Source organism: Tetrao urogallus (genome assembly GCF_951394365.1).
Source record: "Tetrao urogallus genome assembly, chromosome: 3".
NCBI classification, from domain to species: Eukaryota; Metazoa; Chordata; class Aves; order Galliformes; family Phasianidae; genus Tetrao; species Tetrao urogallus.
This window is the reverse complement of record NC_136815.1, coordinates 67,575,287-67,705,562: the sequence shown is the minus strand read 5'-3', so window position 1 is coordinate 67,705,562 and position 130,276 is coordinate 67,575,287. Positions and strand designations below refer to the sequence as shown.

Genomic DNA, 130,276 nt, shown 5'->3' with positions numbered 1-130,276 from the left:
AAATACACATACTAACTGGAAACCTGTTTCAATTATTGAAATTAAAACAATTCCCAGCTTTCTGGCAAGGAAATGCGGAATGCATTTTGTCAGAGTCTTGTGTCTGAGATTGTTTTTCAGAGTTGTAAGTTCTTTGTAAGGGAGATGGATTGACCTTAATAAGATCTTCAGCTGTGCTGAGCTGTGTTCAGACTCATGTCTTGGAATGTGCCCGAGAGAGACTGACTGTCAGTTGGAGTGACAGTAGTTTTCTGTTTCTCTGTCCTTTCATCAAGTTGGCTTTCAGTTGTCACAAGATGCGTGCTTATGGCTGAAATAATAGTATGTTGTTTTTTACAGTGTAAAATTGTCTTGTCATGTAGTATTTTAGATGATGTTATTTAGACTCAAAAAGTTGTTTTACTTAATCTGACTATTAAAAAAAACTTAGTTGGCTGTCTTGGAAGTTCATAATTTACCCTGATTATAATAGATATAATTATAATTATCCCTTATAGCTTAGTTTTTACTTTTATCAAGTTGACCTGAAAGGAAAGTGACCGGTGGTACACGGTATTGTCCTCCAGTAGGGCCATGTGATGCAAATATTTGTGCTGCTTGTCAAAGTAAATTTACAGTGTGTGCTTTTACTGATGAAGTCCTAACATAGCTTGGATCCATTTGTTATATCTTGCTACAACAGACTTGTCCTTGAACTACTTCATCAGAGGAAAGTATTCTTGAGGGAGAGATGCAAACTGAAATAATGACATGTCCTCTGGTAAGATATGAAGTCTTATGCAATGAAAAAACATTGACAGGACTCGTTTTCCTCTTGAGAGTCCACAAAATAGGTTAATGGGGGGGAAAAAAAAGCTATAGTTCTTGCCCTTGTATTTTGCTTGTTAGAGTTCAGTGCTCTGTTGTATGTACGTATCCAAAGCTAAGGATTGAGTTCCTTGTATTAAGAGCTGTGATTGGACAGGTAGCTTTTTGATAGTTCCTTATGCAGAAGAGCTGCACGGTGGAATTCTCTTGATTTGAGGTATATATGGTGTATAATCTTGAATTTTTAACAACATGGGTAAGAAAAAAAAAATCCTTACAACAGTATCAAACTTAAAGCATGAAAATTAGCATTGGTTCTCATAACTTTGCATCAGCCCCTGAGGAAGAATGATTATAGCATAGCCATTACTTTTATGCTCTAATGATCTCCATAAATTATCAGAAGGTCAAATGTTACAATTACGTAAAGAAATCAGAACTGGTGGCTGCTGTTACTGCATCTGTTGGTGCCTTTGAGCAGCTGTTAAAGCTCTTTTAGTTGATGACTGCAGAGGTTTCAGTTCTGTGGAAGGTTAGGCTGATGAGAATGCTTATTAATACAGATTATCGTGATGTAGCAAAAAGCAGATATAACAGTAGTGACAGAAGAGCTCATGTCTGAAACATTAAATTCTCTGAGTAGTCCCGTTTTCCTGCATTACATATGAAGTAGATAATGCTTTACTTTTGCTTTTTGGAGGCTTTTTCTTGTTTTCCCTATCAAGTGCACATGGGACATTTAAGCCAAGAAACTGGGTGTCTGATCTTGAACTGTCCAGCAGCTTTGCAATGCATATCTCTCCCCCCCTCAAAAAAAAAAAAAAGGCAGATAATGGTTTTTGTTTGTTTAAATACTGCTAGTTGGCTTGTGCTAGTTATTTTGTCCCGGTCACTGTTGTCTTGATTGCCAGGAAGCAAGGTGCCCAAAACTAGGTAGTGGCTGAAAATGCTATTGCAGCTTCCCAGGCTGGAAATGTGACAAAGTTGTGTGTTGTCTTTCCCTGTGAGGTATGTGCTGCTGTGACACGAACAGTCAGGTGGCTGCACCTCTACTTGAGTGGCTTTGGGCCTTGGTTGCTGCAAATAACAGATCAGCCAAAGAGGGGGGCTGAAGAGAGGTGATAAGTTATTGTATTAAGATTGAGAATGTGAAAGCTTTTAAAACAAGTAGGTTTATAGTTCTCAAATGATTGAGTCAATCCTCTTAAATAGAGCCTATTAAATTTGTGAGTTTCTCCAATTTGCCATTTTTTAGGAAGACAGGACTGTGTTTCTAAATGTTCTGAAATGCTAGATGCTTGTGCTGGTGGCAGTGTGTTTTATATGTGGTAACCTCAATACAGAAGGGACATTGAGGTGCTGGAGCAGGTCCAAAGAAGGGCAATAAGGCTTGTGAAGGACTTGGAGAATGTGCCCTGTGAGGAGTGACTGAAGGAACTGGGGCTGTTTAGGCTGGGGAAGGAGAGGCTAAGTGGAGACCTTATTGCTCTCCTCCAGTATCTGAAAGGTGATTGCAGCAAGAGCAGGGCTGGTCTCTTCTCACTGGGGACAGGTGACAGGATGAGGGGAAGTTGCACCGCGGAGGTTTAGGTTGGATATCAGGAAAAACTTCTTTACAGAAGTCGACAGGGCTGTTAAACACTGGAACAGGCTCCCCAAGGAGGTGGTTGAGTCACCATCCCTGGATGTGTTTAGAAACAGTTTGGATGTGGTGCTCAGGGACATGATTTAGCAGAGGGTTGTTAGAGTAGTCTGGTTAGGTCGTGGCTGGATTTGATTGATGATCTTTAAGGTCCTTTCCAACCTGTGCAATTCTGTGATTCTGATCCTGTGATAGAGGGGAAATAAATGTCTTGCATCTGAAAGAATACTCTGATTTGGTTCTGCTTTGAGCTGCCCTGTGGAGAATCTGCCAGACTCTGGAAAGTTATCCTCCGCATGAAAACACAGGAAGATAAGGAAAGAACCATGTGGATGGTCTTTTGTAGCCTTGTCTTCAGTAATTACCAAAAGTTAGTCATTTCTCTGGAAGTTTGTTAGAATGTTGACAATGTAGTCTGCTTCTGAATTAATATTCCATAGTCTCTTGGCTCCAGGGTGATTTTTTTTTTTTTTTTTTTTTTTTTTTTTCATTCCCTTAGCCATCTGAGAAATCATAGGCTTCAGATGTTTGTGTATACAGACCTTTGGAAAAGCTCCTGCCTGCCAACGTCAGATTTAGCCTTAGCAATAAACAAAATCAGCTCCTGTGAGATCTCCTGTCTGTTTTTGGCTGCAGCAAAGGAGAACCAGCACGCTGCTTTCTTCAGTAAGAAAATCCAGCCTGGAGAAAACAAAGCTGTTGCGTGTGCCTGCCACACTGCTGACTGAGTGGAGGTCAGCATGCGGCCATGCCCTGGTGTCTGCAAGATGAGGTGTAATCAGCTTTGGCAAGGCAGTGTGGGCAGCATGGAAAGTGGGCAGGGTGACCACAGCAGCAGCACCTGGCAGCCTGTGGCTGATGGGTGCCATGCAGGTGGGCAGAATGCACTGCACTGCTGTGTGCTGGGCCTTGGGAGCAGAGCTGGGTGAGTGCTGCCCGCCTTGGACAAGGCTGAGCAGCACCAGCACCTGAGGCTTGGCAACTTGGGGTGCATTTTCTGTGCCTGCTGCTGAGCCTCATATCAAAGCCGTAATGAGATTTAATCATTTAATGTCTTGAGCTTAAACAAACTGAAGGATTATTTTTTTTTTTAATGCAGACTTGTCTGCTTCTCGCAGTGTAGCTACTTGTTTTGAATGAAATTGAATTCTTATTTCTGCACTTGGTAGTTCTATTCAGTTACATTTATGCGTGCTGTTGGCTATATGTTTGTCTATAACCATGTTTTTTTTCTTTAAATGAGTAACCCAGAGCAATTCCATCTCAGTTATCAGAAAATATGCGCTTTCATTTATATATTTATTCTATCATCTGCTGTTTGGCTTCCTTCCAGATAGAACAGCAGAGCATAACTCTGCATGTAGCTAGCATTCTTAATGCCTCATCTGCAGTCATTACTCAAGCATTAGGTTTTTTTGTCTTCCAGCGTTACAGTAAATGCACAGAAGTCAAGTTGTTTGGCAAAGAGAATAATAGTTTAGACAACTCTACAGTGTACTGTTTCTTGATGTAGTGACATTTAAATGGGATTTCCATCCACGGAGGTTACCAAGAGTCAGCCAGGCAAAGCCAGTTGATGAGTGTTTATTACTGTCCCATTCTATGCATGGGGTTGGGCCAGAAGTCTCCAGGGGTCTCTTCCAACCAACCTTCTTTGCCTCCAAGAACATGCTGAAACAAGAAGTCAGCAGATGGAACTGATGAAGACCATATAGAATACTAGAGCTGGCATTCAGAAGCAAGCAAAGATAAAGCAGGTAAGTGGGTTTTTTGACTTTCAACTGTTCTTTTATTTCTTTTAACATAGAAATCAATCATCACAATTCCAACATGGCGTTGTTAACTGCTCATGTCCCAGTTCTTTGGGTGTCACTTGGAGACACTGGCATTTCCTGGGAAAATGTAAATTACTCACGTGAGCGTTTTGATTATGTTTTACCCATGTAAGATGCTTTTATTATGAAAGTTCATAGTTATTCATCTTGCATTGGTAGACACACCTGTTTGACCTTCAGCTTGCTGTTGATGCAGTGGCCCTAACGTTAATACCTTCACTTCCCAATAACCATTGATTTGGCAGTTCTGAAGGACAGTGGTGAGGAGCATATAAAATTTCAGATAGGGTGGACTGTAACAGTCTGTTCTCTTGGTTATGTGAGCTCAGCTGCCATCTCCTCATTCAACGTAGGAGGCTATGGTGCCTTCTAACCCTCTTGGTGAATCTTCTCTAGTGAGCATCTCTGCTTTGCTGACAGTTCTCATGGGGACCTACAGTGGGCACAGCAGTGTGTCATTTTTAATGTTAAGCAACGTGTATTTTTTTCTCAAAAGTACGTCTGCCTTAATGCAGAAATGGGCAAGGACCTGTGGGAGCGTTTCATGATCTCTCAGTGTATCAGTTACGTGTTCAAGATACACCCTGTGTGCAGGCAGAGAGGCTGTGTTCCTCAGTTCTGTCTGCAGTGTAGCATGGAGTCAAAGATTAAAAAAAAAAAAAAAAAAAAAAAAAAAAAGGAGGGGGGAGATAGCAGAAGTTTCTAGCTTCATCCACTTCTTAGACACAGATATCCTAAAAGCAAAGGAGCATTTGAATGCCTTGGAGCTCCGTCTAGGTTGATGTATGATGGATCTCCATATTGATGACACAGCAATGCCAACTGTGGGTCATCCCATTGCTTAAGGCCCTTCCTGGTTTTATGATGGGTTCTCTCTATCTTAGTTTGTAGTTTTCTTCAGAGGATCACAGAATCATGGACTTGTAGGGGTTGAAGGGGATCTCTGGACATCACTGAGGCCAACATCCTGCTAAAGCAGGTTCCACGCAGTTGGTCACAGAGTTTGTGTCCAGATGGGTCTTGAATATTTCTAGAGAAGGACACTCCACTGGAACAGGCTGCCCAAAGGCTGTGCTTGTCATTCTCATAATAAACAAGATATTCCTTGTGTTGGTATGGAACTTCCTGTGTTCCAGTTTTTGCCCATTGCCCCTTTTTCTATTACTGCTTGCCACCAAAAAGTGCCTGCTACCATCCACTTGACACCTGCTTTAGATGTTCCTAAACAGTGCTGAGATCCCCTCTCAGTCTTCTCTAGGCTGAACAGTCCCAGTTCTCTCAGCCTTTCCCCATAAGGAAGATGCTCCGCACTCCTCCTCATCTTTGTGGCCCTCTGCTCCACCCTCTCTAGAAGTTCCCTGTCTTGAGCTGAGGAGCCTGAAGTGGGACACAGTTTTCCATATGCAGCCTCACCAGGGCAGAGAAGAGGGAGGTCAACTTCCTTGACCTTCTGTCCATGCCCTTTTGAATTCACCCCAGGATCTCATTGGCCTTCCTGACTGCAAGGGTGCACTTCTGGCTCATGGCCAACATGCTGTCCACTGAGATACCAAGGTCCTTCTCTGCAGTTTCTCTCCAGCCCTACATTAGTACAGGTCAGCCCCTCACCTGTACTAATGCAAAGTTGTGTGCAGCCCAACCTGCAAGATTTGGGTTTCAGATAATGGAGTTCCTCCAGGAAAGTGGAATCCAATCAAATCCTTCAGGTTTCTGGAATCAAGATAGAGGGATGGATGGAAGGTGGTGTGTTTTCTTATACTTGGTCTGTTGCAAAGAGGCCTCCAGGCAGTTGGGGTATGTGTGCTGTTTGCTGTAAGGTCCTGGCCATGCTATCGGCTTTCTTTGCAACAGGTTACCTGTCATGTTAATGAAAACTCTGAACTGGGGAGGAAGGGGAGATCTTAGAGCTTCTACCTTCTCTCACAGACAACAGGTGGAGCTGAATTTTACAGGCCTGTAATCAGGTATCTCCCTTCTGTGAGGAAAGTGCCCTCCATCTCTGTGAAGTCATTTCTTAGTGGTTGTTGATTCACCACATGAAACAGTGAGTTGACACCTTGAATAATGACTTACAAGGATGAAGCAAAAAGCAGCACCCCACCTCAGAATGGGTTTAACATCGCTACTTCTCTTGTGCAACATTAATTGTTCCTGCAGACATTTTAGCACCACCTCACATTTTGCAGCATCTGTTGACTGGTTTCCTGCTTTAAGCCTGTCATTTGCATAGGCACTGACCTCACTGAGGTCTATTTCTCTATGCCACGATTTCCTGGCTTTCAGTCTGAGTTGGTAAATCTTGAAGGGTAAGCATTAAGCTGAGTTGAACTGGTCTGCACATTAGAAATACGCTCTCTTTTACACCTTAGTAAATATTTTCTTTGGGAGTGGGATTTTAATCAATTGCTGCAAAATTACTTCATTTATTTGAATTTTTATGTATTTTTACTGTTACAGTAAAAAAAAATATTTAAGAGTTTGTGGAAGGTGGCAGAATAACAGCTTTGAAGTCAACCTGATTTTTCCATTATTTTCTGGCTTCTCTCTTTCAATCTCTCAAAAACCTCTGCTCCTTTCTAATCTCCCATGAGTTTGGTTTCTCAGATTGCTGAGAGCTCTGAGGCAGGGGGAGCCACTTCTTCAGCTATCTGTAGATGATACTTACCAAGTTTGTCTAATCTGAAGACGTCTCATTTATTTCATTAGATCTAAATTCCTTCATTATTTTCTATCCTCTTCCTGATCCCTGATACTTTTTCATTTAAGATTATGTGCTTGAGCAGTCTTATCTTTCCGCAGGGCTAGTTTATCTCGTTAGATACATTAATTACTAATACTCTTTAGGGAAGACAGATTCAAAGGAAGTAAGAGGCAGTCCAATTTGAAATCACCTGTTCATTCCTTTCCTTTGAATATATATATCTGTGTTTTCTCTGGGCATTCAATAACACAAGAACAAACTGCACAAAATGATTTCCTGTTATTTTGTAATTCTCTTGCTAAATTGAATCTCATAATTCTTTTACATTCACTGTAGTAAACGGAAAGTTTCCACTCACTTTCGTTCCTTTTTCTGCTTATAAATCCACCAGTGAAGCGCTACTACAAGGTTAAAAGTATGAAGTTCACGCTCTGTGAGGAGAGGCTTGGAGAAATGGGTCTGTTCAGGTACAGTCTAGTTGTTGCCTTCCACTACAATACAAATCAATGCAAAATGAGGAACAAAAGGATCGAGCACAGCTCTGCTGAGAAGGATCTGAGGGTTCTGGTGGGTGGTAAGCTGAGCATGAGCCAGCAATGTGCCCTTACAGCCCAGAATGCCAACCATTTGCTGGGCTGCATCAAAAGAAGTGTGGGTAGCAAGTTGAGAGAGATGATCCAGTTCTTCTACTCTGCACTGGTGAGGCCTCACCTGAGCTGCATCCAGCTGTGGAGTCCTCAGTACAGGAGACACACAGACCTGTTAGAGAGCATCCTGCACTATGTTCAGATACCCTCTGGCAATTTGGACATATAAATATTGCAGTTTGTGATTAGGGAAACATGAACTTGTGGCAGTCCTGAGGACCGGGATTTAACAGCACAGTCACTGATCCCTTGATTCACTGTGCAGTAGTTGAATGTTGCTGGTCCTTTTCATTTACTGTCATGCGAGTTAATTCAGTGGAATATGCCAAAATACAGAAGGAATACAAAAGGATTTATTCAGGAATGAAGGTACTCATAACTGAGTTGAAACTGTAGATTACATGGTTAATGTTAGATTGGGTCACTAGAGCCTCCACCCTGCCTCCAAATAGCCACGCCACACTGTAATTACAATAGCACCATGGAAGGTGTCAGGCTGGCATGAACCATGTTCCGTGCTTCAGAATGCTGCATTCTTACCCAAAGAACTGCAGTACACGAACACTGTGAGATATCTACAGATTTCAATTGTTCCTGTTGTTATGAAGACATGCTCAGCTGTGAATGTTATGTCCTCTCTAGAGGCAGAGTATGAACTGTACGTAATGACTATGAGTCTCAGGGCACATCTGAGCAACGTTAGGACTTATTTCCTGTAAAAACCTGAAACCAGGGTGGGATTATCTGGTTACTAGACAGTACAGGAAAGCCTGTGCTCTCTTTGATTTTGGCAAGGATGTGGTCATCCACCCCAACGTATACTTTGCCAGTGCTAGGCCTGGGCCTGAGCTTTAACCAGAGGGGATTTTGAACATTGACTGAATGGCACATGGATCAAATCGGAGTGCACAAGAGATGCAGTTTCTCAGTATTTTGGAAAAGAAGTCTGAGCACAGAAGGAATGATAGGCCATGGGGCACTAATCCTTTCCTCTCTGAAAAGGAATGCTGGTGGGAGGTGGTGAAAGAAAGCGTGCTGTGGGTTTTCCTATGTGGCCCATGAGACCAACTCAAAAACAAATAGTCTGTGGAGAAAAGTAACGTGTGTGCTATTGAGTCTCCTGTAGGGCCTGCGTGATGTCAGCCAGCCCTCTGGAGACGCTGCTGATGCTCTGGAATAGAATATCTTACAGATGATGCTACAGCAACTGAATTTTACTTCCCTTTGGGGAGACTTCAGCAGTTGGATAATATCAGAAGCAGTTGAGTTAATCTAGGGTGTTCTTTCTTAAAATGTTGGGGAGGGAGTGTATTGTTCTGGTTATTTTTTTATTAACAAAACCCTTTCAAGTGACACTGCTATACCGTGCACTGGAAAAAGATGAGCAAAAGAAAAACCAAGAGAAGTGCATCAAATAACAAAAGCTGTCATCATGACAGAAACAATTTACCTGTTCCCTATGGAAAATCTAGTTATTGTGCTTTTCACATCCAATTAGGATTTGAATGCACACAACGTTCAGGACAGCTCACAAAATAACTGACCCAAAACTCTCAAATACTCACCCACTCTGTAACGCTTCCTGTGACAAATTGTAACAGGTCATGGAAGTGTCATGCTTTATTAAGAACTGATGCCATGTATAAGCTTTGCAGGGTTAAATGATCTAAAATCACTGACAAGAAATACTAGGAGTAATGTAATATTAGTAGTATAAAATAATTTGGAGGGGCTTTTCTGTCTGTCTTGGTGCAACGTGGTGACAAAACCAAAATAACTGTGCTGACTTGAGTGAACATTATTGAAAGGAGAGCAGAAAGCATAATCCTTTCACGAAGGTCACAAAACAGTGCTGCAGGCCAGATTCAATCTGAAAAGGTAAACATCATGAATCAGAGTATTTTCCAATATTCTTTGCCAAACATCTACAAAAAGCTGAAATAAATTTCTGCCCCTCTAGATTAATTTCCAGGATGTAATCCGAGTTAAACAGAATTGCATTTCAAGTCGACTCTGTCTGCTAAACAGAAGCATGGAAGTAATAGAACAAGCTCAGTTGGAAATGGCGTGTGGAGGTGGCACAGTGCAGCCCCTGCACCTGGAATGGCTGCCCTCAAGGCTCGAGCAGGGTGCTAAAGGCCCAGCTGGGTCTTGGGAATGTCCAAAGGTAGAGATTCTATCACCTCCAGGGGCAGCTGTACCAGCGCTTGCCCATTCCTGCAGGGAAGCGTTCAGCAGAACCTAGGGGAGTAGAATCAGCCGGCAATTTACAGAGCTGTACTGAAGTGCTGCATTTTCATAAACACTGTGCTTGTTGAAGACCATTGAAAAAAAGAAAAAAAAAAAGAGCCAATACATGGGAGAACAGAGAGATCCCAGTAGGAGATGAGCGATTGCCAACAAATTACCATTGATTTACAGGGAGAATGTACAGAGACTTCTATGAATGATACCTTTTTGTTAGGCCAGTTGCAAAAATTGCCACTGGAGGGGCCTTACTGAGCAAAATTGCACAGTGGATGCTGATCATAAAAAGAAGTCAAAGAGCCAGTGAGGACAACACTTGCAGTTATGACTGGTAGCACCAAGCAAAGCTGTCGACCACTGTTTCTGTGCAAGGGCTGGGAACAGGATTTTAACAAATGCATCATGATTACTGGAAAGCCACTATGTTTGCCTCCAGAGCTTGAAAGTCAAAGATAGAAAGAATGACTCTAGCTCTAGAGCTGCTCATTTCCCAGCAGCAATAAATTGCCCCTATGGATAATACCATTCAAGAGAAGGCCGAGAAACGACCTGTCAGAAGAACAAAAGCATGTGCAACCCATGACGACAGCTCCACAAGTTCTCGTTACATAAAACGTTCTTCCAAGGGGGGGTGACCTTGTTCAGCAAGCTGTTTGAAACACTGCCTCCCAGCGCTGCTTCAGGATGTAGGTTGGGCCTTCACAAGCCCACAGCACTAGAGAAGCAGGGTAGTGTGGGACTGATGGGAGCAGTGTGCCCAAGAGAAGCCTTCTCAGAACACTGCACATACCGAATGAAAACTGATTCCTTCCTGGTTTAGCAGAAGAGCTTCTCTGGTCTGACTATCAACATCCTCTTAAAAAGCATCTGCTCATTCATATGTGGATGTTTCCATTCACAAACTGTTTGGTGCTTCCAAGCAAAAAAGTGAAACTGGTTTTCAGTGAATTGTTTGGTGTGAGGGCAAAGGGGGGACTGGAAAGCTGGAGAAGCTTTATGTTGGAAACAGAAATACTGCAACCTGTTGGAATAAGAAGCGACTGCAGATATTGCCAATGGTTATGGATGAGAGATACGTTAGAGGGATTTTGAAGATCAAATATCCTATGTTAAAAGGAAGAGATGTAACTGAGGCATCCTGTGTATGCATAACACTAAAACAAGGCTTTTCATGAGTGTGTATTTAGTCACTGATGCACTTACCAGTTGTATTCCAGCTCCTGAGGGAAACATATCCACAGGAGAGCTGATCCCTTGAGTGCTTAAAGGAGCAATTAAGGACATTGCTAGCAAGCTATGTGATTTCCAAATCACAACTTTCTCTGCAGACTGCATTGAAGGCATGCCAGTTCTGGGCTTGCGAGTAATGATGAAGAAGTCCTAGGAGGACAGGAAGCGCTAGAGCAATCTAATGAACAAAAAAGCAGGTACAAAGCCAAACAGTTTGAGTAGTTTGTTCCGAAAAGACCCAGTTGATGTGCATGCACCAGCTTGTGAAGGACATAAAGCTGATGTTCAAGGGCTGCAAATGAAGCTATGATACATATCATAACTATATACAGATAGAATTATATTAATGCATACTCTATACGCAGTGTACATTATACATCATAGAATGGCTCAAGTTGGAAGGGACCTCAAAGCCCACCCAGCCCCATGCCATGGGCAGGGCTGCCACCCACCAGCTCAGGGCCCCACCCAACCTGGCCTTGAGCACCTCCAAGGATGGGCATAGCTTCTCTGGGTAGCTGTGCCAGCACCTTGCTGCCTTGAGTAGAAGATTTCCCCCTGTCATCTAACCTGAATCTTCTCTCTTTTAGTTTAAAGTCATTCCCACTTATCCTGTCACTCTCAGACCACGTAAAAAGTCACTCTGCTTCCTGCTTAAACTTCTTTTTAAGTACTGGAAGGTCACAACTGGGTCTCTCCATAACCTTCTCTTCTTCAGACTGAAGAAGGGCAGCTTCCTCAACCTTTCTTTATAGGAGAAGTACTCCAGCTGTATAATCAGTGAATATAAAGATGTTATAATTATGAAAAAAAAAAAAACCAAGAGAGTTTGGGAAAGCAGATTATAATAACAAAATAAAGGATAGAATGCTTATCCACGTCCCGGGCTTGCTGCAAAACTCCAGAAGAAGGATGTCCAGAACAGATCCTTCCCCCCTGGCAGTCAGCTCTTAAATGGGTCTAGGAGAGGTGCAGCCAGGCTCCAGCCCTTCCTGCAGCACAGGTGAATTGCCTTCAACTGTGCTCCCGTGGCTGACTCATTGCTCACCTCAGGTGGTCAATTGGAGGTTCAGGCTGTGATTCAGCAGTTCCCATACAGCAGCCTTTTGACTATTCTCATGGCCCTCCTCTGGAGTGCTCCAACAGTTCTGCACCAATGCTGTACCCCAATCCTGGATGCAGTACTCCAGATGGAGCGTCACAAGGGCAGAGTAGAGAGGGATTAGTTAATGTACACATACACTAACATTTCATTTTATTGATTTGAATGTACGTTAAATGCTTGTTTTGTTTATGCCTTGAATATGAATATTTTAAAATTTTATTCTGACAAATTAATACTTACGATTTTTCTATGTACTTTATATATGTATTTTGGTATATATTTATGTAACTCAGCATACAACATAAGCATACAGTAAGATAATTATTCATAGGTTATTTAACAGTAGTATTATTGAATATAATATTTATATTTTATACAACATGTTTTGTAATGTGAATGTTTAGCTATTAGTTCTTACATATGTTGCATTCTGTATGTGTTAGGTAGGGTATAAAATAATGCATATGGAAATAAACATTTTAATTTCTTACTGACTGTGATTTTGTGCTTAATGATAATCAAAATGCTGAGCATCTACTTTGTTCTGTTTTGATTTTCTTTTCAGATTAAAAAACCAAACCAAAAAACAAAGTTCTGAGTGATCTAGATACCCAAAAGCCAGTAAGACCTGCACCTCTAGCTGACAGTTTTAACTGATCCTCTGAAATTAAATCAAAACAGAACAATCCAGACAAATAAGGGAGAACTTAATATAACTAATTACTTAAAAACCTTTGAGGAATTCTTTCCTAGCAGCGATAAAAAATGCAGAATGTTGTTATGGCTAAAAATCTCTCCGTGAAACAGAAAGCAGACTAGGACTGAGAAATCACTTCTCATGAAGATAAAAGATTAGGAATGTCAAGCGTTTAAAAACAGTAACTTTAACAATTGATCTGTATTAAATGTTTCAAAATTGAAGAGTTTGGGATTAGTGGAAATGCAGAATTTGCTGAGGCTACAGAGACATTTGTTTTAGTTTAAACCTGAGAATACCACAAGGCAGTCTAATGAAGAAGAGCGGGATGAAAGACAAATAAATGATGATGTAGTATCGAACGGCCCTCCATATTCACTGCAAAGGAAAGAGTGCTGGGGGGAAAACAGCAAACTTTTTAAGCACTTCAGAGTTTAAATGTATAATACTGTATTTATAGTGAGATACAGGCACTTCCATACACAGACCCAGAGATGTGGTGAGATGTCCACCTCCTGAGACATTTGGGACTCACCTGGACAGTGCCCTGAGCAACCTGATCTGATTTCAGAGCTGGCCTTTCTCTCAGTAAGAGGCTGAGGTAGATAACCTCACGCCAGCCTCAGTCTTCCTTACCCCTAAGACCAGTCTTGTGCTCTCCTCTGACCCACTGGGATACATTTTGATGGCTGTCTCATCCAGCTGCACAATTCTCATTTGTACTGATCTCGACATTTCTATCTCATATAAAAAATATAAAACAGATGCCTGCTTCACATCTTGCCTAGCACAAGATGAAACAGTTGTTTTCACAGCACATCAAGAACACAGGATGGAATTTGCAAGCAATATTGAAAGATTATGAGGTACAATAGATGAATATTGTCAGACATTCTTTTGGAAAAGCAGTGTATCTTCCTGTATATTTTTACAGCATGTTCAAAGCCATTGAATATCCTAGCAATAAAGTCAGTGACCAACAGAAGCTGCCCCACACATAGCACACAGTATGAATGCCAGCATTTTTGACAAGCATTAAGCATGATAAAATTTCCATTGGAATTAACAGACAAAGCAGACAGTAACAGACAAAACAGAGCTTCCTGCAAAGTGTGAGGGCTATCCTCATCTCTGGTTATCCCTGGCTTCTTTGGGTTCACATGGCTCTGAGGCACTGCACATACTCATTCAGAGAGAGATGGGAAAGCCACTGTGTCTCCTGGCAGTCCATAGCTAACCCCAACTGGTTTCCACAGGGCCACCTTCTACTTTCTGAATTATCTGGATCCCTTTATACTAAACTAAAGATTATTTTTGTTTAAGCAGAATCATAGAATCATTAGGGTTGGAAAAGACCTCCAAGATCATCAAGTCCAACCAATAGCCCATCCCCACCATGCTCACCAACCATGTCCCTCAGTGCCACATCTACACGTTTCCTGAACCTCTCGGGACAGTGACTCCACCACTTTCCTAGGCAGCTGTGCCACAGCCTCACCACTCTTTCTGAAAATAAATTGTTCCTATTATCCAAACAAGACCTCCTCTGGCACAACTTGAGGAGTTGCCTAATGCTGATTAAATGTTTCGTTTTGTTTTTAATTACTTTTGACCTTAAAAATGGAAGAAGAAGGAAATTATTTTTTAAGTAACTTCTCTAGTCCAATTCAAAGTGTTCTGTTGCTTCGGAAGAGACTGAGGTATGAAGGGAGGGTGGGGCTTTTTCCTATGATCTGAGGTTTAATTGCATGAGTCACTACGTTGAATTTTTGCCTTACTGATAGAAAGTGGAAAACAGAGTACAGAAGGAGCGATGTGAAGGTACTCTCAGAGGAATACATTTTCTTTCCAGCTGGCCTTCTGAATTTGCTCCTTTGGCTCGATCAGTCTAGAACATAACACCTCAGCTGGTGCAACTTTGCTTTCCGTCCCCCCCTACCCTGTCCTATTCTCCTCCCTCCATTTCTGTCTCACCACAAGCAATCTGGTTGCTTTATCCATAAGGCAGCGGCAGACAATTGATCTGGGAAGAATAAACCTCTTTTCAATATATAGCTCTAGACAAAGAGGTCTCTGTGGTCAGGGAACTGTGGAATAATAAAACAATTTCCTATTGCTTATTTCCTCCTGAGGACAATGTAAGACTTCTTATTTTCTCACAATTGAGTGGATTCCACCAAAGATATCTCAAAGTTTCTCTTCCAGATTGAAATAATTTAATTGAATTAATGCCTACATGGGATTACGTTTTGACTAGCTTGAATCAACCTCTTACATTACTGATGTTGACTCAACTTTGCCAGCGTTGTCACTCATGGAGCTCTGGTGTTCTTGGTCTGCCTGTGCGTGACAGGGAGCCAAGGGCAGAAAAGGCCATGGGAGGTGGAAACGATGTCCTTAAAGACTGTTTTCCTTCAGCATAAATCTGGCCTCTGAGAAGTTAAGGGCATTCTTAAGGAACTTCTGGAAGTATTCTTCAGTTGGATAAAGGGAGGTCCTATCCTGCTGTTTTTTTTTTCTCTTATAGAGAAAAATCTTGAAAAAGATTTAAACAAAACAAAACAACTTGTTGCTTGGCCTTGTTCATAGGAAGCTGGCTATGCTAGTTGTTTAACTTCATGAGGTAATGAGTATACTTAAGGTTTCATCATTTGCTTTATAGCATCAGTACTAGAGGAGAAAAGAATGTAGGTGTTGATAAACAAAATACCTTCTTAATTTCTCTATTGTTACACACCACATAACAAAATCAAAAAAAGTCTTGTAAAGCAGGGCTGTCTGCTCTTTGATTCATGCAAAGGCGAAAGCAATGAGTATTTGTGCTCATTAAGTTAAGCACACACTTTCATTCCAGCTGGTATGTTGTACAAAACTTACCTAGAAACAGACATCACCAGGTGCAGCTATGCAAAGCAGGAGTGAGTCAGACAAGTTTACAGATTCCTGCCTAGCCAAGAATGGAGGGAATACAGATGTTTATGAATGCTTTCCCTCCTACCAAAACTTGCCGTTTTTTCATTTAAAAGGAGTCCACAGTGGCCCCTGATGGTGCCAGTGACAAGGTCCCTTGGGTGCAATTCAGACAGATTCCAGAATCTCTTGGGAAAAGGTTGGGAAGGTGGAAAAGTGCATTACATATTGGCTGCTCCCGACATGTGAAGTAATGTAGGAGAAAGGTACAAACAAGAATTTCATGTTAATCTTTTAAATTTCTAGGCACTTGACTTCCCATCTTTCCCAGCCTGATTTGCTTACCTACCAGAAGTTCGTGTTCTCCCATCAGTAGCTTTCCAAAGAAATGAGCAGGATAATCTGAAGTTTGTGCCTGAGGAAGCCTCAATAAGTTCTGCTGTTTTCCTTCCAGTGAAACCATAAGCTCTCCCAGGACCACAATTACCTGCCATGATTTACAATCACCGTGTGCGCTGTTGTGGGCACTGTCTCTGGTGCCTCCTTCACCACCATGGCAGACCCTCACCATACATACCCAGTTTCTTGCATCAGAATTAGGCAATGTCCAACTTTCTCTCTTTGAGAACTGGTGCATGATTTTTTGAGCAGACAGCAACCTGATCACATCATCTGCTAGTAGAATTCATGTCAAGAAATACGTTCTCTCTTCAGATCACTTCCAACTTTGTACTGCCAGTACAGAAAGAAGCAGAAATGGCTTTGAGATAAAGTTGTCTCAAATGCTGCAGAAAATGTACACGTAGTTATGTGTCAGTTTTGAAAGCCTTATGGGTATTACAGTGGAAAGAATAACAGAACGGTTTGTTTCAGCTTTGGTCTTGATTTGGGTCCAGGTTTCCCTTGTAATACACACACACACATTGGGAATAACAACTGAGTGCTTGTAGAGGAGCTGGCCAAAAGGTCAGGCCAAGAGTCAGATTTTTCTTCTTTGGTGATGGAGAGGAGGCAAGCAACTCCACACACCTTCCTTGCAAGAAACCATGTGCAGGGCAGGCACCAGTTGTGCTCTCATTGCACTGCTTGTGCAATGCTTAGTGGCCAAACCAACTGCGCTTCCAGTGTTATTCCACTTTGCTCCCAGTAGGACATCGCTGAATCACAACATTACTCACTGTTGCAGTGTTAACAGCTGTGCTCTAGGGCTGGTCACTTCGAATACATTAGTTCTTTGTTCAGTCTCTTTGTTTTTTCCAAGTGTTTGTGAGGGAGGGGCACTTGACAACACAACTTTATCTCAGAACTGGTGTCAAAATAAATGCATCCACAGAAAGCTTCCTCGTCTGGGAACAGCCAGGCAGAGCACATCAGGGAGCAGGAAAGACGAGTCTGGGTCCCTACACTGCTCTTTTTTGACCAAGTGGGCAGGAGAACCGTGTGTATAAACCACACTGGGATGTGTTGTCCAGCAGCATGATGTAAAGTTGTTACAAGTATATGTGCCACGCTATAGCACGTTCCAGGTGGAAATCCCTGTCAGAAATGCCAGCAAAATCTCCTTCCTTTTGTTTTGTTTTGCCTCAAACATGTATCTGCAAAGTTTTACAGGGTGCAGGTTATAAAACAAGGGTAACACCAATACAGGGCTTTGGCCTTAGGAATTCAAGACTGGCTCACCTTAGCAATCATGAAAGCCTTGCAACATCAGGCAACCTCAAGTATGGTAACCTGCTTATTAGAATTCAGAACATTTCCCCACAGAAGATGCCATCTGTAAGCTCCAGGTTTGCTTTGCATGCTTCCCTTTGTATTCTCTACCGACATCTTTTCAGCCTTGCATGGTACTTAGTCACAAACAGCTGGCTCTTCCTGGAGGTTCCTCTCCCGAGAGAAGAAGGTAGGAAGCCTGAAGAACTGTGCTGCTTGACTGCTTCTGGGTAAATGAGAATGCATGGAGTGCAGAAGTAGCTGACTCATCTTCTGCTTTTATGATACCATATGCAGCACCTTCTGCCTGTTTACCCTCCTTCCAACCTTCTAACTATCAAGGAGGTCACATAGCATGAAGTTCTTCTGCAGCTTCAGGAAAAAGCATGTGCTAATGCGGTAATTCACGAATCACCAGGTGTTTTCCTTTCATTTGTGCCAGCGTAATTAATTTTTGAATTTGCTTGTATGCAAGTTTTTAGCTTCCTTTCATTTATACTCAGCTGTGTTTTTGATTATGGTTGACAAATTATTTCTCAAGCATAACAGGATGGAAAATGCTATTTATCACTATTATAATCATTTAATTCAGTGAGTTGTAAATAAGGCAGCCTCCTGAAAGTGACCTGAAGTTGCATAGCTAGCAGCTTTAGGTAGAGCAATACAGGGCAGACGTATTTTTGGCCATGCAGTTTGTTTGCCCAATACTACTGAACAGCAAAATTAATAATATTATAGAATCATAGATACATTTAGTTTGCAAAGAACCTACGGAGCTCTCTAGTCCAAACTCCTGCTTCAAGTGGGGCTAAATTCAAAGCTGCATCAGATTACTCAGGGCACTGTCAAGCTGATGCCCCAAAATCTCCCACAGCAGACAGTCCATTACTTCTGGGCAACTTACTGCAGAGCTTAACTGCGTGTGGTGAAGAGGCTTTTCCCTCCATCCAGCTAGAACTCTGCTTCATTTCTACTATTTCTACTCTTATCTGCTGCCTTTTGCTCTTTTGTTCTCCATCTCAGAGAAGAGCATGGCTCCATCTACCTTCTAGGCAGTGAAGGGCTGCAGTCAGACTTCCCTCCTGGATGAGCAGAACCTTCTCAGCCTCTTTCCACACGTCACAAGCTTCAGACCTCTAACCATCTTGGTGCCTCTCCACTGGATTCCTTCCAGTTAGTCAAAAAGCGCCTTGTTCTAGGGGGCCCAAACTGGAGAGTATTCCAGATGTCACGGCATAAATGAGGAACAAAGGAAAAGAACTGCTTCTTTTGACCATTTGGCTATGCCCTCATTCACATAACGGCACACTATTGATCCCCTGCAAATCTGCTGCCCGCCAGCGCCTCTAAATCTATAAAGTGGGAGCTAGCTAGAGTCCCCAGCTTGCACTGATCAATTGGATGGCTCCATTCCAAAACTGCAGGACTTAGATCCTGTTGTCAAATTTCATGAAGTTGGCCCATTCCTTCAGTTTGTTCAGGTCCCTCTGAACTGAGCTCTGCCTTCCAGAACATTAATCATCCAAATTCGGTGAGATCATCATAAATTCTATTATTATACTACAAAATTATATTCATCTAATAATTATATTTAGTTACAAAATCACCTCCCGTATGAGGTTTGTAGTTTGTACCATCAACACACAGATGATGAAACAAACAGTTCCGACAACAATGAGGAAATGGTTCAAATTCCTCCTAGGGCTTTCATTCCCAAGATGTGTGGTAACTCGTGAAAGCATGGATTTCTGTGCTGAATTCTGGGTTGTGATGAGAAACTTCAAAAGAGGAATATTTGGCAAAAGTCTATGAATCTTTCTTATGCAAATGGCAAATGAAGAACTCTTCTAAATCATGCAGACAACAATTAGATTTGGCTCAGTTACGTTTCATCGATTTTGTGAGGAGAACTGAGACATACTTCAAGTATTTCTGTTAGTAAATCAATGTAATTTAAAACACATGAGGTCACTGGGTAAGAAAACACGAGTATTTGACAACAAAAGACAATGCATGCTAAGTGTGGTGGCAAACACTTACTATAAAATGCAACGTTTTCTGAGTCTGAGGAGTTATCTCTCAATTCCTGTTTGGTGAAACAGAACTGCAATGAATATTTATCACCACTTTATTTAGCAGCGTGAACAAAAGGAGCTGTTATAAATAAACAAATAACACTATGGCAGTTTCACTGCTGTATTCTTGACATTCTGTTCTGAAGTCAATCAAACTGAAAGACAAAGCAATCAGGGAAAAGACCAATTCAGACACCCAAATTGCAGTTTCTATTTTTGTGTGTTAACTGCCGTCATCACCGATTTGTCCAAGATGCTAACGTGAGGAAGCTGTTGGTGGAATATGACAGGTGTCAGCATGGCATTTGCATGCTGCTAGAGTGAAAGGCAGGTTTTAAACGTCAATCGACATGACTTGTTCTAAGGTTCCCTTCGCATATTAGTAAAATTCTGAAGAAATTTACAGAGAGGTAACATTTGCAAAGTAGAGCAATTTCAGTTCAAGAGAATGCAATTAAATAGTCAGTAATACAGTAGGGGAGAAAGGGAGGCAACTCTGCCTTTCTAACTTCTTGCAGTGTCCCTACTGGCTGCTCTTGCGGCTGTCCCTCACCTCTAGCCTTTCATGTACAAAATGAAACCGCCTCTCTGGTGCAGTTGTGCTGGTAATAGCAGCTGACTCACTTTCAACCTATTTGTCCTCAGACCTACTTTGACAGCCACTTTATTCTTCAGAGCGAGCAGAGCAAAACTTTAAAATGTGTCACTAACTCGCACAAAAACCTCCGGTGCAAATTTAGTAACCCATCTGCTCTGCAGAGCAGAACCCAGGTCAGAAATGCACTGAACACTTTGGCTCAACCCAGCTAATGTAGATGCTTGAAAAGTATTTGCAAGATTGGTGTATGGATATAAAGCAGAATGCACTTTGCCTGGATAGGCTCAGAGGCCTGCTCACCCAGATGGAAAGGCTGGAGAAGGTACGTGTCCAGGAGTTTTTCTTCAGCATCTCTACTGGCTGCCATCTTCTGAAATGTGCTGCGTGTAGTAGAAACCATCTAATATACGTTGGTGCTTGTCTGGCTGCTGAGGGAGCAGGACTGGAAAATTCCACTGTGCTGGCAGGTTGGCCTGCTTAATTCTGTTAGCGTAATTCATTGTACACTTTGAGAGGGGCCTTCCCTCACCAGCATTCGCCTACTGAGTGGAAGGGTCAGACCTTTCACACTGACTACACAAATGCTTCCCAATGTCAGACAGCTAGGCCTTCAGGTCCCTAAGCATGCATCACACCTGCCCACATAACACTCACTAAAAAGTAAATCCTCAGAACACCCACAAAGCTCCACAGCCCAGCATTCAGCTATTCTCTAAAACCATCCCCAACAAGAAAAATGTATTCATACTCAGCCATCTCAATGGAGTTTTCTAAAACCACATATGTATTATGCAGTCATATCAGCTGGATTTGTCATACCAGAAAGCCTTTGTCCCAACTATGATATTTATATAAGAAGGACCATTTTAAGATCTTATTTACTGCTTAGGACAAAGAGAATTAATTGAGCTCCTTTTTTATATGATAGAGCTGCAAATAAACAGCCCATGTATACTATCTTTCTTTGAACTTGCGACTGAAGTGCAGTCTGGAATGGAGAAACTGCCTTTGGGAGAGAAAATAAGGCAAGTTCAAGAAGTCTTTGAGTGTTGTGGTTTGGTTTTAGAGATTTTAGGACAAATTCCTAATATGCACCATGTTCCCATATAAATCATCAGCTCTGCTCTTTGTAGATATCCTTCAGCATTTAGATGTTCAGAGCCAACTTCCTCCCTTTACCATAAGCTTTCTTCATCCCATGCCTGCATTCAGCTGAGTAGCTTTTCGAGACTTAAAGAAGGTCTTCCAAAAGGACACATTCTAAAATAGACAGGAAGCAATTTCCTAATGTCATTTCACACCTCCCCAGATGCTACGTTCAAATTAATCATCTGTTCTGGGGGCAGCAGATGGAAAATAATATTCTTGATTAAATGGGTGTAATGAGAACTGAAGGACCTGTGTTGACTGTTGATTTCGCAAGAAGCCCTGAGAAGTTTTTGGACTGAGTGGGAATATTGACATTTACTGTACGCAAAAGAAGCGCTGCTACTTTTTGACTACCAAGAAACTTTGATAAAGCAGAAGACTGGCAATCTATTTTGATTTTGGCCTCTCCAAGCTTAGGATCTGGAATGACACTTGATCTATTTTTCAGCCATGAAAGTGAGCTGATGGCCCGATTCGAGTTTCACACCACAGCTCCAAAACTTGCAATCCTTCTCAGTTGCCAGGAGGAAGATAGAACGAGGAGGAAATAGCCAGCACTTTCTAGGATGGAAACAAAAAGGACATTTCAGGATCTTTTTCACTGAAGTTCCTGCAACATAAAGGCACCAGGAGCAACTCTGCAGTCAACTCCTGCAGTAGGTCCCATCTCAGCTAGTTGGTCCAATGTAAATGGCTGTCCAGCACCCCTGCCTGGTGCCTCCTGCTTCCACGCTGTGCTCTCCTCCCTTGATTCCATTTTATCCCCTTCCGTGATCATGCTACTTCTTTCTGGTGTTTCAGCTGTCTGATTACATATCCTCACTTCACATTTCTCTCCCTCTCCCCTAGATCTTGCTCCCTTGCTTTCTCCCACACACCATCCTTTTCTGATTTTCTAAATCTTTGTTTTTTTGGCTTGTTGGGAACAAAAAAACCTAAAACCTATTTTTCAGCAATAGCACTGAGGCATAAACTACTGATACAGCTAGACAATAACGATACAGTATTTTCCCTTAAAATAGTTCAACCCTCTTTCCAAATCTTTTAATTACCTACATTCCTAGCAATCTGCCTTCCTCCGCGGTCAGCAGCACAATGCTTCTGTGCTCCCTGCTGTTCCCTTTTCCCTGCACTTCCCCTAGCACAAGTCGCTCCTGCTGTAAGCTGTCTCTTCAATAGGAACATTTTTATTTTTGGTGCAGCAGGAACTTCATCCTGCCCTAGTTCGTGCAGTGTACTTTTGCTTCTTTCTTCCTTGGACTATTTGTTGCTGTAGCTTATCACACACGCTCTGCTCCCCTCTTGCTGCAGCTTCAAAGCACTCCACATTTTGATTTGCCTCTCCTGCAGCTCCGAGACTCAGAGTGATACAAAGAACCTCCTACAGCCAGAAAGCAACTCTGATTTTTAGCAACAAGGCTTGCTCTAACTATTTAAAGCACATTTAAGAAGATACATAATAAGTAGGTTTGAGGGAAGTGGTAGCGATCCACCCACTATCTTCCTTTTAGCTAACCCTTTCATTAAATATTAAAGATACGGTTCTCAGGAAGATTTGGAATTACTCACTGGCAGAAAAAATGAGACAGGTTGAAACACAGCAGAGAAAGAAACATCCCCCCCCAAGATTTCACCACACCTTCATGCTGCTTTTAACAGTATTTTACCGTACTGATGAGACAAGAGCTTTTCAGAAGGGAAATAAACCTTTCCAGCTTTCCCGTGATAGATCTCTCTATACATTTTCAGTAACTCCCACTAGGGATTGCAAATTATACAATGCCTAACTAAACATACTCGTTTCCTCTTTCTAGCAGAGAGCAAAAGAGTGTTCATAAAAATGGCTAACTAAATTACTTGAAATGTTATTCCTCTCTCAAAGGACACATTCTGCAGCTGGATGCACAGAAGCGACACCCAGTTGGAGAGGGAAAGCACATATACACTGAATTACAGCATTGTCTCCAAGTATAAAACAGGGTGAGATAAATCACAGCAAGATCTGTGTAGATCTATGGTAGAAAGCATTTCCAGTTATAACTGAGACAAGGCACACCATGTGGGTGTCCCAAACGGTCAGAGAAGAAAGAAGAGGCAAAAACGGGAAGAGTGAGAAATCAGCAATGTTCACAAGACTGCGTGGTTTTGACCTGCATAGCCATTTTGGTGAATGCTGTGATTGTTTTCTTCTTCATCTAGCTGACAAACAGCCACACTGGCAAAGCAGATGAACTGAGCAGTGATTTTGCACCAATACTGCATGAGTATCTATCTGCTCTGCTAATTCTTAATTTGCACTCTTGTTCCTTCGTTCTTCATTCCTCTTTGGTCTTCTCTGTTGTGTGCAGTCTTACATCAAAGCCCCGGGACTCTCTGTATGGTCTCTGCTGCTGCTATAATACAACCAGAACCCAGTCATCAGCCACTTCTACTTGGCTTTGTATTCGACATGCAAAGGAAAGCATTTTCAAGCATGCACTTCTTCCCCCTCCTAATTAGATTCTTACAAATGATACTGTCCTGCTTTCAATTAAAATATTGCCATCACAAAATTTCACAGTAAGAAATCTATTATTTTGAATACAAAGGTTGGCCAAAATGATTAAATTCTTGAGGCAACAAAAATGATACTGGTGATTTTATTCAGCATGTGTCCAATATGATTTTCCATTCAGAATCCACATTTTTAATGCTTTTCTTATACCATTCTAAACATTACCTTCAGCTTATGGAGTCCCTTAAGGAAGTTTTTCCATTTGTTTACCAGAAAACTTAAATCTTAATGATTAAATAATAGGACACTTATATACATCAGTGGGTTTTCTCAGATACTGGGCTCTAAGTACATACAATGTCTATCGAGTAGAAAGAAAAAAGAAAAATCCAGTCATGCAAATCATCTTACAAACCATGTTTCATTTGCTTCAAAAATTTTTACTCTGTTACTGGCATATCAGTTTAAAAGTAAGCAGACAATTTTTAAGGTTGCTTTGTCCATTTCCACTTGTTTGTTTTGCCGTTTTGAAGAACTGAGGGGCCACATGCGACTGCAGAAGGTTCTGCTAAGGTAATTATGCTTCTGCTACCACCAACCACTCCGAACCCTGGTGTGGATGTGTTTAAAAAAGCCACCTAACCTTCAGCTAACTGCACTGCTTTATTTCTGAACAGCACATCACAGTATCAGCATAGACAGCACATTGTAACTGGTTGGGTGATTCCACTTAATAATTTGTCAACACTAGAACCTTTCAGCATTTTAATTCCGGTTTCATTTATGAATTAAAGGTCATATATAGAGCACAAATGAGGTCTAAATTTAGTCACAGCAGACCACAGTTCCACATAAAGACAAATCTTCAAGTTATGTTGACCTGCTAGGAGACAAAGATAAACAGCACAGCAAACATGTACCTGCAATGCACTGCTTCCCTATTAAATATTAACTGTTTCATTTACATTTAAATGAACTGAGCAGTAATGGATAGACTTTCCAGTACTGCTGTTTGGTGCTGCTGTCATGGAAAGAAGCTGAAGACAATGTGGGCTGTATGGGGGCAAATGATGCAATCTCAATATCCTCTCAAGTGACTTCAATGACGACCATTCTCCAGTCTTGAAACATAATCCTAAACAGCATCTTTTTTTCCTCTCCCTCTGTAAACACATCTGTTCATAAATAACTTAGATGTCTCCTTGACATTCATGGTATGTAACTGAAGCTGAAGTAGAAAAGGATGGGCGGTGTACAGCACTGAGGAGATGTCACAGTACTTTTGTTCAGCATTTGTGTTAAGTGCGGGTTGCTAACATCAGCCATCAGAGACGGGTGGAGTGACCCACCCATATTTTTCATGGGTCTTCACCAAACTCTTAAATGTTGCTTCAGCTTCCTTTCGACTGAACGACTTTTTTGATTTGCCAGCTTTTCTGCAGATACGGCCCTGCACCGAACAAAAGAGAAAACCTTCATTAAGCATGTGAATATACGCAGCTGGAAACCATAGCTTAAGTTTTCAACACCTCCAGGCATTAGGTGCTCATTTGCAGATCCCAGAAAGCATAGCTCCCAAACTGGGAAGTGGGGCAGGCAAATACGCTATTAGAGATCATTAAACATTATAATGCAGTAATGGAGGAAAACAAAACAAAACAAAACAAAACCTCTGCAGTGCTTTTCTCTCCCCAGCGAGCCCCTGTGCTGGCGCACTGCCCTTCTGGGCTCACTGCTCTTTCTTGTTGCATGTGAACTGTGCAAATGAAGGCAGGGATGCCTGCTCCAGATCACTCGGTGTGCCAGCCCTCACTGTGCAGTCCAAGAGCAGCATTAAGCAGACACTCCATGCAATGTGCAGCCCCAGGCCCTTTCCTGCTGCTAAATTGAGGGGCTCTGCAGGTCACCCCCATGCTCCAGGAACCAGAATGGGGCTGAGGAGACAGACGGACATTTCTGAGCAATTTTTATGCCAGGCTTGTAAAGCGGTCTGTGGTGATACTGACTATGGGGCAGTATGATGACTGGAAAACCACCACAGAAGTGATGCATTTCTGCTTGCTCCATCTCAGTGCTACCCATATCCAACCCACCACACTCTGCTGCTAATGCAGAACGTCACTACAAAATGTGCCTTTCCCGGGAAACACGCTTCATTTATCTTCTCCTCTGACCTGTCAGAAATAAACAGCCCTAGGATTTCTTGCAGGCAGGAGCACCTGCTTGCTTCCAACCTACATAAAAGAATTTCCATTTACATACTACTGCCTCACAACACGTTGACTTGATAATACCTGAATACACATGCATCTAACGATACTGCACTTTTATTACTTTGCAATTAAATATTACCTCTAAACACATGGCAGTATATAATTTCAAATCCTTGCATGGCAACATAGACATTTAGTGTGTTATTAATAGCCCACCTTATTTTGCACACTGGTCCGTGTCAATTACAAAGCAGCAGAAGAAAGAAATATAGCTGTAAATTTATTCCATTCTACCGCACTAATACCTTTGAAAGCATTTATGCCTATTGGATTTGTCACAAAATAGATGTTCATTAAAATCAAGTACAGTAATTTCTCCAACTTGTCAGCCTGCAGTTTTTTTAGAATATATCGTATTTGATGAGCAAATACCATAGGATCCAAGTTAGCATGCTCTTATTTTTTGCACTCTTTCACTCAGAAAGATGCAAATATTATTACTGAGAAAATGACTAGCTGCGGGGAGAAAAGGAATACAATATGGAGGGAAAAAAGAAAACAATGAACTCTATCCTCAGAGTATCACTAAATAAATAAGATTCCTCTGCAGCCATATCATTTGTCAAGATAATGCACAGATACCATTCTGTTCAATACCACTATTGTTATAACTAAACAATACATGCAGGACATTAAAAAAAAGCCGTTTCATATTCCTGTCCTTAAAAGTCATTTTCCTGTGTGCTTTGACTTCTCTTCCAGAAAACCTGAGATTAGGAACTCAATTTCACTCTTGATTTATACCACCTTGGTTTTCTCAGATACAACTGTTTTACCTTTTGATGTTTTTCTTCCTATCCCCCACTTACAAATTGGCAGTATACCTTCTCTTCAAATAACCTGCTAGACTAAACAGCAAGACAACTTCCCTATCCCCATTCTAACTTGGGGATTAATATTTTGCAAATAAGGGTGGTCTGAAGGGTAATCACTTAATCTTGCAAAGAAGTTTTCTTAAAAAATGTTCCTTTTTCAGTTTTGACACAATTAGTAATTAAATAAAACTAGGTAACATTTTCAAAATCTCACAAGTGCTACTTTTGATATTGCTCTTCCCTGGAGCATTACTGCTCCAGTTGGGTGCTGCACACACAACGCATTCACATTGACTTATTAAATTCCATATGCTGCAGTAGTTACAAAACATCTTCTGTTGTTTTTTTTGTTGTTGGTTTTTTTTTTTTTTTTTTTTTCCCCTACTCCAAGCTTCCATTGGAAGCACGCTTGGAGAAATATAGGAAAAGTAAACGCAAATTGCAACAGAAGACGAAATTAGCAAGGGAAATTACATCTTCAAAATGTCACCCATTAAATATTTTTCAATGTATATATAAACCTGATTCAGTACTTTGTTTACAGATTAGATCAATTTCCCATCTCATCTTACACGCAAAACTTCTTATAATTTTAAAGCTTTTATACTCTCTGAATTGTTTGCACAGCACCTAGCACAGCGTGATCTGTGTCTTCTTCAGTTTTAAGCAAGTTTTAATACTACTCCATACCTAGAAATAGGATCTTGGCATTCAGAACAGCTACCACTCACATTCAGTGTCAACTGCTTACTGCTTTGAAAAAGGAAAGAATTCTTTGGTGTCAGAATGACGTAGTGAGCATCATGCCACCTAAAACGTCACTGGAGCTGCAAGAGACAAAATGAGCATTGTTCCATGACTTTCTTCTCATACTTCCTTTTAGTGTAATAAAATGGAGCCATTTCAAAAACACAATCACGTACTGCATGCAGGTTAAGTGTAAACTGTGTCATCAAAGACCACCTAATTGTACTGCATGCAGTCAACTTATTCCCATAAGTTTATACAGCAAATAGGGTCACCACCATCTCTTATTAACCAATACCTGCCAGGTGTTTATAATTTGTTTAAAATTTAACCTTGTGGTTTGCAAATCTCCCTTCCTGGTGCCTCAAATAAATCTGAGAAAGAAGGGTGGAACGTCAGATGAAATAATTTGGATGATTTTAAGTTGACACTAGAGTGGTATCTACCATGTTAAGGACTTCTACCTTTTTGCTATGCCCACAAAACTCTTCTCAGTTTTAACTGAAAGCGGCATTTTGTGCATATTTATAAAATATCATCAAACAATTTTAACATACACTGTTGCCAGCTCTGAGTACAACTTGTTTTCCAATTGCTATCTAAACGTACAGTCATGTTAATTCTGGTCAGGAGACTGTGAGCTGCTGCATAATGTAAATATGAAAAGGATGGTAAATACAGTACGCAAATACAGCACTGCCGCAGCTCAATTGTGCACAACTGCACTGTGACTGATTTCCAAACCACACGCGTCACTATTGCCGTGGCAGGGCACATAGATCATTTGCATCACTGATGTTTTGAGGTGCCTGGCACCCAATCAAGAAAAGTGTCAAACTGATAGCTGAACAAGATCAGCACATTCCACAAAAGATTGAAAACAGAGAAAATCCAAGAAAACCTTTCATAAAGCCATTAATGTCAACTTCAGCTATGAGAAGTCACACCAGGAGCTTATTTAAGTACTCGCAATACTTTCAGACACTCACAGAGAACTTTACATAAAGGAATAACTGAAAACCTAATTAAAATAAAGAGTTGAAGAGAACATTTCAGATTTTGCCATCTGCTGTAACTTCATGTACTTACCAAGATGCAATTTTAACAAGCTAGAAACATGAAAGGTGAAAGTAATGACGCAGCATGGTTTACACAGCCATGTACTGAAATGCAGAAGGGCATGTGCTGCACTGAGCCTCCTCATGAATCTGTGCTCCTGCTGTGCCAGGCTTTCAGTGTCACTCTTTGTCCAAACTCACAAGTTGAGACTAAAAACCTGGTCAGAATCTAATCCACAACCCTGCTAACTGCCAGGTAACTGGCAGGTGCTGCAGGTCACCTTCACAAGATATTGGACATATTGAGTATTCCTCCATATGCAGCAGAAGAACATAAGTAAGCCTCATGTATGGTCTGGCATCCACGTTTGCAAGCTGCTGTGGGCAAATCCTGGAGCTTTTCTAATTCTCAGTGATGCCACAGTAGCCTCCACACTCTCCTCAACCATCAGCACAATCAGCACGTCCTCTCCTGGAGGACATGGCGTGACAGTGACGCACATCCTCACCAATATTTAAACTCAATGTCAAGTAGCTGCTTAAAGTCACCTTGGCACCACTATCAGAAACATGCCATATCTTTTCTTATCTAACAGCATCATGTCATGAAGTGGTCTGCAGACAGATTTAAGCCTTGTACAGAGATCCCAAATGTGAAGCTCTCCAGCTTGGAATCCAACTCCAACCATCTATCTGCCCACCTCTAGCCTATGTGCCATGAAAAATAGTCCTGACATTCATTCTGTTACTTCCAGTCTCAGAATGGCCTCAAGGGAATTTTTCTAGCAGCAATGAAGGGATTTATCTCTCTCATCAAACCAATTAGAGTAGCTCCCAGACTGAAACTCAACAGCTCTGGCACAGCACAGAGCGTGGTGCTCTTCCACCTTGTATCAATTTCAGCACTATCTGACTACAGACAGGGAACTGGCCTCTTACAGGGTCGGTCAGTCAGTCACAGATGTGCTGCTGCAAGGGACCTCTGTAGGTCTCCAGGCCCAAGCAAGCAGTTGAGCTGAACCACCAGCACAGGCCCAGCCCACAGTAGCACTGCACAGCCACGTTCTGAGTCCTCCAGGACAGAGGTCTCACTCAGTCTTGCTGCGATGCAGGCCCCATGTACCGGGCCTCAATTTTGCAGAGATTCATTGGAAACAGACACCAGTCCTTTCATAACCAAGGTGATTCTGAAAACAGCCTCAAGCCCTGACACATCTCTGACATGCCAAAGCAAACTCTTCAGTGACACACAGGCTTTTTTTCTTTCTTTCTTTTTTTTTTTTCTTTGCTTGTTAACAAGAAACATTCATTACAAACAGCACACATCTAATACACTCAAGAAGCTGAGAGGCCTCTGAGTTAGCACTAAACTTAACACAAACCCCTGGTCCTGCATTCCATCCATTAATCCTCAATATGCAAACAACTTAAGACTGGTTTTCCAAGAAAAATCATACTTGTTCTACGTACAGAGGGTTAAATGTAGTCCATGTGTTTGAGTCAGCACAAGGCTGCATAGCCAAAATTGCATTTTCTCTCTTCATCAGCTGTGCCATACCACAGCTTTCCATGCCAAGAAAGAAGCAGTCTGTATTGAATCACTTCTAGGTAAATGTTGAGAGAGAGAGAGAAAAAAGTAGAGGTTTAGACCTCAAAAGGCTGTAGCAAGTCACTGTGCCACATACAACATCCATGGTGATCCCTCCAAGGACAGGAAGGATGTGCCCGTATGGCCTTGTTGTCCTCCACAGCTTGTTCAAAACTAGAGGTTTTCTGGAGAGCTGGAGCACAGTGTGAGCCTCTGGTCTGTAACACGCTCCACTCAGGTGACTGATTAATGGCCTTGGGCCTCAACTGTGCAAAGCCACTTACTGTGCAAACACAGTCAAATCTGTACAGATAAGCAGTGGAGGAATCAGACAGTTAAGATTGAACCAGTCTTGTTCTAGAATGTTTATACAAGTTTCCAGAGGAAAACATTTCTACCAGCTTTAGAGAAGCATTCAAAAGCAGAGCAATGCTCAAGTGGGCTACTGTCAATGCTCTCAGGGCAGCGACTGCAATTTGCCATATCATTGCTAAATTGTAATACACACACTTCCTCCTCTTGATTACATGGTTTAATTCTTTGTTCCTTCACATAAACACCATTGATCAGGTCCAAGAAACTGCAAACAATTTATACTGCACTAACAGGTAAGTGTTGCCTATAGCTACAACAAAGCACTACAGCAAATGATGCAGACAAATAGTGTTACTGTTGCAGAGTAAGTGAATTAAAAGTATGATGTTTTTCTGCAAATGTATGTTTTTTGAAGCTGTATTTCCTTGTCTTTTTTTAATCTCCTTTTTAAGGATAATCCATACAAAGAAGTGGAAACTCAGCAAGTTCTAGCTTTAAAGCATCTTATCAATAGCTCCGTTTGGGAATGTACCTTTTTTGTCCAGGAAAAAGAAGTCTGAGTTTCAGCTGGGCAATTATTAACACTCTCTTGTTTGGTGCAAGCGTCTTAAAAGATGCTTAATCAATACAAACACCTACACGTCCTATCTCTGACTGCTACAGCGCACTGTGCTGCTCCTCCCTGCCTTTCTCTAAGGACAGCAGTCAGTAGCACGGCTCCAGCACAGCTGAGGGTTAAGGAATTTTGTGCATTTAAGGAGTCAGACAAACATTGTTTTGGCAAAAGAACAAGAAAATCTTGTCAGCCAACTACATCCTTGAAATTTGCCTCCAGCCCCAAAGTCACAACACAAGTTAGATCAGAAATAAGGTGGGCTTCCATCACGAGACAGCTGTGCCACCACACAGAACTTGCTAGACCAAATGCAGAAGGCTCATTTTCTGTGTCAATTTTCTACCAAGCTCCCTGGAGCAACCTCTCTCCATGCTATCGCTGCACAGTTACTGACAGTGCACGTTTTACAAAGGTACACCATAGCAATAGAAACTGAACAAACAAACGTAAAAAGCAGACTACCTCTGGGAACATTTAAATGATGTAAGACCAAATTGGTAGGACCAGTGTCACAAGCCAGCGAGCTTGTTCCTTCATCTCCTGACTGTGATACGTTTCATATTGATGCACATGGACATCTTAGTCAGAACCTCTGTTTCCAACTGCTTTAAGCACATATCCTTAAAGGACCTTTGCAAAAAGGGTTATCTGTACTTCACAGATGGCAGAGAAGACTACAGAAAAGCTATGACTTCCCCATAGCTGCACCTGAAGTCAGCCACAAAACCCAAATGCTAGATTTGAATCTCCACTGTTCAGCTTAAATGCTCTAACAAGGAAATTGAAATTATTAACTGAAGACTAATTTCCCTCCCACATAATTATTAAACACTTCAACTCTGAGTATACTTTATAGAAATACTTAATTTTGTCAAAATTATAGGAAATTTGATGTTTAAAGAATCTCACAGACAATCTGACAAAATAAATCAACATTTTCATTTTCCTTGTGATTCTTTTGTAAGGGTGCATATTCAGGAAACAAGTCCTACAGCAAATGGATGAGGGTTGCTACCACTCATAACAAACCTAGAAACAAGAGAAACACAGTCATTCTACAGCTCATAAAACTTAAGTATGAGAAACATCTGAGCTCTGGGCCATTTCATAACGCAGGCTTATACTCTTCCTTCCTCAGGTTTACTTTCACTCATCTCTGCATGCAGATCTGGGATCTTTACTGATTTTTAACCTTATCAAGGAGTCACTGCAGAAATCCCAGGGCTTCTGAAGACTCGTGGAAAAGAGAATGAAATCAATGAGGAGCTTCAATTTCAACAACATGCACAAATCCACGGAGGGGGATAAGACGACAGTTTCCAAGGACAGGCTCTGCATGTGCAAGAGGAAGGCATGCGGCACACATCTGTCGCACACAGCTGAGTACAGGCATGCTTGATGCACCACTCTTCAGTCTGGTGTTTAACAGAAATGGGCAAAAACTAGATTGGCTTCTTGATCCTATTTCAGAACAGGAAGCACTTCTGTATCTGAAGTATGGTGCCCACTTGCCTGCTTTTCACAGATCAGTACAGAGTTCACACTTATTTTCGCTGAGGCATACTTACGTTTCTCTTTAGCTTATGCACCATCCCATGCAGCCTGTCCTACAACTTCCCAAACTCATGTGATTACCACTGTTTTTGCTGAGAGTTAAAACCTGCTAGGAGGAGCGTTCAGCGCTCTGCAGAAATGATTCCACAGCATGAGGCTGAATGAGGTGTCAGGCAGGGCAGCCCTAAGCCACATGCTCTTCATAGCACGACAGAAAACTGGCATCCAATTTACAAGTCAGACAACTGGATCCTGCACATATTAAATTTAATATATATTTTGAGCCATTCAGACAGGATAATCACCACAGCCTCTGAAGTTCTCCCTGTTTAACTGCAGAGTGATTGCACCTGGCAATCCTCACATCCCCCCCGGTGCCTAACATCAGCATTACCTTTTTTGACAATTGCAAAAGATAATTTGTGAACAGGAAACCGTATGTGAAAGACTGAATGTGTCAAGGAAAGAGATACTCACTGTCTCTCATCAGTGCAAAAAAGCTCAGGCGGGAAAAAGAAACACAGCCCCTATTAAATTACCTAACCAGTACCCCACGTTGCGACTGCGGATTCTCACTGGGGGACATGCCTAACAGTAAGACACCTACCATGAGGACCAGAATTATCTCAGAGTTACAAATCTTCAATCTGGCAGTCTCTGGTCATGCAAGGAAATCCCTGGGCACTGTGCAGATGCTAGAAAAACAGCCTATTTTCAAGTCTAGCCTGTAAAAGAAAAAAAAAAAACAAAACAAAAACAAACAACAATCTTCCACACAGCAGAAAGTAGGTTGCTTTGGTTACTCCTCCGTGAGAACACCATGTCACCCCTCAGGGACTAGGCTTTCTGCATTTGAAAAAATACAAATCTTCCACAAAGTATCTGACAGAACACGCACACACTACAGCTCACTCTACCTAACGCTTTCTCTTAAGAAAACGAGGACTCCTTCTACAGCTTAAGGAAAAATTTGGCTCTCCTGAGCAAGTCTAATTTTGCTACAAACCAAAGCATTGATTCTTTTGAGTTTTGATTCAAAAGATCAGCCAAGTACTGCACGGAAGAATCAGTTCCACTATCCATAAAAGCATGTTCTAAAATGGGCGGTTTGTTTCAATTTAGTGATTTTTCTTATTTGATGACTATTTAACACTGAGAATGATAGCTAAACGTATTTTAAAATGTCTGAAAATCTCCCTTTCTGTGCTTTGAAGGGGTAAAATGGAGATTATGTTCCCTCTGCTTTTTAGAAGAATTAAAGCTGCCTCCTACTTCAACGAGTTAGAATTCTTGTGTCTTCATTCCTCTCAGCAGAATATATTTGCATAATAATAGAGTCTATACTCAGAAGAGCAATATATCAGAGTACACATGAACAGTGTTTTTTCCAGCCCATTCATCATTTCCAACACCTCAATGTGGCAAATATTATGCTCCCTCTTAAACTTCAGCTTGAAAATGAGGGATTTCTCAATTGCAATAAAAGAGAAACCTTTGAAGGCCAATCTATCTGATTTTCCTCTCTATAACTAAACAATATTTTTTGTTACCTCTTCACACAGCATTTATACCTTTTCATGGGGAACAAACCCTGTAATATATTCTTTGCCTCCTCTGTAATCTCTGTATATTAGTCAATATATATTCAGTGGCAGTCCTAACCTTGAAGGCAACTGGCATCATTTACTCAGGCAATAAATCAAAAGCTAAAGGCAACACAGTTTTATTTTTAAGGTCCTAATATGAAGATGGCCCCAAACAACTGAGAGGTCACTGAGTCCTCTACAACTTTCTGCAGCATTTGAGATCAGCTGATTTATTCAAGGCTACAGTCCTCAAACTGAGTATCTGGAGTAGGAAAGCTCATGGATTTGCAATTAATTTCTGCTATACATATCTGAAAGACCTGGAGCCTGCTGACATCCTGGACACCATGCAAGTCCCATCTGCTATCTGCTCTCTCATACTTTTGTTTCGAAGGATGGAGAGGGAGTAGTTTAGACTATGAGTAACAGCTATGTTTTGTGTTTGTTTTTTCATAAAATAAGCCCACTTCTCCTGGTAGAAGTCAGCTATGATAGAGTGTTTTTAAAATGGAAGGACAGATGAGTTTAATGTTCATGCAAGGCACATCTCTCTTCAAGCGAAGAGACTACACTGAGATATATCTAACATTACAATGCACAAATAAAAATTATTTGAATTCAAAAAATTTTGCTACAGGAAATTACATCTAAATCACAGACTACATTTGGCTTTGATTTAAAACATTACAGAGAGGTTCACATCAGTAAGAGCACTCATAACTACGGATTCCCCATTCAGTAAGCCCTGGGAAAATCCCTACACTCCTTATATTTTGTAATATGACAGAATGAGGGCTTTTCCCAAAAAGAGCTTTTTCCACAAGCCTGCCTGCAGACTTGACAGCTACCTGACAGCTACCTGCAGCTGGTAGACCTATCCTGAGCCTCCATGGAGAGAGCCAGGAAACTCAGAAAAAGGACAAGAAGGCCTGCACCAAACAGTTGCCAGCTTAGGCACAAACTCCTCAAGGCATCCTCTGCAGCTGTATTAGCTGTTCTCAAAAAAAAAAAAAAAAAGTTTTGTCCTCTTTGAAGCTTCTGCTACTAAGCCAATGTCAAATCATTCCTCTCTGAAGAGAAACAACATGGATTTATTTCATTTTTCCAACTGCCTGCTAACGTTATCCAAGGAAACAAGCTGCAGTATCTTTTTCTTCTAAATATAAAGTGCTAGTATTTTGTTTAGTGCATTAAAAGACTCAAAATCCTCTTCCACTTTTGGACAAAGTCTGTTTTTCCTTTGGGACTGTATCATCTGCAGCATCTTCAGATGCAAGCCAGCTCCTGAGCCCCATGCCAGCCTGGGTCACACGTGTCACTCAGTAGGATCACAACCAGCCTACCATTCCTTCGGTGCTCTCGTATGACTGGCGCTGCTGCCACTGCCTTCACCCAGCTACTCATGTTATTAGTCTTACCATCACAACTACACTGTTATCAGGAAACTGAGAGCGACAGATGCATTTTTAAACCCCTCTCCTTAATTTCTATTAAGGAGAAGGGTTTAAAAGACTAATTAAAGACTATTGTGAGGGCACCACTCAGCAGGCCATTCCCAAAGCCTAGATGAGAGGACAGACATGGCAGGTCCTGCTGGGCAGGACCGCTGAACAGTTGCCTTTGAGATAACCAACAACTGGCATTCACATTACTTTCTTCCCATCACCCCAGGTTAGTATTTCCTTGGGTTAGCTCCTAACCCCACCATGGACCGATGGCAGCCTTGACTGGGCCTCAGTGGGTCCAAGTGTCTGCCCAAGGGGGTGAAGCCACAGAGTGGTTGACTCAACATAAAGCCGTCCCCTTGAATCCAAGGCTGCAGTTGAGTTAAGGACAACACCAAGTTTATAAAATAAGATTCTGGATTCCAGACAGATAAACAGGCTTAGGTCTTTGATGTACTGAGAATTCCCCTCAAGATACTGACTAGGGCTGTGTGAATAATTGACTTATTCAGCTGAATAGCTGAACCAACCAACCAAACAAACCCCAACTTGTTTGGCAATTAACATTTTTTTTTCCTCCCTTAAAAACTGAAAAAAGCACAGTTTGAGGTTGGTGAATTGTTTCATTCAAACAGAAATTATCTTTCTTCCATTAAAATATTTTCTTCCAGACAAAAGCTATCTAAAAGAATGCAATTCAAGGTTTCCAATAGGAAACAAGGGTATGGAGAGAAACCCAAAATAGTTACTGGGCCAATACGAGTGCCTCCTCTTCCCATAATGTAAAACGTTTTCCAAGCAATGTTACTCGAGGTGTTTGGATCCTGTCTGGGGAACCTGGAGAAACACCCTTGCTACACGAAAATCCAATACAGGTTAAAATTCCTGCTCAAGTATGGGAATTGGGACCTAGCCTCTCAAGCTGTGGATCATCCGTGTTGAAGTCTTCCTAGAAACTAAACTCCCGAGTTAGATGTTTCACTTGAGAGACATCAAAACAATTTATCTCAATTTTTCTTTTGCTCTGCGAAAAGGTTTGCAATATGTAAAAAAATCTGAAACTGTCAAGAGTCTTGATTGCCTCAAGATGTCTTTTCCGTGCCAGCTCCATGAGCTTTTCCACCACCTTGTTAACAAAATAAATAAATAAATAAAAAGGTTCTATACATTCAGAGGTTAACAATTTGATATACCAAGAGAGCTACAGTTTTCCCTGAAGAACTAAAATCCAGCACAGAACAGCAGTGCTGCAATTAGTATTGCAAAATGGCAATGGAAAGAAATAGTGAATGAAATCAACCACCTTCATTTTATCATTCAAACTGTCAAAAAGAAAGATGCATGCTGGTGGAAAGTTCAGCCCTGCCTACTCACATCTGCGTTCGTGTTACAGACACGCACCCTTAGATGTGTCACAGCCTTGACTATTTATGATGATTTCATGCTACATCACCACTCCATGCGTGGGTGACATTTCTCCCAAAGGTCCCCACAGCCTTGTGCTCCCAGTGGGACCCACATGGCAAGGCTGCCTCTGAGGATGATTGCCCTGGACCTCAGCACGAGCTGTGCTGCACCCACCATTAACTGCTGCTGATTTTTAATTCAGAAATTCATCCATGACCCTGACTGAAGCTGTTGCTGTTTGTTCAGGAAGAGCCACTGCGGGCAGTGAGACTGCCTACAGCATGACAGGACTTACCTGAAACCAGCCCCGCAGCTCAGAGGAATACAGTACCCTCTACTTCCGACTGCTCTATTTCTGCTGCTGTATTCTCTTTCTAAAAATTACAGCCAAAAGCATATTACCTTTACAATAAAAACCAAAACAGGGATCCAGGAGTGTCTACCGTGTTTTGAGCCATATTATGCAATTGAGTCAAGATTACATAACCAGAGTGTGATTACAGAAATGTGGCTCCCATTACACAGAGCCTGGTTACAGTTACAGAGCGGCAGCCCATCGCAGATTACACATCTGCAACTGAGAAATTGAATTTATTGTTAATATCACCTATTAGCTTGGAACGCACACTGTGAGACTTAGGAACACGCATCTCACAGCTAGCGAGCTACTAAGTTACCAGCAGTCGTTTATTTCACCCTTTTATTTCACCCCCCACCCCCCACTGTGCTTTTTATAATTAACATCTTGAACTTCTGAAAGAATGTTACTGAAATTCTTATATATTAAGTGTATCTACTAATGATGCCCTCATAAACATCCTTCAGTATCAGTAACTACCATGACTTTGGGGAAAACTCTTACAGGATTTTGAAAGAAATATTAATAAATATGTAGTTATATATCATATAATTCAATAACTCAGTGTTTTTCTTAACTGAGTCATTTTATGATGTCAGTAAATCTTAACCATTTCACATTCAACATCTGATACTCCAGAAATGTGCTGAACTGTTGTGGGGGGGGGGAAAAAAAAAAAAAAAAAAAAAAAAAAAGAATGTAGCACTGTCCTCCTAGGTTTTTTTTTAAAATAACAAGAAATATAATTACTGTAATAAGAGATGAGTTAATAAATTGTGTGACACACTAGGAGAAGTTGCAGAACTTTGGTACACCTTAATGGGCTCCATGTAAATGAAGGTTGTTTTTTTTTTTTCCTGGAAGGCGTTTTTTATATCCCAAGGTGACCTACAGAACTTGACCTCTTCAAATAAAAGGTAGAGAAAAATACAATCTGATGGAAAAAAAGCATAGTAGGCCCAGATCATTCAAGGAAAAAGGAGAAAAGGCCACTTATGAGTCCCCTGAACACCCACATTTTCCGTCTTAAGACAAACCAAGCAGAGGCAAACAGGAGTGATGTTCTCTTTTCCAAGCAAATGGAAAATACATTATTATCTGCTCTTCTCCTCACTTCCAAGATACGAATACAAGAAGTTACACAGCATCGTGGAGTGACTGACAAGGAGCTGTGCATGGCATAGAGCTCAAGGGCATTTGTGAGGTGAGCAGAAACACCACCTAACTCAGCCACGGGTACGCTACACTGCCCGCTACAGTGACCACAACAACAGGCTCCACCACCAGTAGTTACCCAGTTACTAAAAACATCTTATGAATTACTTCTCTCCCAAGGATATTCTGCAGAAGGAAAAAAAAAAAAATAGAAATAGAATGTGTTGATTCAGCTGGGGACAGATGAAAGAAGAGGCCTGGAGGAGCTAGGAGCTTTTTGAGGAGGGGAGAGAGGGAGCTGAGACTCCCATTACCCTGAATGAGGTGCTACCTCTTGACAGCGGCACTTGTCTGCCACAGCAAAGCCAGGTGCAGGCTACAAAGGCCACCGTGCAGGATAGTGGCAGACAAAGCCCTGCACCAAAGGCTGGACTTCACACAAGAAGCCATCCAGTGTGGGGCTCTGCAGGCACGGCTGACCAGCACGCGAACGGCTCCAGCCCCAAGCCCCAGTGGGTGCTGCAGAGCCCCTCTTGCTTTGGGGCACAGGATGCGACCATCACGCACCTTGACGCCACCGGCAACGGAGCCAAGAGGAGGAACGACACACACGCGGGAGGGCACGGCGGGGTACCTGCCCCTCGCCCCTCCGTGCCGCCCCGCATCTCTGCGGCCGGCCAAGGTCAGCCGTAGGCAGAGCCCCGCCGTTCCCGGGGCCGCCATCCCAGAGGCGGCACGGACACCCCGCGCCCCTCGGCCCCTACCTGCCCCTTGACCAGGCTGGCGGCGAACTGCCTCATGACGGCCTCCACGGTGTAGGCGCTGGACCAGCCGCGGGGAGTGAGCAGCTCCATGCAGATGGCACCGCCGTCCAGCACGTAGCCGTTCTCCAGGCGCGGGCTGAGCACCCTCATGAAGGGCGGCGAGAAGGGGAAGTTGTCGGGGAAGGTGAGGTTGAGTAGGATGTACTCCGTGTTGGTCTCCTTCATGTCCTGCCACAGCACCGAGTCCTTGTCCACCTGGTGCAGCTTCACGTTCCAGTCGAAGAGGCTCTCGTCCACCAGCTCCACCGAGATGAAGCGGTCGCTGAGCCGCGCGATGTCCTGCAGCTCCTTCATCAGCCGCCGGGTCCGCACCTGCGTGCAGTGCTGCTGCCGGCCCGCAGGCGCCAGCGGCCCCGAGCCCGACGCCAGCGGCACCAGCGGCGCCGAGCCCGGCCCGGAGCTGCAGCCGGGTCGCTGCGGGGCCGCCTCCCTACCCGCGCCGGGCTCCCGGGCCGCCTCCCGCGGCTTCTCCCGGCCGCCGCCCGAACGCGACGGCGGGGGCTGCTTGGCCGGCTCCGGCGCCTTCTTGGTCTTGCGGCCGCCGGGGCTGCTCTCGCTGCTGCTGCTGCTGCAGCCGCCGCCGCCGCCGTGGGGGCCCTGCGGCTGGGGCTTGTTGCTGCCGTTCTTCGGGCCGCCCCGGCCGCGGAGCGAGGAGCCCTGCTGGCTGCTGCGGTGGTGGTGCTTGGGGTCCTCCGTGTCCCGGTTGTGTAGCCGGATCAGCCCGATTTTCCGCAGCAGAGTGGCCATGTTGCGCGCGGCCGCAGTGCCTCCTGCCGCTATTTTATATCTCTCTCTCTATCTTTATTCTGAAGCCCCGGCGGTGGGCGGGGGGGCGGCGCCGCGCGGGCGGGGACCCCTCCGCGCCGCTCGGCTCCGGGCGCAGGGGCGGCGGGCAGGGCGGCGGCGGCGGCGGCGCGGGAGGACGTGCGGCCGCCGCTCAAACGCCTCCTCCCCTCGCTAGGGCTGCTGCGAGCGGCATTGCGGCGCAGGGGCTGCTGACGGGGACATCACGGCCCGGCGGCCGTGGCCATCATCCCGTGAAAAAGAAGGGGAAAAAAAAGGAGAGGGAAGAGCAAGAGAGAACCCCCTCCCCCCGCGCTGCAGATGGCCTCCCCGGCACCTTCGGCTCACACCCACCCGAGCCAATCCCCGGCGGGCCGGTCCCCTTTGAGCGCCTGGCGCCTCCCCCGGGCGGGGGGACCGGCGGAGGCTCCCAGCACCCGCCTCCCACCGGCTCCCCGCTCGCCCGCGGCGGCGCAGCGCGCCCGGGCTCTTTGTTCGGCGCCGCCGCGGCCGGGCCCTGCCGCAGCCCTCGCGCCGTCTCCGCGCCGAGCCGCCGGCTGCCGCCGGAATCGTCCCGCTCCGCAGCGCCGCCGCCCGGCCGCCCGCTAGCCCGCGGGGCCTCTCGCTGCGGCAGTGCGTCCCGGGGCTAGTGCCGGGGGTCAGCGCTGCTGCGGCACCGTTATACGTGGTACACTTGTGCGAGAGTGTGCTTAGACTGAAACGCATCGTTGTGTGTGAATTTGTGGTGCAGATAGGTATGTATACACTCCTAAACACACAGTCTCACCTGTAAAGCACACAAAAGTGACGCGACTCAATATACCTATTCTGTCTGTGATCTTAACCTATGCATAACACGCATATCAGACATTTTAAGTTTACCTATAGAAACAGATAGATTTTCATGGTTTTCAAATGGTATAGGTGCATATGTGTCCATGCATTTCTCTGTGTGTGCCCGCTCCTGCACTTCTTGTGTGGCACAGGTTGCCCAGACAGGTTGCAGAGTCTCCTCTAGAGATACTCAACATTCCACAGCACTTTTTTCCATCCAACGCATCCCCTTCCCTAGGTGTTCTCATCCCCGTTTTCTATGGTTTTGAAGAGTTGCCACTACTGCACTTACGTAAAGAAGTCCAAAGGAAACCATCTGGACGCTTTGAAAGGTGCCATGGGACATAATATGTTTTCATCAAAAACTGAGTAATTGACCTGCTTTCATAGTAATGCTGGAGTCTGCCCACATTTTTGGCCTCAAGTTGTGCCAGAGGAGGTTCAGGTTGGATATTAGGAACAATGTATTCTCAGAAGGAGTGGTGAGGCTGTGGCACAGCTGCCTAGGAAAGTGGTGGAGTCACCGTCCCTAGAGGTGTTCAGGAAACGTGTAGATGTGGCACTGAGGGACATGGTGAGCATGGAGGGGATGTGCGGATGATAGGACTAGATGATCTTGGAGGTCTTTTCCAATCTCAATGATTGTTTCCCTCTCTTTCTTCTTGCTGTTATTTAACCACTTGCTTTTACCAGTGAGTCCACATTCAGCAGGTAATAATTCACCATCAACAGATGGTGTGAAACACAGCTAATGTCTTTGCCAGGTTTTCTAAATGACAGATCTGTCTGATAAACCACAGGTTAGATAATCTTGCTGTTTTTAAGATCAAGAAGAAGCAGAATTATATTTGCTTTTCAAGTATGGCATTATTAAGGGCTCTAAATCAGTAAGATTGCAGTCTGCATTTTGGTGACTATATGACTGGAGCAGTATGTGCAGGGGGAGGGCAGGAGGACATGGCTGTTCTGTCTGCCTGCAGCTGGAGCAGGCATGGTGGTGTGGCAGGACAGGTCAAGGTGAGACAGGTCAGGATAGGATGGATCGGGACAGTCCTGGTGGGCAGCTGTGCAGAGCAGGATGCTCAGCAGCCATCCCTGCCCAAGTATCTTGTGCCAGTCGAGACAGTGGGGCACATATGTTGAGCTGAAGCAGAATGCCAATTAGCAACTGGAGGGAACCTTTGTGTAGGCTTCGTTAATGTTTCAGACTGAAAGGTCACTGTGTGGTGTTCTGTGATAGTTGGCAGTAGGAGCTGTGGTCATCAATTTAACATGATGAAGGTTATTTACCTTCCTCATGTGACTGCTGAGTTATCTATCCGGTGGTCTGCAAAAGGAGACCTGAGCCAAGCAGCAGCTCTGTGGCTTGTTGCCACCTGAGTTGTAAAGCAGCACAAGATGGATGGTGGAGGCGATGAGAAAGCTGTTGGGTTGGTGTGAGGGCATCATAGGTGTGCCCTGACAAATGGGGCTATGCTGTGACACAGAGCTGCAGTGACATCTGGTTCAGACTGTGCACTGCTGCCTATAGGGTAAAAATGTTGTTGTGATGTAGCAAACTCTTCTTTTTCAGCCCTAGGCTTCCTCAGTGAGGGAATTAGTTGGTTAGTCCAGGATGGAATATTGATGGCTGCAACTCTAGGAAAACCATAATGTCTTGAGGAAAACCAGAATAAAACAGCTTGACAGTGGGGATCCTTCTATGTTGATTAGGCAGTCCTTATCTACATCATCAGTGGCTCAAGAAAGCTCTTAACAGATTTTGGTCTGAGATCTCTATGGAATCCTCACCAATTCTTACCCCATCGTCTCCTACACACTATATCCTGCAGTGCATCAGGCCCAGCACAGCCAGGCGAGCAAGGGAAGGGGCTGTCCCACTCTGCTCTGTGCTAATGCATTCTCACCTTGAGTTCGGGTGCCACAATGTAAGAAGGACATAGAACTATGAAAGAGTATACAAAGGAGGGCCACAAAGATGGTGAAGGGTCTGAAAGTAAGACATATGAGGAGCAGCTGAGGTACGATGGTTTCCTCAGCTCAGAGCAGAGTAGCTGGGGGAAGGCCTGTTGGTGGCTGCAGCTCCTCACAGGGTGTGCAGGGCAGTGCTGAGCTCTGCTCTGTGTGATGGGGACAGGGCCCGAGGGAACGATGGAGCTGCATCGGGGAGGGGCAGCTGGGGATGAGGGAAAGATTCTTCATCAGAGTGCGGTGAACATAGAACAGATTCCTCAGGGCAGTGAGCATGGTCCCAAGCTGATGGAGTTCAAGGAGCGTTAGGACAATGCTGGCAGACATAGGGTTTGAGCTTTGGGTAGTTCTTTACGGAGCCACAATGATGCTTATGGGTCTGTTCCAACTCAGGATGTTCAATGATTGTTCTCTTGATTCCAACCCCTGCAATTCTGAGATTCTATGTGATTTGATGATTTAGCCATATTCATTGTCATACTTCCTTATTAGTTTCCCAGGTATAGAAGTCAAACTGAACTGCTCTGCAATCTCCAACACTGTCTTTTTTATTTTTTGGAGCAGAACTAGTTGCTTCTCTAATGCTACAAAACATTGATTGACATCTGGCAGATATGTCACTTGCATATTTACCTGGAGTTGATTTCAAGCCCAGCCATTGTGCACTGATTAGTGAAACTAGACAGCGTTCAAAGCTCACATCTAGCAGCAGCCCTCAGCCTCACAGGGAGCACACTGGTGCTGCTGAAGGACATCTCAGGCTCTCTTAGGATGCTTACAAGAACAAAATGCACACTGTCTTAGGAGAATTAGAAGATCTGGTCTTATTTAGTATAGTCCGGAAAGGACTGAATGGGGGTGTGACACTGTATAAATGTATTTGAGAAGTAAATGTCAGAGAGGGATATTGACTTCATCACATGATCAAATGGCTGCACCGTGACTAATCCTGAATACATTTGGACTGGAAATCTAAAGGCTTTCAGCTATCTGATGAATGAAGGACTAGAATACTCTCCCAAGTTTTGGAAGCAGTAGCCTTTACTCCTGTGGGATAGAGCCTGAGAAGCCTACAGACATCACTGTATAACAGAATAGAATAGGAGAATGCTCAGAGAGAGAAAACGAGGCTTAAATTATCAGTCTCTTGGCATCTGATGTGCCAGCATCTCCAAGTGGGTAAGAAAAGAGATTAGATCACCGTTGATTCACATTTCACTAACAATAAATTCCATGCCTCAGGGTTTCCAATGGAGTTGGAAACTATATATATGGGTATATGTATACGTATATATATATATATATATCTATATATATATCCATTTTTTGTCTTCTGCTGGTCTTTTCAAGTTCTTCTGCAGATCTGCAAACAGATTGTTATAGGTGGCATTAAAATCCTAAGGCTTGCATACTCTGCTGATATCCTCAGGATTAAGTCAGCTTCTAGATCTGGAACTCTTTTAGAGTTATTTACCTAGACCAACTTGCAGGTGCCATTGATTTCCTTTACAGCATGGAACATGATCTCCTTCTCGGAACCAACTGAAGTTTTATTTATCAAATTCTTTGCAAATCTGAAAACACTTTTTTTTTTTTCTTCCAGCAAGCAAACTGTTTATTCATCTTCTCTTCTATGATTCTCATTCTTTCTTTGCACAACTCAGCAATGTCAGTGAGCACCTTTGAGTATTTATCTGCCTTCTTTCATCCTCTAAAGTGACAATGTCTGATACTGATGATGCCTTTTCTTTGACTCTAGTCAATCCTCAGGATTTCTTTAAATCTAACCACTTTCACTTGTCTTCCTCTTTACAGCATACAGCTATAAGAAAGGTCAGTAGGAAAGCATTTATGGGTAATGAACTATTCCTCTTATTTCCAAAGGGCTTAGAAAATGCTTCGATCAGCATTGTCATCATGCTTTAGCTTCATGTTTCACAAACTGCCAATTATAACTCCCAAACTACTCTGCAAAAAAGTTCATAGGGGGTGACAAAGGATTAGAAAGAAATAGTTAGGTTGAAAGATTACTGGCAGTGACTCAATTCCTCAAAAGTGAGAAGCATGTATTTACATAGCCTGTCATTTACTGTCCTCAGGAACTGTGATCTTGCTGAACATGCTGATCCTGGAGAAGCTGCTGCTGCCACCAGCTGGTAGATCACCGGTCCTTGGTTGGAGAGATGTCCCAGGAAGACAGACAGGCCATGAAAAAACTAACATCTACAGAAAGGTAAAGAGACGTTGCTTTTGTCCCACTTATGGTGTTGGTGCAGAGGAGTGGTTCTTTTCCTGCCCAGACCATTTGCCTAAAGATGCACACAGAGATCTTGAATTATCAAAAGCGTACTGGGATGTCATTAGCATGCCAACATGTGGAGACTTCTCTCTGTTAGATTTAGCAACAATACACATTTTGTCTCCCAACATCCTCTACAGGAGAACAGTAGAAGTAAATTTATGCTGGAGTCCTGGAAGCATTCTCATTTACTAGCTGGGAATAGATCTGTCAAGAGCAGGATGTACTTCTTGCCGTACAGCTGTAGCCACAGAGTTGGATGATGGGTTAAACTGAACCTTCATCTACATGCATCCATTTCTACCAATCTTGACACAGGAATCATATTTTTTTGAATCTGAGCCAATGTGGCATTTGTATAGAAATCCAAAAGCATGAAAGCACGTGAAAACCAGATGCTTTATCCAGGTTTCTAGGTAAGAAATATGAGTTTATTTAAGCGTCTTGTGAGTTTGGGCCAAGGCCTTGTCCAAACCTGTGACACCTGTCACAGGCAAGGAGACTGTTAAGTTTGCCACCGTGGTTCTGGTGACAGAGAGAAGACAGCAGAAGGGCTGATGTCAAACCCATGGCAGCAGGGCCTTCAGCAGGCAGGGGACCAAATGATTCCTTAATAACCTTATCTTATTTCCATTTGTATAACAGCTAGTCTCTTCCTCTTCTCTCAGCCCCATTCTGGTACCAGGGACCCTTTTCTCTGTACAGTCAGCCTTGCCTGTTATAGCCCTCAGGACTCTCTGTGTCTCCTGCATCTTCATGCTCCTGGAAACAGTATGTGCCTGCTAAGATGGGCTCAAGCAGAGCTCAGCTCCCTTTCAAAAGTATCCTTGGAGAGAAGAGGATTGAGGAAGACATGAATTCCACAGGAAGACATGAATTCCACAGGAACCGTAGTGGACTATTACCCACACTGAACTTCCCAGCCAGCACCTCCATCTTTAGTCCATCTAAGAGCATGTGCTACTAAAGTTGCCATCCTAGAAAATGAAGGACTGAGTACTCCTGCAAATGGTGTTTTTGTAAGATGATAATGAAGATGCATGCAGTGTGACCTGAGGCAGGGCTTGTGGAGACACGCAGGGACATGAAGCTTTTTGGAGTAAGGGTTGGACTAACAAGCTGAGCAAGGCAAGTCTGATACAACCTCATCCATATAGTTTGTAAGAAGAGGGCCCTGGAGCAATCCCTTATGCCAGACTTGACTTGGCTTTCATCTCACATAAAGTGAGCCAGATCACTCTGAAATCAATTCTGGGAGCAACATGGCAGAGTAGGTGATCTGTTCCCTGAGACACTCCCAAGAAGACTTTTATTTGGCAATAGTACTGGTAGGGTTCCCCAAAGAACCTGTTCTGGCATAACTTAATGGTTGTGTCGATGATCTGGAGGTAAATATAAAATTGCATGTAAAGGAAAGAGCTCATAGGAAGGCTGGTGAAGTGACAAATAGTGTGAAGGCAGCCTAAATTGAATAGTCGGGTTTGTGAAATAAATGTATTTTAACATACATAATTTAAAAAGTCCTGTGAGCAAATTGTGCTAGTTTATTTAACTGAAGAATATATTTACTATAGTGGCAATCAGGAAAGGAAATTAGGATTCATAACATATCAGCAGATCAGCCCAAACTCCCAGTGGAATTTTACAGCAAAGGAGTTTTGCAGTCCTGCAGTATATTAACAGGAAAGGAGTGAGCAGCACAAGGCATGGGAGAACAGGGATCCATATCTCTGCAGAGACCAATACCAGATTTCAAGGTGCAGATCATCTTCCCTTTTCTGATGATATTGAAAAATTGGAAACGCTGCAGGAAAAGCTGAAAGTGATCCAAAAAAATTATGTAAAGAATTCCATTTGTTTAATTTATCATACAGAGAACAGAAAGATGATTAAATTATTTGATTAAAGCACAGAATACACAGAACAAAACTAACTGGATAATAAAGCATTTCTTCATTGGCTAGAAAAAGATGTGGAAAGAATAGATAGCTAGAAATTACAGTCTCACCCAGACAACTTCTATGAGTAAAACCTATTTTAAGACTGAATGCTGGACATAACCTACCTAGAGATGAGGCAGATTGTAGAAAGAGTGAAATAAGAACACACAAGAGTGTGGACAATGACTTTAAAATTGGAGAGTTATTGAATCCTCTGAAAAAAAAAATAAATAGCAAGAGTCTTTAGTTCAGTGCTTTTTGGGAAGGACTTTTGCAACTGCTGCCTGACCTTGCTGACAAAACATGGCAAGGTACACCAGAGAGTTGAGTGGCTATAACAGTGTCCAGGATATCCACACAACAGCATGGGGGGAAGAAGCTACATGTCAAACCTTTTGCCCCATTGTTTTGGAGTTCCCCAAAGCCTACTGCTGCCCACTGCTCACAGCTAATATACTGTGATGAGTTTGAAGCTGAGTAGTTCTGAAAGAGCATGGGAGATCTGGCAGTCTGAGTCTGAACTGGAGGTAACTTCTGAGCTGTTCTGGTGTTCACGAGACCCTTCATTTTTATCCATCTGGATCCTGTCATGCTTGCTGATTCCAGCCTCCCTGCAGGAAATACAGGCAGGCCCCATGATTACTTCCAGTGTGAACAGTGACTCTATACAATGTCGTGGACGTATGATTTACACATTTTTCACCACAGGAAAAAATCTTAAATGCTAAATATTTTTTCTGATTTTATGATTTGTTTCATTTTGAACCCCATAGGAGCACTAGTTCATTTTTTTCTCCCTTTTTTCTCATGCATCATGAATTATAGCACTTAGAAAAATGAAAAGTGTTGGGGCACAAACACAGATACACATGCATTCCACTGTGTTTAACACTTATAATAGTCCCCACTTAACTTTTTTTGGTCTGGACCAAGAAATGCTTTCAGGCACATTTTAGGAGCTAGAATGTAGATAAGGTCATTGCATACCAGCTGGTCTCAGTGCTGGAGGATGGTCCCAGTTCTACTTCATTTGCTAGCATACATTTGGTCTGGAATCTTGGTATATCCTACTGCATGGAATACTCCTGTGCCTTCTTTCCTCCTTCTCAGGTAATGAAGGAGACAGTTTTAAATCACATTAGTTAGTTTGTGTTTCAGGGAAGAAAACAAGAAAGAAAGAAAGAAGAAAGAATGCAAAAAAGAAGAAAGAGAAAGCATAAAAAGGCAAATCAGTCTTACTTATTGCTATTATGTAATGAATATTCTTATTGGAGGAGATAATATATGTATCTTTCTCAGACTTCTAGAAAAAAAAATCATGTAGAGGTACTTGATACATAATGAAAGTGACTCTGCATTTCAGAAGAATAGATCTTAACTTTGGTTTAAATGCCATGTGGTGGCAATCTGGATGCAATAGAAACCCAGTCTAATGAATAAGATTAATATTCCAGGGGAAGAGTCAGATATGAAAATAAGTTTCCCGTTCTGAAGCATATAAGTAAGTCTTTTGGTGTGTTTTGATGGCCTCCTTGGAGCTAGAGTTGTGAGGACACTCTCTCACCCGAAGTCCATTGGTATGTCCCACAGTGCTCAGTGATCTTTGGGTCAGGTCCACATTTACTAGATTTAGAAGAGCAAAATTACTGCATGAACAAACTCCTGATCCTGCCACTTCTTTGATAAATAAATATGGATTATTTCAGTAAGAATGGGATCAAGCCATGATGCATAACTGCACCATCCCACTAGTTCGTGGTAAGAAATGTATTATTACAAGTAATTAATGAGCACGTTGCTAAATACCTCATCTGCATGGAAACTATCATTACACCTCTTATTCAGCTGAATAACAAAAATATTCTGGGAAAATTGTTTATCACTTTATTTTTTACAGTAAGATATGAAAATATTGCACACTTTGGAATGAGTCCAAAACCATCTTAGATATAAATACCATCAACTTGATATATCAAGAACAGGAAAACAGCATTCTTTATGTTGCACACATCCACCTTTACTGCTTCTCTTTTGTTTATCACCTGGTGCAGTCAAAACAAGGAAGGTAGCTGGCTTATAAAATTGATTTTTAGGTAGGTGATGCCCCTGGTTAATTACATAAAATTTCAACATACATTTCTGGATCTGCAGAGACAGAATGAGAAAGGGATCCATGGATTAGATACATTCATGCAGAAGAAAACAGGAGCAAAGTGAGAAAGAAAGTGGAAAGACTGAAGGAGAAAAAAAAGATCTATAATTGGAACAAGTATTCTGTATTTATTTTATTTACTAATTCCATTTTATTGGCCAGTGGCAGAAAATCAGAGCTAGGAGGAGAATCACTGCTCCAGAGATGGACAAAAAGATGAATAATTTTTGTCTTTTTATATTTCTGAGAAAAAAATGGTGACAATATCTCTAATTAAACACTCCATTGTGCCATATTACACTAGAAAGGTCATTTGTATGGAGTATATCATCATACATGAAAATGGTGAATAGAGTTGTTTTTTTTTCAGACCCTGCACCTATAAAAACAGTTTCAAATCAACCTTGTTATGCTCTGCTTTGTAAAAAACCACCATGCAGTTTGCCTACATCCTACACAGCATGTCATTCTTGCAAAGTTCCAACATATGGGACAGCTAACAGTGACAACACAGATTCAGATAAAGGCTCAGCAGTAATCAGAAGCAAATGCTACAGAGTGAGGACATGACAAATAGGGATGAGAACACTCCTGAATGCTGTCTTGGACTTGGAATGCCTTCAGTTTGGGGGATTTCCTAAGCCAGACATAATTTATCTACCACTCTTCCAACACACTACCAAGCATTTGTTCCATTTCCCTTTCAAATCAATTAAGCTTTTGCTGTCTGTAGCATCAATTGGGAAATTATTCTCCAAGGCTGCTAAACTTTTCACGATGAAAATCACCTGTTCCTTTGGTGTATGTGTGCTTTGAGTTTGTGTTCTGTTGGCCTCACTGGGTCCTGGTTCTTGTGCTGGAAAAACAGTTTATCTTCCAGACACTCATGACGGTATAGATAGAGCAAAGCTTCTGTTAAAGACATCTTCATTGGGCTCTCACTCAAGTTGACAAGTCCCTGCCTATTCAGTTTTCTAGTACTGAAACCATGTCTTATTTACCATTCATACTGCCATTTCATCTTGGCAGCCCTTCTCTGGCTTCTTCCCAAGTCTACTCCTGGGAACCAGAACTGCACACAGTATTCAAGGTTGGGGGGTGAACTGTGAATTTATGCAGTGTCATAATGACATTTTCTACTTTGTCCTCAAATTCCTAACAATTCCTAACTCTCTGTACAACTTCTGATCACAGCTGAGCTGTAAGCTGATATTTTCACAGAACTTTCTTTTGCTGTCCCAGAGTGTTGATCTTGTGGAGCAAGAGGCCATCAGCCATGAGTCACCATCAGGTCATGAATTTACTTTTTTTTTTTGCTCTGTGTGTCATTTTACCTGAACTATTTGCATTTTTTCGGACATTTTTTTCACTGTTACCAAGCCTCTCCAGGTCTCCTTCTACACTTTCCTACAACCTGTACTCAACTTTACTCCTCAGACTAACCTCATAAACCAATTCTCTCATTCCACTGTATGATTTATTTTCTGGGTCATGGACGAGCACGTCAAATGGCACACATTTCAGCACAGGTCCCTCTAGAGTTCTTTTGGGAATCACCCATCCATGAAAGAATTAAATATTTGTTCCTACTCCGTTTTTCCTATTTGGCAATTACTTCTTCATTCATGCCAGGATTTCTCCTCTTATGCCATTCTTTTAGTTCCTTAGAAGACTTTTGTTAAGGAATTTGCCAAAAGCCAATTGGGAAATTCAAATAGATTGTATCAATTAGAGCTCTCTTATCCACATGCTTGCCGACCCCTTGAAAAATTCATTAGAATTTTACAAAAACGAGATTTTCTGTTGCATAATTTGTGCTACACATCCCAAATGGGTCACGCTGATCTACATGGCCTCTCATTCTATGCTTTATTACAAATTCTACTTAACTGCCCAGTACAGATGTCTGGCTTACAAGCCAGTAATTTCCTGCTCTCTCCGTGGAGATAAAGGTAGGTGTGCAATATGATTACTTAAATGATGAACCATGCAATTTTCTTTCTAAATCTTTCTGTCTCTGTATACCTTCTGATTCATTGATTAAGTGTCAGACTATCTGTCCATCTATCTTCTGTCTATGTATACCTCTCCTTGGAACACAAGATTCTGTTTTGCCTTTTTCCCCCTCAAATAGGAAAATACTCTCCAAGTTGTAGGGCAACAAGGAAGTTAGTAACTAGTTGTATATTTATAGCTCTTTTTAATCTTAAATCACTGTATGCACGTTTATCTAACAATATTCACTAATCTCAAATAACCAACCTAGTTAGTACTGCTTTAATATGAACTGGATATCCTTACATTTGATGGTTAAATTCTATTATTTCTTCCATTCAGATATTTTAACTGAGTTATAGTGGGTAACGGTCACAGAGCAGACTTCCCTCATCACAAGAAACTAAGTCATGTTTCCTCAACTCCGCAAAGAGGGAGGAGAGGAAGCTTTAGCAGTATCTCAAAGACCATTCTTGTTACAGGATTTAAAGCAAGCTAGCCTGCTCCATACTTCTACTGAATGTGTTTAAAGCACCCTTTCCCTTAAGCAAAGATGGATATCATGTTTGAATTCCAGCTTCTTGTGCCTGCGGAGCCACATCTGACACAACTAAATATATTTAGATTTTACTTCCAAATTCTTTCTCCTTTTTGCTCATATTCAGATTTAATCTGAAATACACCATGTTGGAATTTCTTCCCTTCCAAATACTAGAAAAAAACTACTCTTTTTCTCAAGGCAAGATTTCTCATGCAATCATTGCAAAGTACTCATGTTATAATCTCATAATTCTGGAACTTTCATTCTCCGGAGAACATTCTGCCAGTTATTAGGCAGAACAGCCAGCAACTGGTGATCAATAGGCAATGGATTTATTCATATGGTGAAAATACTTGACAGGACAAGAACTGACTAATTGCTTCTTGCAGTCTTGGATTGCTTTTACAATTTAGCATTTGCACACTGCCATATTTCCCTTAATATTTAGTGCTGTTTGCAATCACTCACTTTTCAATTTTGCGTCAGCATACTTAAAATTATAAGCTCTGAAACAGTGCTTTGTATTCAGCAAGGACTCAGCTTTATGCTGCTTAACTGGCACAGTAACTGAGCAAAAACCTGACCATTTTTGTTGTTTTCACTGATAGGATATAAGGAAGAAAAATTTAGCTAATAATTAGTCAATAAATGAGGTACTGCTGATTTTGATGGTTCTCACTGTTGAACAGAAATGGCTGCAAGTTATAACTACGAATGTCTAAAATACATTCTATTTGTTGACTGAATATCATATCCGTATTAGTTTTTAATCCAAATATCCATTCAAATAACACGGTGAATCAAAGCACCAGGTTCTTATCTGCTGTAGCCTGACAGCAAACTCCACTTAACTCAGCGGTAGTGTCAGACACAAAGGGCTGACTTCGGATTCTAACTGACATTACTTCTCAGATTCAGGTGAAAACAGGCATACTGGAAATAAGCTATTGATAAAACATACTGTTATTGTGATGTGCCAGGGGAATTTAGACATGTCAAATAATCTTCCCACAAGGAAAATCATAGCTGGTACTTTTAACAGAGACTGATATTTTGTCATTCTCCAGTTAAGCCCATCATGTTTTTTATTGCCAGGTGGACTTCTCTGTTACTTCTATTTCTTACACAGTTTAAAGAAACACATAATTTGGAGATCTTATACAGATGGGGAAGATAACGAGCCCTTCTCAGATGATCAGTCAATGGCTCCTCCATTGCTTTTCATGTGTTACATCAAACCTTTTCTTTCCACTGCTCAAAGAATGCTTAATTTCCACACAGAGCAAGATAGCCAGAGGAACTGAAAGATCCCAGCACCAGGATGACTGAAAAACCACAGTGAGAGTGTATTTGAGATTTGGATTTTAGTTTTATAGCAATGGAGAGGGCTGTATTTTGGAAGCTGGGCAGAAAGACTCTTTGAGGTCCAGATGCAGCTGTCACTTCAAGAAGGCTGAAGCAACAGTGACTGAGCAGGGAGCTTCCAGCCTGATCCCTTCTGAAGAGATGCTGGCAATTTTATCACATTGTTGCATCCCATCCCTCTGGGTCTACTGACAAATTCCTGGAAATGCTAAAAGAACAGTTCCAAAAGAACAGTTCTAAAAGAACAGCAAACAGAGCAGTGCTAAGGGCTGCGGAATGATCCATATTGCCAAACTCCAATTATCTGATGTTTATAAGAGGTGCTAAATATAATTTAGTATTGATTTACCTTTAGGGTAAAAAATACTCCTCATTATTTGCAGTTGTGTATTTGATAAATCTGCAGAGCCCAAAGCAAACACTGACTCGTGCAAATTAGCTTTTATAGATCTTATTTTTGTTCAGAATTCATTTTCCATCGGTTTTGAAGCTGGGAAGCACAGCACTTTCACAAAGGGGCAGCACCATTAAAGTGAGCCATCCGACAGGACACATCACCATGCTGCAGGAGTGTCCTGTGGCTCTGATGAAATGATGGTAAATGCCATGGAGCTGTATTTGTGGAGCACACAAAATTTCATGCAGACCTGAGGAAGCACTTCTTTGCTGTATGGGTGACAAGAGCAGTGGAACAGGTTGCCTAGAGAGGGTGTGGAGTTTCCTTCCCTGCAGATAGTCAAAACCCGCCTGGATCCCTCGAGCAACCCAGGGTAGGGAACCTGCTTTCGCAAGGGGTGGCCTTGATGATCTTCAGAAGTCCCTATAAACCCCGACAAGTCTGTGATTCTGTGTATAGGGGCCAATGCAGCGTTGAAACAAGCACGGAGCTCCAGGGCAGGCATGCACGGAGCTTAATTACATGGTTAATTAGAAATAGACCAGGAACCCCGTACCGATTTTGTATAATGTAAAAACCAAGCGCGCATAGCACCCACCACAGCGAGATCAGGGCGGTGCGGGGGGTGCCGTACGGCGAGGGGGCGTGGCCTACGGGTTGGGGGGCGTGGCCTACACCAAAGGGCTCGGCGTAGTCGCATTTCCTCCCGCTCCCCATCTGCGCATGCGCTGTGGCCCGGAAACGTTGTGACCCGCTATGGCGATGGCGGAGAAGTTCGACTCGCTTGAGGAGCACCTGGAGAAGTTCGTGGAGAACATCCGGCAGCTCGGCATCATTGTCAGCGACTTCCAGCCCAGCAGCCAGGCCGGCCTCAACCAGAAGCTGTGAGCCGCTCGCTGCTTTCGCGGCATCTTTTGGCGGGGGTTGGGGCGGTGACGGGGAGCGAGGAGCGCCAGCTCTGTGCTAAGCGGCTCCGCTTTTCTCCCTGCAGGAATTTCATGGTGACGGGCCTACAGGACATCGACAAGTGCCGGCAACAGCTTCACGACATCAGCGTGCCTCTGGAAGTGTTCGAGTGAGTGGCTTCGCCCACGCTGGAGCTCTGTGTCTCCCGAGTTACTGCCACAGTGCCAGCAGGCAGGGAGCGCTTCCTGCTTGCGGAGAGCTGGCAGGAAGGGGGAGGGAGGGCTCTGCGCTGCAGCTTTCACGTGAAAGGCATGATCTAACTTAGCTGTTCTATTGCAAGTCCCGGCGTTGTTGTTTTGCTATGATCCAGCATTCATTTTTCTTGTCTCTTCCGTCTGTGATGAAGTTTCCCTTAACTGAATGCTTAATGCAGCAAAGGAAAAATAGGCTTATGCTGGCTGATGCAAGTGCTGGTACTGCTTTTACTATCATATGTAAATTGCTCCAAAAGTAATGCTTCCTACTTATTTCTGTGGGAACTAGAATAGAGGAAAACAGTGCAGTAATGCTGATAAAGCAGATTCTCAGCTACAAAACACTACTTTACACCAGGGTCATTGCCGTTAGCTGTGTGTATTCACCAGTAAGCAGGAGCCTGTGTGCCACACTTGTAAACATCTGCACTGGTGGAGGTGACCCACTGTTGTCACTACTGGAACACACCACCTCACTGTGCTTACATCCATTGTCTGGTGTCCATCAACGTTCAGCAAGTGTCAATGGATGGCAGTGGGTGCACTTATTCCTGCATGGAGGAATTCCATGATACACCTTCTGTTTCATACATACTTCTTTGTCAGGCTCGATGTTGTCAGACTGCGCCTCTGCTGCCATCTCTCATGTGTCAACAAAATGGTGGACTATTTGGTGGGAAGGTTCAACCTTTACTGTCACACCACAAGCATCCTCCTCTGAAGCCACATGCCAATGTGGTAAAATAAGAGACATTACTTTTGGAGCACCCCTCGCGTGTGCACTCTCATCCTTGAATCACTGGGTGTCTTATTCCTATGTGCTGATTGCATGCTACGTATTAACAAAGCTGTTCTATGATTCATGCCCTTTTAGTTGCTTGAAGGGGAACCTTTCCTCTTGCTTTTACTTACTACTGTCTGTGAGGAGATGGATGGTTACTTTGTTTGTTTCAATACATTTTTCAGAACTCTAGGCTCTTTGTAAACAAACATTTACCTTTACTGTGACAGCTGCTTCCTGGAGTTGTATTTTGAAAGTAACTCATTTAAACTCCAGTATAGCATCAAGAAAGAAAGCAGGATGAGTAATTTTGTTCCTTGGAGAACTTTCTAGTGCTAATATAATCGCTTAGGTGCAATCTTTTATATTTTCAGATACATAGACCAAGGTCGCAACCCTCAGCTTTACACTAAGGAGTGCCTGGAGAGAGCTTTGGCTAAGAATGAACAAGTAAAAGGAAAAATTGACACAATGAAGGTAAAACCAAAAATAGAGAAAGTACTAATATAATAATGCATCTGGCCAGTTATTTTCTGTAAACGTGCATGGTTTTGCTTGCACAGTTATCAAATTTCCCTATTAGGTGATTTGCGTTAGGGATTATTCTGCATCCCTGTATCTTAACAGGAATGCCATTACAACCTGTTCTGAAAAGGAAACTTGTAGTTCACTCTATGGCTGGTGATACTGATGTTGCTATGTCTTATTTTTGACTATGGATCTATATAACAGATCTCTTCACTATGTGTGCTTTGATTACTACAGAGTACTTCATGCTTACAGATTTGTAACAGTGATTTGTGTAAATCTAGAAATAGGCGAAGCAGGGGGGTATTTGTACAGTCATGAGTAGTTCTTGGGCTAGTAAAATGGCGAACGTGCAATGTAAGAACAAGTTAATCCTTACTGAATGACTTTGAATGTATGCTAGTATTTAGGGTTTTCTGAACCTGTAGTTGTATATATGGTATACCAGAATGCTTAGGTTCTTAGTGGATAACTACTGCTGAAAGAGAAAATCAGAGAAGTTTACTGTGGCTTAAAGGGTTATTTGTGTTTCAGAACATTCTTAGGCTGAATTCTAAAATTATGGAGGATGGGAGTTTGTGCTGCAGAATGTAGACACATCTGTGTATGTTTTAAGCATTTTTTTCTTGATATAAAGCTCATTGCTCAAAGAAGTTGTAGGAAGAATTATTCATTTCTAAACCAGGTGCCGGTACTTCTTGGAGGTGGAGCTATTTGCGTACCAAATCAAGTGGACATGTCCTTTATCACCTTTACATTTTAAAAAAAGCATCTAAACAAGTCTCCTTTACAATTAAGGATGTATGGACTGAAGCATCCAGTCCATAAACTTTTGAATGTTTATGGTTAGTTTTTAGGTGTCTTAGTTAAGCTGCATGGATTTAATTCTCATCTGTCTTCTTGTTCTTTTTGGGACATCTTGGATTGGTAATGGGGTTGGAAAGAGGACGATATGCTTGTCTTGAGTTTCAATAATGTCACTTATTGTCTACTTCCTGCATCTCCTTGCATTGTAAAGGGAAATAAAGCACCTTTTTTTCCGTGCTAGGAGATAAGAATGCAATAGGGAGGGTTTCCTAGTTTTAAATTGTCTCAGGAGTTTCATGGAAAGCATCAGAAAGGAAAGTGGTGGTAAAAGGAAGGAGGAAAAAAGTATTTTGAAACTTAAGTTTATGAGTCCAGAGTATTTTCATTTCAAATTTTGTTATTTTCTAAATTACAATATGTAGTAGAAGCTGCTTAGAGATGCAGAGGTCAGATCCTAGGCAGATATGAACATGCTAGAATTTATCAGAGGTATAAGTATTCTAGTATTTTAGTTTGCCTGATACTTTGCTAGCAGACTTCATTTTAGTGTTTTCTTTGAATTTTGTAAATGTCATGTGATGGATTTTTTTAATACTGTTGTCTTCAATCACTGAAATGTAGAACTGCTGCACAAAAGATTTCTATTAATTGGACAATATTACTTAAGAAAACCTATGACAATGATGCAGTTGGTGTGCATGCATACATATGTATATATGTGTATAAATATATATTTTTTTCTTTCCAGAAATTTAAAAGTCTATTAATTCAAGAACTAACAAAGGTGTTCCCAGAAGACATGGCAAAGTACAAAGCTATCCGAGGCGAGGATCCTCCTCCTTAGGTAGACCTCTGATAGCTCTAAAAATACATCAATTCTATGAACTGATGCCACTCTTAAGAAAAATGTTGACTGAAGTAACAGGGTATCCAAAAACTTCATTAACAGCTCTACTAAAAATGGCAGTGATAGGATGTAAAGGAGCTTGATGATTGCTCATGGTTCTGGACTGAAGGTAACGCATCTTTCTGAAGACTTTCACTCATGGATTGCAGTTGAAACTTGTTGTGGTACTCTGTTCTTTCTTGAAAGATTTCAGAGATGTTTTAACAGTTTGCAGGCAATTATATGGCGTTTCCTACAGAGTGTGGTTTTGAAGCAGGAGATCATGGTGGTTGTTGCTGTTTTGTTTGGGATTTTTTTGCTTTCTAAAGAGCGTGCTCCAGGATTATGGGTTTCTGACAAATGCAGTTATTCTACTTGATTGTTTTTCATTTGTAAACTATTTTTTTAATTACAGTACAAACAATTGACTCTTATTATCTTGCCAAATTCTGTTGAACAGGAGCCTGTCATGGGCTCTAGTTTGCATGTGTCATAATGAATTGCAGCCAAGAAAACCTTGAGATATTTGTTTTGTTCTATAAGCTGCAGTGCAGATGGCTGATATTGAAAGGGAGCACATTCAGGATTAGCTCCTCAGCAATGTTGATATTTTGTATATTTCATGTAGACCTTTGTTAAATTCTAATTAGTTTCTGTAAGCAGGTTGAAGAATAAAAAATTGTAAAAATGAAATTCTACTGTTTCTTTTGTGTGCTGCTCTTTAGAGAATGAATTGAAAGCTATAAAAAATGGCATATTTGTTGGTATCAGTAATAGAAATGAAATCTGCATCAAAACTTGAAGATGATGTAAGCTTGGCATTTTGGCTTCCATGGTTGGTTGGTGGGGATCTTTGTTTTTTCCCTTGCATGCTCTTCCTGGTTACCAGGGCTGGAGGAATTCTTGACGAAAAGCATATGGTTTGCACCTATCACCTCTAAATACAGTAGACTGAATACAGGGCACAGGCAATGAAACTAAAACAAACAAAAAACAAAATAGGTAGGCTGTCCTTATGATTTGAATTCTATGTCTATAAACTACAGGGTAAAGTGAAGGACCTGGTATTTGGTCTTGTCAAAGCTCATACAATTGGCTTCGTGAACCTGTGCTTGAGATGACAATGGATACTCTAGATACAATGCTTGAGGAAACAACAACGAAGCATAATTTAGGAGAAAAATGTCTGCTTCTTTTTTCCTGCATAGCTGCATTTTTATGAGAAGATCCATAGGTCTTTGCTCTTTTCTGATGTCAGACACAAGAGGAGACCACAGTTTTGTAATTTGGTCAGCTAAATCACTTGCCAAACTTTGCTTTATAGTCAAATGGTTATTTTTACACAGAAGATAGAAGCTCAACCAACCCCATCTGACCTCCCTCCCTCCTCTCTCTTGCCTCCCTAAAAAAAAACCCCAAACATGCACCTGGACAAAACCTCATCAACTTTCTAGATTTCTTTCTTTTAGTAACAGGCATGACCTACCCTCCTTCTGTGCTCTGAACAGTGGTCCTGCTGGTGCACCATGCTCCTCTCTGAATGTTTTGCTTATCTTGCCTCACGCTGTAATCTGAATGGAGGCCTTGTTTTGACCCCTTGCAATTTTCTTGATGGTAGACACAATTTGTTTCCAGGCTATTCTCTGAATGGTAGATATGACTTGATTTCTGGTTGTTCTCTGAATGTTGGCCCATGCTGCTGTCTCTTTGGTCACCATCATGTGCCCCATGTCATTCTCTGAATGATGTCCACATCTGCGCTTCTCAGTGTTCTCTAAATGGTAGTGGTGCCTGGGCCTCTTGTTCCCTAACCAATTGGCATGCCTGGTCTCTACACTGTTTCCTAGACACCTGGCATGCCTGGGCCTCTTGGCACTTTGTGGAGGATCTACCTCTGTGGTCTGAGATATCTTCATGTGGAAGACAAGGAGGTTTGAGGGGAACCGGGTGCCCCTTCCCTGGGGATGGCTACCCTATGTTATTTCACTATGTAGAAAGGCTGCTCTTGAGCACAGGTACTGCCACACGCCCTTGCCTGACCAGTGGATACTACTGGGTGTCGTATGTGACCAGCCTCTCAGTGAAGAATCTGTTCTATCCTTACTCTTTCCCAATGTAGCTATATGCCGTTCCCTCAGGCCCTGTCACTGTCATCAGGCAACAAATATCAGTGCTGCCCCTCCACTCTCCTTGCGAGAAACTGCAGGCTGCCATGAGGCTGTGCCATGAGGCTGTCCCCTGATCTTCTCTTGCCCCACACAAAAATTCATTTGCTGCTCTATTTTGATCAAATAGAGAGAAAAGAACCAACGTTATTACATGCTTGAACTCACTGAGGTTATGGTGAAAGGAGAAAAGAAGAAGTTAATAAAAATGCTTGTATTTCTCTCATTTGTTTGGGCTCCAAATTTTGCAAACAAATGAGTTACAAAACTTGCCAAAGAAATGCTATTTCTGTTTGTCATTATGCAAGCAACACAAATACTGCTGGATTTGCTTCATTGCCATGGCCTTGCCTGAGGATCTGGATGCCTGGCTGAAGTTGGGCCTGCCCTGCTTACATTGTGGGGCCCTGTAGGACCCATCCCATGCTCTGCAGGCAGGTCACCACACATGGCTCCCCGTCCCTTACAGAGCAGTTGGCCCTTGTTCTCTGGCATTTATTCCCCCCTGCCCCCCCACTGTAAATACATTCTATGTTACTGTCCAAGAAGGTATGGCTTCAAGTTGCAATTGAGGGAGGGTCAGGTTGGATGTTAGGATCACTTTTTCTCAGGAAGAGCAGTGAAGCATTGGAACAGGCTGCTCAGGGAGGTGGTGGAGTCACCATCCGTGGAGGTGTACAATAAAAGAGTAGATGTGGTATGCAGGGACATGGTTTAGTAGGCAACGTTGGTGATAGGTGGATGGTTGGACTAGATGATCTTAGAGGTGTTTTCCAACCTTAACGTTCTATAGTTCTGTAATTATAGAGGTTTTGCATGGTGAATGCCATTAGAGATTTGTTGGAGCTCTATTTCACACAGCGACATGTAGTAAAGAAAACGTCCCTTCATTTTCTGTGTAGACAGGAAAAAAGTGCTTAGAAAAACACTAATTTTCACAACAGTCCAGTGGTGTGTCTCAAGCTGCAGATTTATAAGGTGAATTGGAAACATAAACACAGGCCAGAGGAGGAGCAGCTGTAGGAGCGAAGCTGCACGTCTCCACAGCCATTTCTCAGGGAGACTGGAGATGCTTCATGTGAGTGTTTGGAAAACATGCCAGCCTGAAACTGAAAGATGTCTGAACTGATTGAAATGACAAAATGTTTCAGAGCAGCATTAGCCTGCAAAGCTGCTCAAATCAATTTCATTCAGGCTTTGTTAAAGTTAATTGTAATGCACTTTATCAGATGTGTTGAAGAGATTCTGAGGGTAGAAGCCCTCTGATCAAACCACTCATCAGAGAGGGTGTGAATGGCTTACAAGAAAACGACTTTTGTCTGCTAAGCAAGATGACCCAGCAACCAATTTTTCAGAGCCACTTCAATTGCTTACCATGAGAATTACAGGTTGTGATCAAGAAAGGGCAAACGCCAAAAAACCTCCGTGCATTTGTTCCACTTTCTGCCGAGCAGCGCTGGCTGCAGCTTTCTGAGCATCGTATCTCATTCACAAGGTGACCCCGCGCATAAAACCTTTTAATTAGCCTGAACACTCAACCTGTTCCTCGTGCCCGGCTGTCAGGCCTCTGCCTTCTGCCGCTCCGCGTTGCCATGGCAGCGGCCGGCCCACTAAGGTGCTGCGGGCAGCAGCAGGAGCTGCAGCCGGGGGTCGGGGCTGCTGCGTGGCAGCCGCGTGCTTCGGGGCTCCGTTCTGCTGCCGTTGCTCGCCCTCCACTAGCAGCCGCAATAAACCTTCCCTCATTACTACATCAACAAATCCCCGGGTAGACGGCGCGTGTTTAATCACCTTCCTTTCTCACGGAGTGGTGCGCAGTGCCGCGTGAGGAGGCTGCCGTACAAAGGCAGGTGAATGGGGTGCGTGAGCGCTGTAAATCCATCTGCTGAGAGCTGCGGGAGAGCTGCAGGACCCCTCTGCTTTCCACCCGTCGACGATCAGCATTTGTCCCTTGTGCTGACGGTGCAACCGAAAGCAGAACCGTTTCATCTGATAGACTACATAATGGTCAGTTTATTACCGTGAAGCATATGGTGTGTATTCACATTGTGCTAAAAACCGCAAAAGGTAAAAACAGACACTTAAACCTGAACGAGTATTCAGTTATTGGTGTGTTCTTAAACACTTCCCTCTCTTATCCTGTGTCTTTGGTTATGCTGCTCATTTTTTAACTTTATCTCGAGACTGTACAACAACCTTCACAATGCCCGAATACACTTTGTTGTATATTCCAGCACTACCAACTGGGAGTGATTTTAATAAGTCACAATTCTGAATAAAATAACAACAACAATAATAGCATTCCAGGATGATTCCAACTGCTTTTTTGGTGCTAGTTAACATCTATGTTGACCCACAATTCATTTTAGCTCATAAATCTCATAAGCATCAAACATGATGCTGTGCCTTCAGTAGAACACTGATTACTATAATAAATCTTTCTGTCATGTACTGACAACTACAGAGATACAGATCCAATAAAGAAAGGCGGATTGGAGTCATAGACATAAGCTTCAGGACTGGTGACATTTAGGCATCTCAAGACAAGGGAAAAGAGGAAAGAAGGCACAAATTCGGTACATAAATTTGGATTAAAGAATTCTTATTTCTTAATTATGGTGTTGTCAGACTACTGTACAGCCAAAAATAAGAAGTACTATATCACTATAAAGTATATTTTGATTTCCTCTAAATAATACATAGTAGGCTGTAATTCATTCCTTAAATTACAAAATTTACTTAATCTTGAAAACAGTAACTATTATCTAGTTGCTTAGCAACTCAGACAATGCCAACATCCTTGGCCAGGTTGTATCTAGTCCCTTTTCTAAATTTCTGGAAGTATCTTTCATTTGTTTAAAGCTCTGTAACAGCTTCTCTTAAGCTTTAAATCCAAGACTGTTCCCTTGCTTTTCTCTGCACAAGAGATTAGCCTTGCTTCCAGGAATGTGGTTCCATAGAATTGAAAGCTGCAGTTTATTCAATATACTTCTTTGTCTCTTTAGTCTCAGAGAACCACTTATGGGAAGTGCAGTTGAATTCTGTTTTCAAGAATTTATCCATGAATGTTGATTTAAAGTTTACGTTGTCTTTGTCCTGCATCAGACATTTTAGGAAATGCCAGACATGAGAAGAGAAATTGCTGAACATAGCCTGATCTAGCTGTGAATGTCCCTGTTAATTGCAAGCGAGTTGGACTAGATGACCTTTAAAGGTCCCTTCCAACTCTAAGGATTCTATGATTCTTTAACAAATAACAGAGTGAGCAGCTGACAAACTTTGCAGAATAACACCATGAGAAATGGCTGGATTTCAGATTGTTACAGGGAGCTACGTGAGAGGAGGGCAGGGTCCACAGGTACATGGAAGGGAATAGTAGGGAGCTGCTGGGGAGAACAGTCTTGAATGGAAAACAGTGCCTAAGTTACCATTTTCAGTAACACCATGTAAAGCCTAAATGACATAGGTTACAGTACCAGAAATACTGAATGTGGTTTGCCAAAATTAGGATCAGAAGGGAAAAAGTAGCTGGAGTCAGTTGTTTATTTAAGAGGAAAGAGAGAGGGATTAAGGTGGATGGGGAAATTATAAGCTTGGGAAAATTAAGGGAAATTTGGGAAAAAAGGGATAAATTAGGGCAATCGAGTATAAGAAAGCTAATAGATTATAAACATTTGATTGAACCCTTGAGTCTTTCTTGTCTTCTTATTAAATCCTGTTCTTGGCTATTTTTATTTTTGGTGTAATCTCACTTTGTGTCCTATGTGAGGAGAGGTCTGTGTGTCAGCAGCTACAGAAGGGGTCTCAGGTCATGGACCCACATGGCCAGCTGGGGAGTTTGGTGTGTGGACATTTCCATCTTTATGTGCATGAGTAAATCATTTCAACACAGACTAGCTGGCAAGTAGCAGACCCATGTCTGGAAAGTGTCACGGTTTGTGTAAATGCCTGGGTAAGGGCCTATAGCCAATGCTTGGGTCTAAGCAAAGTTTAGAGCCTGTGCTGCTATCAGAGAGATCTGTGAATGCACTGTGCTTGTGAATCTGGAGAACGAAGGTGTGTGTCTGCATTAGTGAACTTTCATCATGATAAACAGGAGAGAAGGAACAGGACCTGGCTACCTGTGTTTAGTTTTATGTGAGTGATGTTGCATTCAAGCAAGTGCCGGCAACTCCCTTCGCAGTCTCTAATTTGAGTCATGCTGTAGCATTGTACTGGCAGCTTAAGGTAAAAAAGAGGCTGGTGATCAGGGCTGCGGCCCTAGTGAGGTACGCACCTTCCATTTCTGATGAGGCCCGTCTCCCTGATGTAGCTGTTTTGTGGCTTGGTTGGCTGTGTCTTACATGAGGGAGTTCCAGTTTGGAGGGATGCTCAGTCCTTCACAAGTAACTCAGGTAACTAGTGGTGAGGGAAACATGATAAGGGCTTGGGGTTGCAATCTGCACGTGTGAAGTTGAGGACAAGGCAGACCTGGTGCTGTGAGGAGCTGTGTTAACCCGTACCTGCGTTACAATGCTCCCCTCTCAGTTCCTCTTTGTACCAGATTGGACAGGATCAGACTAATGACTTTAGCAGGAGCAGGACTTTCAAAGGCTGGAGATAAAGTGTTTTACACTGTTAGATTACGTGACTGTTTAACCTGGCATTTTCTGATCCAGACTCCGTAGTATATACTAACAGAGGGTTGGTGGAGAGAAGTATGCAGCAGTAAGTTATTTGCTTATTCTTTTCTGAATTGCTTAGCTACCATGGAGATAAGCATAGCACAGATACCACGAGGAACTAATGTTATTCCCTCACATGGCATTCTACAGCACTGTGTACAGTTATAAGGCTTTAAAAATAAAATATTTTAGGAGTGATTGAATTTAGGAATTCTAAACCTCAGACCAGTGAACAGTATTGACTTTCAAGAGAGAAAACTTAAAAAAGGCACTTGAGACCAGGGACTCTGTCTCTGTATTTGAGCTTTTAAAGTGAAAACTGGAGAATAGGAATCTTGCCTTTGTGTTACTATTGTAATTCAGTTTATTCTGTGGTATTTTGTTGTGGTTTTGCTCTATGTTTTATTTTGTTCTGCTTCAGTAGTGTTTAAACAACTGAGCAGAAAAAGGAGGTAGTGGAAAATTAATAACATTTTGGTACTGAATTCTTGCTTTTTCCATGGGGAACTTCGAGAAGGAGCATATCAACACCTGGAATCTCTGGTCTGGTTTCACAGCTGTAAAGAGGATATCTGCATGTGCAGGCTGCTGCTCCTGATTGTATTGGAGACTGGAGCTAGCATGACTTCACAAAATCATAGAGCTTATCTCCTTCGTGCCCTCTGTTCCTGTGGAAAGCTCAACACCTCCATTTTGTAACAAACATTGAGCAGAGAAATGTGCTTTAAGTTCAGTCATGACTTTCCCTACAATCTAATGTGCAATCACTGCGAACACAAGAGGGTGGGGTGGAAGAACAGCATTCATTGATAGCCAGTGACAAATGGCGATGGTAATAAAACTGGAAGCAACTAAGAAAGGTGCTGTTTGCAACAAGGCAGCAGCACAGCTGGCTCTTCAGCAGTCAAAGCAGGAGGGTGGCAGCATGCATACAGCATGTGGACTGTGCCTTTCTTCATCCTGGTGTTCCAGCAGGATGACAAACTGCAGTCACAAGGCACTGAAATGAATGGAGCAAAAGAAAATGGGCAACCACTTTGCATGATATTTTTGGAAGTTATAATAAGCTAGTTCCTGAGAGAAAAGATTATGCTTCTAAAACTGGTGACTCCTGAAGGGAATGAAATAACTGTCCTGAGGCAGCTGACTGTCACCAGCAAAGAAATTCAGAAGGCATGGTGAGGACTTGCTAACTGGCATCTCTCATTCTCTGTGTTATACACAAGTGTCCCATCCTCAGCTACTGATGCATGCACATGCTTATATAAGTGAAACTTAGGAAAGAAAAAAGCACTTTCCTTACCCACATGGTGATGTATTGGTTCTCATTACCTCCATTAGGTATGGATCTGGTTCTGGGAATATATTACAATCCTATTAGCTATTCACCAGGTTCTAGGCAAGTGCTCTCAAAAGTAAGCTATCATTGCTGTAAATGTCTCACTCAGTTATTCCATTCAGAATAGAACAGGTTGAAATGCCAAAGAGTTTCCAACCCAGAATGTCTTGTATTAAGACTGTTTCAACAATTTTTTATGGGATAAGATCTAGCAAACTAAAGGAGGGGGAACATGCATGAACAAAGAGTTGGACTGAGGAAGTAGGGCAAGGGGATTGGTACTCCCATTCTATTTTTATTATTCTTGCTGCAAAAAAAGCCTAAAATGATCTCTGTCCTCTCCTTTCACCTGCATTTATCATGTCCTGTGAAGTGCCTGAGAAAGTCGTCTGCTACCATCAGGGTACTTGTTTTTTTTTCAGTCCAAATTAGCTGCAGCTAATTTGCAGCTTGAGAAACTGCCATACAATTTTATGATAATAATGTCTTAAAAGAGCTTTAAATTCAGATTTCCACAGGCAGAGGAACACCATTACTGCAGTGGAATTCCTGATGTCAACCTCAGGGTTCTTATTTAAGAGAGGTGGTGGCAGTGCCTTCTCTATTCACTGTGTTCTTCCTCTTGAGTTTCTGTCTACCTACTAGGTGGAATGTTTCACAGATGTTTACAGAATATGAAGTGTTAGCATGTACATTTGGGCGCTTTTAGCCAAAGATTTCTGGGTTTAGGCATCAAGCCAACAAGATTTTAGAGAATCTAAGATTTCACTCTGGGCTTCAGAAGGGATTATTAGACAACACTTAAAAGCACAACTCTTGTAAATCTTGCCTCACTAATAAATCACCACTACCACTTCTGCTGCACTTTGGCCTTCTCAGAAGGTAATCTAGCTATTCAAAGACCATGTCCCACTTAAGAAATACAGCAACAAGAGGAGTAGAGGTGGTACATTCATACAACCCTATAATTCAGAATACAGAAGGAAATTACTTTTTAATTTCCTCCTTCTAATGAAATAACAGAACATTGGCTTCTGTGAATATGAATTGGTGTTTCTCCAGATTGGAAAACAGCTGAGCAGCTTGCAGTTTTCTACAGTTTTGTTAGTTGTGTTCACAAGAAGACAAACCAATGGCAAATTATTTAAAACATTTCATTTTCTTTCCTACTTTTTTAAAACTGCATTATTTTTAACATCTGAGAAACAAAAATTGTAAAAGTTTCCAGTTTTGAAGTGAAACTGTTTAATTCCTGACATAAACAACAGTATCTGCCCTTTTCCTTTGACAGTCTTTGTGATTATGAAGTGGCAACTTTGTTTTCAAATATCCCACCCAAAGTTCCTGTAGAAAATGAAAATTCCACGCATCAAAAGATCCTGGTCAAATTAAAGTGATTTTCATTCTCCTTTACAGTCCCTAAAAGCAGTGGTGAAAGAGGTCAAGAATAATAGTGAATATGTTGATGGCACCTGGCAGAGCAGGTTCTCCGTGCAGTTCCTGGAGACCTCCAGCTGTCCTCCAGGGACAGATTGCAGTCTTCAGTCAAATGCTTCAAACCTGTAGATGCAAAGTTGCTTGTGATTCTAAAGATGTGTCTGGCTATGTTCAGCTTTAACAGGGGCTCAGAAAGTTTCTTCTGCAGCTACTACTCTGATAGCTTCAGCTTCTTATCTTGTTCTTTAATTGTGTCTTGCCTCTCTTCAGTTGTGGTGTCACTCCAGGTGCTGGGTCTGCCCTCATCCATGCAGCATCTGTTCCCGTATTGCAGAAAGCATTCAGTTCCCTGAGGGATTTGTGTGTGTACCACGGCCTCTTCACAAGAGAAGGACTTTGCAACATAATGAAATCTGTATTCTTTTTTATCTTTTTTTTTTTTTTTTTTGGTGGAACTGAAGATGAGACTGTCTTCCTTGTAGCTCTGGGCAGCCTGGTCTGGTGATTGGCGACCCTTCCCATGACAGGGGTGTTGAAACTAGGTGATCATTCCTGTCCTTTTCAACTCAGGCCATTCTATGATTCTATGATTCTATGATTCCTTATACTAGCAACATGGTAGAGCCATAACTGACAGATATAATGATTTGTTCCATAATCATCACACAGAACTATGTACATAAACTTTTTCATTTCAAGTCCTTGTGGTCAGAAACTGGTGAGAACCCATACACTAACTGGAAGAACTAATACAGAAACTTATCAGTTGTAATCTTTATTCTTCAAGTCAAGAAAAGGAAGAGTGTTTTGAAAAGAGTTCACAAGAGTTAAAGTCAAGGTCAATGTCATCCACTACTCTCCATTTGCCCACAAATGCAGTTACTTGATCAGAGAAGGCAGATAGATTTTTCAGGCATGGTTGACCCTTGGTAAAAGCATACTGACTCCTCTTTATCATTTCCTTCTCCTGTGTGTACTCAGAAATGTGCTCTGGGGGCACTGAGGTTCATGGATTATGAAAGGGTAGAAGTGAGTCTGACCAATCTGTAGTTCCAGGTCTAGTCAGATCTTCATTGTAACTTTTAGTACACTTAAGATCTCCCCTGGCAGCATTGTTGATGTCCATGTGGATAAGCAGCAGGGGCTTATAGCCTGAGAGCCATGGCTGTTTCTCTGCTATATCTTGGACCTGAGCCGTTGATGAGCAATGAATCTTTCTAGACAGCAAGCCAAGTGGGCAGATGGGGACTTCTGTCCTCTACAAGCAGAAACCACCCACTACTGTCCCCTGCTACTTCCTTCTCTTGCTGATGTGTGGTTCAATCTTGGCATCACGCTCCGATACTTCCCCAGATACGGCTTTCTGCCTCTCCTGCTACCAGGGCACCATATCTGTTCTGCAATTGTGGACCTGTGGGTGGAGAAGGAACTGCCGTCCTTGTGCCAGAAGTCGTGTTAGGTGAGTCTATTTAATTCAGTTAAGATTTTTTTGAATTGTTTTCCTTTTGATGTTTTAAACTGGAAAAAATGAACAGATGCATTTATACTACATTACTGCTTGTGACTAGACTTAATTCTTTAGTCAAATAATGACAGGAAAATTAGTTTACAATTTCCAAAAATGCATGCAACTCCTTGAATAACTGTTTCATTGTAACCAGCATCAGCATTGTGGAGGAGGAGGAAGATTATTCTAGACAATGGAGGGTCTAAGCCTTACCATTACTTTTATCCTACAGTAGGAAGGCTCTGTGTGCTTGTCAGATGAAAGCAGTCATCTTACAGGCTAATAAACCCAAAGTGCTAAGGGCACTGCATAACAAGCTTCAAATCTGGTTGCTCTCACCATCGTACATTTATTTTACAATCAGTTAGGGAAATTAGGGAATTCTTTTTATTGCTTAATTGCTTATAGTTTAGTTGCTGTTGTGGTTGAACACAGCAGGGGTTGAGCACCACACAGACATTCACTCATTCCCACCCTTTCCAGCGGGATGAGGGAGAGAATCAAGAAAAACAAAGCAGAACTTGTGGGTTGAGATAGAACTATTTACTACTAAGACAGAGAAAAAGAAAAAAGATAATAATTACAGCAAATACATCTATGTATGTGAATGTACATAACAACTGGTGCACAAGCAATTGCTCACCACCCCATGACTGATGCCCAGCTAGCTCCTGAGAAGTGTAAGAGAGCGAGATGAACTCCCATTCCTTCAGAATCCCTTCTGCATGGTGTCAAATGGCATAGAACATCCCATGCACAATATCCAGTTCTGCTACTAGCCATACAGTGGCAACGTACAGATGCAGTGTCTAGCGCTGCAATTACGACAAAAGGAAGGATCAAAGTGTTTTTTGGAGGGACAAGCGTGGGATAAATGTGCTGAGTGTGTGGAAGCAGGCTGCTGGTCAGTGCACTTTTCTGGCTGTGCCCTGTGCCTTATACAGTCTGTTCTGCCTTCTCACTGAAGTCCATATATAACCCTCTTCCCAAGCGAGGGACGGCCTGTGGTGGGCACACATATGTCTGTGTGGCAGTCTGCATGCAGCAACGGCCGTGTGACTGTTGGTGGCAGGGGATCGGTGTCCGTGAAACAGCAGCCACAACGAGTGAGGGTATGAGTCAGCAAGGCTGTGAAGAATTCAAGTATTACAGGAGTGTTATGAATAGCAGTCCTGAAAATCTGGGGTTCATTTTCTAGCTTTTAATATTAGAATAAATCTCATCTAGCAATTGGAAAAAAAATGTATCATGACATTGTAGTGATTTCTCCTTCTCCTCCTCCTCTCTCGCTCTCCCTACCTTCCCCTCCCCCCCCCAAATATAATTCAGCCTTTGTGTTTACTGTCTAGTCTTGAAGGAGCTGAATGAAATAAACTTACAAATCTGTGTTGAAAACATTTTTGTTGTTGTTGTTTTGTGGAATATATGGAACTACTGTCTTCCAGCAAAATCCTTGTCTTGAGAATTTATGAGTTTCTACATTCCAAGGCAGGAAAAAGCTCTCTTTTGTTTCTTTTTCTTTTTCTTTTTCTTTTCTTTTTTTTTTTTTTAACTAAGTTTTCATAATTATGCTATATGATTGTCTGCAACAGAACCAGGAAACTGGGCTAAGAGACTCAGTATCTTCATCTTTGCGCTTCAAGCGAATGTCATGATTCACAAGTAAGGAGAAAATATGAATGCCATGAATATTAACAACTTCCAGTTTGTAATAACAGAAGTAGAATAGAGGCAACAGCTGAGAAGATTACATCTAAGATCATACATTAAAAATCATAAAGTATAAAATTGGCTTCTTATTCAGTTCATTTTCTTGTTTTCCTGTATCTCCTTCTGTACTGTGATTGCAGGTTAGTATAGCTTCCACACTTAAGAAATTCTCTAAGCTCTTCCAAGAAGTCACCTCCAATTGCATGACCAGTAAAACTGCTTATTCTGTTCAACAATATCCTGCTGAAGAATATTTGCATTTCTAGAAAGAACTAATTCTGTAGTGAATTGATTATTTTTGAATTACTATTCAGAGGAAATGACCTTGCAGAGACATAACTGATTTGCAAATTTCGTCTATGGCTACTTATGGTCTCAGTGTTCTGTCCTTGTAGCTTGCTTATATTCATTTACTTAACTGATCATACACTAAGCAAACTTACTATGATTTTACCAAAATTGCGAAGCCTGATGAACACAATAATAAAATTCAGGTTGAAATTAAAACATAATCCCCATAATCAGAAGTCTAAGTTTATCAAATCACACAAATGCAGCAAACAACTAACTCAACCAGTGAGCTACAGAAATTGCATTGTGCTGGTCTTGTCCTGGGTGACTGTGGACAGATTTCTTTCAGTCCCCCTTTCAGTCCCCATAGTGCCTTGCTTGACTTATGCCAGGAAACAACTGTGCTGTTGTTAAAAGTGATCAGCTAACTTTCCTCTGTTCCTTAAATCATGCTAGGTATAGGACTGGAGCACTACATTTCCAGAAGTGATTCGTTTTTGCACACATAATGTAGTTATGATTGCCTCAACAGCTACAGAAACAACTTTTAGACATGACTGCTTTTGAATCAATGGCTACATTGACTTTGAAATACCAATTTTACCTTTAGCATATCAATAAATTCTATGCCATTCCTCTACATCTATTTATTACCTTCAATAAATGGAAAACACTTAGTCAGATCTTGTAAGAGAAGCAACAAGGTCTGTCTTGAATTTCTGGTTGTTGTGATGAGTCTCTCCAGAACTCAGGTCTTTCACCTCATCTTTCTTTGCATAACTTTCACAAGTAGGGACAGTCTTGTGGCTTTGAGTTCTTTAAAAAAGAGAGAGCTACTTTTCTTCTGCAAGTTCTTTGTTTGTTCTTTAAGTGCCATTTTAAAAAAATATATATCATACAGTACTGATAAGTATGCAAGTGATGTTGGAAATGTAATTTTTTACTTTAGCACTGCTAGGTACTGCTATCTACCAGCACACATTCTTAGCCTGCTAAAAGAAGCTCAGAGTGTTTATACTTCTCAGCACTTCATTTCAGCTGGTCCTTTGTTGGTATTGGATTGCCTTGCCTCGTTCTTAATTATTTTCTATACTCTTTTGATGCTTGGGCAAGCAATCTCTACAAACTACGAATTTCAGTTTTAAGACAGCCTTTTAACCTGTGTATTGCTTGTTTGGCATCAGACATCCTGTCTGCTTTTAGAACACTTAAAACTAGCTCACATGGGGTGGCTTGGATGGGAACGCTATCTTAAAACTGTGAAAATGTTTGGAAGGTCCTCCTGAGGTGTCCATTTCAACCTCCTGCTTGAAACAGGACGGTTGCCATGCTGCATTAGGTCACCCACACTTTTGTGTAAGAATGTCTTGAAAACCTTCAAAATTGAAGACTCCAACTCCTTCCTGGATAACATGCTTCTGTGCTCTTACCCTTCTGGTGAATATATCTTTTCCAAATGTTCAAATTGAGCCTCTCATGTTATAAATCAAGTCCATTGTGTCTTCTGTAATCACACACACACACAAAAAAAGCATCCTCTCAGCTTTGTAGCCACCAGTTAGATAGCTGCAGGCTAATATTAGATTATTTCTTCACTTCCTCTTCAAGAGACCAACAAGGTCAGATACTACAACATTCTCCCCCAGGGTGTACTCTGGCCATCGTTGGTGCCTGACTTTTTCCAGTTCCTCCATATCCCCTTTGAAATTAGAGGCCTGTATCTGCATACAGACGAGAGTCATTGGTAATAGCAAGTTCAGGAAGCTAATAACTTCCTTCAGTCTGCTTGATGTCATATTAAAGTGACTCTGCGCGTGATTTGCTTTTTTGCAATGAGACCACGCTGTTGGCTTATATTCTGCTTGCTGTCCCCTGTTATCTCCAGCAGGACTGCTGTTCTTGCAGTCATATTCTAGTCCATACTGACACATTCCAACCCTGACTCAGTGTTTTTTGATTAGTTCAGTGTTGAGGTGCTAGACATTTGTCACAGTCAGCAAAAATCTCCTTTAGAAAAAATATCTAACTTGCTGAATGTAGTCAGTTTATTATACCCTCTTTTATGACATGCATACAAACATTTTTCTGCTTCCTGGGTTTCCATCAACAAAGCTTGCAGGCCGCTAATAAAAATTCATTACTTGTCCTTTGGGCTTGGAAATAAATAAAGTAGACAACCCCACTTCCATACTCTGTCAGAATAATTCCCATGTACAATTACATTACAATTTGCCTGGAGCTAATTCAAATCTGTGTTCTTCACAGAACTGACTTCCATTGTTGATTTTATTCACATGGAACACAATGTTCCTGTTCACCCCAAATGCCAGTGGACTATACAGAAAAAGACACGCTGTACAGCACCTATACTCATGCTCTTTAGAGGAACCAACTTAGCAGCTTCTTATTGACTCTCGTGGACAGCAATAGTTTTCTGATGACTACTAAAGACCTTTTGTCCTTGGTTGGAAGTGTGTCTTCCTGACTCAGACATATTTCAAGCACTTTTAAGTTGCTTTGAGTCCCATCTGATACTTGGGTAGATGGTTCAGTAGGCACCACAAAAGTGACCAGGTGTCAGGATCTTGGTAGCCAACCTCCACATCAGCGCAATGAAGCCTGAAACCTATTACTTTATCTATTAATACAAAGCAAAGGAGCTCTTTATATAAATCAATTGCTCACGCTCCTTCCAGCCATCTTTAAGTTTTGAATGGAACAGCTTAGGAAAATTTCCTATAAATCTCGCTTGCAGTACATTACCCGTTTGATAATTAAACATGAGTAGTTATTTTTGGAGTTTATTCTTCCAGCAACCATATATCATCCATATGATAACCTACAAATATTCTATTTATGAGATTGTTGTTTGACTGTTGAATGTGTCACTGAACTGAAGATGCCACATAAATGACTCAGTTCATCATAGTGAATCAGGAAAGTTTTCATGACAGGGAAAAACTAACCATGCTCTTTAAAAGTCCATCAATGATACAAGATACTTGTTCATAGAAATAGTTATGAGTACAAACATATCATCAAATGCCAACTTTACATGTCTCTTTATTTAATTCCTTCCAAATATTTAGTGCAAGCGTATAAGGAAAACACCTGTTCCCCACATCTTAGGCATCATTTCCTACTTTACTGATTTCTGTTTTATTTGCTTTATGGTGATTTTAATTGCTGCCACCAACCACTCCCACTTCAGTGTGCTAACCATGACTCACATAAGTGCCTAATAAATTACATCAATGGGAAAGCAGATGAGCACATGAAGAGGTGGTGCAAAACTCATTAGTCACACAATTTCCTTTACTAGGGACTGAACTGCCTGACATAAAAGCATTGTGAATGGCTCGTGCATCTGTCAAGTCCACCAGATGTCAATCTTACTCTCGCAGTTTTTGTGGAAGCTATTAATCAATATGCATTATTCAGTATTTTAAAACAGGACTTTAATTAAGCAGCCAGCTAAAGCAGAAAGCAAAAAGGTAACTACTCAATATACTGTGAGTTGTTTTCAAAGTGAATGACATAGGTTTTACCACTCAAAGCAATATTCAGATCACAATCCATTTATTTCTTTCTCATAACTTCTATCTTGCATAACGGTGCAGTTGAGGAGAAGCATTCTGGAACAACAAAATGAAAAGAAGAACTCTTTGTGTGCTAGATATTGATTTTGATCAATTTGCGTGAAATGAAGGACATCACTGTGCTAGATCAAAATTAGAAAAGGCCACAGCACTGCACAGCTGTCCATATTGCTGGAGATGAGCCAACATTCTCATTATAATCTCATTGATTTCAGGGGCTTATACCAAATCTAGAATAGTTCACCTAGTGCCTAAAATTGTACAAAGTCTCTATACAGCCTTCCAGAATCTTTTCTTGGTTTATTTTCACAGAAGAGACCCGGGCACATTTACAGAGAAGCACAGCACATCAGAATTATAAGAGCCCAATTTTTTCTAATACTAAGAGCTGCAGAAGTACTTTCTATATGACAGAGTCTCTCTAAACTTGAGAGCAGAAGGGATTCCATCCACCACAGCCTTCCTCATAAACTGATCTCTTGGTCAGATCAGACTACCCACGTTTCTTTACATTAAAAATCCTAACAAGCAACAGATTCCATTTTATACTGCAAAAAGTTGGTGATTAGGTGGTGACTTAAATTATTCTTTGCTTGTTAGTAAAATAAAGGAAAAATGAAACCTGAAAATTATACCAATGCAACCAAGTCACAAAGCAGTATTAAGCTCTCTCTTAACTAGGAAAAAGGAACACAGAAGATCACTGATAACTTGAACAAATAAAATGATCAACATGAAGGCTTTGAAGGAACATTAAGGAGAGGGAAAGGAAGAGGAGGATTCACACGAAGAGATGTAAAATACTGGAATTTGTTCTGAAGACTGAAACGTGATACTGATTCACAGCTCTCTGAACAGACAGCAGTGCAGGTTTTTGACCCAGGTTCAAGATTAAAAAATATGACTTCTTCTATATCAGGATGTATTGAGTCAGAGCCATTGCTAATCTGCCCAATTGCTTGTTACTTGTATTACCTAATACCAACATGCCTTCTCTTTGCTTCTCACTTGCCTTCTCCCAGACCAAATGTAGATGCAAACCAGCTGAATTGGGTGCCAGCAGCAGGCCCCTCACATAGTTGCAAGATTTTTCTGAACCAATTTATCCAGCTGTCTGGCATTACTTCACAGCTGAATTGGCTTGTTTACAGCTAACATGGCTATGTTAGCATTTCTTGGCAGTATTGCAGACATACCCAGAAGGAAAAAGGCATTTGAGTCTACTTTTAAGCGTGTGTTGTTTTCAGATTATTGCAGGAAGCTCTAAATAGCTTACAGGGTCTGCAACATCTAGGCACAACAAGAAAAAGGGAAATAATCAGTGAGTGCTTTTCTTAATTGATTTTTCTTAATCTTGTGGTTCTCCACAGTTTTCACTTTTTTTTTTTTTTTTTTGCTAATGAACTCATAGCTTTGTTTCTTTAATTCGTGATCAGAATGTGCTTAGTAAGTTCTGCAGATCAACATGCTCCTGTTTAAACCAGTCCTTCCTCGTGCTTGTTCTATGATTATTTTATTGAGAGTAATAGAGCAAATTATCTTTAAAAAAATGTCCTGTTATTCCTGATCGTAAGGTATAAAAAATTCAATGGCTGAATCTTATCTATTGATTGTATGATTAGGAGTACTTTTCTCTGCTTCTAGATCTTGTCCCCTTGCAAGAAGTCTCCAGGGTTCCCAGCACAGCACCTTTGCCCCCTGGGCTATACACCATGCAGTACTGAAGGGTGCTGCTGTGCCTGGCTTTGGAAAGTGGCTTTATCCAGCTGCCAGCTGTGTTGCCTTCTTCAGTAGCTACTGATTTGTTTCTTAAAGAAAAAGCTTGTTTGTTTGTTTAGTTGACTTTCCAATTCCTGAGATTGCTCTTTCAGTGACTAGTAACTGAAAACCAAGAAACTGGTTCTTCTAGGGGTGCTCTTCTAGGACACTGTCCTCATAGGCTCTCTTCTCTTGAGAGTTGAGGCTGTTCAGCCTGGAGAAGAGACAACTCCAATGAGACCTGAGAGCAGCTTCCCAGTATCTGAAGGGGGGATGTATGAAAGAAGGGGACAGACTATTTAGCAGGGTCTATTGTAACAGGACATAGGGAAATGGTTTCAAACTAAAAGAGGGGAGGTTTATGTTAGATATGAGGCACTGGAACAGGTTGCTCAGAGAAGCCCCGTTCCTGGAGACACTCGAAGTCAGGCTGGCTGGGGCTCTGAGCAACCTGATCTAGCTGTGGGTGTCCCTGTTCATTGCAGGGGAGTTGGGTGAGATGACCTTTAAGGGACCCTTCCAACTCAAATAACTCTGTGATTCTATTCTCTGCGCTGTTCACACCTAAAACTGTGACTCTGCGTTCCCACAACTTGTTTTCTTTAACTTGTAAGCACATTGCATCCACATGTGTTTATGTGTTTTCTATAAGGAAAGAAAAAAAAATGTTATATATATATATAACATTTATATATATATATATATATATATATAAATATAATAATAATATATATATATATAATATATATATAATAATATATATATATAATAATATATATATAATATATTATAATATAATATATTTTATATATTATAATATAATATATTATATTATATATAATATATAATAATAATAATATATATATATATTTATATATATATATAAAACACTGTTAAAAAGAAGAATTTTATTACAGCAAGAGTTCTAAGCACTACTGTGGTGGAGCAAAATGTTTTTTCCATTTTGAAAATGAAGAATGACAATGTAAGAAAAAAGTTCAGGTAAACACTATAGTTGAAGATGGTAAGTGGTATTTCATTGGTGAGTTTATAAAATATTTCCAGATACTTGTAGTGGTCCCAGCAAAGTTACGTGAAGGAGAAAAAAAGACTGATTTGTACTTAGTGCACCCAAGAATATGTGTCTGATACTAAGTCTGAGGTATGATATAACTTCAGTGATGTCTCTTTTTTTCCAGTTATTTTCATCTTGTAATTACTAACCACTATTGCAGTCAGCATCACATCAGCTTGATGAATGTGTTTTCTCAGTTCAGGTCTCATTTACTGCATGAAAAGCAAAAATTTCACTGTTTCTGCGATACTGAATTAAGGAAGTATAATTCCAAACAGATATGGGAGATAGAAACAAAATCTTGCTACTAGCTGTCCTGCTCTGATACACCTAAGTCCAGAATCCCTGACTCTTTATAACTCTTTGCAGAACTCAGATCTTTGTAGTGTTCTTGTTAGACAGGAGGCTCATGCTTAGTTTGCTGAGATGAGAATATAACTGCAACCCATGGAAATCCTGTCTCTACAGAGGCATAGGGTTCACCAAAATGCCAGCTGTTGTTTCTCATCGGTGTCCTACCATGGCTTCTAGCCACTGCTGTTCTTATCTGAATTCAGGTGTCCCCAAGGTTCACTTCACTCTACCAGTAACTCAGGATGCAGAGCACTTGTCTTTCCTTTCTAGGCTGTGGGAGGCACTGAAGGAAGCCAACAAACACAGGTTTCATTTGCAGGGTAGATGCAGCCCATATTTCAGAATCTAACATTTGAACAATCATAGTTTATCTGTATCAAAATTGAGAAAAAATGATGAATAATTTCCAGAAAATATTTATTATGGAGGAAAAATGAAGTTCTGAGAGATTAATAGCTTGTGACACACTCAGGTTATTGTGGTGATAAGACCCAAATAAACTAACAGCTCTCTGTTCTGATAAGCTCAAACCAAACTGCTCATGTATATTTAACAGTGAACCCATCTCAAAATCGTCATTTATTACACCTTCTTGGGATAATGCCAACATTTACCTGTTCCCATTTGCTGTCAGGAAAAGCCTGGGGAACCTCATGGATGACACGCTGAGTCAGCAGTGCTCCCCGATGGAGAAGACAAAAGCATACTGAAGATGCATAAGCAAGAGTATAGCCAGCAGGTGGAGAGAGATGGTTTCCCCTCCTCTTTTCAACACTGCTGAAATTGCATCTATCGTGTTGTGTCCTGTTTTGTGATTCTGCTAGGAAAAAACATTGACATCACTAGATGATGACTGAGATGTTTAGAAGATTGCAGTGCATCACATGCAAGGAGCAGCTCAGCAAACTACTTTCTGCAGTCTTTAGAAGGGAAGGATAAGGGAAGGGTCTTGTTACATTTCCATTTACTGAAAGGGAAAGTTTAGAAAAGACGGAGCCAAGATGCTTCTAGAGGTACAGTGTGACTGGATGAGAAGCAATGGACAGAAGTTGCAGTATATGAAATACTAAATGCATAATAAATAAACAATAAATGCATAGGTCCCTTCTAATGCATACAATTTCATGTTCCTGCTAACCATTGCCTGCAGAATAAAGCGAAATCCTTCTTCACTTCACAAGAGGGCAGACTATTTAAGTGGTAGGTAGGAGTCATCAGGATGTGTAAAAGAATGAAATTGCACCAAGTGTTCCTGAGTTCTGCGTAGGTCATGCACAAATATTCTAGGTAGACAAATACTGTTCTGGAAAGGTAACAGTGTGATATGGCATACATTCCCATTTTAAGATTGCGTTTAAGCCCTATGTGTTCTTGCAGCTATTTCTGGACATCCAAGGTTTAAATATATGGGCATAGTTGTATTTAATCTGCTTTCAAATATAATTTTTAATGTAAGTTATTGCAGTAATTCTGGATTGTGATAGCTCAGAAAATTCTTTCAGATTTCATAATGCACAGAAACCTAATCTTCAATTTAGCCTCAAGCTCAGAAACAATAACCTGTGCATTTCTATTGTAATTGTTCTTCCATAGTTTATAATGAATGTAATTGAACTGAGACTCTCATAATAATATGAACAGATGTCTTGACTTGTAATATGTTGTTCTATATTAGATGCTATTTTTATAACCATTGAAATGTACCTTTGTTGTGTATCTTCTTCCCTTGAACTATGAAATGCTTTAGAAGTCCAGGAGCAGTCAGAATTCAGCAGTTCTATTCAAGATAGAATAGCCAAAACAACAAGGGTTAACATTGTCCATGGGTGTTTTTCATCAATAACTTTTGTCTTGACAAAGATCAATTGTTTGTCCTAGAAGCTTTAGTGGAAAGAATTAGATCAAATCATTTAAAATTTTTAGTAAGAATTGAACATATACAGTTAAGTGAATTCAATATTAGGAGTACCAAGGAGGGGAACACTGGTCTGTTTAGGTGACGCTGGCTGAAGAGACTGGAAAACAAATGCTAATTGAACTTTTCCCATGACAGGTCCACTGAGATATTCTGTGTCCAGTAAAAGGAGGTCTCTGAATGGGAATTGTCCCAAGAGTCATGCTGCATCTCTGCTCAATAGTTGTCAGTAGCACTCTCTAGACCAACTCACCATTCATGACTATGGGACATTGCTTCATGCTGTTCCAGTGCATTTGTCTAATGCTTCTGCCTTGAAATACATTAGGAGAGAATGGAATTACTGACACTTAGTGAGCTGCTGCCAGAAGGAAAGTAGTAAAACCATTATTAGGATTTTCACAGGGAAACCCTTGGGGTATTGTTTTCAGCGAGATAAGAAGTTCAATTTAATTACTGAAATAATTTGTCTGAAACATGTTATTATCTGTAGCACAGCAGGAATGGGTAAATACTTATCTCTTGCTGTGGCAGCTCAGTGAATTAGAATGGTCAAGCTCCTCTGCTCTCCATTGATGAGCACAATGTGTGTCCCCAAAGTTGTCACTGCAAATCAGCCTTGAAGAGAATGTGGCAATTGCCCCATTTGGTCAAGCCACTGGAAACACTGACAGAAAAGAAAGAAAAGGGTCTGGCCCAAGAGAGCACACTGCATGTTTGTGTAGAGTGCCTCTGGGAGAGCTCTGGACAGGCACAGCTCATGCCTTGAGTGACAGACTCTGCTTCACCTCACTTCACTTTAACCTAACATAGTAAGAGCTCTTCCAGATGTAGAGTCCTCGGTACTGGAGAGACATAGACCTGTTGGAGTGTGTCCAGAAGAGGGCCACAGAAATGATCCAAGGAATGGAACACCTCTCCTATGAGGGCAGGCAGAGAGAGCTGGGGCTGTTCAGCCTGGAGAAGAGAAGGCTGCAAGGTCCCCTGATAGTGGCCTTTTGGTATCTAAAGGGGAACTACAGGAAAGAAGGGAATAGATTCTTTAGCAGGGTCTGCAATGCTAGAACAAGGGGAAATGGCTTCAAGCTCAAAGATGGTAGGTTTAGGCTGGACATAAGGAAAAATCTTTTACAGTGAGGGTGGTGAGGCACTGGAACAGGTTGCCCAGTGCTGTGGTTGATGCCCCGTCCCTGGAGACTTTCAAGGTGAGGCTGGATCAGGCCCTGGGCAACCTGATCAGCTGTGATGTCCCTGTTCATTGCAGGGGAGTTGGGCTAGATGACCTCTGGAGATCCATTCCTACTCTAAGAATTCTATGATTCTGATACTGTTAACAAGAATGTCATTCACACAGATATCCAGAGAATGTATTAACTAGAGTTTGCACAGTGATTTCGATCTGTGAAGTAAGAAATTTCTCTTTGAACAACAAATGTGACAAGTTAGTGGGGATAAGGAAGAAGCATCTTTATTAGTGCTGCCCTAGGACTGGCAAAAGTACTCAGCAGTACGTGCTCAAATAATATTAATTCATTGCAAACTGAAGAGAATAACATAACTTCTAGGATAACTTAGCCCCTCTTTCCTTTCTCCCTTATTGTTTTTATCTTTTCCTTTTGCTTTCATTTCCAATTCTTCATGATAGTCTGCTAGTTGTACTTTTTAATGATAATTTTTCACCTCTACAGACTCTTTTTCCTTTTCACATTTTCCCTTTTGGGAAGTTGGTAGTTGGTGTTAGAAATAAGGGAAAGAGCCATTAAGAGCAGTGGCGGACAGCCACTGAAGAATACTTTGAGAGCCAAGCACCAAGTTAAAGCTGCCTATTCAAAATTGTTTCAAAAGGATTCTACCTAGCAGAGTAGAGCAAAAAAAATTATAATGAGTTACTGTGCTTCTCACAACTGCCATTCACACTTTCTAAGATACTGCTAAACATTTTCTCCTAAGCTCCGCTGGAAGTGGTGCTGAGCGAGTGTCTGCCTGATGAAATACTGAAAACATATGAAAGAAAATGAGGTTGTTTTAGGTATTCTGCCTCTCATCTGCTACAGTGTGAGCTGTAATGTGCTCTCATGAACCACTGTATCCTATAAACTGCTCTTATCAATTTTATCACTATACTCAATTTTTGTACTTGTACCTTTATATGTATTCTTAAGGAATGCTGCCATATAAGCATGAAATGTTCACATCAGTAAGTCTGGTCATGTAAGCTTTCATTTCTAAACTAATGCATAGCAACATTAGCTTCTGGTATGGACTGGCAAGACTGCAGCCAAGATTCTGTACTGTGAAAGATCTTTTGTAAGATCTTTGGCTCCCCCGGGAATCCATAAACAGTGCCTGTTTCAAAGAACCCAGAAAACAGAGCACTATGAAGTTCAAAAGGTGAAGAAGAAGTACTGCCAACTGCAGTAGCTCTGCTGGGGTCACACAGTTTTGGGCTGGAGCTGATGCTAGCTTTGTGTGGAAAAATTCAGTCTTTTCACAAAGCCTTTTACTGACCATCACTTTATTCATGGTGTAAAGACTAATCAAGCTATTTTTTTTCAGGCGTATATTTAAATCCTCACGAGACATGGGAGGGCTTGGGAGAGGGAAAGTGAGGAGAACTAATGGATGAATTAGAAATCTTTCGCAGCTGTACAGCAGCAGTGGTTTCCGATGCATGACAATACCACAAATATTTGGTGCTTAAGCAGTGGTCTTTTGGTTCCTAAAGCACACCTGCTGAATCGAATGGTGAATATATTCTAAAAAACTACAAGTGGCAGCTGCTTATATGCTTTACTTTCCGAATACATACAAGTAAATAATTTGAAACACATTTGATTTAATTTTGTTTCTTACTGCCTGCTTCTGTGTTGTCATGTACTAGAGTGCTCATCTAAGATTCTGAAAGGTAAAAACAGTTTTATTATATGCATTATGGCAAAGTTGTTCTTTGCATGAGGAACTGGAGGAGGAAGCCTGCGTACAGTCTTCTCCTACATAGGGGTAAGTCATGGTATGTGGATATGGACTCTTCTCAAAGTGCAAATAGAAAAACAATCAATCACAAACTGGATTAGAGGAGGTTTGAGTGGACACAGGAAGAAAGTCTTCACAGGGAGTCCAAATAAGCCTGGTATGAGATTGTCCAGAGAGGAGGTTCAGTCTTGATCCTTAGATGAACAACACACTGTGTGACAGCTGCTTAGAAATTAGTGTCTCCTATTTAATGATACTGGCCCATGATAACAGAAGCAAATGTTGGTGGAATGTTGGAATGGTGAAAGTTTTGCGAAACACCATGCAACACTCCTTAATACAAGAACAAGAATAGAGTTAAATTGATTTTGCAAAGATATCTTCCCCTCTCAACAATGTAAAGCCTGAAACAGACTAGAGAATAGTATCAAACTGGAAAGCATGCAGTGTGATGTGCTGAGTTTCCTCTGGCAGATGAAGAGGTACTACGTTGTGCACCAGGAAAAGAATGGGCCCTCTTAAAATGATTCTTACACAGCACAATACTCTATGTGGTACTTAGCTTAGCTATTCTTGTTACCAGGTATTGACATACTGGAAAGATTTGAAGGTGGAGAAGTTAAAATAATTTAACAACTGAGAAGATAAATGACAAAATAATAACAGCCCGTACATTTTATTTAAAAGCCATGCCTTTATTCTACGATAGGTTCAAGCACATAAACACCACAAAAAGAGAAACAATAAAGATAACATAAGATATAATTAAAAAATAAGAAATTGAATTTTCACAGTGTAGAAACCATTTCTAATAGTAAGATATAGGAGAAGGAGAATAAGAATCTTATTGGTTAACATACTTAGTTGTACGCCTCACAGAGTAACTGCAACACCAGAGATGTCTCTTTTGTTGTTGTTGTTGTCATTGGAAGGTGTATATGTGGGGAGTGATTTAACTCCTTTCCTGCACTGGATTTGATTAGCCAAACTATTTTCTAGTGCAATCCATCCAAGCAATGAACTGCTTCATTTTCAGTATCCCATATCCTTTTACAGAGTACTGTGCAGACTTTTCTGCATTTGCAAAAATGACAGAATTACTTTTTAGGAAGAAAAATGCCTGAGCTTAATAATACTCAAAAGTGAAATATATGCTTTATACTATAATATTAATAAGAAAGGGAAATATAATCTGGTATTTCTGTGTTCAGCAATGAATGATGAAAAGGGGAAGGATGACTGATGATAGAATCATGCATCATATTCAGAGAAGTTACTATGTACCCTTTAAAATTGAACAACCATCACCATAAGCATCTGCCAGACATATTTAGGCATTCTATGATTTTTAAAAAACTGATTTATATTTTCTTTGGCAATGATATTATCTAGTTTATCAATTCCCAATATTTTTGGAACATGTGGGTAACAGTCCACATATTTTTATTATTTGGAGTACAGGTGTATTAGATAAAGCTGTACTGTGGTTATTTTGTTTCCTCTAATCAGCTTGAAAGTTGTTATCTCTTATCTAAAACAGTCCAAAATTTTTTAACCTCCAATCAACTACCCTAATTTTTACTGGAAGCCAGATGTCCAATTCTCAGCATCCAAACATATGGACAAGTTGTACATTTCTGATGGTATGCCTCATTAATAAACAGATGGAAAATACTGCACACTTTTAAGAATTATCAGTAAATCTAATCTATACTATATGTTGCTAATGTCAGAATGCATGCTATCTTGACTAGCTGTTATCCTGTGGGAATAAAGAAAAATGTGTTTTTACCATGCACAGGGAATTTGCTTCCTATTTATTTCAAATGTTTTGGTCTTCCTGGCTCCCCAAGAGTCTATGCTTCCTTAACAGAGCTATTGCATTAATCTGTCCAACTTCACTGAAAATGTGAAGTAAACACTAACAAACTTTAAAGCAAAAAACAAAAGCAAAACAACAAAACCACTGAGCGATTCCCTTTCTAACACACAGACTATAATGCAAACAAGCAAGGACACCATCACTGAAGAAATATTTCCTGACAAAAATGATAAGTGATGCAGTCTTAGAGTATGAATGATGTTCCAATGCATGTGCACATATTCGAGTGTGATATGAATCTCCACAGGTTTATCCTAGAAATCTGCTTTGGGGAGTTTCACAGAATGGAAAATCAAATGCTCACACGGGTAGAAATTCATATTAAGGCCATAATCTAATTCAGCCATTAGGATATTGCTTTAGCTGTAACAGCATTAATATCCTCTACCACTATTAAATTAACACAAAAAGCAAGCTAAATGAAAATATAATTAACATCAACACAGCCGAGGCCCAACCCCCATTGCTGAATTATCCAGATCAGCTGTACTCCATTGATTATAACCATTAATCACAGTCTGGCATGTTTTTATTTAGTTTTCTCAGAACGATGTCCTTTTAATCTCATGCATTTTTATTCTGGGTATGTTTCTGCTAGCTTGGTTATACAGTTCCTAACTTAAATGTTAGAGCAGTTTTATATCCCTCAGTTGGGCTCATGGTACAATTTCTCAGTGATACCCCCTATGGAAAGCTGAACACAGCACAGAAATAATAAAATGGTGATATGCAGTTTCTCTCCTGTTGTGTAATTTTTTCTATATCTTTTCTGTATCCTCTTCACTTATCATTTCTGTTGGTTCTTTGTCTGCCTTCCATCTCCTGAAGCATTCATAAAGGAGTTAATATTAGTTTTGATATCTTCTAAAAATTAATGCTCATACCTGGTTTGGACAGTCTTAGGATGCTTTTTACACTCAGTCTGCTAGCATTCATTGTCTTTCTTATTTTCCTTGTTTCTGAAAGATGAAGGTGATCCTTGATTTTACTTTTTTGCCTTTGCACTGCTCTTCAGCCACACTATCCTCTTTCTGACCTTTCTGAAGTTCTTTCCAGTAAGCATGAATTCTGAATTCCTAGTGTGATGCTCCCCATACTGCCTGCAATAATGGCTTATTTAACTGATAGCCTCTTTTGAAAGAATCATAGACTCAAAAAAAAGAATTTAGGTTGGAAGTTCATCCATATAGTCACCAGCTCCAGGATCTAACTACAAAGTTAGATCAGATTGGCAAAGCTTTTGTCCAGGATGGTTTTTAAAACCTCCAAGGACAGTTATCTTGCCACCTCTCTGGGCAGTTGTGAAGCCTTCTTTTAGCAAATATTTCTTTCCATATGTCCAATCAAAGTTTCTCCTACTGCTGTTTTTTTGATGCTGCAGTCAGTAATATTCTTCAGAATATACACACAATATCCAGGTCCTCATGCACTGCCTAGAATTAGGCCAACAGATATTGATAGTGTCTAAGTATTAGTCATAATTCGTGGCTTTTAAGTAGACTATATATTCTGTCAAGTTGCTGATGATCCTTACTGGACCTAGGTAAAGAGTTTAGTTTGAACACAACCATCCCCCTTCTAACTAAGACAAGACATAGCACTTGTTGAAAAAATTGTCCTTTCATACACACAAAAGAAGGTAATTCCTTAAAAGCAACTGTTATCCCCCTTCTTTTTACAAATGAAAGTATATTTCTGTATTAGAGGTGGTGAAAGTGCCTCAAGACTCAAGGACAATGGACCGTATTTTAAATATCCAGAAATAAATAAGCTGGATCAATATACTGCAACAGATTGTTTTGCTCATTAGTAGGTAAAAATAAAAAGGAAACTTGTCAATCTACCAAAAATGTACCCTTTCAGTAAGGATATAATTGGAATACACTGTCAAAAACAACTTTGAAATTAAATTCACAGCAGCTGGTACTCAATACACTTCATGACAGGTCATCAAAGATAAAAATTTACCTCTCCATGTTACTTCTTTCATCTTTGTCAGATATTTCAATATGTCTGGGCTTTTAAAAGTCATATTAACTCTTTCAGGTTAGAATAAAGCACCAATTGTGTCTTTATCTTAATTGGAATCCTTTCCTTTGCAGAAAAAAACACAAAAGGTCTTCTTTAAGAGGAATATCTCACTGTTGCATTTGCTACTGTGAATCACAAGCCTCTTCTAAACCAACCCATATAACTTTGACTGGTCCATAAATTTGTTATAGCTTTCTGCTAACAAATTCTTTCTTTAGTAATAGATGATTTGCTTCCTTCACTATAAATACTATGCAACATTTAGCAATATTTTCTAGCAATCAACAGATTGTGAACACCACTTTATGTGGGTATGTTTCTTAAAACCTCCTGAATATATAGGTCAAGAGACATTTAGAAAGACAGAGGGTAACGTTAACAAATAGATCTGATAAAGATTCCTGTAATTCTGCTCTGCAGCTCCCTGATAAAAAAATAGCACTTCTTTCATAATACCCTCAGTCTAAAAGAGAAACAAACAGTTGTTACTTTTCTTTGTGGAAAAGTCTCTTCGATATTTCCTACCACTCCATAAATCCACAATAATCATGTAAAATGCCTCAGGTGACTAGTCTCCTCATTTGAGATAATACACAATTTCAGATAAAATCATGTCCGAAGGGTGGGTTTCTCTGCACTATACTGTAGCAGTATTGATCAAAAAGAACAGAGTGACCTCTAAAAGTGGCTACACATCACCAAGCCATCACTAGATTGCATAACCTGCAGCTAGAGAGAAAATAAATTCTGCCATGCGTAGAAGGCCATCTGTTTGGGAGGCTTTCATATGACTTCTATCACTGAAGTTGTTGAATAATTAACATTTGCCTGCTATGTATTTGATCTGCTTTTCCTATCAAGTCTGTAGTGTTTTGTATGCCCCTCTCTACTTTGTGCTGCATTGTCTTTATTTATCTGCTTTGGCATTGGAAAGAAAGCACAGAGAGGCAGGGCGGAAATACATTGCAAGACTGATTAAGCATGAGAGCTGGCAACTGAGCTGGCTTGGCAGTTAGGTCTGCTTGGAGAAGCGGACTGTACAAGACCTCCAAAGGTCATTTCCAGCCTAACTCTTTGTGTGACCTTTAGAAAATGCAGAAAACGTTCTCAAAGAATGAGCTTGGGCCAAGACTCCTGGCCTATGTGAAGGACTGACAAGTAACGGGTAGAATAGGATTGAGAAAAAAATTGCAACGGCGTCCCTATTCTGTAGTCAGGTTTGACAGATTCAAACCTGCCACACCACATGCCTTCTTCCAGCAGGCCAAAGGAATGCAAAATGCATTATCTGATGGTGCTTGCTATGGGAAAAGCCAGTAAAATGAATCTTTAAGTAGGCTCAGAAGGGAGGCCGTAATCTCAAATTTTAAACATGTAGACTTTCTGAAAACTGAAGCCCGTATTAGTGAATCGAGGTCTCACTTTTCTGCTTTCTTTTATGATCAATTCAGCCAAACCATAACACTTCAAGAGGTTTGAGGTCAATACAGTAAATATCATGCTGTAAAATCACCACTTAGATTCGCTTATCGTGACTAATTTCACTAATAAAAGATCCTAAATTAACTTATTTTAATTAGATTTTTAATAAAAAAACATATTTCATAATATAGAATACTCAAGAGCTAAGCAAGCCTTTTGTCCTTATCTTACTGTGTTTTAAGAATAAGAGGACAGTTTTATACAGTTCACCTATTAGTTGGGTAACGTTATATATGAAAGTCTATTTCATCAGTTTTGCTAGTGAGATATACTTTTAGGAGAACAAGTACATTTAATTTTTGTTAGTTTCAATTTATAAAATACGTTTGCCGAAGAATAAGACATCCTCTTCATTTTTCCTATAAATCCATTTCAGCTCTTTGTGGACTGACTTTGAATTACATGACTTACTTAAATGCAGAACTGTATCCTTTTGACCTAAAATCTCTGACCTGTGAGATAAAGTGACATTGTTTCTGCTTGAGGACGGGTTCAGCTAATTGCTAAGTGATGGCTGTGACACAGCTGGTACACGATTTTGTTCCCAAGGTAACTCTCTCATAAGAAATGATTCAGAATCAGTCATTTGTTTTATAGAGATACAGCAGGTGTTATGCGCTGCACATGGGGAAAATAGACATTTTTACTGAGAGGGCCATCTTCTCATTAAAATATCCTTTCATTCCTCTTTGTGATGTGGAAAGAACATTGTGGAATTACAGCAGGAAAAAACATAACGGTTTCAATATGAAGGAGACTTAGGAATTTCTCCTTTGCTTAACATGAATTCTCTGGCATTCACATGGACTTATAAAACCATAATAAAACTGCAAAGAAATACCATTTTTCTCTTTTGCCACCAATAAAATCATACAGCCTTTCCCTACACCCATGAGCATTGGCTTACCAAATAGACAAAGAGCTACATTATATTTACAACAGGCAGCTGAGACCACCTTATTGTATATGAATGAAGATTTAGTTACTCTTCAAATTATTTTCTAAATATTTTTGAGATATGTATTTTTGTTTACAATACTTTCGAGCAAAAAAATTCTTCCTTTATATTACATCAGGAATTTTTAGCTGTGAAGAAAGTCTGTGATTGAATTTCATGAAATTGACTTTTTTCATACAGCTAGTTACTGTTTTATCCAACCACAAACAGCATTAGCACAAGATCATATGAGACAGAGATGATCCTGTCAGATTCATTTAAAGCTATAGGAAATCCCTTCCAGATTTATTGCCATTTGACTGTTCACAAAGTAATGATAATTTCTATATGTTCCACTGCACTCTAATATTTCTTATCATTTCAATTACTTTCTTGACATTACTCTTTTTCCTTCAGGGAATGCGTTGGTTCCGTAGAGGTTCATGTCAAGGAGTGTATGGTGGGTTGGCAGCCCAACTCCCTCAGGCCTCTCACCACCCCTGACAGTGGGACTGCAGAGAAAATAGGAAGGAGAGGAATGAGAAAGCTCATGGGTGGAGATGTAAGGCAGGGTGGTTGCTTACTAATTGACTTTGTGGGCAAAACAGGCTTAACTTGGGGAAAATTAGCTTAGCACATGGCTGATTAAAATAAATACGCGATTACTGGTTTGGTAGTAAAAAATAAAAAGTAGTAAAAAATAAAACAACTCCTTTCGTCCCCCCTTCTCTGACTCAGCTCCACTCCTTCGTCCCTGACTCCTCCACCTCTTCTCTTCACTGAGCAATACAAGGGGTGAGGGTCCTCCCCTCCTTCTTCACCAACCTTGGCATCTGCAGAGCTATTTCTCACACTTTCTTCCTCAGTCCTCTCTCTCACAAACTGCTGTCCAGTATTTCTGCCCTTTTTGGCTGCATTTCTCCTGAGTGCCCCACTTGTTGTTACTGGGCTCAACTTTGGGCAATGATAGGTCCTTGCAGAAGCCTCCACTGCTGCCCCACACCACCAACACCTTGCCACCCACCCGCAACCCAGAATGTGGCCTATCTGCCATGCAGTCAGGTCCCATCAGGGCAGGAATCCTACAGCAGAGCAGGATAAGATGTGCTGTTACCCAAAGACTGGTGTGGAGGTGAGGCAAAGGCTGGGGCATTACTGGTGCAACTGCACAGACTGTAGGGGCTTCTGCCTCCCCTCTGCCTCTCTTACAAAATACAACTTGTGGTATGCTGAGCTTTATTGAAACCGCCTAAAACATATCATGTCAGATGAGCAAGATGACCCTCAGCCTGTTTTATAGAATTTACTGGATCTTTTGGCTCACTAAGAGGCTAATATTAAAAGCCTTGATGTTACTGCCAGAACTTGAAGTCTGCAATTCAGAGATTTGATTCCTTTGATAACTATCTCAAGTTAGAGTCTCTATAGTTGTAATTCTACTCTTGCATTTCTTTTATTTCCTTATTTAGAATAATGGTTTATTAAATCTTTTAGTTTTGTTCATCAAAGTGAAGGTTCTGTATATAAAGGCAAACAAAATTTTGCATTTGATGGCATCAAAAGACTTCTTTAAAAAAATAATTCAAAATTAGGTTTAAAATATATTTTCAGTGCATTTACAAAACAACCCAAATACGTGAAGAAAGCCTCCTTGATGTAAGATGGGACTTGGTCGAGGTTGGAGTTAAGGACTTCTAACAATCAATAATCATTTAAGTCAGTAAAATTACTTGTATTGATATGAATTAGCACAATCTATTGATTGATAACAGAAAAATTTATCACTTTGAAACACCCAAGAAGTCACAACAGCTCACCCTGTCAGGGTCATGGACATGTCAGGGAATGACAAGACACAGCCTCCAGCAAGCAGGAGGTCCAGTGTCTCAGGGAGAGCAATGAGATGCAATGTACTCCTACACAGCCTGCTTTTAGGCCTGTGGCCATAACTGCCCACAATATGTAAGGAGGCTCAATTCAAATGCAGCTGAGGGTTAAATCTCAAGCCATTACTTGTCAGAGAAAATTCAGAGCTTTTAAAATACTGATTCTCAGCGAAATGAAGAAGCTCACACATAGCCTTCACAGCAAATAAACTCAAGACAACAGTTCTCCTAAGAGTGAAGTTCTTGATACTTACTGCTGCTGTTTAGTTTAACTGTTTGAGCTCTAAATGTTAAACAGAATTATTGTGAAGTACTAATCATCAGTAATACTTAGCAGTAATAGTTATCCTACTATTGAAATGAATTAGTCTGTACATATAAAAGTACATTGATTTTATAATTAAAATCTGTAGTTACCTTTTTGTAAGACGCCTGCAATTCTGTTATTCTATTGACAAAGACATTATCACTTATTGCAAAAGTCCTGGGCTTTTGAAAATTGCCTACATTAAAACAAAAGATTAAAGATTTTCATCCATTCCAGATGAATTTGTGTATTTGATTCTTTTTTTTTTTAATCTCAGTCTTGCTTCAGTCACTTAAAGACTATCCTGTTAGAATTAAACCATTATTTTCTAAGCTTTACATTTTTGATGTGCTGAAAAGATCTAAAGATGCACTGTATTTAACCTTTAAAATACAGTCGTAATTTAATGAAGTATGGCCAAATCAAAGAGAGAGGTGAAAAAAAATTCAGCACAGAAAGGGGCTTCTGATATATGTCAAAAGAAAAACTAAACACTTTTAATTGACAGAGGAAGAGCCGGCTGGGTTTTACCCTGCTTTTCTTACAGGGTTTATAAAATTAAGATTACGCCTCTGATTCTGCAAAACACCTTTGCAATTTAAGTATATCTGTAATCAAATTAGAATTGCAAAGCCCATTCTACATTCTGATTATCAGCACTGTTTCTTTCTTTCAGGGCAATCCCATCAGTAGAGACAGTCTGAAATATATAGGGCTACGCACATTACGAATGGATTAAAAAACCCTGCAGAAATGTAATTACGTTAATGAATCCTGGTTAAAATAGGACTCCTATTGACTCAGCTTTACAACAGTGGAAGTTAGATTCTGTAATGGCCACATTTTTTTCCCCAAATGCACAAAGAAAACAAAGTTTTACAAATAAATAATATACAACTTGCTGTGTATTTCTATAGTTCCTTCTTTCCTTCTTAAAAAAGTTGAACGTTTTAGTACCATTTACAAGTTCTAGGATGTATTGATTCCTAAACATTTGATTTTTGTATGGAGAAAAATAATTGTAGCTGTACTGAGCTGTCATAGCATTATAATCCTGTGAATATTACTGATACACAGGACAAATTTTCTCCGAGTGCCCCTCGTGAGGCATTGATGTTGTAACTCTCTTAATATTTTTAAATCACTAACCTTTATTTAGAGCTGCCTTTTGGGTCATCAAATATGTATTATTACATGTGGGCCCTATTATTCATTTCAACCTATTTCCACATTCATTTCTTTCACTTCATTTGCCATTTGCTATCTTTTCCATTTTAGCTCAGAGCCATTTTTTTTTATACTCATTGTTACCAATGATACTGTGTTCAGTGGAGTCTTAAAGCTCAACTTTACCTTAGAGCATTGCCCAGCTGATGTGATCCAGCCAAGAAAATCAATGCATTGATTTTCTGCAGAAGACTGAGAACTGTCTAGATATTTTTGATGTTTTTTTCTTTTGCTTGTCCTGTATGTAGACCATTGTGTTCTATGGTGGTTTAAACTGTAAATGAAAGTAAGCATATTTTTACCTTACAATGAATTGACCAGAATCATAACCAGTCTCAAAACAACCCTGTTGGGACAGCACACTCACACAGCTGAACAGTGGACTGGAAAACTGAGTCAGTTGGATTGGTAGACATGTGGAAGGGAGATGCTGCATAGCCAGAAGTCTGCAACTGAGAATACAGTCCAATTAATCTAGTACAGGAAATTAACTACAAAAAGTTAAACTGCCATCAGTTTGTAGTGCAGCAATGTAGTCCAGAGGTAAATCAACATTTCAGTATAAGAGAAGCACTTACATTTGGGTACTTAAGTAAGTTAAACAGGTGGATACAGACTAAGGAATTAAGAACTGATACAAATGGCCAGTATACAAGAAAAGACCTGACATGTTTTGAAATTACTGTAATAATGATGTTTTTCCTTCTTTTTCAGTCTCCAGGTGCCAGGACTTCTAGGACACACTAAGTTCATGGGTCACTCTGAAAGTAATGCCTCTTATTTAATTCCATAGAAACTACAACAGATACAAAGAGCACAATAATTCTATTTGACAGAGAAAATTATCAGCTACAAAACACTAGTTTGAGACATAGTCATCACCACTAGCTATGCTGTAGCAATGAACAAGAGTCTGCATGTCCTACTCATAAAAATCTGCACCAGTGGAGGTGACGTCCCATTTCACAGCTGCTGTGATGATGTTGTTAGTAAGAAAATGTTGCCCACACAATCCATCTTGCATCAGCCTGAACAGCTGGAAGTCAGAAGGTGCCCAATCCAAACTATACTGTGGGTGTGGTAGGACAATTCAGCCAAGATGGGCAGTGTGCTCCACGATCTTCAAATTGGTGTAAGGCCTGGTGTTACCATGTTGTAAGAGAAAGATTGACTTTATCTTGGCTCTGGAAGTTTAATCCATAAGCTTAGTCAGCATTGCAATGTAGTGGTCAGAATTGATGCTTTGTCTGGGTTCCAGGAAATCCAGAAGGAACACCCTTTTCCTATCCTGAAAGACTGCACATCACTTTACTTTCTGACAGATGCATCTTGAATCTGTTCTCTAATGCGGAATTCACATGTTGCTGCACCATGGACTGCTGTATTGACTGTGGGCTCGTAGTGATTCAGTAGAGCCTGGGAAACTTGCATATGGTGTTCATTCTGTTCCAGTGTGAGCACTCATGAGATCCGCTTGAAACAAAATGTGCAGTATTCCAATGTTGTCACCATCATTTCCAATGCACTGAAGCTGATATTCCATCCCATACACGATTCTCTGGTTATAATCCACTGATCTGCTCTTTGTTTTATGATGTGACGACTATGCGCGGCGATCTAGAACATGACTTCTCTTTCACATCACTGCTGTCACTGCTGAAATGCAGTACCCACCACCTTCCTGTTAAGCTGATGAATGTCAATGAGTGCCATTTTTTTTTCTCATGGAGGAATTCTATGATACACCTTTTCTTCACCCACACTCCCAAATCAGACACCATTCTGTCAGACTGCCCCGCTGCTGCCATCTGTCACACAGCAACAACATGTAACAGAATACTGGTGAGAAGGTTCAACCTCTACTGCCATACCACCAAAATCCACCTCTGGCATCATGGGCCAACATCATAAAATAGCAGGCATTACTTTTAGAGCTTCCCTCATAGATGGAATCTTTAAGAAGATTAACAAATGTATCTTTTTTTGCAGATAAGTTTTCCAGATGCATTATTAAACCTGACAGTTAATTTTCACTTGTGTATGTGCTATAAGATGTCCTTACATTTTCATTGTGATGATAGAGTTAATAAAAGTTACAATGTTCATTCTCAAGTGTTTCTGCTTATTTGACCAGAGTTCAGAGTTTGGCTGTATTCTTAATGTTGTAAGAAAAAACATCATGCCCCCAAGATACAAAGCCAAGTTCTACTATAAAATCATTGTGCCAAATCCAATTAGCAAAGATTTTTTGATGAATTAACCTCATCATGGCAGAACATACATTGCACCTGCTCTTCTTCTTTAGTGCCAGACTTTGTCCCTCCTGCAGTTAAATCCTAGGTTGTTTTGCTGTTTCCTTTCAGCTCACTTTTTCCTCCTTGTGCGCAGAGGTCACTATCTCCAGATGCCTAAGAATGTACTTTCTTATTTATATGTATGATCGGTCTCTTCAGTCTTTTCTTTCATCATTTCAGTCCTCATTTTTGCAGAACTCTGCAACAGATGTTTGATTCTTCCCTTGGACCCTGCTTTACTTCCAAGGAGCCTTAAAAATATTGCTGCTCAAGGCAGCAGAGAAAGACTGATCACAGGAGCCCGATATTGGCTGAAACAGAAGGTTATTTATCAATCTACCTAGGGGAAGAGCATTAACAACTTTCATTTTCTTGCTTAAGGGATCTTGCTAATCACAGGGCATCACAAATCCCCCAGGATAAATATAAGAAGTGATGGGCTTCAGGCAAGCTAGAGTTCTGGACTGCAGATATGGCATAACTTGGCATGGTTGATCCTACTCTGCTAATCTCACTAATTGATTGATATTGTTCTCCATCTTTGGGTACCAAAGGGCTACAGTATCCCCTACCCTCATCAGTCACTGTTGTTCTAGGCCAAATCCTGGCCTACAGCATCATAGGCTGTCTCTTTTGGTGCCATTCCTGAGTAAGCTGCTGTCGATGCCAGAGGAATCGCAGCCTTCCTGCTTTACCGCCAGCACTAGTGGCCTCTACCTTGAGAACAGAGGCAAGTATAAGAAGTATCCTTTTCCCTCTTACTGATAGAGGAGAAAAGGAAAAAAACTTGGAACTCTGTTCTGGAATCAGATGCTTCGTGATACTGGGCAGCAGACACAGAGGTTTGAAGTGTGAACCATCTGTCATCTCTTCAGCTGACAGCTTGCCACAAAAAGAAAACATTAGCGGCTGGAGAGTTAGGTCTGCATGGCTAGCAGCCATGTCAGATGGACTGCTGTCTTCCAAGTAGAAGGAACATGACACAGCAGGGTCCATTTGTCTCCTGACCAAGATCAGTTCTGGAGAAGCATTCCTCTAGCTTTCTCAGCTCCTTCCTTGCCCTACAATACAGGCTCAGCCCTCAAAACCAGCGCTGTGCATCTAAGCTGTGGGAGGTTTGTCCTTACAAAACGAAGACACTAAACTTTCTTTGAGTTAGAAAGCTCCACTCTGGTGAAGGAGAGGGTAGGAAAGCTTCAAAATTTCCCCTATGCAAACACCCAAATTTACTCTCTCCTCCATGGCAACATCAAAGACTTTACTCCTGTTCCCAATATATCAATTTCCACATCTGTAGCCACTCATTCTGGCTGTAGTAGACTGACCTGAGCAGAGTCCTTTGGGCCACAGATGTGCAAAGCGCATATGTGTAAAGGTTTTATGCCTACCTTTTAGGACACCTAGGAAAGGAGAAAGAAATATGGCTCCATGGGACAGGGAGGATGTCTCGCTCCAATTTATAGGAGGGAGATGAGGTTCTTTTAATATCTGTATACTCAGCCTGAGATTAAGAAATAACGGTTCAAATGTTCGTCCAACCAGTTTATTACAAATCCTAATCAGGGAGACGGGGAAGGGAAGGAGGGCAAAAGAAAAGATAAGAAAGAAGCAAGAATTGTGTAAAGCAGGGATACTCACCACCAGGATCCAGCAGCGTCCCGTTGCACGACGTTTGAAGGTCCGAAGCAAAAGCAGCGGGGAGGGGTGGGGGGAGCAGCAGCGTGGCCGGCCTTGGGCAGCAAGCAGGTAGCAGGAAGAAGTCGCAGAGCCAAACCAGGAGGAAGCAGCCGCACTCAGGTAGCAGGCCCAGGAGAGTCTGTCAGCGTGCAGGCATCACTTCGTGAGGAATCTGTTGTCAGAAATCCTTGTTCTTCTTCGTGAGGAATCTGTTGCCAGAAAACCTATCCTCATGGTTTTCGATTTCCATTTTATCCTACTTGTTCTCCTGCCTACGACAAGGAAGGGTCTTTAGCAAGAGTCATTGAGTACCCTGAGACGGCCATCATCCTGAGATAAGTCCACACAAAAGAGCACTTCACAGCTATTTAGATGCAGCTCATCTCTCTCTCCTTGCCCCTGGACTTGTTCATCTGTGTCCTTCAGACAAAGCATTTCACAATCCTTGCCCAGAACTTGCCTGGACTTGAACAAGTCATTTGTGTCCCCAGCAAGCTTTGAAACACAGATGTTAACAGAATATCTTACAGAGGATAATTCTCTTTCAACAACAACTAGGAACAAAAAAATTGTTCTCCGTGGTTCTGGGCTTCTTTTGGTGCATGGCATAGTGTCCAGATTGTCCACAGGGGACAAATGTTCTCCTGCAGAAGGAACTCTTCTATTGGTGCCCTAGGAAGAGCAGCCTGTGGTGAACACAGCAACCTTTGCTGACCCAATCTGGCTGGACAGCAGCATTACATAAGCATGCACACAGCATGAACATAGGTTTAAAACATATCCCTTATTGTCCAAGAAGCTACACCTGAGTTATAAGCATACATTTCTTTCACACAAAGTAATCTGTCTGGCACAGAGCCCTGAACAAGATCCATCAGGTATCTCCCAGAATGATGGGGCATCACAGCCTCCAGAGTATGCTCACTGTCATGGAGAAGCAGCTGAAAAAAGCAGCCTGCAGAAGAAATGAGGAGGCAGATGCAAGCAAGAGGAGGATGACTAAGACAAACAAGGTACCGTGTAGAACAAGATGATAAGTACCCTATGCAATGATCCCATAGAGCAGTGTGGCTGGCACAAGTGACTACCAGAGCTCTTTCTGTCACAGCAGATTAATGGACCCACTCTGGGCCCATGTGCTACAGGGCAGCGAGTGAACACCAATGTGGCCATGAAACCTGAGTTCCCCTAGGAGGAAAAGACTTGGGGTGATCTTGATGAGGGTTCCACTCTCCTGAGTTTGTCTCAGAATTGGGAATGAGGGGCAAACCCTTTGTTCCTGTCACAGCTGGCATGCCTGTACTACACCACTGAGTCACAGACAGACTTGATCAAGAACGAAGGTGGATGCCATGTGGTGAAGTGGAAGGAGACCCATTCCTAAAGTTAAGGGAGGCAGAAAAGACTGCAGAACTTGCACTGGAGTTGTAGCTATCATTAGGTGTAGGCAAGGAGCTAGTGTCATGGACACTGCTTCATCCAAGTGGCATCATGCAAAATTGGTAATGTTTGCTTCTTTCCTGAGCACATCACTGAGGTCACAGTGAGAGATGGTTTATTCTCTTCCAGGGCAGGCAAGTACTGTGTCTGCCAAGCCTGATCATATTTGAGAGATGTATGCACCTAACCAAATCGTTCCTTAATAGTACCATGCATGCACTAGGAGGAGGTGAGGCTCTTTTGTATGACATATCAGGTTGCTATGCAGCTGTATGCCTCTGACTGCTTGTACTACTGCAGTTGCTATAGGAGACTATCAGATGAAGTGATGAAAGATTTCTCCCCTCACTCACTATGGCATATTGCCTGGCTTTGTGTATATGCATACCAAACATTTGATCTTAGTAAAAATCTGTGTCTGCTTTCTTCCTTCTCTGCTGCTGGAAACCATAGAAACCAAGCTGACTCTTTTTTGCTATGGACAAAGAATAAAGGGATGGCCCACGGATGAGGCGTTTGCCAGCTACACTGAGCTAGTCATGCTCCTTGCAAGGAATACTCTCACAGTGGAGCTTGTAGGAAAGAGTTAAGGCTTTATTTGCAATTTGATTATACTGTTATCTAAGTTACAATTCAAGAATATTGTTTGATAAATTATTTGTTTCTACATACTAACTGTCAGGTTACCCAGATCTGTTGCACTTCTTTAAGTTTTCAAGGAATGATTGCTCTTTAAACACACAGTAGGAATTGCATATACACCCCCTAGTCAGTTCATTTGTTGTCCAAAGGTTGCAAGGCTAGTACTTTTCCAGTCAAGGAACAGTTGTTGTGATAAAATGTTTTCAGGGCTGTAAACACGCAAACAAAATCTGGTTTTATCTGGTAGAAATATTGACCAGCCACTGGGAACCAGGGTTACTAGAATAAACCAGCTTTGTGGCTGTATGGGAAATGCTGAATCATGGCCTGAACCTCTGATTGATCACCTGAGGTGAGCAATGAGTCAGCCATGGGAGCACAGGTGAAGGCAATTCACCTGTGCTGCTTGAATGGGTGGAGCCTGGCTCCACCTCTCCTAGACCCATTTAAGAACTGACTACCAGTGGGGGAGGGTCTCTTCTGGAGATCCCCTCTACTGGAGTTTCGTAAGTGAGCTGAGGATACAGGTAAGTGTCCTATCTTTTCTGCTTTGGTGTAATAATTATGTAGCCAAGCGCTCTGACATGCCTCATAGCTATAACATCTGTACATTCATTGACTGTACAGTGGCCTTGTTGACGTTCTAGTGAATTACAGAATCATAGAATGGCCTGGGTTGAAAAGGACTTCAAAGATCATCTACTTTCAAAAGCCTTGTAGTGGGCAGGATCATCAACCACTAGAACAGGCTGCCCAGAGCCATATCTAGCCTGGCCTTGATTGTTCCCAGGGATGGAGTATCAAGAGCACAACTCTCTTTCTTTTCTCTCCACTCACTGTGGGGAAGATCATTAAATGGTCACAGCTCTTTCTAGCATCCTTGGACTTCTCTTTTTCATTCCAACATTTTGTACCATGAAGAGAGCTAGCTGAAAAATGGAAAGAGAAACCACTGGATTCCAGCCTAGACCTCTGATGACCAGGGACTTTGTGTTATCATCCAGTCTAAGTATCTGTTGTAACTCATCACAGAATTTTGGATCTGTGCTGGGTTATACCAGAATATAGGCTGCGATCTTTATCCTGTGTATACCCCATCTTAGAGATTTGTAACTTATGATGGTTGTCTATCCATGTGCAGCTGCATCCTTCCTGCTGTTGAACTAACTCTAAGAGGAGAGCAACAGGTACTGTTGCAAGAGTTATAGCAGGTGGAATCCAAATTTTTCTCTAAACCTCTTTTCCTATGGGAGATCTTTACGAAGAGTAAATGGTTACCACATTCTTGGTGCACATAGTTCTCTCTTGTCGTTTAACTATAATGGAAACAAAGGAGTTGTTCTCCCCTGAGTTGAAAATTCAGGAAGGAAGAGAAAGAGCTGTTTTTCTAATAAAGTGTTAGAAGCATGTTTGGTGTGCACTGGATGAGGTGCAAACATGGAAGAAAGAATGTAGTGTCAAAGTCAGCTGGAATAGGGCAAAAAGAATGCCAGAGTGAACATGGCAGAGTGGCATGGCAGACTGCCATGCCCAGACTGCCTACTGTGATTGTTCTTACATTCAGACCATCCCCAGATGCAGATGAGTGTTCCAGCTGGAGAAGTTAAACACATGCCACAGGGGCTTATTAAATGCTAATCAGCCAGGAGAATCCTGTATCTCTCTTAGATGAGGTACTTGGCACTGTTGCATTTTATTCCAGTAGACATAACCTTAGTGTCCACAGAATATATTGACACTGACCAGATGATTAGAAAAGAGACAGTAGTGCAACTAAATAAACAGATTTTTCATGCAGAGACAAAATAGAAATGCTTTGCAATTAGCCTACAAAATTTCACTGGTATAAAAATGTTTGCATAGTGGAAGTAAAATCACACAGCAGCATATCCTGTTCCTAGTCATATTAATCCTAATTGCCAAAAGCTATGTATATATACATATATATTGTAGAAAGGAGGCAGATAAAGGCATATCAGAGAAGAGTGAGGGCTGTTTGCTTCTTGAAGTACAGATATCCAGGAGTTAAGAGCAGTAGTACTGCCAAGAGGCTAGGGGGTCTCACCAGCAAGAGATTGGCTTCTGTTTCCCAGACAGTGTAAGCAAGCAGTGATGGTGGCTGGGTTTCACAGGAAGACCAGATCCTAAGGCAAGTTCATGGTCATGAAGTAGGTGCTAGGTCAAGCCAGGAAGTTTATCTGCAAGACAGGATCTAGATCAGTGTGCACTAGAGACCAGCTTTCCTGGGATATAGCTCATGCAGAGACAGGGCATCCAGGACTGAAATTAAACATAACCCCTGGGCAAGGTGAGTAGTAGGGGCCCAACGCAGGGCTGGGTCAGAGCCATTTAGACTTACTAGTGCCCTCAGGATTGAGACAGAGCAGACTGTGCCTGGACAGAGTAGGCAGAAAGTGTAGTTATGTCAGTTTGCACAGAGTCTTCCCCAGTTCAAAAAAAAATCTCAAAAAGAGGAGAAAAATACAGAAGAAATAGCCATAACATTTCCCTATGGAAAACTGTCAAAAAAAAAAACCAATAACTCCTTGGGAAAGGAACATTATGTTGAATCCCAACTTCTGTTGAATCAGAGAATTAAATGCACATCGCAACATTTCCAAGAATTGAGGTCAACTGACATGGCATGGGCTTTGTTTGTGCTTGTAAGAAGTCTTGGCTTTTAAATGTCAAAGCATACCCAGCATAGGAAATCCTTCAAGCAGAGTATAGAAGGTGGGATAATGCATTGGGCATTTTTGGAGCTTTGGCTATCTGGCAGGAGCAGAGCACTATTTCCTGTCCCAAAAGTGTCAAGATGGCTGGTAGGACACTATCCAGTAAATGGGTATGACATGAAGATATCTTAACCTCCTGACCTGGAGAATATCTGCCCACCAGAGTAATTCACCATTCTGCATTTCCGAAGATACCGGACACCTCATGAGCTGTGGGTACAGTTAGAGTTTTCTCTCACTATGTATGCACTCTTCTTTCATGACCCTCCACAGCATATACACTCACAAGTCGTGAGCTATCATGGGCTCCAGCTGAGTACCTTCTGGGACATCCAGAGCCTCAATTTTCCTACTCTCCATGCTCACTCTTTGAACTGTGGAGTGCTACACAGCAAAGCTGGGATTGCATGCTTGCCAGTGAAAGACCTTCAAGCACAAAAACAGTTTACAGGAAACACTGGATATTTTTTTCCACTTTGTCAAGGCTATTTACTATCTCCCATATCTACATCATTCCCTTCTCTCTTTTCTCAGGCTGAACAGTTCCAAATAATTCATGCTTATTTTGTAAACCTAATAACTCTTCTTCTTACCTGTTAATTATGTCTCATATTTATAAGACTGCAATCAAAACAATATACAGTATTTTGGGGTGGAATATGGACTTATTCAGTAGAAGAATGTAATTGATTTTTGTTCTCAATTTCCTAATTTACTTCTGTTTGGTCTTCCTTTGAGCATTAGTTCTCACCAAGAACAACTGTCAATAGTTACTTGAATTCTTTCAGGGGTATCAGTAGTTCATTGTTATATGTAGTTTGCTCTAAAAGTAATGCCTCCTATTTATTTCCATGGAAACCACAGATATGAAGCACACAATAATGCTGTTTGACAAAGCAAATGCTACAAAAACAGCTACAAAATGCTGTTTTTCAACAGTCACCACCATTAGCTATTCATTTTCAGCAGTGATGACCAAGAGTCAGCAAGCTCTGCTCATAACAATCTTTATAACTGTCCTGAACTTGGCTTGTCTGTCACATCACTTTCGCCACTGCTGAGACGCACCACCCATCACCTCATTGTACTCACATCCATTGTTCTGGACTCCATAAACATTCAGCAAGCATCGATGAATGTCAGCAGGTGCCATTTTTTTTTAATCACGTGGAGGAATTCAGCTTCACCTGCACCTTTTTGTCAGGTGCCATTTTGTCAGACTGCCCCTCTGCTGCCATTTGTCACACAGCAACAACATGTACTGGAATATTTGTGGGGACATTCAACTTCTAATGCCATGCCATCAGCATTCACTTCTGGCACTGTGGGCTAACATCATAAAATAGGAGGCATTACTTTTGGAGCAGCCTTTGTACATAAGCAGTCAGGTTAGTTTCCTGCAGCTTTGTGATTAATAACATCGAAATTTCTTTGCCACTTTGTAACACACTCATTTTGCATACTAAGATTTTTTTTAAATCAGCTTTAGTTTTGACTACTGTGAATAATTCTGGCTTATTACTTAACAACTTTCCTAGATCATTTATGAATATGTTGAAGAGCAGACATCCCATGGTACATTCCTGTATTGTACAGATGATCATCTTTTTTGAGCACCAACTATTTAGTCCCACCTTTACTTTCAATGAGCAATTTTTAATTATTTTTAAATGAGAGCAGTTTTGATGAAACACCTTGTCTGTAGTTTGTCTGTAGTCTTTCTCAAGATAACAAGTAGATGAACCGACCTTTGAGTATCTCAGAGAAAGCTCTTCTTCAGTATGTGCAGAACTATTCTGTACAAAACCTGTATTGACTTTTGCTTGTTTAATCATCGTTAATCATAGATCTATTAATTCCTTCTTAAATTATACTTTCATCCAATTTTATTTTCTTGAAAGCCAGACTTTTTGGCTTGCAACACCCAGGCACACTTTTCAACATTCAGCATGACGTTTACCCTTTTCTATTTCTCTGGCAGCAACACAGATTTAAGCAGTAGATTGCACGCTGCAGTTAGCAATTTGGCAATCTGTTTTACAATCTTATCACAACCCACTGATCCTGAATTTTCTTTACTATTTTCCATTGTTCCTTGTGTTTCTTTCTTCATCTTTTCAAGGGAAAAAGTATTTGGGTTCTCAGTTCCTAAAATCCCTTTGTACCCTAAGGTGAAAGTGGTGAAACATGAAGAATGACTGTGACATCTCAGAGTTCATAAAAACTTACTTGTGTGAAGAGCTTTCCAGGAAAAACTTGACTCACCTCTTCCATTTAAATTTGTTTTGATCCATGTTGTACGTAACCTTTCTACCAGCTATCAAAAGCAACCAAAATGAACACAATGTGCACACCTGAAAAGTGACAAACTCTTTGGTATTACAGCCACTCTTTGGAAAGTTTGAAATGGTTGTATTGTCATACTGATGACTGTGGATTTAGTTTGTCTTTCAGGTGAACATAAGGGTACAGGATGCTACAAAATACTCTTTAAAAAAAAAAATTGAAAAAAAAATTGAAAATTCAGTAGGTTTTGTAGGACAACTGTACAGACTCCTTTTTTTTTTTTCCCTAGTAGAGAATCATAATATGATTGGATACAAGGGACATGCAGAAGTTGATTAGTTCAATACCTCACTCAAATAAGGCCCAACTTGTTATCTAGGATCTGAGACATGAGCTTTTTTTTTTAGTTACCTTTCAGATCATTCTGAGGGATTTTTAATGTTTCCAGTCTGTGACTGAAGTTTTAAAATGCCTCTGAAATAACAGGTTGAGACAGACAGGAAAAGTGACCTTCAGTTCTAAAAGGAGTGTAGGAATTTGACAGAAAGAGTATATGAAGGGTAGATGGGAGCAGGGAGAGAAAGAGGGTTGGGAGTAGTGTGGACAGTAATGATTGATTGAATGAAAAGGATGTTATTACATGGTAGGATTTAATGACCTGGAGGTGATTTCATATAGGAAGGCTTGAGGGCATGAGGAGTCCATGCATGCTTAGAACCAAGAAGGTTGAAGGATTTTGAGCCCTGATAGACAAAGGGAGAAATTAAAATTCCCAAGTAGATTTATGAACTTCCTTGCACCTTTAGCGGATTCCTTGTAATTCTTTTTGCTTTTGTTTAATGCTGCAATTTTTTTAATGGTAAATCTTACTGGTATATTCTTTTCTGATTCTGTGCAAATATTCTTCATTTCTCATCTTCCTAATCTGTAGAAAGAAAGTGATCACTCATTTCAGACTGGCCATTTCTTACATGCTGTTCAGATACTCTAAAACAGACTTTCAGAGGGAAATTAATAAAATAAGCTAGCTTGCAAATTTGACAGTATACTCTATTATTCAAACGAACATACCACTTCATCATATTCACATGGATAGATTTTTATTCAGAAGGGGATATTATGAGAATTGATAGTTTCCATCAAAACCAGGATGTGTTAGTAGAATTTTGTCTGTATAATTGTGCTAGCATAATTTCAGGAATGTTTTCCTTTCTTTTTAATTTGCCTCTCAGGTATCCTATGAGGTACAGCAAGTATATTTGTTCTTTTCAGTGCCCTGAAAATATAAAGGATAAAAAGTAATTAGAAAACAGGGTAGCAGTGAGGAAAAACTTGAGCATCTGCCTTAAGCAGTTGCTCAGGTGTAACTCCCATCATAGGGGATTCACTGTAACAGGTAACAAGGTACAAAAGCTCCTGGGCTCAGAGTCACTGGCATGCTGGATGTGCACCACCCCATTGTAGTGCTGTCTTCCCAGTCGACATGTTTCAGCCTTGCAAAAGTGTGAGTGAAGAATAAAAATGTCAGGCAAAGTGAGCAGCATTGCATTTAGGATAACTACTGTTCCCTTACTTTCAAGAATCACAAAAACCTTGCATATTAAAGGAAAATAAGAGATTTATATTTTTGTTACAGTTGAATATATAGGAGTCGTTCTTCATTTTCTGCTGGAAATGCTGTGCAGGCTAAGTTAAAATATTAATGTAAATAAAATGGTAATAAAGTAATAAGTGCTAATTTAGGATTAATGAAAATGATGCTGTCAACTAGTTTTACTCAGGTTCTTAACTAAGAGCTCAGTGAGAACTAAGAGTGCATCTATCTGAATCTTTTCTGAATATAAGTGACTGACAACAAAATTTTTTGAAGTTACCACCACTAGCTATGCGTTTTTACCAGTAATAAACAAAAGCCTGCATGCTGGAGTCATAAAAGTCTGCATGGCTGTCTGAAACAAGTCCTGCCTTTCACAGCTGAAATGCACCACCTGCCACCTCACTGTGCTCACATCCACTTTGTGGTCTACATAAGCATACAGCAAGTATTGAATGTCAGTGGGTGCCATTTTTTTTTCTGCATGGAGGAATTTACTTTCACACCTTTGCTTCATCTGCACTACTTTGTCAGGCACTGTTTTGTCAGATTGCGTCTCTGCTGCCAGAGGACAACAATGTGGAACAGAATCTTGGTGGGAAGGTTCAACCTCTACTGCCATATCACCAATATCTGCCTCTGACATTGTGGCTTACATAGTAAAAGAGGAGGCAGGGACCACAAGATCACTGAGCTCAGTATCCTGAAAGAAGGATGTAGAACAAGAAGTAGGATTGCAACCTTGGACTTCAGGAGAGTTAACTTAAGCCTCTTCAGGGAGCTTTTGGAAGAATTCCATGGAATATGCTAGAAAAAAGAGAGTTGTTTAATACAGAATCACAGAATGGCCAGGGTTGGAAGGAACCTCAAGGATCATGAATCTCCAACCCCCCCTGCCACATGCAGGGCCACCAACCTCCCCATGTAATACTAGACCGGGCTGCCCAGGGCTCCATTCACCATGGCCTTGAACACCTCCAGGGATGGGGCATCCACAGCCTCTCTGGGCAGCCTGTTCCAATGCCTCGCCAGTCTCTCTGTAAAGAACTTCCCCCTGACATCCAACCTAAGTCTTCCCTCCCTCAACTTAAAACCATTTCCCCTTGTCCTGAAGTTATCTACCCTTTCAAAAAGTTGATTCCCCTCCTGTTTGTAGGCTCCCTTTAGGTATTGAAATGCTGCAATGAGGTCACCCTGCAGCCTTCTCTTCTCCAGGCTGAACAAGCCCAGCTCCCTTAGCCTGTTTTCATAGGGGAGCTGCTCCAGTCCCATGATCATCTTTGTGGCTCTCCCCTGGACCCTCTCCAACAGCTCCCTGTCTTTCTTGTACTGGGAGCTTCAGACCTGGACACAGTACTCCAGGTGGGGCCTCACAAGAACAGAGCAGAGGGGGACAATCACTTCCCTGTCCTTGCTGGACACCCCATCTTTGGATGGAGCCTGGGATACCATTTGCCTTCTGAGCTGCAAGGGCACACTGTTGGCTCACGTTAAGCTTCTCATTTATCAAGACCTCAGGTCCTGTTCTGCAGGGCTGCTCTCAGGGACTGCTCCTTCCAGTCTGTATGGATGCCTGGGATTCCTCTGGCCCAAGTGCAAAACTTTGCACTTTGCCGTGTTGAACCTCAAATACTCAATACTCAAAGATTAACTCCTCTAGGCTCAAGAACGATGCATCCCTATGACAAGAAATCAAGTAAAGGGAGCAGGAGACCTGCATGGATGAACAAGGAACTCCTGACAAAACTCAAATGTAAGCAAGAGGTACACAGGAGGTAGAAGTAGGTATAGAGCATTTGGGATGGATATAGGGATGTTGTCAGAGTACAAGAGCATGCAGAAATGAGATGCAGAACATCAAAGACCATGTGCAATTAAATGGGATGTCGAGGACAAGAACGGCTTCTTCAAATATAACAGTACTAAAAGGAAACCAGGGAAAATGTGGCCCTGCTACTGAATGGGGGAGGGACCCTGGCGACACAAGATGCAGAGAAGGCAGAGATATTAAATTACTTCCTTGCTTCAGTTTTCCTTGTTTTTGGCAAGGCCAGCCCTCAGGAATCCCTCACTCAAGAGGCCAGAGAAAGTCTGAAGAAGCATTGGATGTTGCCTATCTGGACTTCAGAAAGGCTTTTGAGGCTGTCTCCCGTGATAACCTCGTTGGTGAACTTAGGAAGTGTGGACTGGATGAGTGAATGGTGAGGTGGATTAAGAGCTGTCCAAACAGCATGTTGCAGAGGGTTGTGATCAGAGGCACTTTCCCTACAAAGGGAAAATATTTTGAACATGAGGACTTGGAAAAATTCTTTGTCCTTGCTTGTCAGACAGGAAACCTTGGGCACTCCTCCAGTCCCAGTCAATAATGAGGCAACCAAACCCAGCCCCTCCTCACAGTTCTGTCTGTAACTTCCATCAGCTTCTTCTCTGACTTTTGTTACATCCAGCAATTTCTTATGTCGCATTCATCAGTTTATTATATACAGTTACCTTAAGCTTGAGCCAGGGCCTACGACTTTCATGCAGACCTCAAGAGGAAAAGTAAATACTACTGAACTGATTAAAGAAAATTGTAATCAGCAGACAGACAAGATTGGGATTTTGAGATCGGTCACATCACATTCCTCGAATCTTTCCTATACATTCTTTGACGAACTCCCACAACCACTGGCAATGGCTCCTGAAAAACCCACTATCTCCTAATGCATAAGAGCCACAGAAACCTATTCTCCAAATACACAAGCAAATTAGCAAAGCAAAATGCCCTTGAGTGTGTTCTCCCTTGAATTAATCACATTTGTGTCACAGACACATGGGGAAGAGCGCTTTGCAACCATAGATTTGCTGCTGGAACAGAAACTCGTATTTCTTCTCTTCTAGCTCTGTCCCTAGACTTCATGCTATAGAGTCAGTCAAGGGTATAAATACCAATGAGGGACAATGGAAAACGTAACAATAGTACCAAAACCATGTGGATATATACTGAAAATTCAGAGTTTCTAACTAGCTAAGATTCTGCAAGCTATCTAGTGGAAATAATAATCTTAGTTGTTGCTGTGGTTTTGTTTTTTTTTCTTTTTTTCTTTTTAACTGTGAACTGGAGAAGTCTTACAGACATGTTGCTACTTAGGAGAAAGTTTCTAGTAGGAATGAGAATTTCAATGACTTCTACATGATGCTGCTGATCTCAGTCAAATAATAAGAATGTAAATCAACGAAAGAAGCCTTAGTACTTGTAACATTTTGAATATAAACTACATATTCATGATTCCACCAACAGGCACATGAATATGTGATTCTGAGCTCAGCTTGCTGACTGTAAGCTCTTTAGACCACTGCTTCAGTGAAGAAATTTCCCATTCAGCTATTATGGATTAAGAAGTTATAACTCTGCCCTGGAAAATATAGATAGCAGGCACATTAAGATCTGCTAGAGGGACAAGGAAGTCTTCACTGCAGAAGAACCTGTAGTCCATATGTTTGAGTGTTCATACTGTAGTCAATAACTTCTGCTGAAATGCCACACTGAAGTATGCAAACAGGGACAAAGTGGAGAAATTTAGAAACCAAAGTGCAAACCAATCAAAACTACTTGTGTTCATATTCTAGCTACCAGCATGTGTTAAAGTACCCCATTGAGCAAATAGTTTGGGGCTTACTGAAAGTAATCAACATCCAGAATATACAAGTTTTCTAATTGCTCTACACATTGAAGATATGAGTTTCAAAAGCACATATTTTCTGTAATGGTATTGAATTAATGCTGTATGTGAGAGGGGGAAAAAGTGTGAGTTGTATGCATAATTGCTAATTTTGGCCAGGATTTTCTGAGATCAGAGGAAGTAAAACAATCAGTCCTTAAAACCCCTTGAGGACTGTGACCGTGTAAGTCCTTTAAATGTTTTGTGGTACAATTACCATTGAAAAGAAAGAAGTCCTATCAAACAGTACATAGCTTATGTTGGTGATGCAATATTATTGTAACTGAAATTAATCAGAAAATGTGATATTGAAATTCTGCACAGCCCAACCTAATTTTATCACAAAGCATTGATGAAGACATCAGCTCACACACTGATGTGTGTGTGATGTGTGATGACAATTCATGCTAACAAAGTGCAAAGATCACTTAGAAATAGTAAGATATTAATACGGAAGAGAAAATAATATTTTAATTGCCTATACCATGTCTTCTAATACAAAAAAAGGACCTGCTTCATGATCATGCATTGCTTCTTGCTTTATACTTCTTGCTTTACAATGTCAGCACTAGCAATCTCATTCTAGAAATAAGACCATTTGGTGGGTTTAGTCTGTATTTCCTTTGTAACTAAAAGTAGGATTCTCTCACACTCTATATGTTACACCTACTCCTCTCCTTCTGGTTAACTAAGGCATTTCTCAATACATGACTGCAGAAGATGTACCCACTAAGTAGTCACTTACGTATTAACTAAATTAGATGGGGCTTATGTTGCAGATTTGGCCCCAAATGACTCATGGCCTGCTCAGACTCATTTACTTTTTTTGGCAGCATTATCTTTTTCTTTCTCTCTTTTGATGTCTTTAGAAAGAGACTCTGTGCTCGACTACCTATCTAAACCAGCTAACCTCCGATTCTCTGATTGGCTTTTTATGTTGTTACCTATTTTGAGGAACATGATGTGCAGCAATAAGCAGTGGGTTAACCTCAGCTGATCACCAGGTGTCCATCAAACCACACTCTCACTCTACCTCCTTGGGAGGATGGAAGGAGAAAATGTAATGGAAAAGCTCTTGGATTCAGGTAAGGACAGGGACATCACTTTCAGTGAAGCAATACTTACGTAAAGAATTTATTTGCAAATCTGTGCTTAAAATATGGTTTAAGTTGGTGTCTGCATTTGAGCATATTCTTCTGTTATTTATAGGGATTTATTCTTTAAAAGAACCAACATATCTGAATGGAAAGTGGCAATTACTTTCTATGTATACAATGTAGAAACTATTTAACTGCTGGTGATTTGGAGCTGAAATGCACTTGTGCTTGCTTGCCTTTTTATTTTTTGGAGCACGCACATCACTTTTTCCTAGTAATGTTGGTCTGAAGTTACACTGGTCTGAATTGACATTTTCTTAGGTTGTTCTGTTCCATAGAAAAAGGAAAAATACAGATTTCACACAGTGTACAGTACAAAGAAAGTATATATATATATCAAATCATGAGGCACTATCTCAGACTTTTTCCCAGCAATACTCAATTTGCTCAGAGCGAACTCGTAGGTAGTAGAACATCAGGTGGAAAAGCTTTGTTCAGAACTTATGAGTTGCTAAAATTGTAGTAGTCAAATTCCTGCCTATAATCTGAAAGACAGAGTAGGGATTGTCTTTTGGGAATGAAAGGTTGGAGCAGGAAATGACAGAGAATAAGTAGCCTCATTCTCTATTTCTAAAATACAGAATATTCTGTCCCTGGTGCACACCTAATTTTATTGCAAAAATGTATTATTTAGATGTTAAATCTGTCAGAGAAAGTTTTTAGAATAGATCAGGCTCCCGTTTTGTACTTCTTTATAAAAACCTAACAAAAAACTGATGTCTGTGTCTAGACTATGTTTTAACAATAGTTACACCATCTAAAAGATACTGAAACACAAACAAAAAGCAGCACGAATCATTTATAACTTTGCTACAGGAGGGTGAACACTAAGAACAGTAACATCTGTTCAAATCATATAGAGGAAAAAACAACATTCAGTTGCTACCATTTATATGTTTGTGGCAAAAGGTGGGGAGGTCTTCAAGTAAAATGGATATCAGACTAATCAAATTGCACCAAAAACTAAAAGTAGCCACCTGGTAGTCTTTCTTTCAATTGCATTTCATTGTTCACTGCTCAATTAAAATTAAGTCAGAGAGCAATACGAGATAAGGCTTGTATTTATAACTGGTCCAATGATGAAAGGATGTACAGACTACTGGCTTCTAGTGCTTTCTCCACCGAGCAACTTCATCTATGATTAAGAAGTATCTAGATGGCTATGATGTGCTGCTGAGGACTTAAAGACTCAATCCTTCATCAAGAAAAAAGCATCTGAAATGGGGTGTTCTCTAACCGTGCTGAGTGCTCCTAACAGCTGAATGTAGCAGACTGATAGCAACCAGCCCTAAACTGTTTTTTGGAAGGTGGAGGCATAGTTTTTTTTTTTTTTTTTTTTTTCTGAGTTGCATGAGTGGATTAATGGATGAATCTGAGTTGTGTATCATTGGTCTTACAGTTTATTACATCAACATGGAAGTGATCCTGCACTTTCCTGCCAACAGACTATATTACAGAGTGAGGAAGCCCTGTGTTTTGAAGATCCATTTCTTTTATTTGCTTACTAAGGCCATCAGGGATACAAATATTCCTAATGAATCCAGACTTGTTTTACTTTCCAGAAATACGCATTTAGAACACCTACAGTCTAGTGCTTGTTTCGTGAACTCGATAGGATGATGTTTCACTGGAATGAAATGTGCATGTGTATTGGGTATTAAGTATCTCCAGTGCATTTGTTCCAATGTGTTCCAGTATTCTAATGACTGAGTCTACTTAAGACTAAATCATTAGAATACAGCATTCACTGAGTGTCTTATGTCTTTCTGATATACTTTATTTGAGCAGGGGCTTGGTTGTGTAAGCTATTTTAATTAACACTATAAAAGAAACCTTCACCACCTGCTCTCCTTTAAAATTACAAATGTGAAAGGAATCGTATTCTCAGTAGTATCATTAAAATTCAAGATATCAAAGATGTAAATGTGTGCCTTTTTATTCATTCCAAGAGCACTCGATTGCCATTTTCCTTTTTACTGTTTTTTGTCTCATGTAGGACTCAAAAGACTGAGCATGCTAAATGCTGCCAAAATGCTTTATTGACTGAACTCTTGGGACTGCAATTGAAATCATGGATGACTCACATGAGCTCCTGAATCACAGAAAAGAAATACATATCATAGCAATATTTTTCTAGGCCAATAGAAATTTTCAGGAGAACGTTGTGGATTTCTTCTGCATCAAATTCCCCAGCTTTATCTGTTGTGGAGGAAAAGAGGATTCATCAGGAACAACAAAACAGAACTCATACAACCTAAAAATTAAAACATGAATAACAGAAGTAAAAAAAAAATCTTGAAGCACTGTAGTACTTACAGTTATTATTTCCGTTCTCCAGGCACTTGAGAACTTAGTTATGATTTCTTCTGTTCTGCACTGACCTCCAGAGCAACACAATCATCCTTTCTATCAGCATGGTCAACAAGGAGAACATTCTTAGCTTGCTATCTCAGAAATGTCCCAGTGATGTGCCTCCTACTGTACTGAGCAGCCATAAACATGTGATGAGATGTATGCCAAAGACAAAGCTGAGATACTAGGACTGCCAGGGAAAAGTCCTTTCATGCAGTATTTATCAAAAAGATTTTATACAGTAAACAAAAAAGCCTCATGTTAGTTCATTCTCAGTAAATCAGAGTACATGAAAGAAATGATTCTATCATCATATTAGCTTGCTAGTGGCAACCTAATGCAGGATTGTGACTACCACTTAGTGTCTTGGATAGACAAAATCAATCTGCAAGACTATTCCAGGCTTCTACAACCAAAGGGACCTAGGGATTTTTTCTGAAAAAATTTTTCTGAAAATATCTGTCTGAAAATATCAGACAGATATCTCATTTGCAAATGAGATATTGGATATTTTGAATGAAATTACTACTATTTTTCGGTGTGAACAAAAACCACTGGGTTATAAAATATTCAAGAGCTGTTAAATAGAAACATTATAACTTACAGAGACCTAATGGCTTGTCCAGAATTACTCTGATCTGTTCCCAAACAAAAGGAACAGAAACCATAATTCTAAAATAATTCAGAAGCAAAATTATTCAACTAGTATATTAATCTTATATTTACAGCTCATAATCTCAGCATTTTCTTCATTCTTTTAGTATTACATATTTACATTGACTTTATTCCGTATTTCTTGTTAGTTAATATTAAATACTCTTAATACATTAATGTTACTAGTGGATTCACCAAATTATTTCAACTTCTTTATTGGCCAGATTTCCATTAGAATTGGTAATTCCTGATTTAATTACATTCCATTAATCAAACGAAAAATGAGACATATCTAATGCCAGTAATAATTTGGTTATGATTTATTACCTGTTCATTCACAGCAAGTGATTTCTAGTCTGTTAATCTTTTTTTTTTTTCCAGTATGCTACACTGTGTAGCACAATACACAATGTCATTCCAAATTTCCAAATATCATTTCCAAATAAGAGGTGAAGACACTATTATTTCTAATTTTCTGCCTTGTGACTTGAGGATCTCCCTTACATGAGTACAGTATCTTGCCCAACAGTGTCCTGTCCCCTCAGGTGATGACAGGAGAGAAGACTGAGAGAAGTTCTTAAAATAATACGTAGTAGAAGGGACTTCTGGATGTCATCTGCTCCAGTCTATTCCTCCTCCACCTGAGCGTTTGGGTTGGATCAATTCAAGTTGCTCAAGACCTTGTCCAGTTGTGTTTTGAATATCTTTAAAACAAGAAACTCCATAATGCATGTTTCAACACGTTTATGCTTGACAGATGAGCCTGACTGAACTATGTAGTCTGACCAACACTTTGCACAGGAGGTCCTTTTATAGAACTCCAGTTTGTTGTAAAATACCTTTACAATGCCACCAATGGATGCAAATTCATAAAATATAAGCTCTATTCTTTCATACTTTGTCATACATATCCTTATTCCTTCAAGTTAAGATAGGAATTGCACTAAGTAATGGCAACAAGATTTACATGTCTACTCAACGACTCAGCATAGCCATTTTCTTATCTACTCTCCACAAATCAAAATAACACCGATACATTAGAGACTATTTTTAATTAAGCCTGTAGGTCCATATAAAAAAATAACACATTTTTGTTTTGAGTTAGTGTAACCATATGATTGAAGAATTTCTGTAAACCTCTACATCGCGAGTCATCACAGAGAATTTACTGGCATCATTTTGTTCTCGTTTTTATATCAGAATGCTATTGTAGAACACCTAACAGTGTGATTTTTGCTTTTTTTTTCTTGCAGGGTTGTCCGTTTGCTTTTATGGATTTTTTTTTTTCAGAGTACATGAATGATTTAAAGATAATACAGAGGTGCTGTATACTTAGCTTTTAATGCCTCTAAATGATAGGTTCCATACCCTGAAGAATACTCAGCCTATGGATTATAGTGCTAGAGACATTAGACTACTGCTCTAGGAATTTGGATTTAGATACAGTAAAAATCCTGGATATATAAACTATCAGGGTTATATACTTACGATTGCTGTATACTGCATGTGGACAATTAGTCAGTTTATTAAGTATTCTCAAATCTAGCATGTTGACAAGGTAATAGCATTGTGAATACAGTATCTTTCTCCATAAATAACACATGACACCTGAGACGGTGCGAAGGTCCAACAATTATGAACAGGATTCATAATCCTCTTTTCTTTTCTCAAGAGGGACTGCTAAAATTGCCAGTATTACTTTGGAGTACTTTTTTTCATAGCAGAATCACAGCATTCACGTAGAGTGGTTCTGAAACCAAGAAGGTAACACGTGTCTGAATGCTTGGGTTTTACTAGCCTGAGCCATTTGCCCAGTGGTGAGACTTTTGGATTCTGATTTCTCCTATATTTGCTGTTCCTGGGATTGTTTATCAGAGAGCTACCTGACATAAAACTGTTCTACAGATCTAAAGAAGGCCATTCTTGTTGTCCTGTTGGCTCCAGGAATTTGGCATTATATTTGGGTAATTATATACATATATTTATACATATATGTAATTAGAATATACCTCCACTCTGCAGTCATGAAACTTCCATAGGCAAAATGAACCCTCTGAATTTCTAATAAAACTGCAAGCTGATGGGTTCATGACAGTAAGATGGACACTGATACCACTGTCTAAGGGAAAAGTAGACACATCATGAGTCTCTGCTGCTGTTTTGGATCATTTCAGTGGCCTAAATTGGACAGGAGATATTTGAGCAGATGTAGAACTTCAGTTGTAGCATATAACCTGCAAGTTATCAGGGAGGTTACTAGTGAATTTCACATAGTTCCAAGTTCTGATAGCTTCTGAGTAGATGTTTTCTCATTTATAATTTGAAGATTGGCACCTGAAATTTATCTCTGTACTATACTGACCACCTTTCCTGTATATTGTCATAACTACAATTACCACTGAAGTTGAAGATAGTTGCTTTTTTCTTACAGTCAAATTCAATCCCTGCTAGAATCCCTTATAGTAGTTCTGACATTCAGTAGACCAAACATGAGAGGAAGGCAGAAGGCTTTTTATGGTTTCATTTTGCCCATGCTTACTCCTACTGAAGTAGGAGTTATGACTCAGTGGGAGAAGAGGAGGCCAATATGTAGCACTGAATGATTCATTACAAGTATTTCAGAACTCTGCAGTGGTTACCATTAAAAATTTTATAAATGTCTTTTCCTGGAGAGATGGCTTATCTGACGGCTCAGCTCTTCCAATGTGGGCTGACTCAACTTCCCCCCAACCTCCCTCAAAAAAGCTGGGAAACATTAACTTCAAGCAAGGGTTGTCTTCCAAATTTCTACATTCCTTTGAGACAATCTCAAGAAAAATTGGATTTATGATCATTTCCTAAGTTTTGAAGTGGCAAATAGGATATGTCTTCAAGGGGAACTGGGCAGTTGCTTATTATTCAAAGACCTGACAAAGTTCTTGAGAACTGAGAGAATTTAAGACTTATTTTTTATTAGACTAACTTGCATACATGAGGTTCCATCTAAAAGTACACAGCCAACCTTACATTCAGAGCTTTGTAACCCTTCACAAGCTATCCTGGCAGTATTTTCCCTTATTTTTCTCATGCTATTGCTCTCCACAGACCTTGTGATATTTTCACAAAGGCGGACCAGGTTTCCGAAAGAAACTTTATCTGTCAGGAATAGAAGATGAGTCAACTGTAAAGAGTGGTAAAAACAAAAAGTTTTAAAAAAGTAATAAAATAAAAATTGCCTTTTAGTTCAGGGTGAATGGATAACCAAAATTTTCAAAACTTTGAAGGAAACATACCCACACCAGTCTCAGTTTTTGTCTTCCTGTTGTTGTTCCACCATATCTCTGAGGCACAGGTAAATAAGCATGCAGCTAACTATGAAGTGAGCCAAACCCTCTCCAACAGCTGTGCTGTTAAGACTGAAAGTGACTAAGGAAAAAATCACCTTATGAATTAGTGAACTGATTATGGTAGTTCAATAAATCCGCTGCTAATCTACTGCCTTCAACCATTTGCATGTGTTTATTCTTATGAATTCTGATGAAAAGCAATTTTCAGGAAAGTACTCAGGGACAAGGAGTACTCACAAGAAAAAGTCAGCAACTCTTTCAGTCTACTCAAGATTGAGGACAGCTGTATGTCTTCAGCATTTTACAGCAAAAAATGGCATACAGATGCTTTCGAAACTGCAAAGATGAGAAAAAGCCAGGAAAGCCCCTGCCTTTCTTGAAAACAAGCCAGAGCTTACTTTCATTGAAACTGTTTACACTGTGCTGTAGGCCAAGAACTGCAATTGAGCCACACAAACATTCAGGCAAACTGTGGCATGTTCCTTGAGAAACCAATCAGTTTCAAAAACCCTAATTTGTGATGCACTGTGGTCATTGTCTGTGGCAGTCACCTCTGGTGCAGGTGCTTTTTTCAGCAGAGAAGGGGACTCTGGTGTGAACACATTGAAACAAGGTGACCACCTACTGAAATGGCTGGGCTGGGGCTGCAACAGACTGGGGGGGCAACAGACTTTCTGGGCAGATGAGTGCATCCAAGCAGAGATCCTGCAGAACAGAATAGCAGCCCACACCTTTGATAGCTGGGAACTCTGGAATCTGGAATTTTCCAAGGGGCTGAGAGGAGTGTCATAGGTGCAAGTGTGCCCAGCTCGATTAATTCTTTGAGCGGGTGGCCATGAGTGAGAGGAAATCACCAGGCAGCTTAGTATTTAGGGAATGCAAGGTACTGTGCAGTGACATGGGCACACCCACAGCCCTGCCTTCAGTCCCTGTAAGTTGAAAGTAAGCAATCTCCCTTTGGCTAGATGCTTCTTTAGAGAAGCTATGCCCTCTGTCCACAAACACTTGTTACATCCCCTGCCCAAATCTGATTTCTATGACACAGTACTCTGAGCTTCTCCCATTTTCCATTCTCCTCTCTCAGCTTTTCTTTCTAACCGCTATAGCTTTATAGGGCAGCAAACTCACTAGGCTGATTAGTAGAGCTTTAAACTAGATTTGATGGGGGAATGGGATGTACTTCTGAGTGACAGAGAAGAGACAGGAAACTGTCATTTTAGGAAGCAGCATGGACAAACTTCAGAAATGTCCCAAAGAATTTAGGAAGGGCTCCTCTAAGAAGACAACGTGTCTGACAGCCCAGTTGAACTGTCTCTACACCAATGCACACAGTGTGGGAGATAAGCTTTTTTTTTATTAGACAACTTGGATACATGACCTTCTGTCTGCAAATAAATAGACTGCTTTACATGCAGAGATTTGTAAACCTTCACTCATGCTGTCCAGGCAATACTTTCCCTTATTTTTCTTGTGCTCTTGTTCATGCTGCTATGCCCACAGTATTGCACTTGAAAACCCCAATAATGTTATTTTGTCACATGGACAGTGGTGGCTGCCAGCGTGAATATTGTGTGCTTTTCCTACCCCTTGGCACTATGGCATTTTCTCACTTCAAAATGTAGATACTTGTCCTCCTGTCTCGCCAACTCACATTGGATGTATATAGAGCGAAGTCTGGCCAAGGTCTCACACCACAAGGATTCTTATGCTAATTGCCTCATGGCTTCTGCTGGAACAAGGAACTTGCAACATTACCAGACCCACTCCTGATGATAGAAATGTAGCCAAAATCTAGGTATTTCTGGTAGTCCCCTCATGGTTAAGTTGTATAAATACAGCTAGAAGGACTGTTGCAGAGGTACCAAACCATGATTCGCTCCCAGTAATGTTCAGTAAAGCTGTACTGTTCCACTTCCTCAGTGAGCAGTATGAAGACAATTTGGTGCGCAGTAACTGACTCAGAAGCGAGCAATCACTTCCTGGCATAAACCCCAATGACTCTGTAGACTAGTTTCCTAAAAAGAAATGCTTGTTCAAAACAATCTGATAAATTATTTATTTTTTTATAGGGAAAAATAAGTAGAAATGAACACTAACATGCTTTCATTCCCGACTTCATACAAAAGACATTCTATAGAGAAGGGAAATACATTAATGGCTTAAGTTTCCATAGGGAAAAGCAAACCAAACAAACAGAACTCATGTATTGTAAATGAAGAGTTTGACTATGAAAGCTTTCTACTATAATTTTCTGTAAGGCTTCTACTGAGATGAAATATGTTGATTAGCGTATGAATAACTCTCTAATTCTTTTGGCAGAAAAAACAAAGTAGAAATTACATACCTTTTACCGTTCAAGATGTCTGTGATTGTGACTTCTAGAGCTGGAAGAAAACAGAAAAGAGACCTTTCTTAATCACCCCTTGATGTTAATACAAAGGCAACAGGAGAAGCATCTGAAACAAATCATTTAAGTTACTATACACTTGTCAAACAAAAAGCAGTGTGACAGCATGACTTCAGTCTCTCAGAGGAAAGAGATGTTTTTGTTCGATGATTGCTGATGTCCCGGTAAAATGCCCAACATAAAAGTAGAAAATGAAGTTTAAACATACAAATCTTTTCAATTTGTGTCTCTTTTTTTTTTCCTCTTTTTTTTTTTCCTTTTTTTTTTTTTTTTTTTTTTTCCCCCGTGCATCAATAAACCATTATAATTAATGATACAGGAATTTACAGACAAGAAAGTAAATTGTTTCCTTTCATTGTCAACATATAATGGCTATTTTCATAGTTCTGTTACATAGTTCTCTGTCCTGTTATAGGTAAAGCGGTCTTCTGTGCTCTAGCTGAATGTTCTGGTTTGCCAGCAGGAACAGGCTTGGGATGCACCGTTCAAAAGTGGAATGCTGGTCCTCAGCACTGTCACTTAGATGTGGCATACATGTTACAACAGTGACCTCCTGTGGTAATTTTACTGCTTCGTGTTCTTCAGTGAGCACAGAGACTGTGTTTCAAATCTGTGGCAAATGTCCACCAGTGTCCCTGCCAGGCAGAAGCAAATCTCTCCCTATCCTTAGCCAATATTGAGATAATAAAAAAAAATGTATGCTTCACATCTATTGTTGCTGTATATGGAAAGGCATTATAATTAAAAGAATTGAGTGTTATCACACTGGGAGCCTTTTGGTGTCAGCATAGGGCTCTACAATCTATGGATACTTGCTACTTGCAAAGTTACAAAGGCAGCCAGCATTTCTGTGCAGCTGTTCATGTAGAAAACAATGTGAGCAGTCCTTAATTCCTCCTGGCCTTGCTTGACCATTCTGCCTGTGTTTTAATTTGCAGGCACTGCTATTGTTCATTCCGAGACTTCTCCCTCCTGGATTGGGAGTGGGAAAGTTTTGGCAATTGTTGCCACTGATGGCTTATATTCTTGAAGTAAGAACACTGAGAAACAAAGGAAGAATGGTGCAGGGTAGAGGGGGCCAAATGCCCTGCTGAGGGTTACCTTTACCCTTGTCTTTGTGTCTCAGCTTTCCTTACCTGTGGTCTTCTTGCGAGGACCTACTCCCCTCTTGTGTATCCCGGCAGAGATACACAAGATACTGCATTTTCCGATCCCTGTTGAAGCACGGATGGGAGTCAGCAGGAACTGCTGCCCCCTTGGACTTCCAGAGGGCAGACCTTGGCCTCCTTTGGACCGTGGTTGAGAAGGTCCCTTGGGAGGCAGTTCTGGAGCGCACAGGAGCCCGGGAAGGCTGGGCATACTTTTATGGAAGTTATTTTAAAAGTTCTTTCCCCACTGTGGCATTATATCTCGCTAGCGTTCCCTGTCACAGACAGCTAAAAGGCTTGTCCAGCAGGAAGAAATGCTGGTGCATCACCATCGGTCCTTTTCTCTGTTGCTCCGGAGCTCTTGTGGGGGAAAGGAATGAGCTCTGATGGGAATTTCAGATGCCTTAGTTGTTTCTTGCTCTCTGTCAGTCCTTCCCTGCACCTGCTGCTGTGCATGAAGTGGCAGGTTCCCCTGGAAGACCTGTAAGCCAGCACCCTGAGTTGAGCCTGGCTGCCCTGGGTGCCTGGGGCCTGTGCAGATGCACAGGAGACGCTGTGTTTCAGCCTCCCCGTGGGGCATCCAGTCTGAAGGCTGTTCTGGTTTCAGAGCCCTTGCTCCGTGGATACCGTCTCTTTTGGTGGCTTGAGCTCGCACGGCCCCAGGTCTGCCCGAAACCTAAGCTGACGGTGATTCCCGTGATGGGAATCTCAAAGGCCATGTTAGCCCGAGGCCTGGCTGGCATTAGTTCCTTCTGCGTTTTGCCTTTCTTCCCCATTGCAGTAGGCAAGCTCTGTCTTCTGCTTTAAGTTAACTCTCTGTGTGTGGCTGGCCTGCAGCAGTTGTGGTGACCTCTGGGCAATCCCTGCCTCGTGCCTGACTCGAGCCCCATCTCCTGGCCAGCAGGACTGTCAGCGCAGCCTGCCTGTCATGGGGCATCTCGACAGGAAAAGCCCATTTGTGCCGCATCCATGTCCAGTGCGCTGGAGTGAGCAGCCTCTCTGTTCCCGTGCCAGATGGTCATAGTAGAGCTCTGGAGGTTCGCAGGCAACTCCCAGGCAGCGTGAATTACATCCAAGTGGAGCAGCCGAGTTTGCTTTGGCAGGCTTTGTAGGGGAGCTGGGAGGCAACTCTTTTCCCTTTTCTTTTCCTTCTGACGAGCGCTCTCCTTTGTCCTCCTTCCCAGGCTGTTCAAGAGATGATCAATCAAGTCCTGGAGAAGCTGGAAGAAAGCCCATTCCAGATGCGTAATTATGCCAGCAAAACTTCAGGTGCCGTTAAGCTGTAGAAACAACCAGACCACAGATGGTGGTTCCAAAGGGCGTCTTGTCCAGTTTGACAGGACGGGCATTTGGGACCCGGCAGGGTAGGGGAGAAGGGGTGAGGAGTGAATGGCCACCTTGTGCCCTGAGAATGTGCTTGCTGAGAGAGCCTTCAGCGGGCTGGAGCACATCTGAAAAGCGCTACTCCTACTTGGTGTTGTTTCTCATGTGACTGCTCAGCTGGCTGTCAGTTTATGTGGCCCCTTAGGATAGCTGAGCGAGTCCCTGCATTGTGTTGCAGAGGGATACGGCAAGTGAGAACGAAGGGAATATCACTGTTGGGGATGTATGGCTGCCTTTGAAACTCTTTTGAAGAGGACAGTGCAAAGGCAGCCGGCATTTCTGTGCAGCTGTTCGTGTGGAAAACAGAGTCAGCAGCCCTTGGTTCCTCCTGGTCTTGCTTGACCACTGTGCCCGTGTTTTTATTTGCAGGCGCCGCTATCGTTCGTTCCAAGACTTCTCCCTCCTGGATTGGAAGCGGGAAAGCCTTCTGGCACTCGTTGCTGGTGACACCATATATGAGGCCTCCTGAGATTATTCTTGAGGTAAGAACAATGTGAAACAGAGGAAGAATGGTGCGGGGCAGAGGGGGCCAAACGCCCTGCTGAGGGTTGCCTTTACCCTTGTCTTCACCCCTTCTTGCGAGGACCTACTCCCCTCTTGTGTATCCTGGCAGAGAATTTCTTCTGCCAGACTGCCCCAGGTCCTCTGTGGAAGCTTCTGCCAGGCTAGCTTGCTTGTCTTCCCAGCCATTGTGGAGCTGTCTGGCCGGCACTGAAGGAGAACCCATAAGGTGCCACGAGAGATCTGGGCTGCGAGAACGCTGGGGCTCTTAATGAACCCCAGAGGGCGCGGAGGGCGTGCACTGCAGGAGGGCCCCATGTTGTGTTTGCCAGCCCATCCTGGCACTGCTCCTGAGCTACCTGCACAAGTCAGAGCCCTGGCTGGTGCCGGGGGAAGGGGGTGGGACTGGATGAGAGGGAGCTTCCCCTTGCAGGAAAGGTTCATGCAGGTGGGCCCTTCTTTGCCCCGGGCAGGTGCCTTTCAGCCACAGCAGTCCCTCTTTTTTATTTTTTGCAAGCTGCCCCACAAAAGAAGGAGCCCAAGAGCTTCTGCAGGTTGTGCACCCAGCTCACCGCCATGCCCGTATGCCTGTGCTTTGGAGCAGAGCAGATGGGCCAGTACACCTGCAGAGCCCCTGATGCTGCAGCAGGATTTTCAGCCAGGACGCTCTTTTGCACATGAACGCTGTTTCTTCTTCTCTTTTCAGCCTGACAATCAGCCAGGTAACTGCTGGACCTTCCCAGGAAGCCAAGGGCACGTCTTCATCAAGTTGCCCAGGGCCATCTTTCCCACGGCAGTTACGTTAAACCATGGAGTTCCAGCAACGGCCTACCGTGCAGACAGCACCTCCAGTGCTCCTAAGGACTTTGCTGTCTATGTAAGTGATTCCTCTGGGTTGTGGTGGTAGTTTTGCGTAGCGTTTGACGTGGAGGGTGGTTGCAGATCCAAGAGGGCTGCTGCGTGCGGTTCTTTCCTGCACAGGGCAAGTAACAAGCTCCTCAGAGTTGCTCCATTTCCACAGCGTTCCTTTTTTGTCCAAGGTAGCACAGCAAAGAAGGTTTCCCGCTCTTGGGACGAGTTGGTAGTTTGAGAGGCAGAGGGAAAGGGAACTGGCACAGTGGATGGTCCTAGACCACCTTTGCTTCAGAAAGCCCTGTGGGGCTTTGTGATCCTCTTCCAGCAGCGCATCCCACTGTTCTGTTTTCTCCACCCCTGTCTTCCTGTAGGGCCTGCAGGAAGAAGGTGACGAGGAAGGAACTTTGCTAGGAGAGTTCACCTTCACGCCAGGCCAGGATCCCAGTCAGACCTTCCAGCTGCAGGTAAGGTTACAAAGAGGGACGTGAAGCGTGGGAGAGGGGAACCGCGGTTGGCTGGGGAAAAGCTTCCAAGCCTGAGGCGTATGGGGGCCCTCTTGCATTTCTGCTGCTGCCTCTATACTGCCTGCATATGCCCGGACCGCTGGGCTGTTTCTGTTTCCTTCTGGCTTTTAAGCTTCAGAGCTGCTTCAGCTTATAGCACCGCTAAGCTCCAGCTACACTTGCAGCAGAAATTGCCATGACCAGGTGGCTTCCAATTGCACACAAGCGGCTGCCTCACGTAGGGTGCAGTACTGTTGGCGGGCTACTTTCACACGGGGGATGTGTGGCTTTCCAAGGACTTTGTCGTTGCCGGTAACGGGCAGCATCAGGGAGGCCATTCTGATGGGTGACATTCTAGAGAAAGCAACGAGAGTTACGACCCCTGCGTTTTTCTGTGCGAGAACACACACTCAAAGCAAGTGCAAAGAACTTGGCTGTGTATTTGCTGCAGCTTTTGGTAGCTGTTTATTTCTTTAAAACTCACGTGGCCAAAGAGGTGGAGCAGGGTAAGAAATGTCTTGATTGCACTATGGCAGCTTATCAGCATGTCAGAAGACCTAGCAAGGCAGCCTGAAGTAGGATGATGCGTGAGTATGTCACTCCTGCATTGTCAGTGGCCAAAGAGGAGAGAGGAAAACACAGTTCATTTCTTTTTCTCATTGCAGAATGAGCACTCCGGGTTCATCAATTACATCAAGCTGCGAGTGCTGAGCAACTGGGGCCACCTGGACTACACCTGTGTGTATCAGTTCAGGCTCCATGGCAATCCAGCCCCTGACGGTGAAGCTAAGGGAAAGCCACTTGGTTTACCTTTCATGGAGGGGTCTCCAGATCTGAGCCCGTGACAGGGGCACAAACCCAGGGGACGAAAGAGAGTGGCAACAAAAATTACCCTACCTTCTAACAGCGCGGCACATCCGGCCCCGGCTCTGTGACTAACAAGGCAAGGCATGATGCGGGCCGTGCGCTCCAGGAGAGGGGGAAGGGAGACAACACGTGTGTCTGACAACACAAAAAACCAACCAACAACAAAAACAAAATCAACGGCAACTGTCTGAGGAGGAGCTGAATTTACTGAATCCAACAAAATCAAACAAAATGAGAGAGACGGAAGTATCCAAAATACAAGATCTCATGTTAGAAGCCTGCAGGGGAAGCACGTGCTTTTCTCCGTGGCAAACCAAGAGTGGGAAGAAGAGGCTGGTGTCCTGCCAGTAGCTCCACCTTTCTTCCTCTGCGCGCTAGGTCCTCGGGAATGCCGCTCCTCCCCTCCCATCCGAGGACCCCACATGCCCATGAATGGCAGTTCAAGGAACCAGAACATTAACTCTTTAAATCCCACTATTTTACGTTATCTTCTGAGGTGGAATATCAGCAACAAAATTCACAAAGCCACAACGTTAACATCAAATATAACATCAATTCATTCAACTTTTCCCATGTTGAGTCTCTTCTGTCCGTTGGAGTAACTGTTAAGAGATCTCCCTATTGTCTATCTCGCCCCATAAGCCTTTTCATTCCCTTTTCTCCTGCTCTCCTGTTGGGGAGGAGGAGGGAGGGAGCGGCTGGTTGGGAGTTGGCAAAGTGATCCCAAGATACTGCATTTTCCGATCCCTGTTGAAGCACGGATGGGAGTCAGCAGGAACTGCTGCCCCCTTGGACTTCCAGAGGGCAGACCTTGGCCTCCTTAGGACCGTGGTTGAGAAGGTCCCTTGGGAGGCAGTTCTGGAGCGCACAGGAGCCCGGGAAGGCTGGGCATACTTTTATGGAAGTTATTTTAAAAGTGCAGGAGCTGACCGTCACCGAGTCATGGAAGACAAGTTGACGGGCAAGGAAGCTGGTCAGGCTGAACAGAGACCTTTGGCTGGAACTCGGGAACAAAAGTAAAGGTTTTGGTATTTGAAGAATGGGCAAGCAACTTATGGCAATTACGAGTACGTAGTGAAGCCGTGCAGGGAGAAAATTAGAAAAGCCAAAGGCCAGCTAGAACTGAACTTGGCCGCTAAGGTGAAGGACAACAGTAAATATTTCTGTAAATACATCAGCAGCGAGTGGAAGGCTAGGGAGAGTCTCCATCCCCTGCTGGATGATGCTGAGGGCAACGCGGTGACCAAGGGTCAGGATAAGGCTGAGGTACTTGTTCTGTATGATTTACAAACGCACAGATAGCAGAGTGGCGTGGTTAGGATGGTATTATACGGGTTTTATCATTAGAAGGATTATCGTGGTGGAAAGGGAGAATCAAAAATTAGACGCTCAGCCGTGGCCCTAGGCTCACAGTAGAAAACTGCAAAGGGAGGGATCTCCGGAAAGAGATCCTTCCCCAGCGGCAGTCAGCCCTCAAATGGGGTCTGGGAGAGGTGGAGCCAGGCTGCACCCCTCCGGGTCACACAGTTGAACTGCCTCCACCCGTGCTCCCGTGGCTGAGTCAGTCCTTGCCTCAGGCGATCAATCAGTGGTTCAGGCTGTGACTCAGCAGCTCCCATACACCTTCTTTGCCTCAGTCCTTAATAGCAAGACTAGTTACTCCCTGGGCACACAGCCCCTTGTGCCGGTAAGTAGGGATGGGGAACAGAATAGGCCCTGCACAATCCACGATGAGATGGTTTGGGACCTGCTCTGTCTGAAAGCTGGGTGCTCACAAGTCCGTGGGGCCAGATGGACTGCGTCCTAGGGTGCTGAGGGAGTTGGCGGATGTGGTTGCCGAGCCACTCTCCACCCTCTTTCGGCAGTCCTGGCTAACTGGAAACGTCCCGTTGGACTGGCAAACGTGACACCCATCTTCAAGAAGGGCTGGAAAGATGATCCTGATAGCTACAGACCTGTAGTCTCACCTCGGTGCCAGGGAAGGCCATGAAATGGATCATCTCGGGAGGCCTCGCGGACCAGTTAATGGTAAGCTGGGGGTGAGGCCCAATCAGCATGGCTTTATGAATGAAGGTATGGCTGTCAACGTGGTCTGCCTGGACTTCAGTAAAGCCTTTGGCACTCTCCCCCACAACATTCTTGTGGAGAGGCGGCTGCCAATGGTTTGGATGGGCGTGTGCTCTGCTGGGTGAAACGCCGGGCCCAAAGAGCTGTGGTCAGTGGAGTTAAGTGCAGGTGGCGGCCAGTCCAGAGTGGTGTCCTCCAGGGCTCGGTACTGAGGCCGCTTCTGTTTAACATCTTTATTAACGATCTTGATGAGGGAATTGAGTGCACCCTCAGTGGGTTTGCGGATGACTCCAAGTTGGGAGGGAGCGTTGCTCTGCCAGAGGGGGGAAAAGGCACTACAGAGGGACCTGGGTCGCTGGGCCACGGTAAACTCTATGAATTTCCGTAGGGCCAGGTGTCGGGTCCTGCATTTTGGTCACAACAGGCCCAGGCAACCCTACGGGCTTGGGGAGGGATGGCTGGAAAGCTGCCTGACGGAAAAGGACTTGGTGTACTGACGGACAGTCGGCTGACTATGAGGCAGCAGGGTGCTCAGGCGGCCAAGAAGGCCAGTGGGATCCTGGGTTGCCTTCCAAAGAGCGTGGCCAGCAGGTCAAGGGAGGTGATCCTCCCCTTCTCCCCTGCCCTGGTGAGGCCGCATCTGGAGTACCGTGTCCTGTCCCGGGCTCCTCAGCGCAAGAAAGGCAGGAAACTTGTAGAGAGTGTGGAGCGGAGTGCTGGAAGGATGTGGAGTGTGCCCTGCAGGAGGAGGTTGAGAGGTTCAGGAGTATCAGAAAGCGTGAGTGGGAGGCAGGCTTGTGGTGTAAGCCTCTGAGAGGTAGATGTGGGGGTGATACTCATCAGGCAGAGGTTGGCCCCCTGCCCTGCCGTTGCCAAGCGGAGCGAGGCAGTTTGATAGAAGAGGAGGAGTGGAAATGGGTCCCGGCCAGGCAATGTAGGCAAGCGCCGTCCTGACCAAGCTCGGTTCCCCAGGTGCCTCTGCAAAATAGGCGTGAGGCCCCGGAACTCGAGGGAGAGGTGGATCAGGGTGTGGGGGAAGGTCCACTTGTGAGGCTGTCCCGGGCGAAGCAGTCGACCTCACGCGTCAAGACTGCCTCCACCCGAAGGAAAGAAGGGTGGCTGTCATTGGCAGCTCCCTGCTGAGAGGAGCGGAGGGCCCTGCTTGTCAGCTGGACCCTACCAGTAGGGAGGACTGCTGCCTCCTTGGGGCGTGGGTCAGGGACGTTTCTGGGAAACTTCCTGGTCTCATTGGCCCTTCTGATTATTACCCCTTATTGATAGTTCAGGCCGGCAGTGATGAAGTCACCAAGAAAAGCATGAGGACTATGAAAAAAGACTTCAGAGGACTTGCGCGGGTAGTTGGTGGAGCGGGTGTGCAAGTGGTTTTTTCTTCTGCCCCTTCCGTGGCGGGGAAGGATACAAAGAGGATCAGCAAAAGCCACCTCACAAATAAATGCCTTAGAGGTTGGTGCAATCAGAAGAATTTTGGTGTTTTTTTGACCACGGGATAATTTACTTGACATCTTATAAAAGGCAACAACTGACGTGCATGTACGTGCGTGGAAATTCTCACGAGCAGGGAGAACTACGTGCAGTTTTTTCCTGTTGGTGCTTTCTACCAACATCTGTGGTCCTTCACGTCTGCTTGTGCCCTGGCTGTAATGAAGCGCTGGCTGACAGTAGGAAGACAGATATAGGAAAGCATTGGAAAAGTCTGGGTACCCGGAGTGAGACATCTGATGTACAGGGCATCAAAAGCAGGGACCGAAAAAGGCAGGCGGCTTGTAGCTCCCAGCCCGTTCCCCTTCAGCAAAATCCTACCAAGCAGGCTGCTGGGCAGGAGGTGTTTGGTTTTTTTTGACCTTGTAGGATCTTTTCCCCTGCAGGCAGGAGGTGCAAAGCTTGTTCCCTGTCCCTCAAAACATGGCGCTGCCTGTTCTGCGGTGACATCACTGACCATTGTGAAGTCACAAAGGGCCCTCAGCACTGAGGCAGCTTGTCCCCGCCCTTAGCCACTCTCGGTCCTGGCGGCATAGCTGTTGGACAGGGTTTGGCTCACTCCTTGCGAGCTGCGTCTTTTGTGGCTTGTGCTTCGAGCTGCGTCTTTTGTGGCTTGTGCTTCAAGCTGCGTCTTTTGTCGCTGTGCTTTGAGCTGCGTCTTTTGTCGCTGTGCTTCGGAGAAATGGCGAAACGATGGCAAGGCAGGCGTGGGGACTGGTAAGGATATGGTTCCTTCCCAAGTTTTAAACATCTGTTGCTCCGTAGTCGTCTTCTGCACTGTACAGATACGGCCTGCTTCACCATTCTTCACCACGCTTCTCCTTCTTTGTAGGCAACCTAAGGCTTGGATGACAGTTTCCCTGCTGCTGTTCACCGTGGCTGTGGTGTCCTTCGGTGAGTCTCAGTAGAGCTCTGATTTGAGGATGCTTCTTTCGGAAGCCTCCAACAATTTGTTCTGCCCAGGGATAGGGGAGTGGGCAGCCCAAGGCAGAACATTTATAGAGATGATTTATTGAGAGCTTTGTGGAATTCCTGGCAGGTGTTTACTCCGTTGGAAGTCTTGCTGGAGGCTCAAGGGCATCGGAAAAAATGACTTCATGGTAAGAAAAGAATCTCCCTTTGGCTGGACTCTTCTTTACAAGAGCTCTGCCCCTTGTCCATGACCACTTGTTACCCGAGTCCAACTTCTGTGACCAATGCCCCGAGTTTCTCCCCTTCCCCATTCGAGCTGCTATCTCTCCATGTCCGTTAGTTCCCCCAAAGTTAGCCAGGAAGCCAGGAAGCAGCTTCTCGGTCGGGAGCTCTTGGAGCTTGCCAACCAGTATTGTCAACTCTCTATTAAACCTCGGTTACCCTGTCGTCACGCGGAGTGAGGCTCGTTCTCTGCCTCACATCTCACGGCTTGTGAGAAGACAGCTGTGTGCGCTCTCTCCATTAATTACCTGCTGTCTCTAGGCTGGTGGGTGATGATCTGGAAATGCTGAGCGTGGAACAAGAGCTCGAGAAGATCGAGCAGCAGCTTCGTTTCCTGCAATGGGGAGCAAAGGACATCACCCTGCGTGCTCTCCACAAGGCCCTGAAGAGAACTGAGCTCCCAGGCTTTACCGGCGAGGTAAGAGGACATTGCAAAAAGCTCTGCTGAGAGAGTTCTTTCCCCACTGTGGCATTATATCTCGCTAGCGTTCCCTGTCACAGACAGCTAAAAGGCTTGTCCAGCAGGAAGAAATGCTGGTGCATCACCATCGGTCCTTTTCTCTGTTGCTCCGGAGCTCTTGTGGGGGAAAGGAATGAGCTCTGATGGGAATTTCAGATGCCTTAGTTGTTTCTTGCTCTCTGTCAGTCCTTCCCTGCACCTGCTGCTGTGCATGAAGTGGCAGGTTCCCCTGGAAGACCTGTAAGCCAGCACCCTGAGTTGAGCCTGGCTGCCCTGGGTGCCTGGGGCCTGTGCAGATGCACAGGAGACGCTGTGTTTCAGCCTCCCCGTGGGGCATCCAGTCTGAAGGCTGTTCTGGTTTCAGAGCCCTTGCTCCGTGGATACCGTCTCTTTTGGTGGCTTGAGCTCGCACGGCCCCAGGTCTGCCCGAAACCTAAGCTGACGGTGATTCCCGTGATGGGAATCTCAAAGGCCATGTTAGCCCGAGGCCTGGCTGGCATTAGTTCCTTCTGTGTTTTGCCTTTCTTCCCCATTGCAGTAGGCAAGCTCTGTCTTCTGCTTTAAGTTAACTCTCTGTGTGTGGCTGGCCTGCAGCAGTTGTGGTGACCTCTGGGCAATCCCTGCCTCGTGCCTGACTCGAGCCCCATCTCCTGGCCAGCAGGACTGTCAGCGCAGCCTGCCTGTCATGGGGCATCTCGACAGGAAAAGCCCATTTGTGCCGCATCCATGTCCAGTGCGCTGGAGTGAGCAGCCTCTCTGTTCCCGTGCCAGATGGTCATAGTAGAGCTCTGGAGGTTCGCAGGCAACTCCCAGGCAGCGTGAATTACATCCAAGTGGAGCAGCCGAGTTTGCTTTGGCAGGCTTTGTAGGGGAGCTGGGAGGCAACTCTTTTCCCTTTTCTTTTCCTTCTGACGAGCGCTCTCCTTTGTCCTCCTTCCCAGGCTGTTCAAGAGATGATCAATCAAGTCCT

General features: G+C 41.9%; 4 protein-coding genes across 4 annotated transcripts in view; 3 read left to right on the top strand and 1 right to left on the bottom strand.

The window, feature by feature from the left end:
- Positions 1 to 25,165: 25,165 nt before the first annotated feature.
- Positions 25,166 to 39,882, bottom strand: UBE2QL1 (ubiquitin conjugating enzyme E2 QL1; the record flags this gene model as incomplete). The annotated part of the gene is made up of 2 exons (XM_079533446.1): positions 25,166 to 25,297; positions 39,529 to 39,882. 2 exons carry the CDS (start codon positions 39,880 to 39,882, stop codon positions 25,166 to 25,168), a joined length of 486 nt encoding a protein of 161 aa, XP_079389572.1.
- Positions 39,883 to 54,588: 14,706 nt separating this feature from the next.
- On the top strand, positions 54,589 to 57,985 carry MED10 (mediator complex subunit 10; the record flags this gene model as incomplete). The annotated part of the gene is made up of 4 exons (XM_079533145.1): positions 54,589 to 54,749; positions 54,857 to 54,940; positions 56,181 to 56,283; positions 57,890 to 57,985. Exons 1-4 carry the CDS (start codon positions 54,622 to 54,624, stop codon positions 57,983 to 57,985), a joined length of 411 nt encoding a protein of 136 aa, XP_079389271.1. The 5' UTR covers positions 54,589 to 54,621.
- A 4,058-nt stretch (positions 57,986 to 62,043) lies between these two features.
- LOC306945200 (SUN domain-containing protein 3-like) lies at positions 62,044 to 124,063 on the top strand (the record flags this gene model as incomplete). Its single annotated transcript, XM_079533905.1, has 6 exons — positions 62,044 to 62,196; positions 121,161 to 121,245; positions 121,729 to 121,841; positions 122,567 to 122,737; positions 123,087 to 123,179; positions 123,884 to 124,063. The coding sequence occupies 6 exons, from the start codon at positions 62,044 to 62,046 to the stop codon at positions 124,061 to 124,063; spliced, it is 795 nt and encodes a 264-aa protein (XP_079390031.1).
- A 4,830-nt stretch (positions 124,064 to 128,893) lies between these two features.
- Positions 128,894 to 130,276, top strand: part of LOC306945198 (SUN domain-containing protein 3-like) — a gene marked incomplete at both ends in the record, with an annotated part of 4,257 nt that continues 2,874 nt past the window's right edge. The window contains 3 exon segments of the mRNA XM_079533903.1: positions 128,894 to 129,021; positions 129,108 to 129,264; positions 130,248 to 130,276. The exon segment at positions 130,248 to 130,276 is cut by the window's right edge and continues 56 nt beyond it. Coding sequence (XP_079390029.1) covers positions 128,894 to 129,021; positions 129,108 to 129,264; positions 130,248 to 130,276 — 314 coding nt within the window.